The 144,179-nt window shown below is 40.3% G+C and overlaps 2 protein-coding genes across 4 annotated transcripts; both read left to right on the top strand.

Annotated features, from left to right (window-relative positions):
* The first annotated feature begins 25,461 nt into the window (after positions 1–25,461).
* On the top strand, positions 25,462–130,104 carry LRRC51 (leucine rich repeat containing 51). 3 transcript variants are annotated; one of them, XM_053708789.1, is made up of 6 exons: positions 25,462–25,572; positions 79,025–79,148; positions 111,313–111,412; positions 120,002–120,207; positions 129,599–129,747; positions 129,862–130,104. In XM_053708789.1, the coding sequence occupies exons 3-6, from the start codon at positions 111,334–111,336 to the stop codon at positions 129,986–129,988; spliced, it is 561 nt and encodes a 186-aa protein (XP_053564764.1). In that variant the 5' UTR covers positions 25,462–25,572; positions 79,025–79,148; positions 111,313–111,333; the 3' UTR covers positions 129,989–130,104. The 3 variants fall into 3 exon arrangements, with proteins under 3 accessions (XP_053564764.1, XP_053564766.1, XP_053564763.1); XM_053708791.1 differs by lacking the exons at positions 25,462–25,572; positions 79,025–79,148 and adding an exon at positions 83,511–83,548; XM_053708788.1 differs by lacking the exons at positions 25,462–25,572; positions 79,025–79,148 and adding an exon at positions 83,997–84,212.
* LOC128652704 (gap junction gamma-1 protein-like) lies at positions 57,897–65,408 on the top strand. Its single transcript, XM_053705636.1, has 2 exons — positions 57,897–58,892; positions 65,327–65,408. Exons 1-2 carry the CDS (start codon positions 57,907–57,909, stop codon positions 65,406–65,408), a joined length of 1,068 nt encoding a protein of 355 aa, XP_053561611.1. The 5' UTR covers positions 57,897–57,906.
* Positions 130,105–144,179: the final 14,075 nt, after the last annotated feature.

The raw sequence follows: 144,179 nt of genomic DNA, 5'->3' as shown, positions 1-144,179 counted from the left end.
TAATATTCTTAGTAGAATTTCGCGCGGCCATAAATCCGACCTGATCGGGATGTATAAGTTTGTCCAAACACCCTGCAAGTCTACAAGCGACGATAGAAGTTAATATTTTATAATCCGCGTTAAGGACGGAAATTGGCCTATATGAGGATGGATCTTCTGGGTTCTTCCCTTTTTTTAGAATTAATGATATATTTGCCGCTGCGAACCGACCTGAAATTGGTTTATTAGTAATATAATAACTATTAAACAATTTCTCTAAGACTGGAGTTATTTCTACCGCTAGACTTCTATAGAACTCCGCAGGAAACCCATCAGGGCCAGCGGCTTTATTCAATTTGGATGAACTAATGGCTTTTAATATTTCTTCAGGAGTGATCGGAGCGTTCAGAGATTCTAATTCTTCTTTCTGTAACTGGGGAAGAGTAACCTTATCCCAGAAGTTAGCTTGGTTAGTGGAGTTACATTCCTGTTTAGAATATAATTGCTTATAATACCTAAAAAAAACCTTTGCATATCTCTTCTGTATTTGTATATCTTGTATCTCCTTCCTTGATACTAGAGATCAAATTCTTCTTCTTCCTTACTTTAACTAGTCTAGCTAAATTTTTAGCAGAGCTACCGTGAAAACTTCTAGAATATAGGTTGATTTTGACCTCATCTTCTAAATGTTTTTGAGCTACAAATATGTCCCTCTCCTTTCTTAGAGCTATATACTTATTCCAGTTACTAATGGATCGATCTCCATGATATTTTTTGTAAGCATTTTTAACCTGATTAGTAAGTTGCAAGTCTCGGGCACGTTGTTTCTTGTTTTTAATATCTAAAAATGACATAATTTCGCCACGTAAAACCGCTTTTGAAGCCTCCCAAAAGGTTTCAATCTTATGAAAATAAGAAATATTACGTGTACTATAGTCCTTCCAAGCCTGTTTTAACCAGTGACTATATCTAGGATTATTGTAAAGATAACATGGATAAAAAAAAAGCCCTGGGCGTTTTAAATTTATTACTGTCGTGGGATTTCAATGTTAAAGATATGATTGAGTGGTCCGAGGTCATGATCTCCCCAATTCCAGCCTCCACTTTACAAATCGAAAGTGGTTCGGAAATTAAAAATAAATCTATCCTGGCGAATGTCCTGTGTGCTTTGGATTCACACGTGAAACCTAATGAATCCGGGTTAAGGCACCGCCAGATATCAGTAAGATGTAATTTACGACAAAATTTGATAAAATATTTAGAGCTTCTCCTATTCTCTGGGAGATTCTTCTGCGAGAATCTATCAATTTCTGGATACATAGCCATGTTAAAGTCTCCGCCTATTATAAGGTTCTCCTTTATATAAGGAAAAAGTTTAACTTTAACAGTCTCCCAAAAGTCACTACAGAATTTATTTGGGCCATACACATTACAGAGAACATATTTAGTTTTATTAATGATAATTTGAGTTAGAATAAACCTCGCAGTGGTATCCGTCTCCACCTGAATGATCTTATACTCCAAAGCTTTGTTGATCAAAATTGCCACTCCACATTTTCTCCTACTTGAAGAGGAGGCAATTACCTCTCCCACCCATTTTATCTTGAGCTTAGCGACTTCCTGTTCTGTGAGATGAGTCTCTTGAATAAAAGCAATATCTGTTTTTTGTTTAGCCAATAACTTGATAATCAACTTACGTTTCATAGGAGAGACAATCCCCCCTACATTCCAAGATAAAAGTTTAATATCCATTACCGACTCTTAACTGCACAAACAGATAAAGATTCCTCTTGCGGGCCCGGCGGGAGGAAAAAAAAAAAAAAAAAAAAGGAAAGCAAAAGGACACATCTAATAATAATAAAAGCAAAAATGCCTGATTCTCTTTCAAGGATATGTTCCCATAAAAGGAATGAGGGACTTTAATACCTAGTACGCTCTTCATTTGTAGACGACCAGGTAAAAACCTTAAATAGCTGGGCAGTAAGTTATTACTCATTTATAAACTTTTTAACCTCTCCCACCTCTCGAAAGATTTTTCTGGCGCCGTCCTGTTCAACAATTATACTGGCAGGATATACCATCCACACATTATAGCCTTTATTAATAAGTTGCGAGCAGAACAGTGCCATTGTCTTTCTTTTTAAAGAAGTTACTGCCGAGTAATCTTGGAATAATAGGATTCTATTATTTCCAAACATAAGTGGTTCACTTCTTTTTTTAAATAATCTCAGAAATTCAACCTTGTCTTGGTAATTCAGGATTCTAAAAATGCACATTCTATTTATGCGAGATCCCTCAAGCTGGGGATTTTTAATGCCCGTTCTGTGGGCTCTCTCTATGACAATGGGAAGCCTCTGCTGGGGAAAGCCTAAAGCCTGGGGCAATATATAAGATGTAAAATGATATAAATCCTGAAATTCCGGGGTCTCAGGGAGACCAATGATTTGAATATTATTGTGTCTGGAACGATCTTCCAGATCGTCCAGACGCTATTGTAAATTGGCGATTCTAGAGCTCTGTTTGGATATAATGTCATCTTGCACATTGGCTTGATCTTCTAGCTCAGAAACTCTGTTCTCCATTTCTAACATTCTATTGGAGAATTGTTTGACCTCCACAGAGAGGTTAGAAATTACCGATGAAATTGTGCCTAATTCGGCCTTTATTATCTCAAACTGTGGGGTAAATAAATCAGTTAAGTGGGTAATTAGCATCTGCGTGTCATTTGTATTAGGTAATGTCTCACTAGAGCTATTTAAACTAGGCTCGCTCAGCTTAGCTTTTTTGTCTTTGCCTTTAGCCGGCATTCTGGGCGAAGATGCATTGGCTTGAGTGACAAATCTTTCCATAGAAAAAAAAAAAAAAAAAGGGAAGAAGTGATAAAAAAAAAAAAAAAAATACGGTGAAGAGAGGAGAGCTAGAAGGGGATACTCAGAGTCTGCTGATTCTTGGCTACTATCTAATCTCCTACCCTCCTGGTTCTCCTGATCGTGTTTAAAAAAAAAGTGAAGAATTTAGGTGGCGTGAAAAAAAAGGAAATAACACAACTACAGAAAATGGTGTAGATGTAGAAGTGACAGTTGTCTACTTCCTATTGTGAGGAGTGAAAATACGTGAAAAAAAAACAAAACAAAAAAACTCCAATGTGCTTCTCTGCTACCTACAGAGAGTGGTGTAAAAAGTGGGAATCAACTACTTCCTTTTACTTTAGGCGGCAAAATTGGTGAACGTGTATTGGGGTAGGTGTAATATTTTTCTATAAAGGAAAATAGAAATACTTTTGTGTGTGTATTTATATGTATATATATATATATATATATATATATATATATATATATATACATATATATATATGAGTGAAAATAAGCAAGGAGCTGAACAGCTCTAATAATTAGTGTTATATAAAAAAATAAAAAAAAGAGAACTTAGTGATGTGCAGAAACTGTATTTCTAAAGAATGTGGATGTGAAGGTAGTGAAGTAAAAAAAGAAAAAAATACAAACAATATCCAAAACAGAAAATCGTCACTGATAAGAATTAGCTTATCAAAATCCTGAGTACTTGGTTTTAAGTTATCTAATATATTCTTGCAGCTAGCTATACAGCAAAGTTCATATATTAATGACCAGACAGGTATTTAGCCAAACCTTTTGACTGAATGAAGAAACAAAAAATTCACACACAACGAAAAAAACAAAAAAAACAAAAAACAAAAAAAACAACAAACAAACAAGGACTACTCTAACAATTTCTAAGAACTTCTAAGAAATTAAGTGTTAAAAGTAAGCATGTATTATTGCCCTATAGCTCATGAATAATAGACAACAAAGGGTTAATTAATTAATAGTACATTAACTTCTCTTATGTCTTGCGTCTATGCCCTAACTAGCTAACTTACATTTCCTTTGTATGCACATTCTTTATATAAAAACGTTTTAAAGCTAGTAACTTGATTTTAACAGAAGTCTTCCCTTCTCTGTTCTATTCTCTCCTGAACCCTTGGTAACTAAGTAGTAAATCTGTTATGATACAACTTAATACATTTTTATAACCAAAACGTTTGCAGAAAGAAGAAACAAAAAGGAAAAAATGTCTCTTTGAAAAACTAGATTCACAGCAAGTCCTTCTGCAATAGCGTCTTTTTAAATTTCAAAGTAGTTAGGATTGCCTTTGGTATTTTAACAAAAGACGCTATGGGACCACTAGCTTGATAGAAGGAACTTTATATGAATGCAAGAGCACTTAAGGACCAAATGGCATATCTTAACTTGGTAGATGTCCTGATAGCTTCTTGACAGCTAATATCTAGGAATATCCATATGGCCTCACTGAGAAAGAGAGTAGCAAAATTGAGGTTATAAATTTATCAGGAGATTTTATCCAGAAGGTCTTTTCCAGCAGTTTATATGGGCAGATTTTGTGAACAAGCTGACACCTTTAAACTTGAATAGAAATGCAGGGTAGTAGGGAAATAACGGTAACAGTACCTTAACTTCACCGGTGGCTTCAGGGGTGGCGGAGATAAGGAATCAGCCGAGAGGCTGGCTAGCCGGATTCCAAATCATTACAAGGTTAACATGGGAAAGACAAATCCCCTCTCTTGCCAGTAGCACTTGTAGCAAAGTTTTGGGCAGGTATAAGGACACAAGATCCTGTTTATCCGAGTATGGCAATACAGATCCTATTTCCATGCAATGACAAAACAGCCTCTCAACCACCCGGGAGTTATAGCTACACAGCAGACCACCCAACGGAATAGATGCAATAATGTTACTTACTCGCTTGCTTCTCTCTTGCCCCCTTCACTCAATTTTTTATGGGGTTATGTCGGTTGGGATCTACACACCCGCCCTCTTCCGAACACAAACAGGCTCCTGTGTTGCTCCGCGGGTCTGTGCGTGCTCCGTCCGATCTACAGTGCATAGCGTCAAAGCCTTTACACACCTCTGCTTTCTATTGGGTGGTAAAGGAGGCTCGACCTTGATGCTTTTATCGGAATGGTCAGCGTACTTCAGCTGCTGTAACCCTGGTTGTCGTATGCCGGGTGCTGTAGTGTGGTATGGCCCGGGAGAGCTCGTCTCACACGAAGTGCCCTAGGAGGTGCATCTACCTCACAGCGGGCACATTTCCTCCTTTTGGCTTCACCTTAACCCGGACCACCGATCTGCTCTTCACAAACTGTACCGCCAACACACAATTTCAGCACACTGTCAATTACCGCTACTGCCAACTGGGTCTCCACATCATGTAGGGTAGATAAGACGACCTGGTATAGGTGTTCAGTTTGTCGGGTCCTTGACAGAGTAGTGGAGTTGCGGCTCTGACCGAGAGCCAATTATATGGTCACTGAAGGGTTTCCTGCCTGGGCCGGTTTGAATCTGCCCTGCTCCCTAGGGTGTTGTCCACACCAACAGCGGGAGAGTAGCCACTGGGGAAAGATGGATAAAGCTGTCTGTACACAGTACTCAGAGCACCACGCCAAAGTCAGCGTGCTCCACTGGACAGCTCCTCCCACCGGAAATCCTCCAGGGGCTGTTTCTCATGCACGAGCCTGCAGCATTCTCTTAACCTTGATTCCACAGATGCAGTACACAAGAACCCAGTCGACCCTGTCATAGAGGAGACCGGTAGGTATGAAGTTTCCTCTGCATCAGGTAACACGACGGATTCAGGTAACACGTGGCGAAGCCCACAGATTTATGGTAATGCCAATTTTATGTGTGAAATGGTAGAAACTGCAGGGTGATATTTTGTATTAGCTGAGCTGCAAGATTCAGTCTCCAACCCTATCATGGGATTAATTGATACTGGGTCTCAGGCAACTATTTTATCCCACAGGTAGTACACACAGCTAAATGAGCTAACACCCCACAAACCTAAAATAAAAGAATTTGATGGTTCACTTATAGGTGTTGGGGTGATTCTTTAAAAGTCCACGGTACGGCATGGTTAAAAATTAAACTGGGGAACAGGGTCATAAGACACCCTGTAATTATAGTGGATCTGCCAACTGATCGTTTAATTATTGGTAGTGATCTCCTGAAGCGATTAAGCACCATTATTGATTGCATAAATAATGTAATTTGGTCACAAGTCAAAAGACCTATTAATTATGAGAAATCTGATATATCTCGCCCCCGACATAACTGTCACGTGGTGGAAGAGAAACCAGATGTTGTGGAGATTCATTTCAGGAATAACTCTGTACCTGAAATCACTATTTTACAAATAGATGATCAGACTCCTTTAATTGGCTCTGATGATAGTTTTAAAATTTCACCTGGAAAGATAGCGAATATTTCCTTAGACAGCAATGTATTAACCATATCTCTCCACAAGGGGGATCATAGAATCCCTAAGGGGGAAGGCCACGCTCAATACCTTGCAGGAATTGAGAGAGTTAAAGAGGATCTATTTATCCCTATACAAGTGCATGACCTTGGGAAAACCAAGTATGCTAAATTGAACTTAAAACAGGAAGCTAGCTATATAAGTGAAGGCTTATTAGCGCAGATAGCTGAACCTAAGGTGATTAAATATCTTTCTCCCCAAGACCACTGTGTCCACGGCCTGGATGACAGGTTTGAGAGCTATAACATCACAGCTAAGTGCTTATTATCTGTCTCTATAGGTAATAAGTCAGTGAAATACTCCCCATAATCAAATATAAGTTGGCAATGATCTCTTACATAGATATGCTATACAAATAGATTTGATTAACTCTTGCCTCTGGAGCAGGTTAAAGGGGGACCCTGAAGTATTTCAGGATGAAAATGCAGCCCTGAAATTAAACCAGCAATTGCAGTATGCTGTAAATACGCAGGTGTCTAACAATATTATAATCCCTGCTGAGGCTGATAAATTTCTTTTACCCTTACAGGTAAAAAGAGGTCAGAAATTAAAAACCTCTGAAACACTAATTTGCCTTTCCCATCGAATACAAAATCTGGGTATAACAATGGCCTATACTCCTATGGTAAATATTGGAACTATTCCAATACATATTATTGTACATAACATGACCCCACAGGATATAACCTTATCCAAGGGAACTACCATAGGATATGCACTGGAATCAAGTTATTACACTTTTGGATTCCAGAATAATATAATTGGGCTAATACCTGAAGGTTACTTAACTGAAGAACAATTAATATAACAATCCTTTGCATCTATGCCAGAGGGTCTATTTACTATTCAGTCTATTTATCCCTTCAGCTCAGAGGAAGGCATCTGTAAAATTGAAGAAGCCTCTCTAGTATTTTATCAGCCGATCAAACAGCAAGAATACCCCAATACCCAGAGTCATGGGGGCAATGTAAATTATAATCAAGGGGATCTTACCTCTAGATTGGAAGAAGCCTATGAAATAGGACAGCCTGAAATTTTTCCAGGATTTCAGCAAATAGTCGAAGAGCAAATATCCTTAGCTAATGGCTGTTCCAGCGATGATGAACGCCGACAGCTACGAGAACTCCTGATGGAGTACAAAGATATTTTTGCTAGGGATTCTTATGACTGTGGGACTACAGACTTGCACATTGCAAGAATACAAACAGATCCCAATGCACCACCTGTCTTTGTTAAACAATACAGACTTCCTTTAGCCTCATATGATTATCTTGCAGAAATCATAAGAAACTTGGAAGAAAGGGGTATTATCTGACAGGTGCACAGCTCTTATAACAATCCTATTCTAGGTGTTTTTAAGCCCAATGGACAATGACGTTTGTGTGCTGACTTAAGACAGCTAAACAAACGAGTGTACATGTCTGGCTGGCCTGTGCTATATATTGACCAGTGCCTAGCGCAGATGAAGGGATCCAGAATATTCACTGCCATTGATTGTGCACAGGGATATTGGACCATAAAGGTACATAAGGAGGACCAGTATAAGCTGGCATTCTCATTCCAAAATGTCCAGTATGCATTTCAGAGACTCCCATTTGGATACATAGATTCTGGACATGAATTTGCTGTATTCATGCATAAGGCTATGCCTGATGCACTGGAAAGGGGGACCTTATCTTATGTTGATGATGTTTTAATCAAAAGCACAGACTTTGAAAAACACATCGCAGAGCTTAAACACATCCTCAGCCAACTTAAAAGGGCAGGTGTCAAATTATCCCTACAAAAAGCTCAATGGTGCCGCAAACTTCTTGGGACATGAAGTTACTTCTGAAGGGTTAAATCCTCAGAAGAAAGAGGTGGAAGCTATAGTAAATTCTAAAAACCCAACTAACTTAAAGGAATTGAGATCATTCCTGGGTATGACAAATTATTCTTGCAAATTCATTGATAATTATGCAGAATTAGCTAAACCACTACTACTTCTTCTAAAGAAGGATGTGAAATGGCACTGGAGTGAGTCTCAAGAGACAGCCATCAAGGAGCTGAAGAGAAAACTCACTCAAGCACCTTGCTTAGCGTACCCTGAAGGTGGTAAACAGATATAAGCATGAGTGCTGTTTTATACCAAAAGCATGATGATTTAAACAAAGTCATTGCTTATGCGAGCAAAATGCTATCCCCAGTAGAAATAAAATTTAGCGATTGCAAAAAAGCCCTCTTATCAACTGTATGGGCTCTACAAAATTTCCGCAGCTACATACAGGGCGAGAAAATTATTGTAGAAACGGCCCAAAAGCCTTTGCTATACCTGCAAAGTGAGAGAATAAGAGATGGGAATTTGTCTAATAGCCGCATAACAGCTTGGACTCTTTCCTTACAAGGCTGGCCTTTAGAAATTTGCTACAAGCAGAATAAAAAGAATCCAGTTGCACAGGGGCTTGCTGAGCTCCACGACTGTACTGCTAAAGATCCTGGGGAAGAATTATCAGAAAATGATTTCCTGGAGGAACAATTGCTTTCCCCATATAAAATGTACAATGAGGACCATTGTCAAACATTACCTTGGGTATATGTTGATGGGTGTTCTTACCATGCCACTATTGATAATGAGCGCAGACTAGTCACTGGCATTGGTATAACTTGGGCAAATGGATACCCAAATATATCTATAGGTTTCAACATTGGACCAAGATACAGTCAAATTGCAGAACTCACTGCTGTTCTAAAAACCATTGAAATAGCTACTGAACAAAATATTCATGAATTTGTGATCATTACTGATTAAAATTATGTGCGTGACAGTTTCGTTGAATAACTGCCAACTTGGAAAAGAAATGGCCTGCAGAAAAGTAACAACAAACCAGTAAAGCATGGCAAGTTGTTCTGCGAAATTGATAATCTGGTGGTATCCAATGATTTAACCATACACTGGAAAAAGACCAAGGGTCATTCCAGGGTTCTAGGTCCAGATAAGGAAGGCAATGATCTTGCGGATTCATTAGCCAAACAAGGAGCCATAACTGGAGATCTCCTTAATATCGACCACTTGATGGGCGCAATTCAGGTAGAAGCCATTACCAGAAACGAGGCTAAACAACAGAGTCAACCTAACCTGGTACAATGGAGTCAGGATTCTCCTAGTGAGGACCTGATCACTAGTCAAAAAGAAGACCCCATTGTAGGCATCTTCTATAAACACGTAGAAGATCCTGAAAGCAACCCCATGTCAAAAGATGATTGTATTGGCAAAGAAGATCTTAGAATCTTAATGAAGTCCAGATCACAATTCAAATTACAGGATAGTTTGTTAATTAGAACCTCCAAAACTGGCATCCAGCAATGGGTAGTACCCATCAAGTTCAGAGGTCTAATGCTTCAACATGCCCATGATGCTCCCACATCTGGTCATCGTGGTGCCAAACTCACGTATGAAATATTGCGTGACTACGCATTTTGGCCACACATGTTGAAAGATGTTCAAACCTACTGTCAAGGTTGTCTAATCTGTCCACAAGTCCAACCCACTGCGCCAACGCATAGAGCACCATTGCAGAAAAGGGGGATGGTAATGCCATGGTCAGATATACAAATTGATTTTATTGGTCCAGTAACTAAGTCATCAAGAGGTAACAAATACATGTTAACAGTGACATGCCTATTCACTAAATGGGTAGAGTGCATCAGTGCACCTAACAATAGTGCTGAAACATGCACAGCATTGCTCATCAAGCACGTGTTTTCCAGATTTGGTTTGCCCCAAAGAATCGAATCAGATCGGGGAACCCACTTCACTAGCAAAGTGATGACCAAAATGTGGAAAATACTAGGGGTTAAAAGAAAGCTCCATATTGCTTATAGAGCTGCCTCAAGTGGTGGTGTAGAGCGTTACAACCAGTCCATTTTAAAAATCCTCAAAAAGTTTGTGAGTGAAACAGGTAAAGACTGGGATTTAAAACTACCTCTAGTCTTAATGGCATTAAGAGCAACTCCAAGTAGTGCTACCAAGATGTCACCTTTTGAACTGATGACTGGTAGAAGAATGGTTCTACCTCAGCATCTACTGTACCGTACATCAGACCAGAACTTGATAAACGCTGCCAATACACATCAATATGTGGAGAACCTAAGAAAGCACCTGCAATATGCCTTTGCATTTGCCCAAAGGAACTTGGAAAAAGCTGCAACTGCCACTAAAACCTATTATGATCTCAAAATGTCCAAAAAGGAATATGAAATAAATGATAAAGTTTATCTTTATAACTTTGGAAGAGATCAGGTTAAGGAGAAGAAATTTCTCCCATCATGGAAAGGTCCTTTTGTCATTAATGACAAAATATCTCCAGTGGCCTATAAAATAAGGATCCCAAAAGTGATAGTTTCATAGATAAATGGGTCCATATCAATCAGTTGCAAGCGTCCCATCCTAGATCCCAACTACAAGTCATAGAGGGATAATGAAGTCATATCCCCAAATGCACTAAAGACATACTGCAGTTTAAAGATGCCTAGCTGATAAGCATGAAGGTTAAAAAATGACGGACTCTCTACATAAGAGACTGTCTATGATGCATACCATCAACATCCTCACCAAATACCATTGACCTTAAGCCAATTTAAATACATGTGTCATACATCTATTTAAAATTGGAAGGGGGGTTTATGTCAAGGTATATGTGAAGATTAATATATATATTATTATATATTTGGCTATCAGCACCAAATGATTCATTCATTTATAAGACATTAAATGCTTTTACTGACCAAAATTCAATCCTCCCCCACTTCTGTGATTACTCAGGATGGGTCACAAAGTCACTTAAAAAGAAATGTTGTCAAAGTTATTTTGAGGAAGAGCAGAGTTTTATAGCTTGAGATAGGATAGGACCATTGAACCATTTCAAAGAAAAGACAGGTTGTCTCAGAAGATAATCATCTGTAGATTCTATGTATTCCACATCTGAGAACAAAAGACTGTTTCCAAAAGATGTCCCACTGAGGTGTGAATATAAAATCCCTATCAGATTGTGACTACATTTTTTTTTCTGGCCCTAAAACATTTGGCCATCAGTCAGTTCATAGAAGAAACATATGCTAACAGACACATGCTGCTGACCTTTACTGATAACTGATTGCTGGGTGTTTGAAATACAGTTATTCTAAGCAAAGCTGGCTACCTTTTCTCATTGATTGCAAAATATACTTATTTGTCTTCTGAGATGAAACAAGAAGTTTTTGGAAACTGACTTATCGATTTGGTCATTTTTGGTGATGTATGATTGTTCTAATTTTTGATATTTAAATCAAAAGTATTTGGTAAAGTATAAAAGGTTGCTAATTACAGTTAAATGTCTAAAACAAAATATATGCATATAAGGTAAGAAGATGAACAAATGGTGTCCATAAATGATACTGCTTTGTAAACTCAACCACTTCTCTGTGCAAAATAGCATAACATGGCCTAGGTAGGTGAGACTTACTTCAATACATGCATACTGCTCCCAGGTAAACCACACTGAGACCTGATCACCCTCCGTATATATCACAGACCGGGGAACTGGATTGTACTCAGCGGGTCATCCGGTATAAGCCACTTCCAGACCAACCGGGGTAAGGCCACAGTAAAAAGCACACTTCGTTAGTAACTTCACTCACCCCTAGTGCCGTTTCGCTATTTGCGCTGTTCCCAATGATCTCGTGGAGACGTGTTTATTCCAATGCCACTTTCATCCGAAAAACGCTTCCGGCAAAGTTGTGGTCACTCCAAACTCCAAGGCCCCCATGCAAACAAACAGGGACCACGTGGTACAGCTGCTCCAATTAGATTCAGTGGAAAGAGTTGTCAATCACTCGTAGGCAGAAAAAAAACAGCATTCACTTGGGCTATAGTGCAATACTATGTATACAAATAAAAAGGAGTGAAAGAATCAGGAAGCGGGTCCCTGTACCCACTACGATTATAGGCATAAAAAAAGAGGAAAAAAAAAAAATAGCTGATTCTCACACTAATATTAAATGAAATAAGCTTTAATCCATGTTGATTAAAAATAGGAGACAAAAAGCACAGGACAAACAGAACGTAGCCAAGCAGAAACGTCTGACCGGTTTCGGTCACACAGGACCGTAATCATAGACATAATTGTACACACATGTTGCTACCCTTAATAAGGGTTAAAAACACACTGATTGGTTAATAACAAATGCTGCGTAATAAACACCTACAAAACATATAGATGTAATGCTTGTGATAAGATAAGAACCTATAGACAATATATAAAGACCTGAAATTTGTCAAAAAAACAGATATTAGATAACAAAGATAACATAGAAACAGTTATATAACAGTTGGATATGTCAAAGAAAGGGAATAGACACAAAGGATTATACTCACATTGATATCATGGACACAGTCAAATAGCAGCAAAAAAAAAAAAAATGGAATAGATTCTACATTAAATAGTCAGTATATCCTAAATCAGAAACTACAAAAATAAATCATAAAGTACCTTATTCTATATTGCCTCTAACAGCAATGATGAGTAAAGTCAAAAAATGTGAATAAACTACATATGGTAATAAAAGTTACAACGTAACCTGCTATTTCTAGAGGTATATAATTAGGTCTAAAAAAACACCAATTCATGGAAAAAATTCCAAATAATACTATTATACACTGTGATATTACACTTCACACCATATAACTCATAATGCTGAAAATGGTACCAATATAAAGAACAAGTGTGTAGTCACTAACTTATCTGTGCCTACAGTACACAGTAGTGTGAATATAAAGACTATTGATAATTCAGCTTAAATCTTAAACTCAGATGGTGACTGACTTATCTGTGCCAAAAGTTTAGAATGTCATGTTCAGAATTGAAACCCACTGGCACCAAGCAATTTAACTTAAATATCCAGTAGGTTTCCTGTCTGCACAGAGATGTTAGTCTGTCACCTCCCCTAGGAGATTTAGGAATTTGCTCTATCGCTTGCCACTTGAGAGTTGTCACATCACCATGGTGCATATCCAAAAAATGCCTGGAAAGAGCCGAGCACGGCTTCTCACCAGAGATATATGATAAATGCTCCCTGATCCTAGTGCCAACATCCCTAGTGGTTCTACCTACATAGGATTTCAAACAGCATGTACACTGTATGAGATAAACTATGTAAGTACTCTTACAATTGATACATCCCTTTGTATTAAATGTCTCACCAGACTGGCTTGATACAAATGATCTGCCCACACTGATGTGATCACAGGAGGTGCAAGTGCGTCTGCCACATCTATACGTACCCTCATGCGTTAACCATGAATTGTTGACAATTGGCTCTTTGAGCAAACTTGGAGACAGTATGTTTCCCAAAGTGGCAGCTCGTCTCGCTACAAACATACAGCCATCTTCAACCTTGCCCCTCAATTTTTTGTCACCCATCAGTATCGGAAGATTTTTTGCAATAATGTTACAAACATCTCCGTACTGATTTGAAAACTGTGTGACAAATTTAGGTTTGGTATCAGTAGATAGATGCTTCCTATTTTTTGGAGGACCTCTGAGCAAAGATGCCCTGTCCATTTTGTTTACCTCGGACTGGGCTTTATACACAACCTCTCGCGGATAGCCTCTTTGTCTAAGTCTCTTGCTCAAGTCCTTACTCTCCTTCTGGAAATCACATTGCTGGGTACAATTGCGTCGCACCCTCATAAATTGGCCCTTGGCTATACCGTCAAAGACATGCTTCGGGTGACTACTTTTAGCGTGTAGCATGGTGTTACCAGCAATGGGTTTCCTATAGAGAGAAGAAACAACCTTATTCGCATCTGGAATACCCTTGAGGGTAATATCCAAAAAGCAGATATCCGTTCTATTCCACTCAAAGGTGAACTGGATACCTACTTCATTGGTATTCAAATATTCCACATATCTCATGGCAGAAACATAGTCACCCGACCAGATCAAAAGCAGGTCGTCAATATAACGTACATACTTAATAACCTGATCAGAGGGATTCATACCACTACCTCCATAGATGTGGGACCTCTCCCACCACCCCATAAAGAGGTTGGCGTAAGAGGGGGCAAATTTAGCCCCCATAGCGGTCCCACACCTCTGGAGGTAGTAACGACCCTGAAACATAAAAAAATTGTGTTCAAGCAAAAATTTGACTGACCCCACAATGAACTCCTTTGTTCTATCAGAAAGATCTGTATATAGATCTAGATAGAATTCAATTGCCTTCAAGCCATATGTATGAGGGATGGATGAGTACAGGGAAACAACGTCAATCGTCAACCAACTATATTCCTTTCTCCAGGCTACATCCTCCATCACACACATGGCCTGAGTGGTATCCCTGATATAGCTTGGCAGCCTTTTCACCATGGGTTGAAGAGAATGATCTACCCACTTAGAAAGTGGCTCAAGTAGGGAGCCAATACCGGCCACAATTGGCCTACCTTTCACATTTACTATACTCTTATGTACCTTGGGTAAGTGGTGGAAGATGGGAACAACTGGATTAATAACCATCATAGTGTCTGCAGTTGTATGATCAATAATCCCATCTTCCACCGCTTCATCCACCCAATGTCGTAGTTCATTTGAGTATTTCAAAGTTGGATTACCTGGTAATTCAAAGTATGTGTCACTGTCATTTAGCTGGCGGAGGGCCTCTGTCACATAATAATCTTTGTCCATGACAACCACATTGCCACCCTTGTCAGATTGCTTGATCACAATCTGATCATTGTTTTTTAAATCAGTTAAAGCTGATTTCTCCTTTAAGGAAAGATTGTGGGGTCCCACTGTGGCCGTCATGGACAATTTGGTGAGATCCTCCACTACTCTCTTGTGAAACACCTCAAGTGCTTTGCCCCTCACTTGCATGGGATAGAAGGTAGATGGTGACCTGAATTTGGGAACACTGGTTACAGAACCGATTGCTCCCATATCACCCTCATTGGACAAGCTTTCGAGGGACATGAGTGTACAAGTATCAATAAAGTCCAAATTACCTGTTTCTTCAGTATCTGGCAAAATAGTTCCCATGTCCAGAGCTTCAGCGTTGTGCTCTGAACCTGAAAAATATTTATGAACTGTAAGGTCCCTAATCAATTTGTTAACATCAACAATTGTTTGAAAAAGATCAAACTTCTTGGCTGGCACAAAACCAAGACCATAATTGAGAACCTTACGTTCAAAGCCAGTCAGACAGTATTTGGAGATATTTATAACAGCATCTAAACATACTTGTTTTGTTTCCTGGTTCTGGTGGTTCTCACAGGATATCTCTGTTGATCCTGATCTCGTATTTGGGGGTTTGAATTTCTCACAATTTGTTTCCCCCTTCCCCCCCCTTTCCGGTGGGTCCTGAGCCCCCTGAAAAACCTGTGGTTTAGAGAGCTGTAACTGATTAAGCCCTGATTTCGATTTTGATTTTGCTCCTTGCTGAACAGAACTCTTTAATATACCTTTTGAGGGAACATTAGTGGAAACTGAGGCACATGCTATTTCTATTTGATTTTCAATTTCAGATGTCTGATCCTCACTAGAACCCCCCTCATAGCTTGAGGCAAATCTGTCCTCTTCAGAGGTATCACCCCCTGAATCTAGAAATGACACTCTCTTAGCACCATCCTGTCTACATTTGGCGGCGACGCCAAAGAAATAGACAGTGGTCAAATGTGGGTGATCTTGATTGCACCACTGAGAATACCATCCCTTATAAGAAAAGGAATAGGAATAGGAATAAAAGAAAGGGTCAGAGGTATAATAAACAGAATAAATCAACAGAGTTGGAAAGAGGACAGGATGGTGCTAAGAGAGTGTCATTTCTAGATTCAGGGGGTGATACCTCTGAAGAGGACAGATTTGCCTCAAGCTATGAGGGGGGTTCTAGTGAGGATCAGACATCTGAAATTGAAAATCAAATAGAAATAGCATGTGCCTCAGTTTCCACTAATGTTCCCTCAAAAGGTATATTAAAGAGTTCTGTTCAGCAAGGAGCAAAATCAAAATCGAAATCAGGGCTTAATCAGTTACAGCTCTCTAAACCACAGGTTTTTCAGGGGGCTCAGGACCCACCGGAAGGGGGGGGAAGGGGGAAACAAATTGTGAGAAATTCAAACCCCCAAATACGAGATCAGGATCAACAGAGATATCCTGTGAGAACCACCAGAACCAGGAAACAAAACAAGTATGTTTAGATGCTGTTATAAATATCTCCAAATACTGTCTGACTGGCTTTGAACGTAAGGTTCTCAATTATGGTCTTGGTTTTGTGCCAGCCAAGAAGTTTGATCTTTTTCAAACAATTGTTGATGTTAACAAATTGATTAGGGACCTTACAGTTCATAAATATTTTTCAGGTTCAGAGCACAACGCTGAAGCTCTGGACATGGGAACTATTTTGCCAGATACTGAAGAAACAGGTAATTTGGACTTTATTGATACTTGTACACTCATGTCCCTCGAAAGCTTGTCCAATGAGGGTGATATGGGAGCAATCGGTTCTGTAACCAGTGTTCCCAAATTCAGGTCACCATCTACCTTCTATCCCATGCAAGTGAGGGGCAAAGCACTTGAGGTGTTTCACAAGAGAGTAGTGGAGGATCTCACCAAATTGTCCATGACGGCCACAGTGGGACCCCACAATCTTTCCTTAAAGGAGAAATCAGCTTTAACTGATTTAAAAAACAATGATCAGATTGTGATCAAGCAATCTGACAAGGGTGGCAATGTGGTTGTCATGGACAAAGATTATTATGTGACAGAGGCCCTCCGCCAGCTAAATGACAGTGACACATACTTTGAATTACCAGGTAATCCAACTTTGAAATACTCAAATGAACTACGACATTGGGTGGATGAAGCGGTGGAAGATGGGATTATTGATCATACAACTGCAGACACTATGATGGTTATTAATCCAGTTGTTCCCATCTTCCACCACTTACCCAAGGTACATAAGAGTATAGTAAATGTGAAAGGTAGGCCAATTGTGGCCGGTATTGGCTCCCTACTTGAGCCACTTTCTAAGTGGGTAGATCATTTTCTTCAACCCATGGTGAAAAGGCTGCCAAGCTATATCAGGGATACCACTCAGGCCATGTGTGTGATGGAGGATGTAGCCTGGAGAAAGGAATATAGTTGGTTGACGATTGACGTTGTTTCCCTGTACTCATCCATCCCTCATACATATGGCTTGAAGGCAATTGAATTCTATCTAGATCTATATACAGATCTTTCTGATAGAACAAAGGAGTTCATTGTGGGGTCAGTCAAATTTTTGCTTGAACACAATTTTTTTATGTTTCAGGGTCGTTACTACCTCCAGAGGTGTGGGACCGCTATGGGGGCTAAATTTGCCCCCTCTTACGCCAACCTCTTTATGGGGTGGTGGGAGAGGTCCCACATCTATGGAGGTAGTGGTATGAATCCCTCTGATCAGGTTATTAAGTATGTACGTTATATTGACGACCTGCTTTTGATCTGGTCGGGTGACTATGTTTCTGCCATGAGATATGTGGAATATTTGAATACCAATGAAGTAGGTATCCAGTTCACCTTTGAGTGGAATAGAACGGATATCTGCTTTTTGGATATTACCCTCAAGGGTATTCCAGATGCGAATAAGGTTGTTTCTTCTCTCTATAGGAAACCCATTGCTGGTAACACCATGCTACACGCTAAAAGTAGTCACCCGAAGCATGTCTTTGACGGTATAGCCAAGGGCCAATTTATGAGGGTGCGACGCAATTGTACCCAGCAATGTGATTTCCAGAAGGAGAGTAAGGACTTGAGCAAGAGACTTAGACAAAGAGGCTATCCGCGAGAGGTTGTGTATAAAGCCCAGTCCGAGGTAAACAAAATGGACAGGGCATCTTTGCTCAGAGGTCCTCCAAAAAATAGGAAGCATCTATCTACTGATACCAAACCTAAATTTGTCACACAGTTTTCAAATCAGTACGGAGATGTTTGTAACATTATTGCAAAAAATCTTCCGATACTGATGGGTGACAAAAAATTGAGGGGCAAGGTTGAAGATGGCTGTATGTTTGTAGCGAGACGAGCTGCCACTTTGGGAAACATACTGTCTCCAAGTTTGCTCAAAGAGCCAATTGTCAACAATTCATGGTTAACGCATGAGGGTACGTATAGATGTGGCAGACGCACTTGCACCTCCTGTGATCACATCAGTGTGGGCAGATCATTTGTATCAAGCCAGTCTGGTGAGACATTTAATACAAAGGGATGTATCAATTGTAAGAGTACTTACATAGTTTATCTCATACAGTGTACATGCTGTTTGAAATCCTATGTAGGTAGAACCACTAGGGATGTTGGCACTAGGATCAGGGAGCATTTATCATATATCTCTGGTGAGAAGCCGTGCTCGGCTCTTTCCAGGCATTTTTTGGATATGCACCATGGTGATGTGACAACTCTCAAGTGGCAAGCGATAGAGCAAATTCCTAAATCTCCTAGGGGAGGTGACAGACTAACATCTCTGTGCAGACAGGAAACCTACTGGATATTTAAGTTAAATTGCTTGGTGCCAGTGGGTTTCAATTCTGAACATGACATTCTAAACTTTTGGCACAGATAAGTCAGTCACCATCTGAGTTTAAGATTTAAGCTGAATTATCAATAGTCTTTATATTCACACTACTGTGTACTGTAGGCACAGATAAGTTAGTGACTACACACTTGTTCTTTATATTGGTACCATTTTCAGCATTATGAGTTATATGGTGTGAAGTGTAATATCACAGTGTATAATAGTATTATTTGGAATTTTTTCCATGAATTGGTGTTTTTTTAGACCTAATTATATACCTCTAGAAATAGCAGGTTACGTTGTAACTTTTATTACCATATGTAGTTTATTCACATTTTTTGACTTTACTCATCATTGCTGTTAGAGGCAATATAGAATAAGGTACTTTATGATTTATTTTTGTAGTTTCTGATTTAGGATATACTGACTATTTAATGTAGAATCTATTCCATTTTTTTTTTTTGCTGCTATTTGACTGTGTCCATGATATCAATGTGAGTATAATCCTTTGTGTCTATTCCCTTTCTTTGACATATCCAACTGTTATATAACTGTTTCTATGTTATCTTTGTTATCTAATATCTGTTTTTTTGACAAATTTCAGGTCTTTATATATTGTCTATAGGTTCTTATCTTATCACAAGCATTACATCTATATGTTTTGTAGGTGTTTATTACGCAGCATTTGTTATTAACCAATCAGTGTGTTTTTAACCCTTATTAAGGGTAGCAACATGTGTGTACAATTATGTCTATGATTACGGTCCTGTGTGACCGAAACCGGTCAGACGTTTCTGCTTGGCTGCGTTCTGTTTGTCCTGTGCTTTTTGTCTCCTATTTTTAATCAACATGGATTAAAGCTTATTTCATTTAATATTAGTGTGAGAATCAGCTATTTTTTTTTTTCCTCTTTTTTTATAAAAATATATGCATAGTCCCTGCAGTTAAATTACAACTGATAGACTTAAACAGCATTATTTATATTTTAGAATTACATTCATCGTCCTGAATAGTTGTAAGCTTGCCTTTTGTATGCTAAATATTTAAAACAAACATCCATTGTTGCTGTAGGTAGCAGACTTAAAGGAATAAATTGTATTTTAACCTTGTATTCATAGTCTGTGTATTTTAAAACGTATATCCTTAATGCTAAGTAGTTTATCTTTGCAAATATAGATTTATAACTCAGAATTGGTCTTAATTGTAGATAACTAAGAATTTACTTCAGCTTAGAGAAATTGGCATAGGAATTGGTTGTTTACACAAACAATATATACAACTCTCTGGTATTTCAATTAGAGTTTATATTGTCCTATTGTTTAACTAAGCACTGTTAAAATTGTACCAGTCTGAATGTTAGTGGCTTATATCTTAGTCTCATTGTGATATTTTAAATGCAACTATGATTTGGGAGGCTATTGTGAATAAGGCAACTTTTATTAACTTTGCATAGCATATTTTAATAGTTTTAAAAGTGTATAGTATTGACTCATACTCTGGTTCCTACAAATGTATTTCAATGTGTTTATAAATATTAACTAATAAAAATAATTCAGGAATTTATATTAATTTTATGGTTTTAGTATATATTATGCATATTGATTGAGGGTTTATTTTAAAGAATAATTATTAAATATATTGTACCTTAACCCGGCCATATACTGACACCATTAGCAATAGGTTGAAGAAGACCCACAGGAAGACGTCGAGGAGTCTTATTCTGTGCACAAACTGAGCAGGAGGCAACATACGCAGCAACATCAGAACGAAGACCTGGCCACCAGAATTGTCGAGTGACAGACCAAATCATTTGGTTCTTGTCTGGGTGATCTGCTGCTTTAGGATAGTGGTAAGTGTGCAAATGTTTAGTTTGAAGATTCTCAGGAACAAAACACTTTCCACTAGGTTTCTCAGGAGGTGCATTGGTTTGTGCAGCCAGGATCTCCTCCCCCAAGGGAGAAGTCAAATTAGTACGTATGGTGGCCAAAATATGGTCAGGAGTTATAACTGGAGTAGATACAGACTCCTCCTTGGACAGAGGTGAAAATTGTCGAGAGAGGGCATCAGTCCTAACATTCTTACTACCAGGCAGGTAGGAGACCACATAATTAAACCGAGACAAAAATAGCACCCATCTGGCCTGTCGGGGCGACAAACGTTTTGCTTCAGATAGATAAGTTAAATTCTTGTGATCAGTAAGAATGAGTACTTTTACGCTAGTACCCTCGAGAAGATGCCTCCATTCCTTGAGTGCCAAAATTATGGCCAGTAATTCCCTGTCGCCAATTTCATAATTGCACTCTGCTGGAGACAATTTCTTAGAGAAGAAACCGCACGGATGCAAGGAACCGTCAGGCGTAGGACATTTGAGACAAGAGGACACCTACTCCAGTCTCAGACGCATCGACCTCAAGAACAAAAGACAGGACAGGGTTAGGATGAGCCAGAACTGGAGCGGCAGCAAATCAGTCTTAAGACTATCAAAGGCCTTAATGGCAGTAGGTGACCAATAAAGTGGATTATTCTATTTACGGGTCATGTCTGTGATAGGTTTGACCAAGGAAGAAAAGTTTTTAATAAACATTCTATAGTAATTGGCGAACCCCAAAAAACATTGAATAGACCGAAGACCAACTGGGCGAGGCCACTGCAGAACTGCAGACAACTTTTCAGGATCCATGGAGAACCCTGCAACGGAGATAACCTAACCTAGGAAGGTTACTTGAGTCTGATGGAACTCACATTTCAAGAGTTTACAAAACAGGCCGCTCTCACGTAGTCTCTGAAGAACCCGTGTAATATCAAAACGATGAGCCTCAAGTGTGGGTGAGTGTATGAGGATGCTGTCTAAATACACCACAACACACTGTTGCAACATATCTCGTAGGACATCATTAATAAATTCCTGGAAAACAGCAGGAGCATTAAATAGGCCAAAGGGCATTACAAGATACTCATAATGTCCGCTCCTGGTGTTAAATTCTTTTTTCCATTCATGGCCCTCCTTGATCCTAACGAGATTGTACGCTCCTCTCAAATCAAGTTTCGAAAAAAACGTAGCTCCCTTGAGGTGGTCAAAGAGTTCCGTAATGAGCGGAATAGGGTAAGCATTCTTAATGGTAAGACAATTAAGACCCCTATAATCGATGCATGGTCTTAACTTGCCATCCGTTTTCTTCACAAAGAAGAAGCCAGCCCCTGCAGGAGAGCAGGATTTGCGGATGATCCCCACGACAGAGCATCGACAACATACTCCTCCATAGCACAATTCTCCGCAACAGACAGAGGGTAAACCCGGCCCCGAGGAGGAATGGCTCAGGGTTGCAGGTCTATGGCACAATCGTAAGACCGGTGAGGAGGCAACGTACCGGCACGCACCTTGTCAAAAATGTCTAGGAACTCTCAGTACTCCTCTGGCAATTGAGATACCAAAGAAGTGCACAAGACTTTAACTGGTTTCCGAAGACAAGTGGAAATACATTGCGGAGACCACGACAAAATTTCGGACCTGTGCCAGTCGAGACTGGGATTGTGCTTTTGGAGCCAGGGATAACCCAGAACAACTGGAAATGCTAAGAATTTATCACCTGGAACTGGAGGGTTTCAAAATTGAGAACCCCAACAGCCATGGATAACAGAGCGGTTTCATGAGTAACAAGTGCGGGCTGAAGGGGCCTGCCATCAATGGCAAGCGGAATGGACCAAGGCAAAAAAAGGAATGGAGTGCTTTGATACAAAAGCACTGTCAATGAATTAGCCCACAGCACGGAGTCAACAAGAGCCTGGGTGACTATGGAGGAGTCTACCCAGGAAAGGACAACCGTGACCAAAGGTTTCTCCTTTAGCGGTTCCGGGGGGGCAAGATAAAGAACCCAAGTTCTGCCCCCGACAGGACCTTAGATGTGAGCGTTTCCTGGCCGTGTAGGACAGGACTTCAAAAAGGTGTCCCTGTAACCCACAATAGAGGCAGAGCCCCTCCCTCCTCCTAAAGGCCCTCTCCGCCATGGAGGGATGTGTGAATCCCAACTGCATCGGCTCAGCAGTACCTGGTGACTCAGGACCAGGAGGCATGGGAGGAGAGGGAGGCATGGGTGGGAACAAACGCATAGGAGACAACGGAACAGGAGGCTTCCGCAAGCGCTCCTTGAAAGAGGGCTTCTCTCTGAGTCTGATGTTAATTAGAATAAAAAAAGACACCAATGCCTCGAGATTCTCAGGTAAATCTCTAGCAGCAACTTTGTCTTTAATCGCATCAGAGAGCCCATGAAAGAAGGCGGAAGCAAGGGCTTCATTGTTCCAACCTACCTCTGCGGCAAGCGTACGGAACTCAATGGCATACTGAGCAACAGATCTTGTACCTTGCTGAATGGACATGAGTCATTTAGCAGCAGAGGAGGAGCGAGCCGGAACATCAAATACCCTTCGAAAGGAGGCCACAAATTCAGGGTAATTTAAAATCACAGGTTTATTAGTCTCCCACAAGGGATTAGCCCAGGCAAGAGCTGTGTCAGAGAGTAACGAGATGAGAAATCCCACCTTAGCTCTGTCAGAGGGAAACGCCTGAAGTAACATCTCAAATTAAATGCCCACCTGGTTCAAAAACCCTCTGCACTGAATAGGATCTCCTCCATAATTCTGAGGTAGGGGTGCAGAACCGGACATGCTCCTGGTAGGACTAGGTGCAGCAGCCGAAACAGGAGCAGCCATAACTTGCGGGACACTTTGGTCCAAATGTGCAGTGCGAGTCAGCAGGGTTTGCAGGGCTAGTGCAAATTGATCCAAGCGCTGATCCTGTTAATCCATCCTGGAAATGATGGTAGGTAAAGATGGATTATTAGCACCATCAGGATTCATTGCCCTTTACGTAATGTCAGGGTGCCAGGAATCAGAATGAGACGAGAAGTGCAAAAATAATCACACCTTTATTAATAACAAAAAATAATAAAAAGTCCACAAGTCAAATAACAAGCCAGGAGTCAAAACCAGAGCTAGTAGTTAGACAAGCCGAGTCAGGAGCCAAAGCGAATAGTCAGACGAGCCGAGTCAGGAGCCAAAGCAAGTAGTCAGATGAGCCCGAATCTGGAACAAGGAGAACAGCAGAGACAAGAACAAGCCAGGGATCAGGAACTAGGAGGGACATCAGACAGCCAGGTCATACACAGGAACTCTCACAAACAGGTCTGAGACAACGCAAGGGCAAAGCATACTGCACAGAGGCCCTTTAAATAATAAGTGATGACATCACAATTCTGAGACTGCCACCTGTCTCACACGGATGATGTACACCAGTCTGGCCATAAAAGGGCGTGCAGGAAATGAGCAGCATCACACACTATGCACCAGAGTCAGCAAGAGAGGTGAGTAAAATGGCTGCCAGCAGCACATGGCAAACAAAGCAGGGAAAAAACCCTTACATATTGTCTGGACGTATCAGAAGATTTTTAGATGCAGTGGCTGTACTACTTGTAGGAGTCTTACTCAAAGTCCCAGCTTTATTCATCCATGGAAGAATAAGAAATATTACATCAGGTACCAGGTGACATGTACCACACCATATGTGGTTTATCTGCTACACTGTCCGTGTGGCAGATTCTATGTTGGAAATACCCAGGATGACCTACATACATGGATGGCGAATCACTGGTCTGCAATTCGCAATGCCATCAAGAATGGAGAATCGGAACAACCGGTTACCAGACACTTTCTGGAAAATGCTCATGGTGTCCATGACTTGAGATACATTATCATTGACCATATCCCGGTTCCCTAAAGAGGTGGTGATAGAGTGAAGCGCCTATTACAAAAAGAAGCACAGTGGATATACAACCTGGACACAATGTATCAAAAGGGATTAAATATGTCCCTTGATTACCAAAGTTTTTTTATAAATATTATTATAGTATATGATCTGATGCTAACTTGTTTTCTTCTGTTCCCTAGGTGATCTGCTTAATAAGTGGAGGAGGCAGTTTCCCATTTAGTTAGCCATATGACAGGTTGTGCATTTTCCTGCAGTGTAGGGTATACATCTTTTGCTTTAAATGATTAGGTTAGGAGCCTTTGATTGGATAGATCTGGTATAGTCTTTAGGACATGATCGATAGTCCTTAAATACTACTATGGTTAGGTCATATCCCACAGTTTATTGCTGGTAGCTTTTGATGTGTGCTGAATATAAGCACATTTTTGGCATGGTGCTCTGTTGCAGGTACTTAGATGTTTGGCATTATATGGTGTAGTTCCGTGCTATGATGCATTATTTACTAGTGGCAAAAAGGTTATGGCTGAGTTCAGTTTATATTGCGCTGTGTAATAGTTTATGCGTGACACTGTTGTTAGTCTGTTGCTAGGAGACCTCGTACTGTCTTTAACTGATATTGGATATGCCCGCATCTTTTAAATATAGATTTAAATACAGCATATCAAGTTTGATATCAGTATAGGATACACTATGCTCTGTCTATGCATTTATTGTACGTATTATGTTGCCCATCTCCTGTTATTGCATTTTATATAACTTGCACGTAACTATGGTGAATTCTTAGGTAATTGCTTTTTTTGTGATAGATTGTGGACCTTGATGGCACTCCGTAGCATCCTAGCGCATGCGCAGTAGCGCAGGTTAGACAAGCAGAGGCACAGCTGCTTGGGATCCCACGGTGGAGGGTTCTTCTTAAATTGGTGAGTGTTTTTATTCAATCTGTTGGTCTGAGGATGGGGGAAACCCCGAAAACGTTAACTGTATAATAAATTATTCCTATCCTCTACAAATTATATATTAATCCTTGAAGTGCACCCCGGAAGTTGCCTACAAAAAGTGAGTGCTGGCTCCCTGTTTCTCTAAATTGTATATATATTGAATAACAGCAATAGAGTGACAGAGATGGAGAGAAAAGGGAAGAAAGAGAGAAATATGTCCGCTGCAGATCGATAAATGCCGACAGCGTTCTAGTGAAATGCCGACAGCGTTCTAGTGAAATGCTTGTGCAATTCCGCCCTCTGCACATTTGCGGCCAATCAGCCGCTCAGGGGGTGTCAATCAACCCGACCGCTGCTTCTTAATTCCTGACTCCGGCGAGCCTGAAGGCTCGCGCAAAATAAGCTGGTTGACAGCTTAATAAATCGGAAAATCTTTATCCACGGGGGAAGACAGCACACTCTCCAGAGTGGGGCAAGGAAAGAGACTAGCCAGGTCTCCACTGAACTGCAAACAATCACATTTTCCAGCCACCAAGTATCTTTTTTAAAAGACCTTTATTTTCTTAAGGCAGGGTTCATCAGTATAGCAAACAAACAACATTTCCAACCTGCAATAGGTTCTTAGTCATGGCATAATAAATCAGCCCCAAAGAGCGAAAAGGGAAGAGAAAGAGAAAATTGAAAAAGGGAAAGAAAAAAAATAGAGAAAGAAGAAACGGGGGGGGGGGGGGGGGATGAGAGAAAGAGGAGAAAGGAGAAAAAAGGGGAAAGGGATAGAGAGAGAAAAAGAGGGTGGACAGAGAGAAATGATCATTACATTAAAGGGACATACTAATGCAATCATCACATGATATAATTCCTTTTAGTGTGTTGTTTGTTTTTTTCATTACGGTACCTAGATCATTTTTGGGCTAGATTACAAGTGCGGCGCAACGGATTTTGCGCTAGCGCAATCGTGATTTTGTAATCCATTTTGCTCCCGCTGATATTATAAATCGGGAGAAATTGCGCTAGCGCAATTGCCTTTTCCGCTTCAATCCAGATACCACGACCTAATAACTCTGGTAAACTGTGTTCCTAAAATAAAAAGTTGCACAAAACACAACAAATAAACCTTACAAAGTACACTTTCACCCATAAACTACACTATTAACCCCTAAACTGCCATCCCCCCAAATCGCAAAGAAATAAACTATCATCTAAACCCCCTAACCTAACAACCCCTAACGTAACCCCAAATAAAATACCCATAAATTAAATTAAAACTACCCTAAATTCCTTTAAAAAATTAAAACTTACCTGTAAAATTAAATTAAAACCTAATCTTTCCCTAAAAAAAACTAACATTCTACTTAAAAAAAAAAATGACATTACAAAAAAATAAAAAACCTACATTACAAAAAAATCTCCATCTTCCAACTTCTTCCATTGGCGGTCCATTTTCTATCTTCATCCCCGTGTCGGCGGCGAGGTCATCGGCGATAGCAGCGGCGACATCTTTCCTCCTCTTCAGACCATCGAAAAAGAGATCCTCTTCATGCAGTCTCCAGCCGCACACTGAAGATTGAATGCGAGGTACCCCTTTTATATAAGGGTATCCTTGCATTCCTATTGGCTGATTTGATTCTTCCAATTCAATTCAGACAAAAGGATGAAAGCTTCTATTCATCCTATTGGCTGATTTGAATTTGAAGAATCAAATCAACCAATAGGAATGCAAGGTTACCCCTATATAAAAGGGGTACCTTGCATTCCTATTGGCTGATTTGATTTGGCGAGGTCATCGGCGATGGCAGCGGCGAAGTCGTTCCTCCTCTTCAGACTATCGACACAGAGATACTCTTCATGCGGTCTCCAGCCGCACACTGAAGATTGAATGCAAGGTACCCCTTTTATATAGGGGTACCCTTGCATTCCTATTGGCTGACTTGATTCTTCAAATTCAATACAGACAATAGGATGAAAGCTTCTATTCATCCTATTGGCTGATTTGAATTTGAAGAATCAAATCAACCAATAGGAATGCAAGGTTACTCCTATATAAAAGGGGTACCTTGCATTCAAGGTACCTTGCATTCAATCTTCAGTGTGCGGCTGTAGACCACATGAAGAGGGCCTCCGTGTCGATAGTCTGAAAATGAGGACCTTGCCACGACACCGGGATGAAGATAGAAGACGAACCGCCAATGGATGAAGATGGATGAAAATGGAGCACGGCCCATCATCATTGGTGAGTACCTATTTTGGGGTTAGAGTTAGGTTGCTTTTTTTGGGGGGGATGGTTTTTTAAGATTAGGGTTTTGTTTTTATTTTGGGCATCAAAAGAGCTGAATGCCCTTTTCAGGGCAATGGGTTGCTTAGGTTTTTTTTTATATTGGGGGGTGAGGATTGTAATGTTAGGGGGTAATTGTTTTATTTTATGCAAAAGAGCTGTTTGCTTTAGGGCAATGCCCCGCAAAAGGCCCTTTTAAAGGCTATTGGTAGTTTATTTGTTGATTAGGGTTTTTTTTTATTTTGGGGTGTTTATTTTTTTATTTTTGGGGTATTAGAATAGGAATATTTTTTTTATTTTTGGTAAGGGTATTGTTAAATTTTGTAATGGTAGGGTTTTTTATTTTTTGTAATGTAATTTTTAATTTTTTAAGAAATGTTAGTTGTTATTTTAGGGTAAGCTTAGGTTTTAATTTAATTTTACAGGTAAGTTTTTATTTTTTTAAAGGTAATTATTATAGTTTTAATATAATTTATGGGTATTTTAATTGGGGTTACGTTAGGGGGTGTTGTTGTGGGGGTGGCAGTTTAGGGGTTAATAGTTTATTTAAATACTTTGCTTGTGGGGGGATGGCGGTTTAGGGGTTAATAGTTTAGATACTTTGCGTTGTGGAGTGATGGCAGTTTAGGGGTTAATAGTTTATTTAGATACTATGCGTTGTGGGGGTAGTGATGTCGTGAACCTAAAAATTGTTCGCGAACGGCGGACTCGAACTTCCGCAACTGTTCGCGAACCGGCGAACCGCCATTGACTTCAATAGGCAGGCAAACTTTAAAACCAACAGGGACTCTTTCTGGCCACAATAGTGATGGAAAAGTTGTTTCAAGGGGACTAACACCTGGACTGTGGCATGCCGGAGGGGGATCCATGGCAAAACTCCCATGGAAAATGACATAGTTGATGCAGAGTCTGGTTTTAAGCCATAAAGGGCATAAATCACCTAACATTCCTAAATTGTTTGGAATAACGTGCTTGAAAACATCAGGTATGATGTTGTATCGATCAGGTAGTGTAAGGGTTACGCCCGCTTCACAGTGACAGACCAAACTCCACGTGTAACGCACCGCAAACAACCACAAACAGTCCATTTTCACAACCACGAGATAGATATATTTGATAGATAGATACATAGATTACATAGATCAATAGATGCAATATACATTTGATAGATACGATTGATAGTTAGATAGATTTGATAGATAAATAGATAGATTTGATATATATCTAATTTCCCAGACAGAGAATTACAAGAAGTGCGGTCTGGGACCCATGGTAAGGATCCCAGAGGCAGTTGCGGCGCCAGGGGACGTGTATATGGCAGGGATTTTAGGAACCGGGAGATGGAAAAAAATGCTTGGTCGGTCCTCCTACTTCAAATTTGGGGCACTGCGCATGCAATCTACTGTGGCACCAGATATGAATGGTGTATTAAGTAGTACTATTCTGATCAGTTTAATACCTGTTACTCCCCCTATCGGGTGAGGTGTATATGGCATGGATTTTAGGAACCGGGAGATGGAAAAAGATGCTTGGTCGGTCCTCCTACTTCAAATTTGGGGCAGTGCGCGTGCAATCTACTGTGGCACCAGATATGAGTGGTGTGTTAAATAGTACTATTCTGATCAGTTTAATACCTGTTACTCCCCCTATCGGGGAGGTGTATATGGCATGGATTTTAGGAACCGGGAGATGGAAAAAGATGCTTGGTCGGTCCTCCTACTTCAAATTTGGCCGAAACACAAGTGGCTGTCACAAAACAGTTCGGCCACGAGATAGATAGATTTGATAGATAGATACATAGATTACATAGATCAATAGATGCAATATACATTTGATAGATACAAATTACATAGATCAATAGATGCAATATACATTTGATAGATACGAATTACATAGATCAATAGATGCAATATACATTTGATAGATACGAATTACATAGATCAATAGATGCAATATACATTTGATAGATACGATTGATAGTTAGATAGATTTGATAGATAAATAGATAGATTTGATAGATATATAATTTCCCATACAGAGAATTACAAGACGTGTGGTCTGGGACCCATGGTAAGGTTCCCAGAGGCAGTTGCGGCGCCAGGGGACGTGTATATGGCATGGATTTTAGAAATCGGGAGATGGAAAAAGATGCTTGGTCGGTCCTCCTACTTTAAATTTGGGGCAGTGCGCGTGCAATCTACTGTGGCACCAGATATGAGTGGTGTGTTAAGTAGTACTATTCTGATCAGTTTAATACCTGTTACTCCCCATATCGGGGGAAGTGTATATGGCATGGATTTTAGGAACCGGGAGATGGAAAAAGATGCTTGGTCGGTCCTCCTACTTCAAATTTGGCCGAAACACAAGTGGCTGTCACAAAACAGTCCGGCCACGAGATAGATAGATTTGATAGATAGATACATAGATTACAAAGATCAATAGATGCAATATACATTTGATAGATACGAATTGCATAGATCAATAGATGCAATATACATTTGATAGATACGAATTACATAGATCAATAGATACAATAAACATTTGATAGAAACGATTGATAGTTAGATAGATTTGATAGATAAATAGATAGATTTGATAGATATATAATTTCCCAGACAGAGAATTACAAGAAGTGCTGTCTGAGACCCATGGTAAGGTTCCCAGAGGCAGTTGCAGCGCCAGGGGACGTGTATATGGCATGGATTTTAGGAACCGGGAGATGGAAAAAGATGCTTGGTCGGTCCTCCTGCTTCAAATTTGGGGCACTGCGCGTGCAATCTATTGTGCCACCAGATATGAGTGGTGTGTTAAGTAGTACTATTCTGATCAGTTTAATACCTGTTACTCCCCCTATCGGGGGAAGTGTATATGGCATGGATTTTAGGAACCGGGAGATGGAAAAAGATGCTTGGTCGGTCCTCCTACTTCAAATTTGGCCGAAACACAAGTGGCTGTCACAAAACAGTCCGGCCATGAGATAGATAGATTTGATAGATAGATACATAGATTACATAGATCAATAGATGCAATATACATTTGATAGATACGAATTACATAGATCAATAGATGCAATATACATTTGATAGATACGAATTACATAGATCAATAGATGCAATATACATTTGATAGATACGATTGATAGTTAGATAGATTTGATAGATAAATAGATAGATTTGATAGATATATAATTTCCCAGACAGAGAATTACAAGACGTGCGGACTGGGACCCATGGTAAGGTTCCCAGAGGCAGTTGCGGCGCCAGGGGACATGTATATGGCATGGATTTTAGGAACCGGGAGATGGAAAAAGATGCTTGGTTGGTCCTCCTGCTTCAAATTTGGGGCACTGTGAGTGCAATCTATTGTGGCACCAGATATGAGTGGTGTGTTAAGTAGTACTATTCTGATCAGTTTAATACCTGTTACTCCCCCTATCGGGGGAGGTGTATATGGCATGGATTTTAGGAACCGGGAGATGGAAAAAGATGCTTGGTCGGTCCTCCTACTTCAAATTTGGGGCACTGCGCGTGCAATCGTGGCCGGACTTTTAGCCGACGGACATTTGACCGAAACACAAGTGGCTGTCACAAAACCGTCCGGCCACAAGATAGATAGATTTGATAGATAGATACATAGATTACATAGATCAATAGATGCAATATACATTTGATAGATACGATAGATGGTTAGATAGATTTGATAGATAAATAGATAGATATATAATTTCCCAGACAGAGAATTACAAGACGTGCGGTCTGCGACCCATGGGTAAGGTTCCCAGAGGCAGTTTTTGATAGATAAATAGATAGATTTGATAGATATATAATTTCACAGACAGAGAATTACAAGACGTGCGGTCTGCGACCCATGGTAAGGTTACTTCCTTTTGCACAATCGAGTACAGGTTGGGGATTGCCTTTAGTGCAAAGAAATTTTGGCCGGGTACCTTCCACTGTGGAGTCCCCTATCTGGGGATGTGTATATGGCATGGATTTTAGGAACCGGGAGATGGAAAAAGATGCTTGGTCGGTCCTCCGACTTCAAATATGGGGCACTGCGCGTGCAATTGTGGCCGGACTTTTAGCCGACGGCCATTTGGCCGATGGACATTTGTCCGACGGGCATTTGGCCGAAACACAAGTGGCTGTCACAAAACAGTCCGGCCATGAGATAGATAGATTTGATAGATAAATACATAGATTACATAGATCAATAGATGCAATATACATTTGATAGATACGATTGATAGTTAGATAGATTTGATAGATAAATAGATAGATATATAATTTCCCAGACAGAGAATTACAAGACGTGCGGTCTGCGACCCATGGGTAAGGTTCCCAGAGGCAGTTGCGGCGCCAGGGGACGTGTATATGGCATGGATTTTCGGAACCGGGAGATGGAAAAAGATGCTTGGTCGGTCCTCCTACTTCAAATTTGGGGCACTGCGCGTGCAATCGTGGCCGGACTTTTAGCTGATGGCCATTTGTCCAATGGATATTTGGCCGAAACACCAGGTGCTTTCACAAAACAGTCCGGCCATGAGATAGATAGATTTGATAGATAGATACATAGATTACATAGATCAATAGATGCAATATACATTTGATAGATACGATTGATAGTTAGATAGATTTGATAGATAAATAGATAGATTTGATAGATATATAATTTCACAGACAGAGAATTACAAGACGTGCAGTCTGGGACCCATGGTAAGGTTCCCAGAGGCAGTTGCTGCTCCAGGGGACGTGTATATGGCATGGATTTTAGGAACCGGGAGATGGAAAAAGATGCTTGGTCGGTCCTCCTACTTCAAATTTGGGGCACTGCGCGTGCAATCTACTGTGGCACCAGATATGAGTGGTGTGTTAAGTAGTACTATTCTGATCAGTTTAATACCTGTTACTCCCCCTATCGGGGGAGGTGTATATGGCATGGATTTTAGGAACCGGGAGATGGAAAAAGATGCTTGGTCGGTCCTCCTACTTCAAATTTGGGGCACTGCGTGTGCAATCTACTGTGGCACCAGATATGAGTGGTGTGTTAAGTAGTACTATTCTGATCAGTTTAATACCTGTTACTCCCCCTATCGGGGGAGGTGTATATGGCATGGATTTTAGGAACCGGGACATGGAAAAAGATGCTTGGTCGGTCCTCCTACTTGAAATTTGGGGCATTGCGCGTGCAATCATGACCGGACTTTTAGCCGACGGCCATTTGGCCGAAACACCAGTGGCTGTCACAAAACAGTCCGGCCACGAGATAGATAGATTTGATAGATAGATACATAGATTACATAGATCAATAGATGCAATATACATTTGATAGATACGATTGATAGTTAGATAGATTTGATAGATAAATAGATAGATTTGATAGATATATAATTTACAAGACAGAGATTTACAAGACGTGCGTTCTGGGACCCATGGTAAGGTTACTTCCTTTTGCACAATCAGGTTGGGGATTGCCTTTTGTGCAAAGAAATTGTGGCCGGGTACCTTCCACGGCGGTGTCCCCTATCAGGGGACGTGTATATGGCATGGATTTTAGGAACCGGGAGATGGAAAAAGATGCTTGGACACCCAGTACAGGTCGTTCTCCTTCAGCCTTTTTATACGAGGGTCCCCGACCCTCAACAGGCAAGACAGCATGAAAGACCCCATATGCCATGACTTCCTTTTGCACAATCGAGTACAGGTATGGCATCGATTTTAGGAACCCGGAGATAATTTTTAGGAACCGGGAGATGGAAAAAGATGCTTGGACACCCAGTACAGGTCGTTCTCCTTCAGCCTTTTTATACGAGGGTCCCCGACCCTCAACAGGCACGACAGCATGAAAGACCCCATATGCCATGACTTCCTTTTGCACAATCGAGTACAGGAATGGCATCGATTTTAGGAACCCGGAGATGATTTTAGGAACCGGGAGATGGAAAAAGATGCTTGGTCGGTCCGGTCACGAGATAGATAGATAGATAGATAGATACATAGATTAGATAGATAGATAGATCAATAGATGTAATCGATAAATTTGATGATAGATACTATAGATAGATAGATAGATTTGATAGATAAATAGATAGATTTGATAGATAGATAATTTCCCAGACAGAGAATTACAACAAGACGTGCGGTCTGGGACCCATGGTAAGGTTACTTCCTTTTGCACAATCGAGTACAGGTTGGGGATTGCCTTTTGTGCAAAGAAATTTCGGCCATGTAGCTTCCACTGCGGTGTCCCCTATCAGGGGACGTGTATATGTCATGGATTTTAGGAACCGGGAGATGGAAAAAGATGTTTGGTCGGTCCTCCTACTTCAAATTTGGGGCACTGCGCATGCAATCTACTGTGCCACCAGATATGAGTGGTGTGTTAAGTAGTACTATTCTTGGCAGTTTAATCCCTGTTATGTGCCTTTTTTTTGGTTTGGGTTTTGTAGCCACAGTGCAGCACCAGAGGCCAGAAAAATTAGGCATGTACACATGCCTGAAAAATTAGGTATTGTTGCAGCCGCTGGCCTAAAACATTGTGGCTTGAACCCTAGTTGTTGGCGGATAAATCATGCAAGTCATCCGGCATTCGAAGATAAAATACAGCAGCGTGTGGACCATTTTTAGCCCAAGGCAGCTCATCTCATCAGGCCTTTTTTACTCAAATGTATCGCCCAATGTCAGTCCCTTCGGGATCCATCCCTCATTCATTTTAATAAAGGTGAGGTAATCAAGACTTTTTTGACCTAGGCGACTTCTCTTCTCAGTGACAATACCTCCTGCTGCACTGAAGGTCCTTTCTGACAGGACACTTGAAGCGGGGCAGGCCAGAAGTTCGATTGGGATAGCTCAGGCCACAGGTCAAGCCTGCACACCCAGTAGTCAAGGGGTTCATCACTCCTCAGAGTGTCGAGATCTACAGTTAAGGCGAGGTAGTCTGTTACCAGTCGGTTGAGTCGTTCTCTGAGGCTGGATCCCGAAGGGCTGTGGCGATGCATAGGAGTTAAAAAGGTCTGCATGTCCTCCATCAACAACACGTCTGTAAAGCGTCCTGTCCTTGCCGGCGTGGTCATGGGAGGAGGAGTATTACTTTCACCTCTTCCCCTGTTAGATTCCCGTTGTGCTGTGACATCACCCTTATACGCTGTGTAAAGCATACTTTTTAATTTATTTTTGAACTGCTCTATCCTTTCCGACTTGCGGGAATTCGGTAACATTTCAGTCACTTTATGCTTATACTGGGGGTCTAGTAGCGTGGACACCCAGTACAGTTCGTTCTCCTTCAGCTTTTTTATACGAGTGTCCCTCAACAGGCACGACAGCATGAAAGACCCCATTTGCACAAGGTTGGATGCCGAGCTACTCATGTCCCGTTCCTCGTCCTCACTGATCTCACTGAAGGTATCTTCTTCCCCCCAGCCACGTACAACACCACGGGTACCAGATAGGTGACAACGAGCACCCTGGGGTGCCTGTTGTGCTTGGTCTTCCTCCTCCTCCTCAAAGCCACATTCCTCCTCTGACTCCTCTTCCTCACAATCCTCTTCCTGCGTTGCCGCTGGTCCAGCAAGCGATGCTGATAAGGCTGTTTCTTGTGGTGATGGTGACCACAACTCTTCCTCTTCACGCTCATCTACGGCCTGATCCAGCACTCTTCGCAGGGCACGCTCCAGGAAGAAAACAAATGGTATGATGTCGCTGATGGTGCCTTCAGTGCGACTGACTAGGTTTGTCACCTCCTCAAAAGGACGCATGAGCCTACAGGCATTGCGCATGAGCGTCCAGTAACGTGGCAAAAAAATTCCCACCTCCCCAGAGGCTGTCCTAGCACCCCGGTCATACAAATACTCGTTAACGACCTTTTGTTGTTGGAGCAGGCGGTTGAACATTAGGGGGCCTAGTTATCAAGCAGTCAACCTCAAATACGCTGGAATTCCGCAGCGTATTTGTGGCGAGGCTGATACGCCTTAGTTATCAAAGGCTCGAGACAGGCAAAAGTAGAATTTTGTGACGTAAACTTTGATCCGCCGGACTCCGTCTGACACAGATCGATTCTTACATCACTACAGATGTTCCGCACACAAGTGCGGCACATTCTCACTACTTTTGCTAGTTATCAAAAAACTAGCAGGTACGCTCAGCACTTTTACGGCCCAGCGTACCTGGTTTTCAATCCGCCACCCCTGGTTGAAATCAGATTCAAGTTCAATCCGATTGGCTGATCCAATCAGCCAATCAGATTGAGCTCGCATTCTATTGGCTGTTCCGATCAGCCAATAGAATGCGAGCTCAATCTGATTGGCTGATTCCATCAGCCAATCAGATTTTTCCTACCTTAATTCCGATTGGCTGATAGAATCCTATCAGCCAATCGGAATTGAGGGGACGCCATCTTGGATGACGTCCCTTAAAGGAGCCTTCATTCGTCGTAGTCCGTCGGTGAAGAAGGAGGTTCCGCGTCGGCGGAAGGACGATTCAAGACCCGGCTTGGAAGATGACATCGCCCGGATAGAAGACCTCTTCAGCGCCTCTTTGAAGATGACATCGGCCGGATCGAAGACTTTTCTTCAGCGCCGCCTGGATGATGACTTCATCGGATGGAAGATTTCTTCAGCGCCGCTTGGAGGATTAACTTCTTCCGCTCCGGATGTCCACTTCGGTTCCATCGGTGGCTCGGCTGAGTGAAGACGACTAAAGGTAGGATGATCTTCAGGGGATTAGTGTTAGGTTTTTGTAAGGGGGGTTTGGGTTAGATTAGGGGTATGTGGGTGGTGGGTTTTAATGTTGGGGGGGGTTGTATTTTTCTTTTACAGGCAAAAGAGCTGTTTTCTTTGGGGCATGCCCCCACAAATGGCCCTTTTAAGGGCTGGTAAGGTAAAAGAGCTTTGAACTTTATTTAATTTAGAATAGGGTAGGGCATTTTTTTATTTTGGGGGGGTTTGTTATTTTATTAGGGGGCTTAGATTAGGTGTAAGTAGCTTAAAATTGTTGTCATATTTTTAACATGTTTGTAACTTATTTTTTTATTTTTTGTAACTTAGCTTTTTTTATTTTTTGTACTTTAGTTAGTTTATGTAATTGTATTTAATTTTAGTTATTTGTAGGTAGTTTATTTAATTAATTTAATGATAGTGTAGTATTAGGTTTAATTGTAACTTAAGTTAGGATTTATTTTACAGGTAATTTTGTATTTCTTTTAGCTAGGTAGTTATTAAATAGTTAATAACTATTTAATAACTCTTCTAACTAGCTAAAATAAATACAAAGTTACCTGTAAAATAAATATAAATCCTAAGATAGCTATAATATAATTATTAATTATATTGTAGCTATCTTAGGGTTTATTTTACAGGTAAGTATTTATTTTTAAATAGGAATAATTTATTAAAGTATAGTGTAGTGTTAGGTGTAATTGTAACTTAGGTTAGGATTTATTTTACAGGTACATTTCTCTTTATTTTAGCTAGGTAAGCTATTAAATAGTTAATAACTATTTAATAGCTATTGTACCTGGTTAAAATAAATTGAAAGGTACCTGTAAAATAAAAATAAATCCTAAGATAGCTAGAATATAATTATTATTTATATTGTAGCTATATTAGGGTTTATTTTAAAGGTAAGTATTTAGTTTTAAATAGGATTCATTTAGTTAATAAGAGTTAATTTATTTAGATTTAGTTAATTCATATTTAAGTTAGGGGGGCGTTAGGGTTAGACTTAGGTTTAGGGGTTAATAATTTTATTACAGTGGCGGCGGTGTAGTGGGGGGCAGATTAGGGGTTAATAAATTTATTATAGGTGGCGACGGTGTAGGGGGGGCAGATTAGGGGTTATTAAATTTATTATAGGTGGCGACGTGTAGGGGGGGCAGGATAGGGGTTACTAGGTATACTGTAGGTGGCAGCGGTGTCCGGGAGCAGCGGTTTAGGGGTTAATACATTTATAAGAGTTGCGGCAGGGTATAGGAGCGGCGGTTTAGGGGTTAATACATTTATAAGAGTTGCGGCAGGGTCTAGGAGCGGCGGTTTAGGGGTTAGTAACTGTATTGAGTTGCGGGAGGCTCCGGGGGCGCCGGTACAGGGGGTAGAACAGTGTAGTTTAGTGTGAGTGCTTAGTGACAGGCTAGCAATAAAGCTGGGAAAAAGCCGAAGGGCAGCGAGATCGGATGAGTGATAACTGTCACAGTCCGCTGCCGTCGCCCCGCGGCTTTTTGACAGCTTTATTTGATAACTTAGGCGTATTTTTTCAGGTCCGCGGCAGCGATGTGAGGCGAGCTTAGGCAGGCGTATTGGGCCGGCGAAGGCAGGAAAGTTGACACGATGATAACTACCCCCCTAGGAGTGTTGAATTCTAACGCGCCTCACTGGCAGGTTGTTTTGCCGCTGGATATCTGACAAGTGCGCCATGGCCGTGTAGGAACGCCCGAAATGGCCACACACCTTCCTGGCCTGCTTCAGGACGTCCTGTAAGCCTGGGTACTTATGCACAAAGTGTTGTACAATCAGATTACACACATGTGCCATGCACGGCACATGTGTCAACTTGCCCAATTTCAATGCCACCACCAAATTACTTCCGTTGTCAGAAACCACTTTGCCGATCTCCAGTTGGTGCGGAGTCAGCCACTGATCCACCTGTGCGTTCAGGGCGGACAGGAGTGCTGCTGCGGTGTGACTCTCTGCTTTCAGGCAAGTCAACCCCAAGACGGCGTGACACTGCCGTATCCGGGATGTGGAATAGTACCGGGGGAGCTGGGGGGGTGCTGTTGATGTGGAGCAAGACGCAGCAGCAGAAGAGGACTCAGCCGAGGAGGTTATGGAAGAGGATGGAGTAGGAGGAGTAGAGGAGGTGGCAGCAGGCCTGCCTGCAAGTCGTGGCGGTGTCACCAACTCCTCTGCAGAGCCAGGCATTCCATGCTTGGCAGCCGTCAGCAGGTTTACCCAATGCGCAGTGTAGGTGATATACCTGCCCTGACCATGCTTTGCAGACCAGCTATCAGTGGTCAGATGGACCCTTGCCTCAACACTGTGTGCCAGACATGCCATTATTTCCTTTCGCACAATCGAGTACAGGTTGGGGATTGCCTTTTGTGCAAAGAAATTTCGGCCGGGTACCTTCCACTGCGGTGTCCCAATAGCTACAAATTTTTGGAACGCCTCAGACTCCACCAGCTTGTATGGTAAAAGCGGGCGGGCTAAGAGTTCAGACAAGCCAGCTGTCAGACGCAGGGCAAGGGGGTGACTTGGTGACATTGGCTTCTTACGCTCAAACATGTTCTTGACAGACACCTGACTGTGGGCAGATGAGCAGGAACTGCTCCGGAAGAGAGACGGATTGGCGGATGGTTGAGAGGGGGCAAGGAGCACAGCAGTGGTTGACGTGGCTGAAGATGCTGGACTAGGAGGAGGATGGCGGCTTTGAGTTTGTGTGCTGCTTGTCCTCATGTGTTCATCCCATAGGCGTTTGTGATGTGAGATCATGTGCCTTCGCAAAGAAGTTGTACCTAGGTGGGTGTTGGACTTCCCACGACTCAGTTTCTTTTGGCACAGGTTGCAAATGGCATTGCTGTTGTCAGAGGAACACACATAAAAAAAATGCCACACTGCTGAGCTCTGCGATGACGGCATTCTGGTGGTAGCAACAGCATGCGTTGATTGGCGTGCTGTCTGGCTGACCCCGGGTGCCGATGCATGCTGTCTGACTGTGCCACTAGCTCCTTGCGATGACCTCCCCCTGCTTCCAACTCGTCTCCTCCTCCTGCTCCTCTCTGTCTCCCCATCTGAACTTTCCCCCTGTTCTTCTTCTCTTCTACCGGGCGCCCACATAACATCCACGGACGCATCGTCATCATCAACCCCTTCACTTGTATCTGACAACTCAACAACGGAAGCAACGGCGGGTATAACATCATCATCATCATCACACCGTGCGTCGTCCATGTCTGTAATGCTGCCTGACTGAGACATATCACAGTTATCTACATCCTCTGTCAATGATGGTTGCGCATCACTCATTTCTTCACACTGAGGTGTACATAACTCCTCTGACAGATCAAGTGAGGCGGCTGTGGTGCTAGTGTCGGTGGTGGCGGCAGGCGGGCGAGTGGTAAGTTGAGAGGTGCCCGAAGCTAAGCTAGAGGAGGAGGATGGTGCATCAAGGTTACGAGCGGAAGCTGTAGAAGATTGGTTGTCCTGTGTTATAAAGTCAACTATTTTATCAGAACTTTTTGTTTTCATGGTACGTGGCCTAACACTGGGCATTATTCTATGGCCAAAGGGAATCACAGCACCACGACCACGATGGCCCCTGCGGGTTGGCCTGCCTCTGCCTGTCATTTTTTTTCCAATTAGTGCTACTATGTGTGCAAGCTACTGTGAGTAGGCACAGTATACGCTGTAAGCCTGACACAAAAAACCAGACTGATGTTTCACAGTCAAATTTTTTTTATTTTTTTTTAAATGTACACTGACAGTGCACTACTATTAAACAAGATAATATGAGTGGTGTCACTGGGCAAGTGGGCACAGTATACGCTGTGAGCCTGACACAAAAAAGGAGACGGATGTTTCAAAGTCAAAATAGTTTTTTATTTTTAAAATGTACACTTACACTACTATTAAACAAGATAATATGAGTGGTGGCACTGGACAAGTGGGCACAGTATACGCTGTGAGCCTGACACAAAAAAGCAGACTGATGTTTCACAGTCAAAATATTTTTTTGATTTTTAAATGTACACTTACACTACTATTAAACAAGATATGAGTGGTGGCACTGGGCAAGTGGGCACAGTATACGCTGTGAGCCAGACACAAAAAAGCAGACTGATGTTTCAAAGTCAAAATAGTTTTTTTTATTTTTAAAATGTACACTTACACTACTATTAAACAAGATTATATGAGTGGTGGCACTGGACAAGTGGGCACAGTATATGCTGTGAGTCTGACACAAAAAAGCAGACTGATGTTTCACAGTCAAAATAGTTTTTTTATTTTTAAATGTACACTTACACTACTATTAAACAAGATATGAGTGGTGGCACTGGGCAAGTGGGCACAGTATACGCTGTGAGCCTGACACACACGCTGGCAGTGGCAGGCTGGCCTGGCAACTGCAATTAGATTACACTAGCAGACTGATGTAAAAGTTTTTTTAAAAAAAATTTACACTACTGTTACACCAGATATGACTGGTGGTGGCACTGAGAAAGAAGGCACAGTATATGCTGTGAGCCTGACACACAGGCTGGCAGTGGCAGGCTGGCCTGGAAACTGAAATTAGATTACACTAGCAGACTGATGTAAAAAATGTTTTTTTTTTAAATTTACACTAATGTTACACCAGATATGAGTGGTGGCACTGAGCAAGTAGGCACAGTATATGCTGTGAGCCTGACACACAGGCTGGCAGTGGCAGGCAGGCAACTGCTATTAGATTACACTAGCAGACTGATGTAAAAGTTTATTTAAAAAAAATTTACACTACTGTTACAGCAGATATGACTGGTGGTGGCACTGAGCAAGTAGGCACAGTATATGCTGTGAGACTGACACACAGGCTGGCAGTGGCAGGCTGGCCTGGCAACTGAAATTAGATTACACTAGCAGACTGATGTAAAAGTTTTTTTTTTTTAATTTACACTAATGTTACACCAGATATGAGTGGTGGCACTGAGCAAGTAGGCACAGTATATGCTGTGAGCCTGACACACAGGCTGGCAGTGGCAGGCAGGCAACTGCTATTAGATTACACTAGCAGACTGATGTAAAAGTTTTTTTTAAAAAAAAATTTTACACTACTGTTACACCAGATACGACTGGTGGTGGCACTGAGCAAGTAGGCACAGTATATGCTGTGAGACTGACACACAGGCTGGCAGTGGCAGGCTGGCCTGGCAACTGAAATTAGATTACACTAGCAGACTGATGTAAAAGTTTTTTTTTGTAATTTACACTAATGTTACACCAGATATGAGTGGTGGCACTGAGCAAGTAGGCACAGTATATGCTGTGAGCCTGACACACAGGCTGGCAGTGGCAGGCAGTCAACTGCTATTAGATTACACTAGCAGACTGATGTAAAAGTTTTTTTTTAAAACATTTACACTACTGTTACACCAGATATGACTGGTGATGGCACTGAGCAAGTAGGCACAGTATATGCTGTGAGACTGACACACAGGCTGGCAGTGGCAGGCTGGCCTGGCAACTGAAATTAGATTACACTAGCAGACTGATGTAAAAGTTTTTTTTTTTTTTAATTTACACTAATGTTACACCAGATATGAGTGGTGGCACTGAGCAAGTAGGCACAGTATATGCAGTGAGCCTGACACACAGGCTGGCAGTGGCAGACAGGCAACTGCTATTAGATTACACTAGCAGACTGATGTAAAAGTTTTTTCTTAAAATTTACACTACTGTTACACCAGATATGACTGGTGGTGGCACTGAGCAAGTAGGCACAGTATATGCTGTGAGACTGACACACAGGCTGGCAGTGGCAGGCTGGCCTGGCAACTGAAATTAGATTACACTAGCAGACTGATGTAAAAGTTTTTTTTTTTTATGGGGGGGCGGAGCCTATAGCTGTTAGGTAGGATGTGTGTATGAGGAGCTCCTGATTCTAATTTACTATTTTGGAGTTATTTCCTAACTCTCACTTTATCTTTCACTCTGAAAACATAAGCTACTTCATCCTGAGTTGTTCTAGAGGAGTCTGGAGATTTCTGAGACAGAACAGACCTACCTATGTTCCTCAGCTGACTGCACTACGACTGGCCACAAGGTTGTGAGGCCTTCTTATCTAGCTGCTGGTGTAGTTAAAGCTTCCGCATCTATACCCCCCCAGGTCCCTGGGTCATCAAACCAGTTCAATTGCAACTGGACAGCTTACAAATGGAGTCACAGATTCTAGAAGAAACCCTGCTACGTATGTTAGATAAACATTTTCAAAGCCTACATAGGTTATTCGATAAGTGTTTTAGTGGTGTCATGGGCCCACCCAGCCAGGAACATGCAGGTTCACTTATTCCCCAGCTGCCATCTCATTACACTACCCAGAAAGAACCCCCCTGTGTAACACGTCCAGCATATACTAATAGAGGAGGTGAGGAGATGGGGTCTGGTGCTGGCCTGTCGGTCAACCAGAGCGCTAGCTCTAAGGGCCACATCACAGCAGTTAATGCCGAAACTGCCTCCCCCTGTGCTGCGCAACAGGCAAGTAGCGGTACCCTGGTGGAGCGAAGAGAGACTTTTTCTGTTATTGCGGGCCCAGTTTCAGCTCTACAGCAGATAGCGATCGATACTGGCTGCCCTTCCTTTTCTATACCTGGATTTGGACCCGTTATGGAAGCTTTAGAACCCACCCCTACACGCACACAGATGGGGTATTTGGGCCAGCCGATGGAACATTATTGGCAGCGCCGCCTTCCTTACTTGGGGCCTCATACCTTAGAGAAAGCTCTGCTGGGTGTGGGACATGGCACCGCGATTCCATCTCTAATCCGGATGCAATGCGCCATGCTCTCTGGCCTGTCCACGCTGACTGGACCTTCTTCCCAGCGCCCTGGGGATCTGGGGATGCAGATCATGCCTATATGGAGTCCTGAATTAATGCTGATTCCACCACTGATCTGCTGGGATCCCGGACTGCCAGCAAACTTTATCTATTCTCAGCCCTGGCTACGCAGCAAAGCCGACACCTGGAGCCATACCACAAACGGCTCCCATACATACAGAAAAGGAGTTGGCTAAATTACAAGCTACCGATGTCTAGAAACTGCATGTGCCCTTAAGAACTACATGGAACATTATGTTGGTATTGTATTTGCTATGCACGGACAAGATGTTTGGTTATATTACGCCAAGGGACGATGTTTGGTTAATATGCTCTCAATACCGAGTTACAATTGAGTGTTTCTTATCCTGTGTAGTTATCATTGGGGACCTGCTCCAATTTCTCTTATGAGCTGAAAAGTTGTTGGTGCTACTCTGATCAGGAATGGAATAGTAGTTTATTAATATCATTATTCTGCCGATATAGCACCTTATGCCTGTTGAGACATTAAGCTTAACTTTAACCCGCCCCATATCTTAGTCTGGCTTGCGATCCCTCACTTTACAATATACTTCTACTTTCTACACTCAGGTGTATGCACAGTGTTCATCATCTCAGAGGAGTGCTATCGTTGAGGCTAAACTGCACCACTACCTTTTCTTAGATTGCCTTGCCTGCATGTTTATTTAGCCCAGCAGACTCAGTTGTCATATCACCCTATAAAGTATTAGGCACTTCCCCAGGGGTCATCGCCCAGGCGCCTTCATTTAGAGTATTAGCCCCTATTGTGGCTGCCTTCTATTAAGTAGTCAGGTGCTGACATATATATTGTTTCCCCTTTAGTTTCTGTTGCACAACCTTAGTTCTGTGAAAATTTATTAGTGCCCACGTAGTACTGATCTGTTTATTAATTTTCAATTCCTATATATATTTTTAGCAAGTCTCACGACTCATAAACTTAGCTTGCTGGAGTTCACCACTTCTCAAGGGGATTAGTAATAAACCAGAACTTTGCCAAAATGTCATGGTGGCTGCAAGTTGAATGCTGTGTTATTGATATGTTGAGATATTTCTATTAACCCAGCAATATTCTGTGTTTTAGATGTTACAGCTGTTATCTACTATACTTTTATGTTTATGCATAGACATAGTGTTCATTACCTCACCAAGCCCAAAAGTGACAATAGAATTAATTAACTAACCTCCATTGATCACTGCTGTTTTACAAGGGTCCAAGAGCGACCTATTAGTACTTGAGGAGGTGTTTATATTCACAAAACAAAAAAAAGAGGTTTTAGTCATCGTTGCCTGATTAATTTTGAATCTGTATGTATTTAAGAATGCTTGCCATTTTACTAATGTACAGTTTGTTACAACGTCTATTTCTTATGACAAGGTAATTTTACTTGTATTTGTAAATGCTTCCATGAACCTCAATAAAAATATTTACATTAAAAAAAAAAAAAAAGTTTTTTTTATATAATTTACACTAATGTTACACCAGATATGAGTGGTGGCACTGAGCAAGTAGGCACAGTATATGCTGTGAGCCTGACACACAGGCTGGCAGTGGCAGGCAGGCAACTGCTATTAGATTACACTAGCAGACTGATGTAAAAGTTTTTTTAAAACAATTTACACTACTGTTACACCAGATATGACTGGTGGTGGCACTGAGCAAGTAGGCACAGTATATGCTGTGAGACTGACACACAGGCTGGCAGTGGCAGGCTGGCCTGGCAACTGAAATTAGATTACACTAGCAGACTGATGTAAAAGTTTTTTTTTTTAATTTACACTAATGTTACACCAGATATGAGTGGTGGCACTGAGCAAGTAGGCACAGTATATGCTGTGAGCCAGGCACACAGGCTGGCAGTGGCAGGCAGGCAACTGCTATTAGATTACACTAGCAGACTGATGTAAAAGTTTTTTTTTTAATTTACACTACTGTTACACCAGATATGACTGGTGGTGGCACTGAGCAAGTAGGCACAGTATATGCTGTAAGCCTGACACACAGGCTGGCAGTGGCAGGCTGGCCTGGCAACTGAAATTAGATTACACTTGCAGACTGATGTAAAATTTTTTTTTTTTTAAATTTACACTAATGTTACACCAAATATGAGTGGTGGCACTGAGCAAGTAGACACAGTATATGCTGTGAGCCTGACACACAGGCTGGCAGTGGCAGGCAGGCAACTGCTATTAGATTACACTAGCAGACTGATGTAAAAGTTTTTTTTTTTAATTTACACTACTGTTACACCAGATATGACTGGTGGTGGCACTGAGCAAGTAGGAACAGTATATGCTGTGAGACTGACACACAGGCTGGCAGTGGCAGGCTGGCCTGGCAACTGAAATTAGATTACACTAGCAGACTGATGTAAAAGTTTTTTTTTTTTAAATTTACACTAATGTTACACCAGATATGAGTGGTGGCACTGAGCAAGTAGGCATAGTATATGCTGGGAGCCTGACACACAGGCTGGCAGTGGCAGGCAGGTAACTTCTATTAGATTACACTAGCAGACTGATGTAAAAGTTTTTTTAAAAAAATTTACACTACTGTTACACCAGATATGACTGGTGGTGGCACTGAGCAAGTAGGCACAGTATATGCTGTGAGGCTGACACACAGGCTGGCAGTGGCAGGCAGGCAACTGCTATTAGATTACACTAGCAGACTGATGTAAAAGTTTTTTTTTTTTTTTAAATTTACACTACTGTTACACCAGATATGACTGGTGGTGGCACTGAGCAAGTAGGCACAGTATATGCTGTGAGACTGACACACAGGCTAGCAGTGGCAGGCTGGCCTGGCAACTGAAATTAGATTACACTAGCAGACTGATGTAAAAGTTTTTTTTTTAAATTTACACTAATGTTACACCAGATATGAGTGGTGGCACTGAGCAAGTAGGCACAGTATATGCTGTGAACCTGACACACAGGCTGGCAGTGGCAAGCAGGCAACTGCTATTAGATTACACTAGCAGACTGATGTAAAAGTTTTTTTTTAAAAAATGTACACTACTGTTACACCAGATATGACTGGTGGTGGCACTGAGCAAGTAGGCACAGTATATGCTGTGAGCCTGACACACAGGCTGGCAGTGGCAGGCTGGCCTGGCAACTGAAATTAGATTACACTAGCAGACTGATGTAAAAGTTTTTTTTTTTACAATTTACACTAATGTTACACCAGATATGAGTGGTGGCACTGAGCAAGTAGGCACAGTATATGCTGTGAGCCTGACACACAGGCTGGCAGTGGCAGGCAGGCAACTGCTATTAGATTACACTAGCAGACTGATGTAAAAAAAAATGTAAAAAAAATTTACACTACCGTTACACCAGATATGACTGGTGGTGGCACTGAGCAAGTAGGCACAATATATGCTGTCGAGCCTGACACACAGGCTGGCAGTGGCAGGCTGGCCTGGCAACTGAAATAAGATTACACTAGCAGACTGATGTAAAAGTTTTTTTTTTGTAATTTACACTAATGTTACACCAGATTAGAGTGGTGGCACTGAGCAAGTAGGCACAGTATATGCTGTGAACCTGACACACCGGGTGGCAGTGGCAAGCAGGCAACTGCTATTAGATTACACTAGCAGACTGATGTAAAAGGTTTTTTTTTTTTAATTTTACACTACTGTTACACCAGATATGACTGGTGGTGGCACTGAGTAAGTAGGCACAGTATATGCTGTGAGCCTGACACACAGGCTGGCAGTGGCAGGCTGGCCTGGCAACTGAAATTAGATTACACTAGCAGACTGATGTAAACATTTTTTTTTTTTAAATTTACACTAATGTTACACCAGATATGAGTGGTGGCACTGAGCAAGTAGGCACAGTATATGCTGGGAGCCTGACACACAGGCTGGCAGTGGTAGGCAGGCAACTGCTATTAGATTACACTAGCAGACTGATGTAAAAAATTTATTTTTTTTGTAATTTACACTAATGTTACACCAGATTTTAGTGGTGGCACTGAGTAAGTAGGCACAGTATATGCTGTGAGCCTGACACACACTGACAGGCAGGCAAATGCAATTAGATTACAAAGAAAAAAAAACCCTGATGTTCTAGCCCTAAAAAGGGCTTTTTGGGCTGCTGTCCTTACAGCAGAGATCAGATGAGTCCTTCAGGACTGTAGTGGACACTGAATACACTAGCCTAGCTATCAATTTCCCTATAAAATCAGCAGCAGCTACACTATCCCTCCTCTCACTAAGAATGCGGGATCAGAATGAATCTAAAATGGCTGCTGCCCAGGAGCTGGGAGGGTCTGGGAGGGAGTGTCTGCTGCTGATTGGCTGAAATGTGTCTGCAGACTGTGAGATACAGGGTCAAAGTTTACTCAATGATGACGAATAGGGGGCGGATCGAACATGGCATATGTTCGCCCGCCGCGGCGAACGCGAACAAGCTATGTTCGCAGGGAACTGTTCTCCGGCGAACTGTTCGCGACATCACTAGTGGGGGGTAGCGGTTTAGGTGTCAATAATTTTATTTAGTGTTTGCGATGTGGTGGGATGGCGGATTAGGGTTTATTAGGCTAGGGGCTTATGGCTTTTCACGAGTAGGGTGTTTTTTTCCACTTTTTTTCTACATTGATTTGTATGGGAAAACATATGCACGCGCAAAAACTCCACTAGCGATGTTTGCGCTTCTCAGGCTAACGCTAACGAAAAGTCTTATTTTTTTCAACTTGTAATATGAGCGGATCCCGAGAAGCGCAAAAACCATTTTGAAAAATTTAAATTTACTGCACAACTTGTAATTTAGCCCTATGTGTTTAACCCCTTCACCCAAATAGACGTATATATGTATACGTCTTGAACTTTGCCTATCATAACGCAAGACGTATATATACAGTATGTCTGAGCTTCAGGAAGCTCCAGCAGTCTCAGCTGTTAAATTACAGCCAATAGCTGGAGTTCCTGAAGCTCCAGGCATCTGCCGCATATGGAACCGGAGCGCGATCAGTGCTTCGGTTCCATATGAGGGCAGATGCCTGATAGTTACATATGGTGACATTGTGTTTGTCACGTCTGTAACAATAATTTGCTGGTGCCGGCGGGAGGCAGGTGGGCAGCTCAGCAGCGGAGGGGGTAGGGAGTGGGAGGGCCCTAAACTACTGAAAAAAAAATAAAGGAACAGGGAGGGATGGGGCAGCTTTACTACAGAATAGGAGTTTGTGGGGTGTGGGGGTCAATAAATGGTGATCGCGGGAGTGGGGAGATGGTGGGACCACTACACTACAGAAAAATGTAAAATAAAGAATGAAAACGAAAATAAAGGGGTTTCTAGGTACTGGCAGAAAGCTACCAGTACCTAAGATGGCGGCAATAGTTAGAGGGGGAAGGGTTAGAGAGCTGTTTGGGGGGGGATCAGGGAGGTTGGAAGGTTAGGGGGGATCCTACACAAGTTCACAAGTTCAAGCCTGCAATCTCCCAACTTTGCTCCCAGCCACCCCCTCTGCCACTCTTTGCACCCTCCTCCCAACCACTGAGAGGGAAGTGGCTTCCCAATTGTCTTCCTCACACCTCACTACCTGCCCACTTGACCCTATTCCTTCACATCAAATACCTTCTCTGTCTTCCACCCTTACTCCAGCTCTTACTCACATATTCAACATCTTCCTTTCTACCGGCTCATTCCCTGCTTTCTTCAAACATGTAAAGGTCACTCCCATCCTCAAAAAACCCTCTCTTGACCCTAATTGTCCTGCAAACTACTGCCCCATATCACTTCTCCCGCTAGCTTAAAAATCCTTTAAAAACTAGTTTTCGATCGCCTAACCCACTTCCTGTCCTCCAACTCATTGCTCGACCCCCTGCAATCTGGCTTCCGTCCCCAACACTCAACTGAGACTGCCCTCACTAAGGTTACTAACGATCTCCTTTCTGCTAAAAACAAAGGCTACTACTCTATACTCATCTTACTTGACCTCTCTGATGCCTTTGACACTGTTGACCATCCCCTTCTCCTACGGACTCTCAGCTCTCTTGGACTCTGTGACACTGCCCTCGCCTGGATTCACTCTTATCTCTCTAACAGATCCTTCTCCGTCTCTTTTGCTGGTGACTCCTCCTCTCTATTGCTTCTGTCTGTTGGAGTACCTCAAGGCTCTGTCCTGGGTCCTCTACTCTTCTCTATTTACACTTCTTCACTGGGTAAACTCATCAACAGCTATAGCTTCAACTATCACCTCTATGCTGATGATACCCAGATCTACCTATCCACCCCTGCACTCTCTCCTTCTGTCAATTCTCTTATCAGAGACTGCTTATCTGGCATTTCCTCCTGGATGGCTTCTCACCACCTAAAAATAAACATGTCCAAGACCAAACTACTTCTAATCCCCCCTCTAACTTTAGTCTAGTTGTTAATTTTTCTATCACTGTTGGCGGCACCACTTTCTCCCCATCACCCCAAGTCCGCTGCCTTGGACTCACACTTAACTCAAATCTGTCCTTCATTCCCCACATCCAATTGCTCTCTTCGTCCTGTCGTAACCACCTACGCAATATCTCGAAAATTCGCCCATTTCTGAGTGCTGAAACTACTAAACAGCTAATTTTCCGAGTTCACTACTGTAATAACCTACTAACTGGCCTCCCTCTCTCCCACCTCTCTCCCCTTCAATCCATCCTAAATGCATCTGCCAGGCTAATCCACCTCTCTCGACGCTCTGTTTCTGCTGCACCTCCCTATGAGTCCCTTCACTGGCTCCCCATTCACAGCAGAGTTAAATTCAAAATTCTCACCCTGACCTACAAAGCCCTCACCAATGCTGCCCCACCCTACCTGTCCTCACTCATCAACAAATATACTCCAGCCCGCTCCCTAAGATCCAACAATGACCTGCTCCTTGCGTCCTCTACCATCACCTCCTCTCATGCTAGACTACAGGACTTCTCTCGTGCGGCACCAACCCTCTGGAACGCACTTCCTCGAGCTGTCAGACTTTCCCCTAGCCTCTCCTCCTTTAAACGTTCCCTAAAGACCTTTTTGTTCAGGGAAGCTTATCACCCGACTCATTAACAAATGAACTTCACTTACCTAACAGTTGCCCTCATCTATCTCCTCACTAATATCATTCTCACCTTTGCAGCCCCCACCTCCGGTTTCCCATCCTCCTACCCATCTAGATTGTAAGTTCCCACAGGAATAGGGCCCTCAATTCCCCCTGTATTTGTCTGTAAAATGTTGTCTTTTATTGTATAGTTTCTCCGCAATTTGTCTCTGAACAAGAGAAGCAATAACCCCAGACGATCATTTCGGCCTTCTGTGGGCCTCGTCAGTGAGGTGCAGTCGCATCTCTCTAAGGGCTGAAACGATCGTCTGGGGTTGTTGTTTCTCTTGTTCAGAGAAGAATTGCCTGGTATTTCGGTGCTGGACTGTCATTGGGCAGGGTCAGACTGATATGCTACAGGATATTTTTTCTCTGTGAAGGGGCATAGTGTGCTAAAAGAGTATGCACCCTGAGTGGCACCCTAAAATGAACAGGCACGGAAGTTTTTCTAGCTTTTGTTCTGTCTCAGCTGAGTGCATCTCTCTCTCTTTTTATATTTATGCAAATTACTCTTGGGTCTCCCTAAGAGTTAAAGGGGAAACCAGACGTGGACTCCTTGCAAACATGCCTTTAGAGAGATGCGACTGCACCTCACTGACGAGGCCCACAGAAGGCCGAAACGATTGTCTGGGGTTGTTGTTTCTCTTGTTCAGAGAAGAATTGCCTGGTATTTCGGTGCTGGACTGTCATTGGGCAGGGTCAGACTGATATGCTACAGGATATTTTTTCTCTGTGAAGGGGCATAGTGTGCTAAAAGAGTATGCACCCTGAGTGGCACCCTAAAATGAACAGGCACAGAAGTTTTTGTAGCTTTTGTTCTGTCTCAGCTGAGTGCATCTCTCTCTCTTTTTATATTTAACCCCAAGTATTGATCTAGGCCCATCTTGGTATATTTCGTTCCACCATTTCACCTGCAAATGCGATCAAATTTAAAAATACTTAAAAATTTTCACAATTTTAGGTTTCTCACTGAAATTATTTACAAATAGCTTGTGCAATTATGGCACAAATGGTTGTAAATGCTTCTCTGGGATCCTTTGTTCAGAAATAACAGACATATATGGCTTTGGCGTTGCTTTTTGGTAATTAGAAGGCTGCTAAATGCCGCTGTGCATCACACGTGTATTATGCCCAGCAGTGAAGGGGTTAATTAGGGAGCTTGTAGGGTTAATTTTAGCTTTAGTGTAGTGTAGTAGACAAACCAAAGTATTGATCTAGGCCCATTTTGGTATATTTCATGCCACCATTTCATTGCCAAATGCGATCAAATAAAAAAAATCGTTCACTTTTTCACAAACTTTTTCACAAACTTTAGGTTTCTCACTGAAATTATTTACAAACAGCTTGTGCAATTATGGCACAAATAGTTGTAAATGCTTCTCTGGGATCCCCTTTGTTCAGAAATAGCAGACATATATGGCTTTGGCGTTGCTTTTTGGTAATTAGAAGGCCGCTAAATGCTGCTGCGCATCACACGTGTATTATGGCTAGCAGTGAAGGGGTTAATTAGGTAGCTTGTAGGGAGCTTGCAGGGTTAATTTTAGCTTTAGTGTAGAGATCAGCCTCCCACCTGACACATCACACCCCCTTATCCCTCCCAAACTGCTCTGTTCCCTCCCCCACCCCACAATTGTCCCCGCTATCTTAAGTACTGGCAGAAAGTCTGCCAGTACTAAAATAAAAGGTATCTTATTTTTTTTTTTTTTTTTTTGTTGGTACATATTTACATATGCTGCTGTGTAGGATCCCCCCTTAGCCCCCAACCTCCCTGATCCCTGCCAAAAACAGCTCTCTAACCCTCCCCCTCTACCTTATTGGGAGCCATCTTGGGTACTGGCAGCTGTCTGCCAGTACCCAGTTTACAATAAAATTGTGATTTTTATTTTTTTTTTAACTTTTTTCTGTAGTGTAGCTTCCCCCCACCAAAGACCAACCCCCCCCCCACACCTTCCCAGATCCCTTAGATTAATTTAAATTCCCAATTCCCACCCCTCTTTCTCCCACTTAATATATAAAAAATTTCTATAGTGTAGTGGTTCCCTCCCGCTCCCGCCCCGTGCACGCGCCCGCCGCCCCCCATGCACATGCACGCATCCATGTGCGCCCCCGGGGACACCGCCCACGATCCCGCCCCCTCTAGCATCATGCACGGCAACGATGGACACCCACCCGCCTCCCACATCGGCTCCCACCCACCAACGATTGTGGCCATCGATGTCCGATGCAGAGAGGGCCACGGAGTGGCTCTTTCTGCATCGGATGGGTAAGAAAGGTTATTGAAGGATGCCTCGATATCGAGGCATCTCTGCAATAACCGGGAAGCAGCTGGAAGCGATCAGGATCACTTCCACCGCTTTCCAAGACCGACGGGGTACGTCCTCGGTCATTAAGTGTATTTTTTTAGAGGACTGTCAGGGTGCCAGGAATCAGACTGAGACGAGAAGTACAAAAATAATCACACCTTTATTAATAGCAAAAAATAATAAAAAGTCCACTAGTCAAATAACAAGCCAGGAATCAAAACCAGAGCTGGTAGTCAGACGAGCCGAGTCAGGAGCCAAAGCGAGTAGTCAGACGAGCCGGAATCACGAACAAGGAGAACAGCAGAGTTAGGAACAAGCCAAGGATCAGGAACCAGGAGGGACGTCAGACAGCCAGGTAATACACAGGCGCTCTCACAAACAGGTCTGAGACAATGCAAGGGCAAAGCATACTGAACAGAGGCCCTTTAAATAGTAAGTGATGACATCACAATTCTGAGACTGCATCCTGTCTCACACTTATGATGTACACCAGTTTGTCCATAAAAGAAAGTGCAGGAATTGAGCAGCGTCACACAGTATGCACCAGAGTCAGCAAGAGAGGTGAGTAAAATGGCTGCCAGCAGCACATGGCAAACAAAACAGGAAAAAACCCTGACAGTACCCTCCCCTCAACGACCCCTCCCCCGTGGGAGGTCAAAAGGCTTATTGGGGAAACGGGCATGGAAGGCACGGAGGAGGGCGGGAGCATGAACATCAGAGGAGGGAACCCATGAACGCTCCTCCGGACCGTAGCCCCTCCAGTGAACCAAATACTGTACGCGACCCCTGGACATATGAGAGTCAATAATGCTGCTGACCTCATACTCCTCATGGTTGTCAACAAAAATAGGACGGGGACGAGGCAACACAGTGGAAAACCGATTACAAACCAATGGTTTCAAGAAGGAGACATGAAAAACATTTGAGATGCGCATTGCAGGAGGAAGGTCAAGAGTGAAGGCCACAGGATTGACCCGTCGGAGTATTCGAAAAGGACCAACATAACGGGAAGCCAGTTTATTGGAAGGCACATGAAGATTCAAGTTGTGGGAGGACAGCCAAACTCTCTCACCAACCTGGTAGGAAGGCGCGGGCAGACGCCTACGATCAGACTGGAACTTTTGGCGAACGATGACGATTTTAGAACGATGAAGGCAATCCTGAATCTGCACCCACGTGGAACGAAGTTGCCGGAGATGCTCCTCCAAAGCTGGAATACCCTGAGACATGAATGAATCGGGCAACAAGGATGGTTGAAACCCATAATTCGCCATGAACGGGGATAACTTGGAGGAAGCATTAATAGCACTATTATGAGCAAACTCTGCCCAAGGTAACAGTTCAGACCAATTATTGTGGTGATCTGAGACATAGCACAGCTTGATTAGACCGTTCCGCAGCCCCATTGGATTGAGGGTGATATGCCGAGGAGAAGGAAAGCTGGATCCCCATTTGAGCACAAAAGGAACGCCAAAATCTGGAGACAAACTGACTACCCCGGTCCGACACTATCTCCTTGGGTAACCCATGTAAACGGAAGACCTCCCGGGCAAAAATTGAAGCAAGCTCCTGAGCGGAAGGCAACTTGTGACGCATTGGCTGTATCAACAGAAGGGTTCAATTGAAAAGCCAGGTCAAGGTGCTCCTGGGCCATCTTTAGATGTTGTCGCAGGCGGTCCTGAGTCCAATAGCATTGCTGCAGAACAGAACCGACTAAACCTTGCTCAGGAGAAGGGAGGAGGTGGTTTTAAGAAAGCTGGCTTGTGATCTTCAGAGAACAGGGGTGGGTGGGTGGGGGAGGAAGGAAGGGGTAGTTCTGGGATTGGAAAATCCTGCATCTCAACTGGAATCAAGTTACCAGGAGTCCTGACCTCTCCGTGCAGGGAAGCAGCAGCCTGTAAAGTGAAGGGAAGTTAAGAAAAGGGAACTTTATTTGGGGAGGGTGAAGGGGTGAGGTTTATCAATGCCCCTCTGTTTGGTGGACAGATCACTAAAGCTGCATTTCATCTTGGAAACGGTTTATAAACATGCTCTTTATCTAGTTCCGTGCTGCCAGCTGGGTTAATAGCACTGCTTTACACAGGCTGGTGATGTTCCCATACCTCTGATTATAAGCTGAAGATTAGGTCCAGCCTTGAATTCTACTTATCAGTTTTTGGCCCCAGATGCTGCTGTAAACATTAATCACTTGTTGCAGACTGTGGATGATTGGCGCATAATCTAGCAAACGGTACAGTGTCCATTTAACCCTTTGACTCACAAAATGGGTTGTGATGCTTTTCAATTCTTGCAGGCAGCGGAAGGCTGTTAAGTAATAAAGCACCATTTTTGGAAGTAGACCTATTTTAAAAGTAATGAGCTATAGGGATAACTGGAAAACATGTATATATGAAATAATGGTACTCTTTAAGCAAGGATACGGTACTCTGGACACTAGTACAAGCTCTCTTCAACCACTGTTTGCAACGCCCATAAGCTGTTATAGGGTAAAAAGGGAATTGTTACTTGTTTTTATGTTCTAGGTTGGGATTGGTTAAAGTAGGAGAGGAGCTTTTTATTCTAAACTTGCTATGTCTGCTATCATTTGTTATATAAGAAAACAGATCTGAGCCAACTCCTCACTTTGCAGGGAACGGGGACAACAAATTTTCCATTTTCTTTAAGGTTTTAAACATTCCGTTGTTGCCCCTTTTTCCACCTCTGAGGATATAGCCATTCAAGGCCTGAATTAAACCATTCCAATTGGCACAGAGAGGCTTCTAAACTACGCATTCCGTAAATCTTCCACCCACTCTAATGCTAAAACTCACATTTATGGCTGGAGTGTTTTCTTGTAAATGCAAATATGATGAGCAGTAAATTAAAATTCTCATTTCCCTTTTCCTGTTTGGAAAGATTAGGGATCATTAGATGGATTTTCAGAATCTGTCCCTTCCAGTGCCTTTTTAACTTATAGTAGTCTTAATATTTGTACTGCACAGTGAAGATGACACAAGGGGATGTATTTCTATCCTATTGCTGGACACGCTTGAAATTTTTACAGTTCATCTCAAGGCCTCATCTGTTTTAATTATGGGGTGTTTGTGTTAAATGTTGGGGGTTGTATGTGTTTTTTTACTGTTTTTATGTTTCCTTTGTACTGTAACATTGGTGGCAAGCGACGGGAGAATCCTTATCGCCCAAAGGAGCAACTACGGATCCAGACCGAATGGGAACACCGTATGAAAGGCTAAAAAGAGCTACCCTTAAAGACCTGCTAGAGCAACGGGGCCAACAAACCAGTAACCTCAGGAAGAGGGAGATTATTGCAAGACTGACCGAGATGGACGGAGTATCAGGGCACGAAGGAACCAATGAGCCCAGCATGTCAGACAGAACCCCCGAAGAAGCAAGCTTTGACCGGGCGGTCAAAATAAGACTGGCACACTATGGCCCCAACCCATCTGCGGAAATTATCGACCGGGTCATAGCAGCTGTGGAGGCCAACCTACTTCGCCAAAGCGGCGCTGCAGCAGTCCAAGTCACCGCAACCCCAGTGGAAAAGAGAAAAGTGCATTTTACCGCTTTTAAAAACTTTCTGGAAACAGAAGGAGAGATTGATGGGTACCTTGCGGATTTTGAGAGACAATGTGCACTACACCAGGTACCCGCAGAGGACTGGGTCACGATATTATCCAGAAAATTATCCGGCCGGGCCAGTGAGGCTTTTCGGGCCATTCCAGATGAGGAAGTTGGGGATTATAATACTGTGAAAGAGGCTCTGCTCTCCAGGTATGCGGTTACACCGGAGGCATACCGGAGGCGGTTCAGAGACACTGTTAAATTGGCTGGCGATTCCTACGTTGAGTGGGCATGTAAGGTGCACCGCACAGCATCGCACTGGATGGCGGGGTGCCAAGCCGTGTCTGGGGAAGAGGTGCTGCAGCTATTCCTGTTGGAACATTGCTTTGACAAGTTATCAGCAGGAGTTAGGGAGTGGGTTCGGGACCGTAAACCCTCCACCTTGCATGAAGCTGCTCGCTTGGCAGATGAGTATACGGATGCCCGCAAACTGGACACTGCTACCACTAAGCCCCCTGCTAAAGTGGAGTACAGACCCCCGGCCACCCCAGCAGCTGCCATTTACCAACCCCCGGCGCACCGCTATGCCACACAGCCTCCAGTCACGAACTACCCTCAGACAGCCCGGTTCACCTCACGGGATTACTCCCAGCCTATCCGGTGCTTTGGATGTAAGCAAATCGGACACAAAAGGTCGGAGTGTCCCCTCAACACGGCCAACCAAGCACAGTCCTGGAGGAGACCCGCCGGCAGAATCCCACGTAACCCTCAGCCCGCTGCCCACTGCGTAGAGGATCAAGAGTGTTGGGGCATCCTACATGAAGCAGACCCCGTACAAGCTGTCCATCGGGATAACCGGCAACAGCACCGGCAACTGGTTAAAGTAAATGGGAAGGAGGTCAGTGGCCTACGGGATACTGGTGCTACCATGACCTTGCTCCAAAAGAACTTGGTGTCCGAGAACCAGCACACTGGAGACACTGTGGCTGTGAGGGTGGCAGGGGGCACTGTGTTCCGCCTACCTGTTGCCCGGGTACATTTGGATTGGGGAGTGGGCGCTAGACATGTGAATGTGGGGGTCATGAGGGATTTACCAGCTGATGTTCTCCTTGGAAATGACTTGGCCCCCCTTGTTTCGGCCTACGCTCCCATGGGTCCCGTTGATGTTAACCCGGTGACTACCCGTGCCCAGGCCCGTGCCACCGAGACCGACCCACCTGCTGCTGAGACCCAGGTAAGACTCTCTTCCCCGACTTATACCCTAGACCAGACCCCCTTGAGTTGGGATACCCCAGCGACGTACGGGAGGGAAACCCGGGAGGATCCGACCCTTCAGAAGTACAGGGCTAGGGCAGACACTGGAGAAGAGGGAGTAGATGGGGAACGTTATGAGTGGGTGGGGGATAGGCTATATAGAATCCCCAAACCTGCCCAGAAAAGTACTGCCCTTCCGCAAAATCGGCAGCTGGTAGTGCCTGCGAAATACCGGCGAGGAGGAGAACTACAGAGAACTGATATTGGATCAGAATGAGCTGGAGTTTTTTAACCCGTCTCCTTGAGGAGATCAACAACCACTCCACGTTTGTGGGAAAAGTATGGCTGACTGTTCTCATCATATTTCGAATTGTGTTGACTGCAGTCGGTGGCGAGTCTATATACTATGATGAACAGAGCAAGTTTGTATGTAACACGCATCAGCCTGGGTGTGAAAATGTTTGTTACGATGCTTTTGCACCTCTATCTCATGTCCGATTCTGGGTTTTCCAAATTATTCTTATTACCACTCCTTCCATCATGTACTTGGGTTTTGCAATGCATCGGATTGCACGACAGCCTGAAGAGATTCGTCGTAACCAAGAAAGCGGCAATAGCAGCCGCAAGAAACGAGCTCCAGTGGTGCACCGTGGTGCTATGAGAGATTATGAGGAGAAAGAAGATAACAATGAAGAAGATCCTATGATCTGTGAGGAGGTGGAACCTGAGAAGGATGTTGAGGCAGCCAAGAAGAAGGTGCAGCATGATGGCCGGAAGCGCATCAAACAAGATGGTCTGATGAGATGCTATGTATTGCAGCTGATTGTGCGTTCTGCTCTGGAAGTAGGCTTTCTTATGGGCCAGTATGTTCTGTATGGGTTTGAGGTGATCCCATTCTATGTGTGTACTCGCAAGCCCTGCCCCCACACTGTAGACTGCTTTGTGTCTCGTCCCACTGAGAAAACCATTTTCCTACTAATTATGTATGCAGTCAGTGCCCTCTGTTTGTTGCTGAACCTGTGTGAACTTTTCCACCTTGGGATTGGTGGCATTAGAGATTCTTGGCGGAAACGTTCCTTGTCTGCTAAGAGTCCACAATATTCTAAGAAAACACCCAGTGCGCCTCCAAATTATCACTCTGTACTGAAGAAAAGCAAAGTGCCCAATGGCAAGCTAGTATTCCCAGACAATGGAAGATCGGAGGCTTTTGAATTGTCCGTACCACATCGTGCAGAAAATGTAGCTGGAGCCAGCCACTTGTGGTTAGAAAATAAAGTTAACACTTTCAGTCCTGACCGAAGGGTCTGTCACATATATGTGACAGACCCTTCGGTCAGGACTGAAAGTGTTAACTTTATTTTCTAACCACAAGTGGCTGGCTCCAGCTACAATCTAATTAATGCTTAGCATTCTATTGTTTGATCACCTCCAGAGAGAAACGCCTAAGTGATAAGGAGAGTCAAGAGTGTCCTGTGGTTGAAGTGTTTAAGTAATATAATCCTATTGTATCATGTCAAGGGCGCTTCTCCCTTTTATCTAATGTACAACATTCTTTCAACCCCCATCTGTGGGGGGGTCAAAAACCTGTATAAATCTGTGTGCTGCCTTCAAATAAAGTTGTTATCCTGTTTTAAACCTGAAATGTGTTTAAGTAATCTAATCCTATTGTATCATGTCAAGGGCGCTTCTCCCTTTTATCTAATGTACAACATTCTTTCAACCCCCATCTGTGGGGGGGTCAAAAACCTGTATAAATCTGTATGCTGCCTTCAAATAAAATTATTATCCTGTTTTAAACCTGAAATGTGGAGCTTGGTCTCATGTTTGCAGGGAAACTGATCAAGGTTGTGAAGTGCTGATTCTGTATGCAGGACATTGTTCATCTGGTATTAACCCTTGGTACACAGTTGGTACTGTAACAGTGACATTTTAGAAAAACGGTCAACCACCATAAGGATAACAGGATTGCCATTGAAAACAGGGAGCTCGACAATGAAGTCCATGGAAAGATGTGTCCAAGGATGCTCACCATTAGCAATAGGTTGAAGATGACCCACAGTAAGACATCAAGGAGTCTTATTCTGTGCACAAACTGAGCAGGAGGCAACATACTCCTCCATTGCACAATTCTCTGCAACAGACAGAGGGTAAACCCGGCCCCGAGGAGGAATGGCTCCGGGTTGCAGGTCTATGGCACAATTGTAAGACCAGTGAGGAGGCAACGTACTGGCACGCACCTTGTCAAAAACGTCCAGGAACTTTCGGTACTCCTCTGGCAATTGAGATACCCAAGAAGTGCACAAGACTTTAACTGGTTTCCGAAGACAAGTGGAAATACATTGCAGAGACCACGACAAAATTTCGGACCTGTGCCAGTCGAGACTGGGATTGTGCTTTTGGAGCCAGGGATAACCCAGAACAACCGGAAAATGCAGAGAGTTTATCACCTGGAACTGGAGGGTTTCAAAATGGAGAACCCCAACAGCCATGGATAACGGAGCAGTTTCGTGAGTAATGAGTGCGGGCTGAAGGGGCCTGCCATCAATGGCCTCCATAGCTGTCAGGTTAGGAAATGTCCAGAAGAAGACCCAAATGCTAGGGTGAACTTAAACAACACCCTTGCACTCTGAGTTTAATCCAGGACGTGACCCCACAACAACTTCTATAAAACAAGGTACTCACGATATGGAGCAGTGTTGGTCTGAGTCCACAGGAAGAGAAAATATATCAGCCGGATAGACTTCTGTATAAGGAGCTGTATTCAGGTAATTCAGGAATAGTCCTCCACAGATCCAGGAATGCCGGGGTTGAGAACTTATACTCAGACAGAAGAAGGGTTAAACACAGCGTAGACAATACTTGCAGAATTTGGCAACAGGTAATCAGGCAGTTTGAGGGTTAACACAGAGTAGTCAGTACTTGCAGAGTTTGGCAACAGGTAATCAGGCAGTTTGAGGGTTAACACAGAGTAATCAGTACTTGCAGAGTTTGGCAACAGGTAATCAGGCAGTTTGAGGGTTAACACAGAGTAGTCAGTACTTGCAGAGTTTGGCAACAGGTAATCAGGCAGTTTGAGGGTTAACACAGAGTAGTCAGTACTTGCAGAGTTTGGCAACAGGTAATCAGGCAGTTTGAGGGTTAACACAGAGTAGTCAGTACTTGCAGAATTTGGCAACAGGTAATCAGGCAGTTTGAGGGTTAACACAGAGTAGTCAGTACTTGCAGAGTTTGGCAACAGGTAATCAGGCAGTTTGAGGGTTAACACAGAGTAATCAGTACTTGCAGAGTTTGGCAACAGGTAATCAGGCAGTTTGAGGGTTAACACAGAGTAATCAGTACTTGCAGAGTTTGGCAACAGGTAATCAGGCAGTTTGAGGGTTAACACAGAGTTGTCAGTACTTGCAGAGTTTGGCAACAGGTAATCAGGCAGTTTGAGGGTTAACACAGAGTAGTCAGTACTTGCAGAGTTTGGCAACAGGTAACCAGGCAGTTTGAAGGTTAACACAGAGTAGTCAGTACTTGCAGAGTTTGGCAACAAGTAATCAGGCAGTTTGAGGGATAACACAGAGTAGTCAGTACTTGCAGAGTTTGGCAACAGGTAATCTGGCAGCTTGAGGATCAATACAGAACACTTCACACAGGAGCCCGGAGGAAACAAACAAACGGGCACCGCAGAAACCGGAAACCCGGGCTATGAAGCCTAATTGTGACGTCAGCTGAAGGAACGGTTAGACGTCGCCATGGAGACCATAGCACACAAGGAGGACCGCCGGAGCTCCCCGGCGGTCGAGTGTGACAGTGCCCCCTCCTCAAGGACCCCTCCGGGGGACCCGACCAGGCCTGGCAGGGTGTTTCATGTGAAAAAACATGACAAGAGCAGGAGCATGAACATGAGAGGCTGATTCCCAAGATCGTTCAGTGATAGGGTAACCCTTCCAATGGACCAGGTAGTACAACCGATTGCCCCCTAGCTTGGAATCCAGAATCTGACTGACCTCGAACTCTGAAGTACCCTCTACGGAAAGTGGAGGAGGTGGCTTACTATTGATGGAGTATCGGTTGTAGATGACAGGCTTGAGTAGGGATACATGAAATACAGGATGGATCTTGAGGGTCTTGGGTAAGGCCAGGCGGTATGCTGAAGAACAGACTTTGGAAACAATTTGAAAAGGTCCTATGTACTTAGGACCCAACTTTGTACAAGGTTGTTTCAGACATATGAATCTAGTGGATAAAAATACCCTGTCTCCAGTACGAAGTAAAGGAGCCTTACACCTTCTGCGATCAGCAAAGCTCTTGTGTTTTAAGGAAGAAGAGAGTAGATTTCAAAGAATAAGTTGTCAATGGTTACTGAGATCTTTCACAATGCGATCTGCTCCAGGTACATCAGTAGCACTGGTAATCATAGGAAAGGTTCTAGGTTCAAAACCATAAGCCGCCTTGAAGGGTGAGGTCTGTAAAGAGGAATTGTAGCGTGAGTTGTGAGCCAATTCCGCTAAAGGTAATAACTGAGACCAGATGGAGTGATGATAGTTTACATAATGTCTAAGAAAAGATTCCAAGGATTGATTTACTCTCTCAGTCTGTCCATTGGACTGAGGAGGATGAGCAGTAGAAAGGGATATGTTAATTCCGAAGTGCTTACAAAAAGACCTCCAAAATTTGGAGACAAATTGAACTCCACGATCAGAGACTATGTCAGAGGGAAATCCATGTAAACGAGAGATATGTAGAACAAAGAGTTCAGAAAGTCTTTGAGCCGAAGGCAAACCAGGAAGAGGTATGAAGTGAGCAGCCTTGGAGAACCGATCCACCACTACCCAAATGGTCGTATTTCAAGCTGAAACAGGAAGATCCGTAACAAAGTCCATGGATAAGTGGGACCAAGAGTAATGAGGAATAGGAAGAGGGTGCAACAAACCAAACGGTGGATGAGAAGATTGTTTATTCAAAGTGCAAGAACTACAAGCAGCTACGTAATCCTTAACATCCCTCCTCATGGTGGACCACCAAACATGCTGCTTCAGTCTCCACAATGTATTGGTTACTCCAGGATGGCCTGCTGAAATGTTGTCGTGAGCCCAGCGTAAAAGTTTAAGACGTAAACCTCTGGGTACATACAGGATTCCAGAAGGAAGTTTGTAAGAAGATGGTACCCGGTCTTGAGCAAAACGTAAAGCCTGTACTGGAAAAGAGGACACTTGAGCCAAAACTCTGACTAGCCATAGAATTGGTTCAGAATCCAATGGAGAAGACTCAGAAGATAGAAACTGCCTGGATAAAGCATCTGCCTTGGAATTTTCGGAACCCGGAACATAGGAAAGTACGAAATGAAACCTGGAGAAGAACAAGGCCCACCTAGCCTGACGAGGATTGAGGCGTTTAGCTGTATGGAGGTATAGAAGATTCTTGTGGTCTGTCAGAATGAAAATAGGTTGACTGGTACCCTCCAACCAATGCCTCCACTCATCCAAGGCTAATTTTATAGCCAAAAGTTCCTTATTGCCCACATCATAGTTTAACTCGGCAGGATTGAACTTTTTCAAAAAGAACGCTACCGGATGTATCCTGCTGGTAGACGGATCTCGTTGGGAGAGAACAGCTCCAGCAGCAATTGAGGAAGCATCTACCTCCAAAATAAACTAGAGATCAGGAATTGGATGACTGAGGAGAGGTGCAGAAGAAAATGCTGATGTTAGCGTTTCAAAAGCCTGTACTGCCGAAGTAGACCAGTTCTTACAATCTTGCCCTTTCTTAGTAAGAGAGGTGAGAGGAGACGTGATGTCAGCAAAGTTTTTAATAAACTTTCTATAATAGTTGGCAAAGCCAAGAAACCTTTGCAGAGATTTGAGAGTAGGTCTGGGCCAGTCCTTGATAGCAGACAGTTTAGCAGGATCCATCTCAAAGCCAGATTCTGTGATAATATAACCCAAAAAGGGAATGGAACTTTGATGGAAAGAGCATTTCTCTAATTTAGCGAATAGGGAATTGTCCCGTAATCTTTGAAGCACAAGTTTTACATGGTGTACGTTTTCCTGTAAGGTTCTGGAATAGATCAGAATGTCATCGAGATAAATGATAACAAATTGATTTAGGTAATCTCTGAAGATTTCGTTAACAAAGTGCTGGAATACTGCTGGTGCATTGCACAATCCAAAAGGCATTACAAGATACTCGTAGTGACCAAATCTAGTGTTAAATGCCGTCTTCCATTCGTCACCTTTATGAATTATGACCAAATTGTAGACCCCACGGTGATCCAACTTGGAGAAGATAGAAGCACCTTGAAGTCGATCAAATAGCTCAGGGATGAGCGGCAGAGGATAACTGTTTTTTACAGTAATCTGATTCAGAACCTGATAATCAATGCAGGGACAAAGACCTCCATCTTTTTTCCCAATGAAGAAAAATCCCCACCCACAGGTGAAGAGGAAGGACGAATAAAACCTCTGGCCAAATTGTCCTTTATGTATTCTTCAAGAGAGACATTTTCTTGACGAGAGAGAGGATAGGTCCTTCCCTTAGGAAGAGGAGCCCCTGAATACAATTCGATAGGACAGTCAAATATCCGGTCTGGAGGTAACGTCTCGGCCTCCTTTTTGGAAAACACATCAGTATAGGCATAATAGCTTTCAGGCAATGAATCAGGAACTTCCACTGTAGCTACAACAGGACAGAATGGTTTAGAGGGACTTTGCAGGCAATGCTTGAAACAGGTAGTTCCCCAGGAAATAAGTTCTCCTTTTGACCATGAGAATACTGGATCATGAAGCTGCAACCAAGGTAACCCCAAAATCAACGGTATGTGGGGTGAAGAGATGACATCAAAACAAATTATTTCAGAGTGAAGTATGCCCACAGATAAAAGAAGAGGAACAGTAGAATGTTGAACGATTCCTGAACCCAGAGGCTGTCCACTGACTGTAGTTACCTTGGTTAACTGTTTCTTGGCTTGAAGAGGAATTTTAAGAGAGTCAACAAAACTTGAATCAATGAAAACTCCCGCAGCTCCAGAATCTATGAGAGCTTGAGCTTGGAACTTGGTGTTTCCAAAAGTAATGGTTACAGGAACAAAGAGTTTAGGGTTGAGGGATGACATGGGATTCTGGCTTAACTCTGTCCCTCTATCAGTAGTTAAGCCTTGGCTTTTACTGGCCGGATTGGACACTCCTTCAGTAAATGTCCTTTGGTACCGCAATACAGATATAACCCAAGAGTACGCCTTCTATGGCTTAATAGCTCCTACTTCCATGGGTTCTACAGACTCCGGAGAATGAGAGTTATTACTGGAAAGACTTGAGGTTCGAATAGGAGGACAATAAGTAGATCTAAACAAGGATCTCCGATTCCTATCTCTCTCCTGAAGACGTTCAGAATGCCGGGCATCAAGATTAATGCACAAATTGATAAGACCCTCCAATGAGTTGGGAAGTTCCCGAAATACCATCTCATCCTTAAGACGTTTGCAAAGTCCCTTGCGAAAGGCTGCCCGTAAAGCTCCAAGGTTCCAATCAGTTTCTGCGGCTAAAGTACTGAATTCAATAGCATATTGAGCTACAGAAAGGTATCCCTGTCTCAAATCCAACAATCCCGCCTCAGCTGCTGCAGACCTCCCAGGCTTGTCAAAAACAGAAGAAAAAATAGACACAAATAATTCCACATCCTGAAGTAACTGATCATTCTTCTCCAAAAGAGGAGATACCCAGGCTAGAGCCTTACCCTTCATGAGAGATATAATAAAGGTTATCTTGGAAGAAGAATTGACAAAAACTTGAGGATTGTTTCTGAAATGTAAACGACACTGGTTTAGGAATCCAAGGCATTCTTCTGGGTTACCATCATATTTATCTGGAAGTGGGATTCTTGGTATATACTGTCCAACTGGCTGAGGCGGGTTAAAAACGGCATTTGAACTGGCAGCTGCTGCAGCAGGAGTCGCCGTAGCTTGAGAAGGAGCGGAGAGATTATGTAGCAGAGCAGTAATCTGGCCAAGCTTGGAATCCAAAGATTGCAAATGAGCGGAATGGTTTCCTAGTAGTTGCCCTTGTAGAGCCACAGCCCTGGATAACTCATCGGGGTCCATAATATGGCCCGTTTGTAATGTCAGGTTAGGAAATGTCCAGAAGAAGACCCAAATGCTAGGGCGAACTTAAACAACACCCTTGCACTTTGAGTTTAATCCAGGACGTGACCCCACGACAACTTCTATAAAACAAGGTACTCACGATATGGAGCAGTGTTGGTCTGAGTCCACAGGAAGAGAAAAGATATCAGCCGGATAGACTTCTGTATAAGGAGCTGTATTCAGGTAATTCAGGAATAGTCCTCCACAGATCCAGGAATGCCGGGGTAGAGAACTTATACTCAGACAGAACAAGGGTTAAACACAGCGTAGACAGTACTTGCAGAATTTGGCAACAAGTTATCAAGCAGTTTGAGGGTTAACACAGAGTAGTCAGTAGTTGCAGAGTTTGGCAACAGGTAATCAGGCAGTTTGAGGGTTAACACAGAGTTGTCAGTACTTGCAGAGTTTGGCAACAGCTAATCAGGCAGTTTGAAGGTTAACACAGAGTAGTCAGTACTTGCAGAGTTTGGCAACAGGTAATCAGGCAGTTTGAGGGTTAACACAGAGTAGTCAGTACTTGCAGAGTTTGGCAACAGGTAATCAGGCAGTTTGAGGGTTAACACAGAGTAGTCAGTACTTGCAGAGTTTGGCAACAGGCAATCCGGCAGCTTGAGGATCAATACAGAACACTTCACACAGGAGCCATGGAGGAAACAAACAAACGGGCACCGCAGAAACCGGAAGCCCGGGCTATGAAGCCTAATTGTGACGTCAGCTGAAGGAACAGCTACACGTCACCATGGAGACCAAAGCAGGCAAGGAGGACCGCCGGAGCTCCCCGACGGTCGAGCGTGACAATAGCAAGCGGAACGGACCAATGCAAAACAGGAATGGAGTGCTTTGATACAAAAGCACTGTCAATGAAATAGCCCGCAGCACCGGAGTCAACAAGAGCCTGGGTGACTATGGAGGAGTCCACCCAGGAAAGGACAACCGTAACCAAAGGTTTCTCCTTTACCGGTTCCAGGGACGAGGATAAACCACCCAAGGTCTGCCCCCGACAGGACCTTAGGTGTGAGTGTTTCCCGGCCGTGTAGGACAAGACTTCAAAAGGTGGCCCTGTAACCAACAATAGAGGCAGAGCCCCTCCCTCCTCCTAAAGGCCTTCTCCGCCGCAGAGAGGCGCGTGAATCCCAACTGCATCGGCTCAGCAGTACCTGGTGACTCGGGACCAGTAGGCATGGGAGGAGAGGGAGGCATGGGTGGGAACGAACATGTAGGAGACAACGGAACAGGAGGCTTCTGCAAGCGCTCCTTGAAAGAGGGCCTCTCACTTAGTCTGATGTCAATTAGGATCAAAAAAGACACCAATGCCTCGAGATCTTTTAGTAAATCTCTGGCAGCAACTTCGTCTTTAATCGCATCAGAGAGCCCATGAAAGAAGAAGGCAACAAGGGCTTCATTGTTACAACCTACCTCTGCGGCAAGCGTACTCAATGGCATACTGAGCAACAGATCTTGTACCTTGCTGAATGGACATGAGTCGTTTAGCAGCAGAGGAAGAGCGAGCCGGAACATCAAATACCCTTTGAAAGGAGGCCACAAATTCGGGGTAATTTGAAATCACAGGTTTATTAGTCTTCCACAAGGGATTAGCCCAGGCAAGAGCTGTGTCAGAGAGTAACGAGATGAGAAATCCACCCTTAGCTCTGTCAGAGGGAAAGGCCTGAGGTAACATCTCAAAGTAAATACCCACCTGGTTCAAAAACCCTCTGCACTGATTAGGATCGCCTCCATAATGCTGAGGACACCGGACATGCTCCTGGTAGGACTAGGTGCAGCAGCGGAAACAGGAGCAGCCATAACTTGCGGGACACTTTGGTCCAAATGTGCAGTGCGAGTCAGCAGGGTTTGCAGGGCTAGTGCAAATTGATCCAAGCGGTGATCCTGTTCATCAATCCTGGAAATTATGGCAGGAAAAGGTGGATTATTTGCACCATCAGGATTCATGGCCTTTGCGTAATGTCAGGGTGCCAGGAATCAGACTGAGACGAGAAGTGCAAAAATAATCACACCTTTATTAATAGCAAAAAATAATAAAAAGTCCACTAGTCAAATAACAAGCCAGGAATCAAATCCAGAGCTGGTAGTCAGACGAGCCGAGTCAGGAGCCAAAATGAGTAGTCAGATGAGCTGGAATCAGGAACAAGGAGAACAGCAGAGTCAGGAACAAGCCAAGGATCAGGAACCAGGAGGGACGTCAGACAGCCAGGTAATACACAGGCGCTCTCACAAACAGGTCTGAGACAATGCAAGGGCAAAGCATACTGAACAGAGGCCCTTTAAATAGTAAGTGATGACATCACAATTCTGAGACTGCATCCTGTCTCACACTGATGATGTACACCAGTCTGGCCATAAAAGGAAGTGCAGGAATTGAGCAGCATCACACAGTATGCACCAGAGTCACCAAGATAGGTGAGTAAAATGGCTGCAAGCAGCACATGGAGAACAAAACAGGAAAAAACCCTGACAAGGACGTACCCCATACGTTGTCGGTCGTTAAGGGGTTAAAGGGACACTAAACTCAAATTGTTTTCTCTCATGATTCAGAAAGAGCATGACATTTTAAGCAACTTTCTATTTTACTCCTATTGTCATTTTTTCTTCATTCTCTTAATATCTTTATTTGAAAAGCAAGAATGTAAGTCTAGAATCCGACCCATTTTTGGTTCACAACCTGGGTTATGCTTGCTGATTGGTGGCTAAATGCACCCACCAATAAACAAGTGCTGTCCAATGTACTGAACCAAAAATTGGCTGGCTCCTTAGCTTAGATGCCTTCTTTTTCAAATAAAGATAGCAAGAGAACGAACAAAAAAATTATAATATTAGTAAATTAGAAAGTTGCTTAAAATTGCTTCTTTTCTGAATCACGAAAGAAAAAAATTGGGTTTAGTATCCCTTTAAGTAGTCTTTAGTGCTTCAAAATATGTGGGTGTGTTTTTTTAATGGGGTATTATCGGTATAATAGGCACGCCACATGTATTTGTTAGGTTATTAATTTGGCTAATTTTGTATTAGTGCAAAGTCAAATGCTGATTATTATTAGCATTATTAATATTTTTTAACTTTATTTAATAGAATAGGCCATGTTTGTACCTGTTTTGGTGACATTGCTTTTTAATGTCATTCAATATGGCGGTAGGTAATGTTAGTGTGTTTTGCCCATGCAAAATATTAATCTTATATTCAAAACCTTTTTTGGGTCTAAAGGGTAATCACCAATCAGCAAGCGCTACCCAGGTGCCGAACCAAAAATGGGCTGGCTCCTAAGCTTACATTCTTAGTTTTTTAAATAAGGATACCAAAAGAATGAAGAAAATTTGATAATAAAAGTAAATTAAAAGTTGCTTAAATTTGCATGCTCTATCTGAATCATGAAAGTTTAATTTGGCTAGACTATTCCTTTAGATAAAATATTTTTTATTAAACCACAAACCTCCTCATTACACTTCAGATACATTACATGTAGGATACATTAGGCAAGCACAAAGAAAAGCACAAAACAAAAAAAAAACAGAGAAAAACATTCGGCTGCATGATAAAGAATACCTTACTCATACTTATATAATAAGGTACGAATGGTTCTCAGCTGAAGACAGTTCCTTGAGCAGAGTTTCCAATGAAACCCTCTGTATTTATCTTTATCCTCATGTCCATAAGATATCTCCAATTAAATTATGCTGCTACCTATGCTGTAATCTGTTTCAGTGTATATGGAGGTTTCTCCCCTTTTCATATTTTTCCTTCCATTACTTCTTTTATACATCCTTGGATATATGACTCTTTGTTAGAAGTAACTAATCATGGGGGGTCAGATTCACATAACTTTAGCTTTATCGTTAATCTAATTAGAACAGATAAACAAAACTCAACATTTCTCATAACATAACAAATTAAACTAATGGAGTCACGGGTACCTCACGCCTTTTATCTCACTTATATTGCTATTAGTAGCTTCCTCATCAATTTTCCTTATATTAAATAATCTCTCGTGTCAGATAAGCGACTATCTTCCTCTAAAGGAATCCCTGTCTTTCTTCCTACCTCATTTCTGCACCCTCTTTAGTTATCCAGTAAAACCAGATCTTCTGGAACGTAGGCCCTGTGTCCTGTATATAAGCTGCTGTCTCGTACATTGAATAAACCATCTGTATTCTATTAAGGACCTCTGTCCACGTTGGTGTCTCGCTTTTCCAATATTTAGCTATAGCTATTCTTGTAGTGGTACATAAAATTTGAATAAAAGTGTTTATGTGTGGGTTTAGTCTTGGGACCGTCTCATGCAACAATGCCTGGGCTGGTGTGAGCGAGATCTGTTCGGTTAGCAGGGTGCTCAGCAATAGAGACAACTCTCGCCAAATGGTTTGGACTCTAGGGCATTCCCACCACATATGAAGATATGTTCCTCTGACCCCACACCCTCTATAGCAAAGTCTAGAGTTTCCCGGTGTCATATGAGATGTTTTCATGGGTGTTAAGTACCATCTAAAGGTTGTTTTCAGTACATTCTCTCTAAGGTCTGCGCTCATAAGGCCTTTACTAGCGTAATAGAATATATCATTCCATTTGTCAATCGCATACTCTCCAGCAATATCCTCCTCCCAATTTAGCAGCAGTGTAGATTTAGTTACATTGTTATTTTCTTGTAGCGATATGTATAACCTAGAAATTGCTTTCTTGGGTCTAATGGCTGCTGAGCATAGGTTTTCGAGAGTCGTCCTTTGATTATGTGTCTGGGCCCTGTTGATATATGGTTGTATAGCTGAAATGACCTGTAGGTAGAGGAACCATTGTATCTGTATAGGCTCTAACTTCTGTCTGAGTTGTGTAAAGGTCAATAATTTACCTTGTGACTGCATATCTGCCACCCTGTATAGGCCTTTGTTTTCCCATTTCTTTATATGGTATATAAATTCCTTATTTATCAAATGTTTTAATGGTATCAGTAGGGATTGTTTAGGCATCAGCTTCCCTATCCTTTGTATCTTAGTCCATTGTTGCTTGGTCATTTGTGTAGTTTTGTTTTGATAAACCCTTGTGTCTTTATTCTTTGGAATACCCCAGAGAATATCATCGGGTTCCTCCATCCCCCCCATAGCTGCCTCTAAAGCAGGCCAGAGAACATCTTTCTGTCTTCTCGCAAGTATTGAGTCCTGCGCCAGTCTAGCTGCTTTATAATAATCATGGCCCCCACTCCCCCCAATTGTCTGTGTCTCGTCAGAATTTGATGTGGAATCCTCGGGTGTTTGTTGTCCCTTAAGAATCTATGTATGTCTCGTTGAAGATTATCTAAATCTAAGTTATTGACCTTAATTGGGAGGACCCTAAATAGGTAGAGGATTCTGGGCAGAATCGTCATTTTGATGGCAGATAGTCTCCCATACCAAGAAAAACCCATCTTCCTCCATTTTCCTAAGTCTGATCTAATTGCCTTGTATATGGGAAGGTAATTTGCGGCGTATAACTTTGAGGAGTGAGTGGTCAATTTTATCCCCAGGTATTTTAGCCCCTCTGAAACCCACTTAAAGTCGAAGTTTGTCTCAATCGTCTTAATGGTATGTTTAGGTATCGACAGGGGAAGTGCTTCACATTTGTCCACATTAATTTTATAACCCGATATCTGAGAAAATAATTGTATGGCTTGATATACATGTGGCAATGAGATCAGTGGTTTCGAGATGGTTAGTAGCACATCATCTGCGAACAAAGTAATCTTATGATGTATCGTCCCTACCTCTAGTCCCCAGATATCCGGGCAGTTACGTATATATGCAGCAAAGGGTTCTATGCAAAGAGCAAAAATCAAGGGCGACAGCGGGCATCCCTGCCGTGTGCCATTGAGTATATGTATGGTTTTTGACTGATGTCCAATTGCTCTGACCTGGGCTGTAGGTGTCGAATATAGTCCCTCAATAGCATTAATAAACCGTCCCTTAAATCCCATTAATGTCAGCAATCGCAGCATGTATTTCCAATCAACCCAGTGGAATGCCTTCTCCGCATCCAAAGATAGGATCAGAGAAGGCATCCCCCTTTCCCGAAGAAAGTCAATGACCGATACCATCCTTCGAATATTATCAGGTAATTTTAGCATTAAGGGTCTCTCTATCTGCCTCAGTAATTGGTTTCAGGTTTGCTTTGTGTAGGAAAGAGTCAAATAGTTTGTCCGTCAGGGGGGAATGTTGCACTTTATTCCCATCGTACAGTTCACTATAAAATTGTGCAAATGTGTCTACAATTTCCTGTGGGTGGGATGTCATATGGCCGTTTGAATTCTGTATGTTTGGTATTGATAATGCCTGATAATTGTCTCTAATTTTTTTCGCTAGGTATTTATCAGGCTTGTTGGAGAAAATAAAGTAGTTTGTTTTCAATCTGTGTGCTGCCTTTACGGATTGTTTGTTCAATATGGCTTGTAGCTTATTTTTAGTGGTTATCAGTTGTGTCAATATATCTTGGGATTTAGTTATTCTGTGTGTCTTTTCTAATGAAGTAATCTCCGAGTATAGCTGCTTTAATAGAAGGGTATATTGTTTCCTAGCTGTTGTCTTTTCTTTAATCAGTACACCCCTAATCACTGCCTTATGTGCCGCCCATGGTATGATAGGATTGTTTGTGGTATCTAGATTAATCCGCCAATATTCTTCTAGATCTTTAAGGATTTTATCCTTGATGATCGGGTTTTTGATACAAGATGGGTCATATGTCCAAGATTTCGTTCTCTTTGGGTCTAACAGGTCACCTAAATTGAGTTTAGTGATTGAATGGTCTGACCATACACAAGGAAGAATATCTATATGTTGTAATATTGGTTGGAGTATCTGACTCATATATATATAGTCTATCTTCGTGTAGCTATTGTGTGCTGATGAATAGAATGTAGTGTCTCTGGCATCCCCATGGAGTATCTGCCAAGTGTCCTGCAGTGTGTGCTGCTCAAGCATCCCCCCTATGTTTTTAGCTACCCCTCTCTGTCTTTGTTTCTTTTTAGATTGCAAGTTGGCAGTGTCTTTTGTTAATGCTTGTATGTCTATGTTAAAGTCTCCTGCCAGAACTATACGCAGCCTAGACCAATCAGTCAGCAGGTGAGATATGTTTTGGAAGAATTTATCTTGTTGCTCATTTGGAGCGTACACATTACAGAAGAGTATATCTATTCCTCCTATTTGGCCAGACACCAGGAGGTACCTGCCCTCCTTATCTGCTATTGTTTCTTTGTGTGTGAAGGGAATGGAAGAATGAATTAGAATAGAAACTCCTCTTTTTTTGGAGTCTATCGTGGAGTGGAATTGCTGTGGGAAATCGTTTGCCCAGTATTTTGGTATGGTGGAGTGTAGGAAATGTGTTTCCTGAAGGAAAATGACATTAGCCCTCAGTCGCCTATAGTTAGTCATTGCAGTCCTTCGTTTTATGTCAGTGTTAAGGCCTCTCGCGTTGTGTGAGAGTAATGTAATTCTAGGTAATGACATTCTTAAAGGTATGGTTGTGCTCTACTCTTTTCTTACAGATATTTAAAAAATTTTTAAAGGGTACCTTAATCACCATCTGATGAGACCTCTCCCAGAATCTCGCCAATCTACTCATAATTGATGAGCTCTGTGTGCGTGTAAGGCATCCCGTGACTCCAAACAACAAAGAAAATATAAACATTAATATAACTAATAACTTAACATTGTAAAATAATGTACTACACAACATGTGTCAATACCACCACGGTGTGTGTTCCGTACGTGGTCACAACAAAAACCACAATAGTAAATATCATATAAGTATTAATGAACATACAGTCGTTCTTTAGACCTAGTGCCTCCTCAACCCCTCTCTCTGTCTTGAGGTTAAGCATCTTCCTCTATAGCTCATGTTCCTATATCAGGAAAATAAAAAATTTTCCCCAAGTGGGTTACTGTTCTGTTTATATCTGAGTCTCAGGTTTTAGCTTTCTTTTTAGTAACTTTTTTCCATCTTGGCCTCTGAGGTTTTGCTTGAGAGTGAGAGGATTCCGAAGAGCCTGTTGTTGTTTCCCCCTCTACAATTTCTGGCGGGTCCAGCTCCAGGAATTTGCAAATATCAGGTATTTCTGCTGCGGATTTGATCGTGGCTGTTCTGCCGTTCTTCATAACATGCAGGGCAAAGGGGAAACCCCATCTGTATGGAATGTGGTGCTTTCTGAGGAGGAGGGTGAGCGGTCGAAGGGTAAATCTTCTTTGCAGGGTTTTGATGCAGAGATCCTGGAAAAACTGGATAACATTACCCTGGAATTTAAACGTGGGATTATGTCTGGCAGCTGTTAATATCTTTTCTCTGTCAGGAAATCTCAGAAGCTTAAGTATCACATCTCTCGGGGGTTGCTCTGGTTTAGGCTTTGCTCTGAGGGCCCTATGGGCTCTTTCTATTTGGATTTCAGAGTCGGCTGGTGCTCCCAATATTGCCCTGAATAGCTGTTGGAGGTATTCATATAGGTCTTCGGCTCCGATTGTCTCGGGAACCCCTTTAAGTCGAATATTGGATCTTCTGCTCCTATTTTCGATGTCCTCAATTTTCTCTTCCAGTTCTGTTATTGTTTGTTGTTGGGTTGTCAGTGTTTGGGATACTTCAGTCATTTCTTCGCTCATTTCATCAGTTGCGGTTTCTAAGGAATCCACCCGAGTCCCTAGTTCTGAGATCTCAGTTTTGATATCAGTGAGACTGTTAGTAATTGTTTCTTGGAAGCTATCCATCTTTTCCCAGAGTTTATCGAAGTTGGCCGCAATATCCTGCTTGGATACCAAGGCATGGAGGTCCGCCTTAGTCACAGGGGTCATGTCCTCAAGATCTCCCTCATTTTCAGATTCAGGATCTTCCTCAGCTTCATTTGAGAGAAGCTCTTTATTTTTATGGATTCTGGGTGTTCTAAAGAATGCCTCCATAGATGCGGATTTCAACACTTTATCCGCTTTGTTCCCTTTCCTAGTCGACATTCTGAATATCTCTTCAGACCTCCCCCTTCCGTGGGTCAATTAGGTAGTTTAGGGAATCTTGCAGGAGATAATAAAAACCAGGATCTCTTGACGTTCTTTGACGTATTGAAGGTTATATTACTGATTTCACTTTTCAGAACCCTCCTCCTCTATATGGTTAGGGGCGTGATTCTATATATTTATCTTACATCCCCTTCTTCTTAGCGTGCTTTAAATGGTATATATATATATGTGATATCATGAGGGACGAATAGTGTGAGGTGGAAAAGGCACTATTCCGTTTACATCTGTACTAGTTTGTCTTAGTCTATGCGGTATTGTTGGACCATTCTAACACACAGCTTTACATCTTCAATTTCTTTAACATCTCAGTGGCTTTGTTTTGTGCAAATGGGTCTCCATGCGTTCATCTATCTTGTTGCTTGAGGTCTGGACAGCCCCACTGGTCTCTATACCCCAGGGCAGTTGTCCCCACTGGACAGAGACGGGCAAGGATATTAGGGTATGACCCACTGACACTGCGTTCAGCGGGAAAGGAAGGGGATAAAGACCAGTCTGGCAATGAGTTTTTGCATTCAATAATGTTTAGTGTCTCTGTGAGCAAACTCTGTAGTTATGCAGTGAGAGTTATGTGAAGCTATTCAGTTGCTCTGGGAGCTGCAGGCTGTGTGCACAATTCAGCTTATTAAATCTTCTGTCAGGTAGCGTAGTCTAGCTGTTCACTAGATGAAGTATTGCCCACAGAAATATTTATTGCAGTTTGTTAGAGCTGTTAAAGCTAAGACATCTATTTGAGTATTGCAGGGTCCCCAATAAAGACAATACTTCCAGCAGACCACAATATTAAATTATGTGCTTTTAAATCATAAATGGGATGTAACCACGTGGTGTGCAATTTAGATTCTCAGGACACTATCCTCTGAAAAATTTGTTGTAATGATCAGTAGCTGCACACTTGTTAGTAGTGCTAAATATGTGCAGTGAAGAGCTTGTATTAGTCCTGGCACCCTCAATAAAATTGGTTGCTTTAATACTATGTATATGTGACAGACCAGAATAGAAGTCTCCCTCCTGAGCTGGGGAAGAAGGGGAACACTTGCAGAAAAACTTTATTTTGAGGCGTTTTTAACGCTGCCTTCATACAGTCATAACTATCAATTAGGTATGCAGCTCTATACAGGGCAAAGTAAAAGAAAAGATCAATAACGTTTCTCCTCTGGATGTAGCCAGCTGAATATTAAAGCAAGAATGTATGTGTGGCTGTTGCTGCAGCTGGGTCTGTCTGGGCTCTAAATAACAGCGGGTCTTCACTTTGTATGTCCAATTAGGGCTCTAAGTAAGGAGACTTAGGTCAGAGGTGTGGGGTTATGCACAATATGTGGCTCAGGTCAAGTACAGCAATCAGGCTGAATCTCTATGCAAACAGTACAGTGACACTCTCCTATAAGTGTGCGTCCGCTAGGATAATCTTTGTGGTGTTTAAAGGCAATTTGCTCCAAAAATGTCTCTTAATGAAAATGTATAACCGACGTGGGATGAGAGCTGTGAGCTGTAATGGACAGCGGAACAAAGTATGAGGAGGTAGCTGAGTGGAATTTTATGAGTCACTAATCTGTGTTGGAAACAAGGTGTCAGCCCTGAAAGGCTACTTCAGACTCCAACACTGAAGATGATATAGGGGTTTTGCAGCAGGTAGTTGTATACGTTATGCACAGCAGCGTGTGTACTTGAGTAGGAAAAGAAAATGGCGTTTTCGCGCCACAGTTCAGGGAGCAGCTATCAGTGGCATGTATTAGACAATTGACACTGTTGTCCAAGGTGTAACCCCCTATTTTATGTGTAGGTATGTGGCTTAGGGTTATATAAAGCCTGACCGGTGTCCACCCAGCTGGTACTCACTGTCTCCACTGCAATCGTTGGTGAGGGAAGAGTCTTGCTGCAACGCTCCAGGAGCAGTTCCCTTCCCTGGTGTTATGTGCCCAGCTGGGCTCCGGAGCGGATCCCCGACACTCCGGAGCTAGATGTGGTATGAAGCAGTAGCCGGCGGGAGACTAGGGAGTCAGAGCGCAAGGTGTAAAAGGTTTCAGAGGTCTGGTGCGTTAGCAGCTCCCAGGTCCCACAAGTCCGGTGCAGCGTATACCAGAGCCGCTATCTAGACTATTCCTTTAAAGGGGCATTAAACACTTTGAGATGGTAATATAAAATGATAAATTGCATATAGAATAAAAACTCTGCAATATACTTTCATTATTTATTTTGTCACCTTTTCCTGTAATTCCATTCTGAAATTGTGAGCTTTTCAGTTCCTGTAAGAAGTGGAAGTGCAGAACACTGTTATATCCCACACAGACATTGGCTGCACACTCTAGTGACCTATTTATGCCTATCCCTAATTGGCCACAGCAGAAAAGGTAACCTAAGTTACAACATGGCAGCTCCCATTGTTTTATAGACACTAAAACTTTACACTTATTTTGTCAATATTTAAACAGCTAATGAAACTTTTAAAAATACATCTACATGTTATTCTCAGACTAATCTTTTTTTTTTAATGCATCATTCTATTTAGCATTTGTTTAGTGTTTAATGTCCCTTTAAGTAACATTTATATATAATAGAAAATGTTATGTTATAAGTATCACACACAGCTACTTCATAATGCCACCTAGCTGACAATATTTGCTGTTTTTGACAATACTGCTATAGCAATAATCACTGGTATCTATATGGTCCTTTGAAGAAGCAACATTAAAGGGACACTGTACCCAAAAATTTTCTTTCGTGATTCAGATTGAGCATGAAATTTTAAGCAACTTTCTAATTTACTCCTATTATCAAATTTTCTTTATTCTCTTGGTATCTTTATTTGAAATGCAAGAATGTAAGTTTAGATGCCGGCCCATTTTTGGTGAACAACCTGGGTTGTCCTTGCTGATTGGTGGATAAATTCATCCACCAATAAAAAAGTGCTTTCCAGAGTACTGAAACCAAAAAAAAGCTTAATTTGGGTACAGTGTCCCTTTAAGGTTTATATGAGTCATGATAGTAGTAGAACTTATCTATGTGAAAAAAAAGGAAAAAAGAGTAACCTTTTCTCTGATAGGATGACATAGTCCTCATATGAGGGACTGGTGACCTCCAAAATAGGGACCTACTGATAATTTCAGTAACACTTATAATAGTGTAAAAGGTTATGTTATCTTTGACATCTCATTTACAACATAATAAGTCAAATATTTGGTAAATAGAATCTGGAACATACATTTCAATAATAAAAAAAAGATGAGAATTGTATAGAATCATTAATTCACCAAGTATAAAAAGTATAAGGATTTTTTTTGTGCAAAAATTGTAAAAAGGTGTCAATACCAGTGTAATAAGAAAACAATTAAATACAAAGTACATAATCAAATATTTGTGAAATCAATCATTGTACGTATGTGCAGTAATGCAAACTGTTGTAATAAATGCAATAAAGTGCAGATGATGAAGGGGGGGGCATGTTTAACTAAAGCAAGCTTAATGCAATAATAATAATAAAGTGAAAAAAATATAGATCAAAAATTGAAATAAGAGTTTGCAACATTAAAGGGACAGGAAACCCCACAATTTTCTTTCATATTTCGGATAGAACATACAATTTTAAACAACTTTCCAATTTACGTCCAAATTTGCTTCATTCTCTTGTTATTCTTTTGTCAGGGTATCTGTGAGTAACATTAAATAAACTACAGATGTATCATAGAATCTAATATTTCATTTTGTAGCTAAAAATCCAATGTGATATGAGATGGTCTTGGCTGGGTGAAACAACCCCCCTTCTTCTTGCTCTGAAACATTTGATCATTAGTTCAGGCAATTTATTTTAAAGAGATGGTCATCTATATGGCTGTGTATTGCAAATCTTAGATCAGACATAAGATACCTTTCTCCTGATTAACATAGCATCTGACAACAAAAGGTTTAGCTCTGAAGCTCACAGCCCCATAGGGGGTGGCAAACAGAAATTCTGAGAATATAGTAATTAGCACAGACCTGTTAATTGCCCCTGAGCCTCAGAAAAACAAATACTGAACCAAACAGAAACACATTTGTACTGTAGCTTTAAAATTCATTTGTAAAGTACAACTAGTATAATTAATTCTCAGACTGTATAAATATATATATACATATATATATCCTGAGAAGAAATGCCTAACAGTAACAAATTAGATAAGTGTATACTGAAACTTAATAAATAGCTGTATGGTAGATGTATAAAGGTTTGTTTCAAAATGGTAACATTTGTTTCTTTATTTTACAGACAGCAAGATGTCCTATGAATATTAGCCATAAACATAGATCTGTGTACTCAAAAATTATTGGGAATGTGAAATAGGCTGTGTTTGTATGAATATAATGCCAGGATGTTAAATACTATGATTCTGGTGAGAGCAAATAATTGGCAGTGCAATTGCTTATTAATATGATTTTTAAACGCATTTTTAATATATCATAAGTGGAATATTTTCATGTTCAGTCTTAAAATGATCAGAAAAAATGGTACTGTGTGATCCATGTATATTTGAACATGTAACTTGTTAATACTAGGAATTATAGTATGTTGAATATAAACAATATAAGGAGATATTTGGAATGTAGCAAAAATGGATGATAACTGCATTTGCGGTTGTCTGCTGTCCCCTAGGGGATTAAAACTAGTATGACAGCCAAATAAATTAACTATTGGAACACATGCAGAGCCAGATGAGCCAATCAAGGAGGCATCTCCCAAATAACCAATCAATGTTATGCATCTGAAGGGCCAATCCAAAACACAAGCCCTGTGGGGCATTTCCAAATAATCACCAATGATTAGCATAAGAATAAAAAGGGTGTGGTATATCACATGATATAACCTCGTGCAAAATGAGATAGAAGGGTAGTCTTTTGTCTGCAGAAACTTGTGATTGAATAACTAGCTGCCATATTTGGGACACAATCACTTTAAGCGAAATCTGGGACTCCCTTCTTGATCTATGCAATAACCTTTCTTCATATAAGGTGATCTGAATCTATTTGGAAAAGACTGGAATACTAAATTGATTCATGTGGTAATGTATGACTGTTCTATATTTTAATATTTTAAAGCAAATACATTAATTGTTGCTACAGTCTAATTGCAATTAGTAAATTTAAAAGGGCACTTTGTATTTTAAACTCATATTCACAGTCCTGTGTAGTTTTAAGCTTGTCTTTTGTATGCTAAGTAATTAATTGTTTGCTAGGTAAAGGCCCTTTGTGTTGCATATTTCTAAGGCAGGCTTATTATTAGTATTAATAGTAAATCCCCCTGGTGTGTATTAAGTTATTTGCTATATATATATATATATATATATATATATATATATATATATATATATATATATATATATATATATATATTTGCCTTATTGCTGCTAAGTAATTTATTTCAACTCAGATAAATTGGCATATAATTTGGTTGTTTGCATTAATAATATATATAATTTCTGATGTATATAATTGGAGTTATATAGAATCAATTATGGCTAAGTAGCTTAATTGTACTGGTCTGAAAGTTAGTGGCCCATACTTTGGTATTTCATTGTGGTGATGTAATGCAATCCAATTGTGAATAAGGTTAATTATAAAGGTACATTTGGTTTGCTTTGTAAAGAATATTGTAACAACATAAGTGTGTATCATTTGATTCATAATCTGATTTATATAAATATAATTCAATGTGTCTACAACTTTAACTTATTGTAAGGAATTTAGGAATAAATATTGTTTTAATTGTTTCGTTTATGCATTTTAATTGGGGGTTATTTTAAAGAATAATTATTAAATATATTGCATTATAACCTGGCCATATACTGACACTTTGCATTGCACTACTGGCAGCTAGCTGAACACATCTAGTTAGCCAATCACAAGAGACAAATGTGTGCAGGCAACAATCAGCAGCTAAGTCCCACTAGTGAAGGATATGTGTGTATCCTTTTTTTAACAAGGGATACAAAGAGAACGAAGAACATTTGAAAATAGAAGTTGATTTGAAGGTGTCTTAAACTAACATGCTCTATTTGAATCATGCAAGTTCAATTTTAAATTCCCCTATCCCTTTAATAGCCTGAAAAAAAGATGTTTAAATGATGAATTGTTAAAGTTTTGAAAACTCTCAGTCTTGGTCTGTGATGAAGGATAAATAATTAAAAGGAAATGATCAGGACGTGAAGGGTCTCTTAGGATCAGGAGAGGGGTACAGAGACTGAGAGTCTTATCAGCTCCATACCCTGAAGGATAGGGTGGAATATTAGATAGTGATTTATTTATTACATTCTGTGCTGATGACAGAAGAATATAAAGTCATAAGTTATTATTTGGAGTTTGTACCCAATAATAATTTAAATATTTTCTTGACAAATTGCATGATGTTAAAGGGACATAATACCCATATGTTAAATCACCAGATATTTGGGTGCTCCACTTTCTAAACAAATATATCAAGTGCCAAATGCTGCAGACCACGGCAAATGCAAGTCTACCATCTAGATTCCTGTAGTTCATTGCTCCCCTTGAGCCTACATAGGTATGTTTTTCATCAAAGGGTACTAAAAGAACAAAGCAAGTTTGTTAAATTGGAAAGTTGTTTAAAATTGTATGTTCTTTCTGAATCATGGAAGTTTAACTTTGACTTTTAATGTCTATTTAATAGATTATCAAAGGGACACTGAACCCATATTTTTTTCTTTCATGATTCAGAAAGAGCATGACATTTTAAGCAACTTTCTAATTTACTCCTATTATCAATTTTTTCTTCGTTCTCTTGCTATCTTTATTTTAAAAGCGGGAATGTAAATCTTAGCAGCCAGTCTATTTTTGGTTCAGCAACATGGATAGCGCTTGCTTATTGGAGGCTTACATCTACCCACCAATAAGCAAGCATAACCCAGGTTCTCAACCAAAAATGGGCCGGCTCCTATGCATCATATTCCTGCTTTTTAAATAAAGATAAAAAGAGAACGATGAAAAATTGATAATATGAGTAAATGAGAAAGTAGCTTAAAATGGCTGCTCTATCTGAATCAGTAAAGAAAACATTTGGGTTCAGTGTCCTTTTAAGAAAGATAATTTCCAAAAACATTTGTTTAACAACCCACCAGGTCCTCCTCAAAAATACAACTTACAATTGGTTATTTTCATGACCATTGTTGTAGGGGGCTTTGGTAGATCTTTATTATTATGATTAATTACAAAAAGACATTGAACATAAATTGGAGAGTATAAAAAGTCACAATATGACAAGTCCAAATGTAGTCAACAAAAGGGGGCAAACAGATGCGCTCAGGCTGTGCCACTTCCAGTCGTTAGGGTAACAAACAATTTTACAATGAGGTAGCAACTCACAATTTGAGATGGCACCAAGGATAGGAATTATCATGAAACCCATATTTTTTCTTTCATGATTTAAAAAGAGCATGCCATTTTAAACAACGTTCTAATTTACTTCTATTAGCTAATTTGCTTTATTCTCTTGATATACATTGCTGAAAAGCATATCTAGATAGGCTCAGTAGCCGCTGATTGGTTGCTGCACATAAATGCCTTGTGTGATTGGGTTTAGTGTCCCTTTAAATACGGCATTGATTTCCAACAATGTGTTTAAAATGTTATACATTGTGCAAACACTGCTGCCATCTATTGCTCTAAAGTGTATAACATTAAAAGCATTGTTGCAAAACTACTGCCATATAGTGCGCCACCCATGTGTACATTATTGAGCCTACCTAAGTATGCTCAACATAGGATACCAAGAGAATGAATTAACATGATAATGGAAGCAATGTTTTATAAATTCTATACACTATATTAATAGGCTTACCAGAAGTCCCACTTTTACTGGGATTGTCCCGGTTTGGAGGCGCTGTCCCAGTGTCCCACCCAGTTGTTCATTCTGTCCCAGTAGGGATGCCACCTCCAGGTTTCAAATCATGTGTCCGGCTTTCAGACCGCCTGAAACCCAGACACATTATTCAAAATTACTGGACTGTGGCTCTCCAGCATAGTTGGATGCTGGTACTTTGTTACATACAGCCCTGCTTAGCTTAACGTTCGTGTCCTTCAAAGTTTACATTTAGTAATACAGGCTGAGCAGCATAGGGTTTTTTTTTAATTTTGTAGTACTACTTGGTTTATTTTTCTAAGAATTTAACACCCCCTGACCCCTGGTGACATTGCCGGTAATACACGTTTAGGGGAATCATATGGGTATGATTAGGAAGTACAGACAGGAAGGATTTTTGGTGTGGATCTTGCTTTACTTTATGCAGGATAACATTTTGGCTATAATCTTCCTGCATTATGGTATAGAGTAGCCTCTTAAACAGCTTTAGCAGGTATGTGTTTCTTTTTTACTTTCATTCAATGTTGTATTTATGCCTTATCAGTATTTGGCTCTGTTCCTTAATTAGACACATAAAACACATATTACACTGCAGATATTAAATTGTGAAATTGATAATTATGAAAGTGATAATTATGCTTGATGTTTGGCATTATTTAGAATCTGAGATTTAGATTAATGATTTATTTGCCATGACAACGTAATGGTGCCTTTTTCACTAGGGGGTAGTGTTATGGTCTATTTAAACTGTGTGATTCACTTGTTTGACTGAGGAAGGGTAGAGTATCCACGAAACATTACACACATAAAAGCTACTACTTTAAAAGGACTGGTAATTGCCACGCCCCCTTGACCACGCTCCTGATCACACCCCCACTGGCACCGCGCCAGGTGGTCCCAGTTTCACCTCTAAAAATTATGGTAAGCCTATATATTAATGTTGAAAGCCACATTTTTAGTTCCATGATTCCGGTTAAATGGACAGACAGCAATCAGCCATGAGGACATTTGCTGTTCTGTACATTTCATTGACTTCAGCTGTAGATAGAGCTGCAGGTAATTATGTAGTAAAATAACATTACACTGTTCATTTAGTGTTGAAGGTGATGCTGGAAACAAGCAAATACATAAAAAACAACAACCTGTAATGCATTTTTATTTTACAAGCAACAAAGAAAAACATTTAATATTTTATTTAGCAAAATGTAAAGACTTTCATTTGTTTCAATACTGTATATTTTGAATAACTTTATTAATAACTAACAATAGCAAGTTGTGCTGGGACATTAGTGGAAGACGCCTCGGTAAGAGTCGCAGTCTGACACTGTAATAACGTGAAGCTCAGCACAATAGAAGGTAGCAAGTTTATTGTTAATCTCCATCTCTCCCTGGAGTTACCTTCTGTCCTTGACAAATTACTTGCCAGGCCCCAAAGGAAGTCTATTCTCCCTGGACTACATTTCCCACCGCGCCCTTCGCCCTGTGAATCCACATCGATTCTGCGCGTGACCCGTTGTCATGGTGACTAAATGCTGTTGTGTGCTGTGGTCGTGCACGCGCTTTGGATCTGACCGTTCACAGTGAGGTAAGGAGTAGGACAGTTGTATACCATGTAATAATATTTATATTACGTGCACGGTGTGCTCTGTATACTGTATGTAACGATATAGGGAAATATATATGTGCACTATGTTTATATGTTATATAGGATGTGCGCTGAAATGTATAACTTTATATGTTGTTATACAGAGAGCATTATATGTGCGGGCTGACCTCTTTATAGTACATACATAACTTTATATTGTGATATAGAGAATCTTATATATGTGCAGTGTACTCTGTATACTCATTTCAACTTCATAATGTAATGCTGGGGGATGAATGATATATATATATATATATATATATATATATATATATATATATATTCACATACTAAGCTTTATATACTATATATACTGTATATAGCTTTATAAAGTAATGCTGGGGATGTATAAATACACACTAAGCTGTATATACTATATATACTGTATATAACTGTATGCTGTAAAGCTGGGGATGTATAAATACACACTAAGCTGTATATACTATATATATTGTATATAACTGTATGCTGTAATGCTGGGGATGTATAAATACACACTAAGCTGTATATACTTACTATATATATTGTATATAACTGTATGCTGTAATGCTGGGGATGTATAAATACACACTAAGCTGTATATACTATATATACTGTATATAACTGTATGATGTAATGCTGGGGATGTATAAATACACACTAAGCTGTATATACTATATATATTGTATATAACTGTATGCTGTAATGCTGGGGATGTATAAATACACACTAAGCTGTATATACTATATATACTGTATATAACGTTATTATGTAATGCTGGGGATGTATAAATACACACTAAGCTGTATATACTATATATACTGTATATAACTGTATGATGTAATGCTGGGGATGTATAAATACACACTAAGCTGTATAAACTATATATACTGTATATAACTGTATGATGTAATGCTGGGGATGTATAAATACACACTAAGCTGTATATACTATATATACTGTATATAACTGTATGCTGTAATGCTGGGGATGTATAAATACATACTAAGCTGTATATACTTACTATATATATTGTATATAACTGTATGATGTAATGCTGGGGATGTATAAATAAACACTAAACTGTATATACTTACTATATATATTGTATATAACTGTATGATGTAATGCTGGGGATGTATAAATACACACTAAACTGTATATACTTACTATATATATATTGTATATAACTGTATGCTGTAATGCTGGGGATGTATAAATACACACTAAGCTGTATATACTATATATACTGTATATAACTGTATGATGTAATGCTGGGGATGTATAAATACACACTAAGCTGTATATACTATATATACTGTATGCTGTAATGCTGGGGATGTATAAATACACACTAAGCTGTATATACTATATATACTGTATATAACTGTATGCTGTAATGCTGGGGATGTATAAATACACACTAAGCTGTATATACTATATATACTGTATATAACCTTATGATATAATGCTGGGGGTGTATAAATACACACTAAGCTGTATATACTATATATACTGTGTATAACTGTATGCTGTAATGCTGGGGATGTATAAATACACACTAAGCTGTATATACTATATATACTGTATATAACTGTATGATGTAATGCTGGGGATGTATAAATACACACTAAACTGTATATACTTACTATATATATTGTATATAACTGTATGCTGTAATGCTGGGGATGTAAAAATACACACTAAGCTGTATATACTATATATACTGTATATAACTGTATGATGTAATGCTGGGGATGTATAAATACACACTAAGCTGTATATACTATATATACTGTATATAACTGTATCATGTAATGCTGGGGATGTATAAATACACACTAAGCTGTATATACTATATATATTGTATATAACTGTATGATGTAATGCTGGGGATGTATAAATACACACTAAGCTGTATATACTATATATACTGTATATAACTGTATGCTGTAATGCTGGGGATGTATAAATACACACTAAGCTGTATATACTATATATACTGTATATAACTGTATGATGTAATGCTGGGGATGTATAAATACACACTAAGCTGTATATACTATATATATTGTATATAACTGTATGCTGTAATGCTGGGGATGTATAAATACACACTAAGATGTATATACTTACTATATATACTGTATATAACTGTATGATGTAATGCTGGGGATGTATAAATACACACTAAGCTGTATATACTATTTATACTGTATATAACTGTATGATGTAATGCAGGGGATGTATAAATACACACTAAGCTGTATATACTATATATACTGTATATAACTGTATGATGTAATGCTGGGGATGTATAAATACACACTAAGCTGTATATACTATATATACTGTATATAACTGTATGCTGTAATGCTGGGGATGTATAAATACACACTAAGCTGTATATACTATATATACTGTATATAACTGTATGCTGTAATGCTGGGGATGTATAAATACACACTAAGCTGTATATACTATATATACTGTATATAACTGTATGATGTAATGCTGGGGATGTATAAATATACACTAAGCTGTTTATACTATATATACTGTATATAACTGTATGATGTAATGCTGGGGATGTATAAATACACACTAAGCTATATATACTGTATATAACGTTATGATGTAATGCTGGAGATGTATAAATACACACTAAGCTGTATATACTATATATACTGTATATAACTGTATGATGTAATGCTGGGGACGTATAAATACACACTAAGCTGTATATACTATATATACTGTATATAACTGTATGATGTAATGCTGGGGATGTATAAATACACACTAAGCTGTATAAAATATATATACTGTATATAACTTTATACTGTAATGCTGGGGACGTATAAATACACACTAAGATGTATATACTATATATACTGTATATAACTGTATGATGTAATGCTGGGGATATATAAATACACACTAAGCTGTATATACTATATATACTGTATATAACGTTATGATGTAATAGTGGGGATGTTGTGTATATATAAACACTAAGCTGTATATACTATATATACTGTATATAACTGTATGCTGTAATGCTGGGGATGTATAAATACACACTAAGCTGTATATACTATATATACTGTATATAAGTGTATGCTGTAATGCTGGGGATGTATAAATACACACTAAGCTGTATATACTATATATACTGTATATAACTGTATGATGTAATGCTGGGGATGTATAAATACACACTAAGCTGTATATACTATATATACTGTATATAACTGTATGATGTAATGCTGGGGATGTATAAATACACACTAAGCTGTATATACTATATATACTGTATATAACTATGATGTAATGCTGGGGATTTTTAAATACACACTAAGCTGTATATACTATATATACTGTATATAACTGTATGATGTAATGCTGGGGATGTATAAATACACACTAAGCTGTATAAACTATATATACTGTATATAACTGTATGATGTAATGCTGGGGATGTATAAATACACACTAAGCTGTATATACTATATATACTGTATATAACTGTATGCTGTAATGCTGGGGATGTATAAATACACACTAAGCTGTATATACTATATATACTGTATATAATATATATACTGTATATAGCTTTAATGCTGGGGACGTATAAATACACACTAAGATGTATATACTATATATACTGTATATAACTGTATGATGTAATGCTGGGGATGTATAAATACACACTAAGCTGCATATACTATATATACTGTATATAACGTTATGATGTAATAGTGGGGATGTTGTGTATATATAAACACTAAGCTGTATATACTATATATACTGTATATAACTGTATGATGTAATGCTGGGGATGTATAAATACACACTAAGCTGTATATACTATATATACTGTATATAACTGTATGCTGTAATGCTGGGGATGTATAAATACACACTAAGCTGTATATACTATATATACTGTATATAACTGTATGATGTAATGCTGGGGATATATAAATACACACTAAGCTGTATATACTATATATACTGTATATAACGTTATGATGTAATGCTGGGGATGTATAAATACACACTAAGCTGTATATACTATATATACTGTATATAACTGTATGATGTAATGCTGGGGATGTATAAATACACACTAAGCTGTATATACTATATATACTGTATATAACTGTATGATGTAATGCTGGGGATGTATAAATACACACTAAGCTGTACATACTATATATACTGTATATAGCTGTATGCTGTAATGCTGGGGATGTATAAATACACACTAAGCTGTATATACTATATATACTGTATATAACTGTATGATGTAATGCTGGGGATGTATAAATACACACTAAGCTATATATACTGTATACAACGTTATGATGTAATGCTGGGGATGTATAAATACACACTAAGCTGTATATACTATATATACTGTATATAACTGTATGATGTAATGCTGGGGACGTATAAATACACACTAAGCTGTATATACTATATATACTGTATATAACTGTATGATGTAATGCTGGGGACGTATAAATACACACTAAGCTGTATAAAATATATATACTGTATATAACTTTATGCTGTAATGCTGGGGACGTATAAATACACACTAAGATGTATATACTATATATACTGTATATAACTGTATGATTTAATGCTGGGGATGTATAAATACACACTAAGCTGTATATACTATATATACTGTATATAACGTTATGATGTAATGCTGGGGATGTATAAATACACACTAAGCTGTATATACTATATATACTGTATATAACTGTATGATGTAATGCTGGGGATGTATAAATACACACTAAGATGTATATACTATATATACTGTATATAACTGTATGATGTAATGCTGGGGATGTATAAATACACACTAAGCTGTATATACTATATATACTGTATATAACGTTATTATGTAATGCTGGGGATGTATAAATACACACTAAGCTGTATATACTATATATACTCTATATAACTGTATGATGTAATGCTGGGGATGTATAAATACACACTAAGCTGTATATACTAAATATATTGTATATAACTGTATGATGTAATGCTGGGGATGTATAAATACACACTAAGCTGTATATACTATATATACTGTATATAACTGTATGATGTAATGCCGGGGACATATAAATACACACTAAGATGTATATACTATATATACTGTATATAACTGTATGATGTAATGCTGGTGATGTATAAATACACACTAAGCTGTATATACTATATATACTGTATATAACTGTATGCTGTAATGCTGGGGATGTATAAATGCACACTAAGCTGTATATACTATATAAACTGTATATAACTGTATGATGTAATGCTGGTGATGTATAAATACACACTAAGCTGTATATACTATATATACTGTATATAACTGTATGCTGTAATGCTGGGGATGTATAAATACACACTAAGCTGTATATACTATATAACTGTATATAACTGTATCATGTAATGCTGGGGACGTATAAATACACACTAAGCTGTATATACTATATATACTGTATGCTGTAATGCTGGGGATGTATAAATACACACTAAGCTGTATATACTATATATATTGTATATAACTGTATGATGTAATGCTGGGGATGTATAAAAACACACTAAGCTGTATATACTATATATACTGTATATAACTGTATGATGTAATGCTGGGGACGTATAAATACACACTAAGCTGTATATACTATATATACTGTATATAACTGTATGATGTAATGCTGGGGATGTATAAATACACACTAAGCTGTATATACTATATATATTGTATATAACTGTATGATGTAATGCTGGGGATGTATAAATACACATTAAGCTGTACATACTATTTATACTGTATATAACTGTATGCTGTAATGCAGGGGATGTATAAATACACACAAAGCTGTATATACTATATATACTGTATATAACTGTATGATGTAATGCTGGGGATGTATAAATACACACTAAGCTATATATACTGTATATAACGTTATGATGTAATGCTGGGGATGTATAAATACACACTAAGCTGTATATACTATATATACTGTATATAACTGTATGATGTAATGCTGGGGACGTATAAATACGCACTAAGCTGTATATACTATATATACTGTATATAAGTGTATGCTGTAATGCTGGGGATGTATAAATACACACTAAGCTGTATATACTATATATACTGTATATAACTGTATGATGTAATGCTGGGGATGTATAAATACACACTAAGCTGTATATACTATATATACTGTATATAACTGTATGATGTAATGCTGGGGATGTATAAATACACACTAAGCTGTATAAACTATATATACTGTATATAACTGTATGATGTAATGCTGGGGATGTATAAATACACACTAAGCTGTATATACTATATATACTGTATATAACTGTATGCTGTAATGCTGGGGATGTATAAATACACACTAAGCTGTATATACTATATATACTGTATATAATATATATACTGTATATAACTTTATGCTTTAATGCTGGGGACGTATAAATACACACTAAGATGTATATACTGTATATAACTGTATGATGTAATGCTGGGGATGTATAAATACACACTAAGCTGCATATACTATATATACTGTATATAATGTTATGATGTAATAGTGGGGATGTTGTGTATATATAAACACTAAGCTGTATATACTATATATACTGTATATAACTGTATGCTGTAATGCTGGGGATGTATAAATACACACTAAGCTGTATATACTATATATACTGTATATAACTGTATGCTGTAATGCTGGGGATGTATAAATACACACTAAGCTGTATATACTATATATACTGTATATAACTGTATGATGTAATGCTGGGGATATATAAATACACACTAAGCTGTATATACTATATATACTGTATATAACGTTATGATGTAATGCTGGGGATGTATAAATACACACTAAGCTGTATATACTATATATACTGTATATAACTGTATGATGTAATGCTGGGGATGTATAAATACACACTAAGCTGTATATACTATATATACTGTATATAACTGTATGATGTAATGCTGGGGATGTATAAATACACACTAAGCTGTACATACTATATATACTGTATATAACTGTATGCTGTAATGCTGGGGATGTATAAATACACACTAAGCTGTATATACTATATATACTGTATATAACTGTATGATGTAATGCTGGGGATGTATAAATACACACTAAGCTATATATACTGTATATAACGTTATGATGTAATGCTGGGGATGTATAAATACACACTAAGCTGTATATACTATATATACTGTATATAACTGTATGATGTAATGCTGGGGACGTATAAATCCACACTAAGCTGTATATACTATATATACTGTATATAACTGTATGATGTAATGCTGGGGACGTATAAATACACACTAAGCTGTATAAAATATATATACTGTATATAACTTTATGCTGTAATGCTGGGGACGTATAAATACACACTAAGATGTATATACTATATATACTGTATATAACTGTATGATTTAATGCTGGGGATGTATAAATACACACTAAGCTGTATATACTATATATACTGTATATAACGTTATGATGTAATGCTGGGGATGTATAAATACACACTAAGCTGTATATACTATATATACTGTATATAACTGTATGATGTAATGCTGGGGATGTATAAATACACACTAAGATGTATATACTATATATACTGTATATAACTGTATGATGTAATGCTGGGGATGTATAAATACACACTAAGCTGTATATACTATATATACTGTATATAACGTTATTATGTAATGCTGGGGATGTATAAATACACACTAAGCTGTATATACTATATATACTCTATATAACTGTATGATGTAATGCTGGGTATGTATAAATACACACTAAGCTGTATATACTATATATATTGTATATAACTGTATGATGTAATGCTGGGGATGTATAAATACACACTAAGCTGTATATACTATATATACTGTATATAACTGTATGATGTAATGCCGGGGACATATAAATACACACTAATATGTATATACTATATATACTGTATATAACTGTATGATGTAATGCTGGTGATGTATAAATACACACTAAGCTGTATATACTATATATACTGTATATAACTGTATGCTGTAATGCTGGGGATGTATAAATGCACACTAAGCTGTATATACTATATAAACTGTATATAACTGTATGATGTAATGCTGGTGATGTATAAATACACACTAAGCTGTATATACTATATATACTGTATATAACTGTATGCTGTAATGCTGGGGATGTATAAATACACACTAAGCTGTATATACTATATAACTGTATATAACTGTATCATGTAATGCTGGGGACGTATAAATACACACTAAGCTGTATATACTATATATACTGTATGCTGTAATGCTGGGGATGTATAAATACACACTAAGCTGTATATACTATATATATTGTATATAACTGTATGATGTAATGCTGGGGATGTATAAAAACACACTAAGCTGTATATACTATATATACTGTATATAACTGTATGATGTAATGCTGGGGACGTATAAATACACACTAAGCTGTATATACTATATATACTGTATATAACTGTATGATGTAATGCTGGGGATGTATAAATACACACTAAGCTGTATATACTATATATATTGTATATAACTGTATGATGTAATGCTGGGGATGTATAAATACACACTAAGCTGTACATACTATTTATACTGTATATAACTGTATGCTGTAATGCAGGGGATGTATAAATACACACAAAGCTGTATATACTATATATACTGTATATAACTGTATGATGTAATGCTGGGGATGTATAAATACACACTAAGCTATATATACTGTATATAACGTTATGATGTAATGCTGGGGATGTATAAATACACACTAAGCTGTATATACTATATATACTGTATATAACTGTATGATGTAATGCTGGGGACGTATAAATACACACTAAGCTGTATATACTATATATACTGTATATAACTGTATGATGTAATGCTGGGGGCGTATAAATACACACTAAGCTGTATAAAATATATATACTGTATATAACTTTATGCTGTAATGCTGGGGACGTATAAATACACACTAAGATGTATTTACTATATATACTGTATATAACTGTATGATGTAATGCTGGGGATGTATAAATACACTCTAAGCTGTATATACTATATATACTGTATATAACGTTATGATGTAATAGTGGGGATGTTGTGTATATATAAACACTAAGCTGTATTTACTATATATACTGTATATAACTGTATGATGTAATGCTGGGGATGTATAAATACACACTAAGCTGTATATACTATATATACTGTATATAACTGTATGCTGTAATGCTGGGGATGTATAAATACACACTAAGCTGTATATACTATATATACTGTATATAACTGTATGATGTAATGCTGGGGATATATAAATACACACTAAGCTGTATATACTATATATACTGTATATAACTGTATGATGTAATGCTGGGGATGTATAAATACACACTAAGCTGTATATACTATTTATACTGTATATAACTGTATGATGTAATGCAGGGGATGTATAAATACACACTAAGCTGTATATACTATATATACTGTATATAACTGTATGATGTAATGCTGGGGATGTATAAATACACACTAAGCTGTATATACTATATATACTGTATATAACTGTATGCTGTAATGCTGGGGATGTATAAATACACACTAAGCTGTATATACTATATATATACTGTATATAACTGTATGATGTAATGCTGGGGATGTATAAATACACACTAAGCTGTATATACTATATATACTGTATATAACTGTATGATGTAATGCTGGGGATGTATAAATACACACTAAGCTGTATATACTATTTATACTGTATATAACGTTATGATGTAATGCTGGGGATGTATAAATACACACTAAGCTGTATATACTATATATACTGTATATAACTGTATGATGTAATGCTGGGGATGTATAAATACACACTAAGCTGTATATACTATATATACTGTATATAACTGTATGATGTAATGCTGGGGATGTATAAATACACACTAAGCTGTATATACTATATATACTGTATATAACGTTATTATGTAATGCTGGGGATGTATAAATACACACTAAGCTGTATATACTATATATACTGTATATAACTGTATGATGTAATGCTGGGGATCTATAAATACACCCTAAGCTGTATATACTATATATACTGTATATAACTGTATGCTGTAATGCTGGGGATGTATAAATACACACTAAGCTGTATATACTATATATACTGTATATAACTGTATGATGTAATGCCGGGGACGTATAAATACACACTAAGATGTATATACTATATATACTGTATATAACTGTATGATGTAATGCTGGTGATGTATAAATACACACTAAGCTGTATATACTATATATACTGTATATAACTGTATGCTGTAATGCTGGGGATGTATAGATACACACTAAGCTGTATATACTATATAAACTGTATATAACTGTATGATGTAATGCTGGTGATGTATAAATACACACTAAGCTGTATATACTATATATACTGTATATAACTGTATGCTGTAATGCTGGGGATGTATAAATACACACTTAGCTGTATATACTATATAAACTGTATATAACTGTATGATGTAATGCTGGTGATGTATAAATACACACTAAGCTGTATATACTATATATACTGTATATAACTGTATGCTGTAATGCTGGGGATGTATAAATGCACACTAAGCTGTATATACTATATAAACTGTATATAACTGTATGATGTAATGCTGGTGATGTATAAATACACACTAAGCTGTATATACTATATATACTGTATATAACTGTATGCTGTAATGCTGGGGATGTATAAATACACACTAAGCTGTATATACTATATAACTGTATATAACTGTATCATGTAATGCTGGGGACGTATAAATACACACTAAGCTGTATATACTATATATACTGTATGCTGTAATGCTGGGGATGTATAAATACACACTAAGCTGTATATACTATATATATTGTATATAACTGTATGATGTAATGCTGGGGATGTATAAAAACACACTAAGCTGTATATACTATATATACTGTATATAACTGTATGATGTAATGCTGGGGACGTATAAATACACACTAAGCTGTATATACTATATATACTGTATATAACTGTATGATGTAATGCTGGGGATGTATAAATACACACTAAGCTGTATATACTATATATATTGTATATAACTGTATGATGTAATGCTGGGGATGTATAAATACACATTAAGCTGTATATACTATATATACTGTATATAACTGTATGATGTAATGCTGGGGATGTATAAATACACACTAAGCTGTATATACTATATATACTGTATATAACTGTATGATGTACTGCTGGGGATGTATAAATACACACTAAGCTGTACATACTATTTATACTGTATATAACTGTATGCTGTAATGCAGGGGATGTATAAATACACACAAAGCTGTATATACTATATATACTGTATATAACTGTATGATGTAATGCTGGGGATGTATAAATACACACTAAGCTATATATACTGTATATAACGTTATGATGTAATGCTGGGGATGTATAAATACACACTAAGCTGTATATACTATATATACTGTATATAACTGTATGATGTAATGCTGGGGACGTATAAATACACACTAAGCTGTATATACTATATATACTGTATATAACTGTATGATGTAATGCTGGGGGCGTATAAATACACACTAAGCTGTATAAAATATATATACTGTATATAACTTTATGCTGTAATGCTGGGGACGTATAAATACACACTAAGATGTATTTACTATATATACTGTATATAACTGTATGATGTAATGCTGGGGATGTATAAATACACTCTAAGCTGTATATACTATATATACTGTATATAACGTTATGATGTAATAGTGGGGATGTTGTGTATATATAAACACTAAGCTGTATTTACTATATATACTGTATATAACTGTATGATGTAATGCTGGGGATGTATAAATACACACTAAGCTGTATATACTATATATACTGTATATAACTGTATGCTGTAATGCTGGGGATGTATAAATACACACTAAGCTGTATATACTATATATACTGTATATAACTGTATGATGTAATGCTGGGGATATATAAATACACACTAAGCTGTATATACTATATATACTGTATATAACTGTATGATGTAATGCTGGGGATGTATAAATACACACTAAGCTGTATATACTATTTATACTGTATATAACTGTATGATGTAATGCAGGGGATGTATAAATACACACTAAGCTGTATATACTATATATACTGTATATAACTGTATGATGTAATGCTGGGGATGTATAAATACACACTAAGCTGTATATACTATATATACTGTATATAACTGTATGCTGTAATGCTGGGGATGTATAAATACACACTAAGCTGTATATACTATATATACTGTATATAACTGTATGATGTAATGCTGGGGATGTATAAATACACACTAAGCTGTATATACTATATATACTGTATATAACTGTATGATGTAATGCTGGGGATGTATAAATACACACTAAGCTGTATATACTATTTATACTGTATATAACGTTATGATGTAATGCTGGGGATGTATAAATACACACTAAGCTGTATATACTATATATACTGTATATAACTGTATGATGTAATGCTGGGGATGTATAAATACACACTAAGCTGTATATACTATATATACTGTATATAACTGTATGATGTAATGCTGGGGATGTATAAATACACACTAAGCTGTATATACTATATATACTGTATATAACGTTATTATGTAATGCTGGGGATGTATAAATACACACTAAGCTGTATATACTATATATACTGTATATAACTGTATGATGTAATGCTGGGGATCTATAAATACACCCTAAGCTGTATATACTATATATACTGTATATAACTGTATGCTGTAATGCTGGGGATGTATAAATACACACTAAGCTGTATATACTATATATACTGTATATAACTGTATGATGTAATGCCGGGGACGTATAAATACACACTAAGATGTATATACTATATATACTGTATATAACTGTATGATGTAATGCTGGTGATGTATAAATACACACTAAGCTGTATATACTATATATACTGTATATAACTGTATGCTGTAATGCTGGGTATGTATAGATACACACTAAGCTGTATATACTATATAAACTGTATATAACTGTATGATGTAATGCTGGTGATGTATAAATACACACTAAGCTGTATATACTATATATACTGTATATAACTGTATGCTGTAATGCTGGGGATGTATAAATACACACTTAGCTGTATATACTATATAAACTGTATATAACTGTATGATGTAATGCTGGTGATGTATAAATACACACTAAGCTGTATATACTATATATACTGTATATAACTGTATGCTGTAATGCTGGGGATGTATAAATACACACTAAGCTGTATATACTATATATACTGTATATAACGTTATTATGTAATGCTGGGGATGTATAAATACACACTAAGCTGTATATACTATATAACTGTATATAACTGTATCATGTAATGCTGGGGACGTATAAATACACACTAAGCTGTATATACTATATATACTGTATATAACTGTATGCTGTAATGCTGGGGATGTATAAATACACACTAAGCTGTATATACTATATATATTGTATATAACTGTATGATGTAATGCTGGGGATGTATAAATACACACTAAGCTGTATATACTATATATACTGTATATAACTGTATGATGTAATGCTGGGGATGTATAAATACACACTAAGCTGTATATACTATATATACTGTATATAACTGTATGATGTAATGCTGGGGATGTATAAATACACACTAAGCTGTATATACTGTATATAACTGTATGATGTAATGCTGGGGACGCATAAATACATACTAAGCTGTATATACTATATATACTGTATATAACTGTATGCTGTAATGCTGGGAATGTATAAATACACACTAAGCTGTATATACTATATATACTGTATATAACTGTATGATGTAATGCTGGGGATGTATAAATACACACTAAGCTGTATATACTATATATACTCTATATAACTGTATGATATAATGCTTGGGATGTATAAATACACACTAAGCTGTATATATATACCGTATATAACGTTATGATGTAATGCTGGGGATGTATAAATACACACTAAGATGTATATACTATATATACTGTATATAACTGTATTCTGTAATGCTGGGGATGTATAAATACACACTAAGATGTATATACTATATATACTGTATATAACTCTATGCTGTAATGCTGGGGATGTATAAATACATACTAAGCTGTATGTACTATATATACTGTATATAACTGTATGCTGTAATGCTGGGGATGTATAAATACACACTAAGCTGTATATACTATATATACCGTATATAACGTTATGATGTAATGCTGGGGATGTTGTATATATAAACACTAAGCTGTATATACAGTGTGTACTGCATATAACTTTAGGATGCCGAAATTATAATCCATGTGACCCCAAACCTTCCACCTGTGCATTGTAAGTGGTTTGTAGCAGGACCCTCCACCTCTTGTAATTGGTTTAGTCTGACTTCTGTATTGAAATATTTTTTTATTTTATTTTTTACTACAGGGACAAATCCCTACTATCTTTTTTTTCTTTTTTACTACAGGGACAAAATTCCTTTAAATCCAAATTATTATTTTTTTACTACAGGGACAAATCCCCAAATCAAAACTATATATTTTTTTATTATTATTATTTTCTTCTGTTATGTGTGATCAGTCCACGGGTCATCATTACTTCTGGGATATAACTCCTCCCCAACAGGAAATGCAAGAGGATTCACCCAGCAGAGCTGCATATAGCTCCTCCCCTCTACGTCACTCCCAGTCATTCTCTTGCACCCAACGACTAGATAGGATGTGTGAGAGGACTATGGTGATTATACTTAGTTTTTATAACTTCAATCAAAAGTTTGTTATTTTACAATAGCACCGGAGCGTGTTATTGCCTCTCTGGCAGAGTTTGAAGAAGAATCTACCAGAGTTTTTACTATGATTTTAACCGGAGTAGTTAAGATCATATTGCTGTTTCTCGGCCATCTGAGGGAGGTAAAAGCTTCAGATCAGGGGACAGCGGGCAGATGAATCTGCATTGAGGTATGTAGCAGTTTTTATTTTCTGAATGGAATTGATGAGAAAATCCTGCCTTACCGTTATAATGACATGTATGTATACTCTACACTTCAGTATTCTGGGGATGGTATTTCACTGGAATTACTCTGTTAAAAGTACATTAAACCTTTTTAATAGGTATTTATTATGTTAAACGTTTTTCCTGGAAGTAGAATCGTTTGCATTTTCTGAGGTACTGAGTGAATAAATGTTTGGGCATTATTTTTCCACTTGGCAGTTGCTTGTTTTAATTGTGACAGTTTCGTTTCTCTCTCACTGCTGTGTGTGAGGGGGAGGGGCCGTTTTTGGCGCTCTTTGCTACGCATCAAAAATTTCCAGTCAGTTACTCTTGTATTTCCTGCATGATCCGGTTCATCTCTAACAGAACTCAGGGGTCTTCAAACTTCTTTGGAGGGAGGTAGATTCTCTCAGCAGAGCTGTGAGACTTATATATTGACTGTGATTAAAAAACGTTGCTCTGTAATTTTTATGCTTCAAATTTAATTATTGTTACTTTACTAATGGGAACAAACCTTTGCTAAAAGTTGTGTTGTTTTTAAGGATTGATGCTATAACTGTTTTTTTCAGTTCATTATTTCAACTGTCATTTAATCGTTTAGTGCTTCTTTGAGGCACAGTACGTTTTTGTTAAATAAGATTGTAACCAAGTTGCAAGTTTATTGCTAGTGTGTTAAACATGTCTGATTCAGAGGAAGATACCTGTGTCATTTGTTCCAATGCCAAGGTGGAGCCCAATAGAAATGTATGTACTAACTGTATTGATGCTACTTTAAATAAAAGCCAATCTGTACAAATTGAACAAATTTCACCAAACAGCGAGGGGAGAGTTATGCCGACTAACTCGCCTCACGTGTCAGTACCTGCATCTCCCGCCCGGGAGGTGCGTGATATTGTGGCGCCTAGTACATCTGGGCGGCCATTACAGATAACATTACAAGATATGGCTACTGTTATGACCGAAGTTTTGGCTAAATTACCAGAACTAAGAGGCAAGCGTGATCACTCTGGGGTGAGAACAGAGTGCGCTGATAATACTAGGGCCATGTCTGATACTGCGTCACAGCTTGCAGAGCATGAGGACGGAGAGCTTCATTCTGTGGGTGACGGTTCTGATCCAAACAGATTGGATTCAGATATTTCAAATTTTAAATTTAAATTGGAGAACCTCCGTGTATTACTAGGGGAGGTTTTAGCGGCTCTTAATGATTGTAACACTGTTGCAATACCAGAGAAATTGTGTAGGTTGGATAAATACTTTGCGGTACCGGCGAGTACTGACGTTTTTCCTATACCTAAGAGACTAACTGAAATTGTTACTAAGGAGTGGGATAGACCCGGTGTGCCGTTCTCACCCCCTCCAATATTTAGAAAGATGTTTCCAATAGACGCCACCACACGGGACTTATGGCAAACGGTCCCTAAGGTGGAGGGAGCAGTTTCTACTTTAGCTAAGCGTACCACTATCCCGGTGGAGGATAGCTGTGCTTTTTCAGATCCAATGGATAAAAAATTAGAGGGTTACCTTAAGAAAATGTTTGTTCAACAAGGTTTTATATTGCAACCCCTTGCATGCATCGCGCCGATTACGGCTGCGGCAGCATTTTGGATTGAGTCTCTGGAAGAGAACCTTAGTTCAGCTACGCTGGACGACATTACGGACAGGCTTAGAGTCCTTAAACTAGCTAATTCATTCATTTCGGAGGCCGTAGTACATTTAACCAAACTTACGGCTAAGAACTCAGGATTCGCCATTCAGGCACGTAGGGCGCTGTGGCTAAAATCCTGGTCAGCTGATGTAACTTCTAAGTCCAAATTACTTAATATACCTTTCAAGGGGCAAACTTTATTTGGGCCCGGTTTGAAAGAAATTATCGCTGACATTACAGGAGGTAAGGGCCACGCCCTGCCTCAAGACAAAGCCAAAGCTAAGGCTAGACAGTCTAATTTTCATCCCTTTCGGAATTTCAAAGCTGGAGCAGCACCAACTTCCACTGCACCAAAACAGGAAGGAGCTGTTGCTCGTTACAGACAAGGCTGGAAACCTAACCAGTCCTGGAACAAGGGCAAGCAGGCCAGGAAACCTGCTGCTGCCCCAAAGACAGCATGAACCGAGGGCCCCCGATCCGGGACCGGATCTAGTGGGGGGCAGACTCTCTCTCTTCGCCCAGGCTTGGGCAAGAGATGTTCAGGATCCCTGGGCGCTAGAGATCATATCTCAGGGATACCTTCTAGACTTCAAATTCTCTCCCCCAAGAGGGAGATTTCATCTGTCAAGGTTGTCAACAAACCAGATAAAGAAAGAAGCGTTTCTACGCTGTGTACAAGATCTGTTATTAATGGGAGTGATCCATCCGGTTCCGCGGTCGGAACAAGGACAAGGGTTTTACTCAAACCTGTTTGTGGTTCCCAAAAAAGAGGGAACTTTCAGGCCAATCTTGGATTTAAAGATCCTAAACAAATTCCTAAGAGTTCCATCGTTCAAAATGGAAACTATTCGGACAATCTTACCCATGATCCAAAAGGGTCAGTACATGACCACAGTGGATTTAAAGGATGCTTACCTTCACATACCGATTCACAAAGATCATTACCGGTATCTAAGGTTTGCCTTCTTAGACAGGCATTACCAGTTTGTAGCTCTTCCATTCGGATTGGCTACGGCTCCAAGAATCTTCACAAAGGTTCTGGGTGCCCTTCTGGCGGTACTAAGACCGCGAGGAATTTCGGTAGCTCCGTACCTAGACGACATTCTGATACAAGCTTCAAGCTTTCAAACTGCCAAGTCTCATACAGAGTTAGTTCTGGCATTTCTAAGGTCGCATGGATGGAAAGTGAACGAAAAGAAGAGTTCTCTCTTTCCTCTCACAAGAGTTCCATTCTTGGGGACTCTTATAGATTCTGTAGAAATGAAGATTTATCTGACAGAAGACAGATTAACAAAGCTTCTAAATGCATGCCGTGTCCTTCATTCCATTCAACTCCCGTCAGTAGCTCAATGCATGGAGGTGATCGGCTTAATGGTAGCAGCAATGGACATAGTACCCTTTGCACGTCTACATCTCAGACTGCTGCAATTGTGCATGCTGAGTCAGTGGAATGGGGATTACTCAGACTTGTCCCCTACTCTGAATCTGGATCAAGAGACCAGAAACTCTCTTCTATGGTGGCTTTCTCGGCCACATCTGTCCAGGGGGATGCCATTCAGCAGGCCGGACTGGACAATTGTAACAACAGACGCCAGCCTACTAGGTTGGGGCGCTGTCTGGAATTCTCTGAAGGCTCAGGGACAATGGAGTCAGGAGGAAAGTCTCCTGCCAATAAACATTCTGGAATTGAGAGCAGTTCTCAATGCCCTTCTGGCTTGGCCCCAGTTAAAAACTCGGGGGTTCATCAGGTTTCAGTCGGACAACATCACGACTGTAGCTTACATCAACCATCAGGGAGGGACAAGAAGCTGCCTAGCAATGATGGAAGTATCAAAGATAATTCGCTGGGCAGAGTCTCACTCTTGCCACCTGTCAGCAATCCACATCCCGGGAGTGGAGAACTGGGAGGCGGATTTCTTGAGTCGCCAGACTTTTCATCCGGGGGAGTGGGAACTTCATCCGGAGGTCTTTGCCCAAATACTTCGACGTTGGGGCAAACCAGAGATAGATCTCATGGCGTCTCGCCAGAACGCCAAACTTCCTCGCTACGGGTCCAGATCCAGGGATCCGGGAGCGGTTCTGATAGATGCTTTGACAGCACCTTGGAACTTCGGGATGGCTTATGTGTTTCCACCCTTCCCGCTGCTTCCTCGATTGATTGCCAAAATCAAACAGGAGAGAGCATCAGTGATTCTAATAGCTCCTGCATGGCCACGCAGGACTTGGTATGCAGATCTAGTGGACATGTCATCCTGTCCGCCTTGGTCTCTACCTCTAAGACAGGACCTTCTGATACAGGGTCCATTCAAACATCAAAATCTAACTTCTCTGAAGCTGACTGCTTGGAAATTGAACGCTTGATTTTATCAAAACGTGGGTTTTCTGAGTCGGTTATTGATACCCTGATACAGGCTAGGAAGCCTGTTACCAGAAGGATTTACCATAAGATATGGCGTAAATACCTATACTGGTGCGAATCCAAAGGTTACTCCTGGAGTAAGGTTAGGATTCCTAGGATATTGTCCTTTCTACAAGAAGGTTTAGAAAAGGGTTTATCGGCTAGCTCATTAAAGGGACAGATCTCAGCTCTGTCCATCTTGTTACACAGGCGTCTGTCAGAAAATCCAGACGTCCAGGCCTTTTGTCAGGCTTTAGCTAGGATCAAGCCTGTGTTTAAAACTGTTGCTCCGCCATGGAGTTTAAACCTTGTTCTTAACGTTCTACAAGGAGTTCCGTTTGAACCCCTTCATTCCATTGATATAAAGTTGTTATCTTGGAAAGTGTTATTTTTAATGGCTATTTCTTCGGCTCGGAGAGTCTCTGAGTTATCAGCTTTACATTGTGATTCTCCTTATTTGATTTTTCATTCAGATAAGGTAGTTCTGCGTACAAAACCTGGGTTCTTACCTAAGGTAGTCACTAACAGGAACATCAATCAAGAGATCGTGGTGCCTTCCCTGTGCCCGAATCCTTCTTCAAAGAAGGAACGTCTTCTACACAATCTGGATGTAGTTCGTGCCCTCAAGTTCTACTTGCAGGCAACTAAGGATTTTCGACAAACGTCTTCCCTGTTTGTCGTGTACTCTGGTCAGAGGAGAGGTCATAAGGCTTCGGCTACCTCTCTCTCCTTCTGGCTTCGTAGCATAATTCGTTTAGCCTATGAGACTGCTGGACAGCAGCCTCCTGAAAGAATTACAGCTCATTCTACTAGAGCTGTGGCTTCCACGTGGGCCTTTAAGAATGAGGCCTCTGTTGAACAGATTTGCAAGGCTGCAACTTGGTCTTCGCTTCATACTTTTTCCAAATTTTACAAATTTGACACTTTTGCTTCTTCGGAGGCTATTTTTGGGAGAAAGGTTCTTCAGGCAGTGGTTCCTTCTGTATAATGAGCCTGCCTATCCCTCCCGTCATCCGTGTACTTTTGCTTTGGTATTGGTATCCCAGAAGTAATGATGACCCGTGGACTGATCACACATAACAGAAGAAAACATAATTTATGCTTACCTGATAAATTCCTTTCTTCTGTTGTGTGATCAGTCCACGGCCCGCCCTGTTTTTTTAAGGCAGGTAAATATCTTTTAAATTATACTCCAGTCACCACTTCACCCTTGGTTTCTCCTTTCTCGTTGATTCTTGGTCGAATGACTGGGAGTGACGTAGAGGGGAGGAGCTATATGCAGCTCTGCTGGGTGAATCCTCTTGCATTTCCTGTTGGGGAGGAGTTATATCCCAGAAGTAATGATGACCCGTGGACTGATCACACAACAGAAGAAAGGAATTTATCAGGTAAGCATAAATTATGTTTTACTACAGGGACAAATCCCCAAATCAAAACTATATATTTTTTTATTATTATTTTTTTTACTACAGAGACAAATCCCCAAATCAAAACTATATATTTTTTTTATTATTATTATTTTTACTACGGAAACAAATCCCCAAATCAAAACTATATATTTTTTTCATTATTATTATTTTTACTACAGAGACAAATCCCCAAATCAAAACTATATATTTTTTTTATTATTATTATTTTTACTACAGGTACAAATTCCAAAATCCAAAATTATTTAGAAATCAAGTCTTTTTTATTTCTATTTTAAAACCCCTTCGCCTAGATTTACAGTTTTGCGGCTAAAGAGATGCGTTAGCTACGCGTGTTTTTTTCTCTTTTTTATTTCTATTTTAAAACCCCTTTGCCTAGATTTACAGTTTTGCGGCTAAAGAGACCCGTTAGCTACGCGTGTTTTTTTCTCTGAAGGGCTGCGTTAGGCTCCAAAAAGGGAGCGTACAGGCATATTTACCGCCACTTCAACTCTCAATACCAGCGTTGCTTACGGTAGCGGCTAGCTTGAAAAACGTGCTTGTGCACGATTCCCCCATAGGAAACAATGGGGCAGTTTGGGCTGAAAAAAAACCTAACACCTGCAAAAAAGCAGCGTTCAGCTCCTAACGCAGCCCCATTGTTTCCTATGGGGAAACACATTCTAAGTCTGCACCTAACACTCTAACATGTACCCCGAGTCTAAACACCCCTAATCTTACACTTATTAACCCCTAATCTTCCGCTCCCGCTATCGCTGTCCCCTGCATATTATTATTAACCCCTAATCTGCCGCTCCGGACACCGCCGCAACCTACATTATCCCTATGTACCCCTAATCTGCTGCCCACAACATCGCCGACACCTATATTATATTTATTAACCCTTAATCTGCCCCTCCCAACGTCGCCGCTACCTTACCTACACTTATTAACCCCTAATCTGCCGACCGGACCTCGCCGCTACTCTAATAAATGTATTAACCCCTAAAGCTAACCCTAACACCCCCCTAAGTTAAATATAATTTTATTCTAACAAAATAAATTATTTCTTATTAAAAATATAAATAATAATTACATTGTTGCTATTTTAGGATTTATATTTATTTTACAGGCAACTTTGTATTTATTTTAACCAGGTACAATAGCTATTAAATAGTTAATAACTATTTAATAGCTACCTAGTTAAAATAATTACAAAATTACCTGTAAAATAAATCCTAACCTAAGTTACAATTAAACCTAACACTACACTATCAATAAATTAATTAACTAAAGTACCTACAATTACCTACAATTAAATCAACTAAACTAAATTACAAAACAAACAAACACTAAATTACAAAAAATAAAAAAAGATTACAAGAATTTTAAACTAATTACACCTACTCTAAGCCCCCTAAAAAAATAACAAAGCCCCCCAAAATAAAAAAATGCCCTACCCTATTCTAAAATAAAAAGTTAACAGCTCTATTACCTTACCAGCCCTTAAAAGGGCTTTTTGCGGGGCATGCCCCAAAGAAATCAGCTCTTTTGCCTTTAAAAAAACCATACAATACCCCCCCCCAACATTACAACCCACCACCCACATACCCCTAATCTAACCCACCAAAACCCCCCTTGTCTTCACCCAGCTGGGTACCATCCGATCCGTCCAGAAGAGGGTCCGAAGTCTTCATCCTATCCGGCCAGAAGAGATCCTCCAGAGGGTCCGAAGTCTTCATCCTATCCGGCCGGAAGAGGTCCTCCAGAGGGTCGAAAGTCTTCATCCAGACAGCATCTTCTATCTTCTTCCATCCGAAGCGGAGCGGGTCCATCTTGAAGCAGCCGGCACATATCCATCCTCTTCTAACGACGTCCTAACAGCGAATGAAGGTTCCTTTAAATGACGTCATCCAAGATGGCGTCCCTCGAATTCCGATTGGCTGATAGGATTCTATCAGCCATATCGGAATTAAGGTAGGAAAAATCTGATTGGCTGATTGAATCAGCCAATCAGATTCAAATTCAATCCGATTGGCTGATCCAATCAGCCAATCAGATTGAGCTTGCATTCTATTGGCTGATAGGATTCTATCAGCCAATCGGAATTCGAGGAATGCCATCTTGGATGACGTCATTTAAAGGAACCTTCATTGGCTGTTAGGACGTCGTTAGAAGAGGATGGATCCGCGCTGGCTGCTTCAAGATGGACCCGCTCCGCTCCGGATGGAAGAAGATAGAAGATGCCGTCTGGATGAAGACTTCCGACCCTCTGGAGGACCTCTTCCGGCCGGATAGGATGAAGACTTCGGACCCTCTGGAGGACCTCTTCTGGCCAGAGAGGATGAAGACTTCGGACCCTCTTCTGGACGGATCGGATGGTACCCGGCTGGGTGAAGACAAGGTAGGAAGATCTTCAGGGGCTTAGTGTTAGGTTTTTTAAGCGGGGTTTGGGTGGGTTAGATTAAGGGTATGTGGGTGGTGGGTTGTTATGTTGGGGGGTATTGTATGTTTTTTTTAAAGGCAAAAGAGCTGATTTCTTTGGGCATGCCCCTCAAAAAAGCCCTTTTAAGGGTGGTAAGGTAATAGAGCTGTTATCTTTTTATTTTAGAATAGGGTAGGGCATTTTTTGTTATTTTGGGGGGCTTTGTTATTTTTTTTAGGGGGTAGGCGTAATTAGTTTAAAATTCTTGTAATTTTTTTTATTTTTTGTAATTTAGTGGGGTTTTTTTGTAATTTAGTTTAGTTGATTTAATTGTAGGTAATTGTAGGTAGTTTAGTTAATTAATTTATTGATAGTGTAGTGTTAGGTTTAAATGTAACTTAGGTTAGGATTTATTTTACAGGTAATTTTGTAATTATTTTAACTAGGTAGCTATTAAATAGTTAATAACTATTTAATAGCTATTGTACCTGGTTAAAATAAATACAAAGTTACATGTAAAATAAATATAAACCCTAAAATAGCTACAATGTAATTATTATTTATATTGTAGCTATATTAGGGTTTATTTTACAGGTAAGTATTTAGCTTTAAATAGGATTAATTTTTTTAATAAGAAATAATTTATTTAGTTAGAATAAAATTATATTTAACTTAGGGGGGTGTTAGTGTTAGGGTTAGACTTAGCTTTAGGGGTTAATACATTTATCAGAGTAGCGGCGAGGTCCGGTCGGCAGATTAGGGGTTAATACTTTAAGTTAGGTGTCGCAGATTAGGGGTTAATAAAATTTATTATAGGGTTTGCGAGGGTGAGTGAGGCGGTTTAGGGGTTAATACATTTATTAGAGTAGCGGCGAGGTCCAGTCGGCAGATTAGGGGTTAATAAGTATAGGTAAGGTAGCGGCGATGTTGGGGGGCCAGATTAGGGGTTAATAAATATTATGTAGGTGTCGGCGGTGTTAGGGGCAGCAGATTAGGGGTTTATAGGGATAATGTAGGTGGCAGCGGTGTCCGGTCGGCAGATTAGGGGTTAAAATTTTTTATTAGAGTGGCGGCGATGTGGGGGGACCTCGGTTTAGGGGTACATAGGTAGTTTATGGGTGTTAGTGTAGTTTAGAGCACAGTAGTTAAGAGCTTTATAAACCGGCGTTAGCCCATAAAGCTCTTAACTCCTGACTTTTTTCTGCGGCTGGAGTCTTGTCGGTAGAGGGTCTACCGCTCACTTCAGCCAAGACTCTAAATACCAGCTTTAGGAAGATCCCATTGAAAAGATAGGATACGCAATTGGCTTAAGGGGATCTGCGGTATGGAAAAGTCGCGGCTGGAAAGTGAGCGTTAAACCCTTTCCTGCCTGACTCTAAATACCAGCGGGCGGTAAAAAGCAGCGTTAGGACTCCTTAACGCTGGTTTTGACGGCTAACGCAGAACTCTAAATCTAGGTGCTTGAGTGCTAACAACAGCTCTGATCCCACTCTGGTGCTAACGGCAGCTCAGAGCTGTCACTAGCACTCTCCCACCTTGAGGGAGATCTGGGGTCTCCCTTCTGCTCCTACCCCCGCGATCGGGCCCGCATAGTGACAGGCATCGCCTGGGCTTCACGGTTTGCGCAGTGACGTAATGACAATGATGTGATGACGTCACCGCTCAACTTTATTAAAAATGTACAATACAAAGTATAGGGAAAGGGGGCATGCTGCCTAGATGCCTGTATCTCAGGCATCTAAGCAGCTACAGACCCCCAAGCCCCACCGTTGGAAAGGTAATTGCCTAACCTTTCCAACGGTGTAAGTATTGGGGATCGGGGAAATACAAAAGTAAAAAAAAATTTTTTTATTTTTTTTTAAATTAAATCACCATAGCACCCAGGTATGTAGGGTTAAAAAATAAATAAAATGATTAAAACTTAGTACTTTCCCCTCACCAGTAAGTCACAATCTTCTCTAATATTATTATTATTATCAGGTATTTGTAGAGCACCAACAGATTATGCAGCGCTAACTCTGCCTGCATCTTCGGATTGTTTTTTGTGGTCTACATTGCAAACGCTAATCTATATTTATTAACAACTATTACCTTTCTGATAACAGTACTGTACTATCTGTCTGATGGCACTGTGTATACAAAAGTAACAAAATGATATACATCCACCTTCAGGTTGCATGAATAAGATGAATTATGATGTGAATTTTGCCTACGTCACATGTTGTTTACACTTGATCCAATCCCCTCTCCAACATGCACCATTTTGCAGATGCAAATATTCAAATATTCAGAAATCCAAACTATTCTGAAATCCAAACCTTTTTCGGTCCCACGCAGTTTGGATAAAGAGTTTTGTACCACAATAGCACTAATATTTTTGTGCTCCACTTGTAATCTAGCCCATAATGTGACTATATACAGGATGTTATATGTGTGTACAGAAATATAGTATATAACAATAATATAAAGTTCCTCCTTTTGAGTGTGGAGTTAAAATACCATTAAATATTACAGAATTGCATAATCAACAGATGCATATTAAAAAGACAATGCAATAACATTTACTCTGAATTTTAAATGAGTAGATTTAGAATAAAAATACAATTTTTTCCATTTCCCTGCTCCCTATATCATGTGACAGCCATCTGTAGTAGCTGGTGCCTCATAAAGTGTACATATAAAAAGTTTGATAATGGAGGTAAATTGGATTTTCTCAATTTAAAAGGACTCTAAACAATTTGAGAATGTAATAACATTTAAAAAGGCTTAAAGGGATAGGACAGTCAAAATTAAACCTGCATGATTCAGATAAAGCATTTCATTTTAAGACTTTTAAATGCACTTCTATTTTCAAATGTGCTTTGTTCTCTTGGTATCCCTCGTTGATAAAGAATACGCACATATCCTACACTAGTGGGATCTAGCTGCTGATTGGTGCCTGAACACATTTGTCTCTTGTGATTGGCTGACTAAATGTGTTCAGCTAGCTGCCAGTAGTGCAATGCTGTCCCTTCAGTAAAGGATAACAAGAGAAGGAAGCAAATGGGATAATAAGAGTAAATTGGAAAGTTGTTTGAAATGGTATGTTCTATCCAAATCCAAATGTGGGGGTTTCCTGCCCCTTTTAAAGAGACAAAAAGTCAAAATGAAACTTTTATGATTGAGATAGAGCATAAAGTTTTAAACAACTATTATTTAATTTGCCTCGTTCTCTTGGAATACTTTTAAAAGCATATCTAGGCAGGTTCAGTAGCCGCAATGCTCTTCTGGGAGCTAGTTGCTGATTGGTGGCTGCACATATATGTCTTTTGTCATTGGCTCACCTGATGTGTTCAGCTAGCTCCCAGCAGTGCATTGCTGCTTCTTAAACAAAGGATAACAAGAGAATGAAGCACATTTGATAATAGAAGTAAATTGGAAAGTTGTTTATTTATAAAATGATATGCTTTATCTGAAATAATTGTGAGTTTCATGCCCCTTTTATGTATAGTACAATAACGGCAGTATACATGATTTATTTTCCCTTGCTTCATATCGGTCCCTAATTTGCCGTTTATTATCTTATTGTTTCTGCTGAAGCCAAACAATGGCGATTTTATTAAAACGATGACAGTGACAAGTCTTCTCCAGTCCAGATTCCAAATAAGGGAAGTGATTGGGGGAGTTTTACCATGGAAAAACAACTGCAGTAAACAAGGTGTTAATCAGTTCTAAAAATATTCAGACTATGCTGGTTTGTTAGTCTATTGAAAGGTTGCAGTAAATTGTTGTAATTGCAAGGCGTTTAGTTTATTTAAGAAACTAAAGTGTTTTTTTTAACAATACATAGAAAAGCATTATCAGTAAAGGATCTTGTGAAAACAAGATTTTTTTTCTTCTTTAGGTTTTGCAGTAAACATCTATAATGAGCAAGAAAATTGACAATGATTTGTCTATTGGGCCCCCTGTTGATTTATCTTTTAAATGTATCAACTCCATGGAAGGTGAGTTAAAATCTGACATTCGTCTTTATTGGGGAAAGAGACATTCGTCTTTATTGGGGAAAGAGACATTCGTCTTTATTGGGGAAAGAGACATTCGTCTTTATTGGGGAAATAGACATTTGTCTTTATTGGGGAAATAGACATTTGTCTTTATTGGGGAAATAGACATTTGTCTTTATTGGGGAAATAGACATTTGTCTTTATTGGGGAAAGAGACATTCGTCTTTATTGGGGAAAGGGACATTCGTCAAACAGATCAAAGATAAGGAAGTCTTTGTGTTTACAGAGTGATACAATACTGAGGTCTGCTCTCTCTGCAAGATGAGCACATTGTAATAGGTTTTGGTTTCAAATAGCAAAAACAGCTAATTCAAATACAAAAATAAACCTAAAGGAGCTATTTCCTGTGGATTACATTCTTCACAACTGATATAAAATGTTCTTGAGAACACATTAAAGGGACAGTTAAGTCAAAATTAGACTTTCATGATCCAGATAGGGCAAGTAATTTTAAACAACTTTCCAATTTACTTTTATCATCAAATTTGCTTTGTTCTCTTGGTATTCTTTGTTGAAAGCTAAACCTAGGTAGCTGCAAACTGATTTTTAAACCGTTATAGGCCACCTCTTACCTCAGTACATTTTGACAGTTTTTCACAGCTAGACAATGCTAGTTCATGTGTGCTATATAGATAACATTGTGCTCATGCCCGTGGAGTTATTTATGAGTCAGCACTGATTGGCTAAAATGCAAGTCTGTAAAAAGCACTGAAATAAAGGGGCTGTCAGAAAAGGCTTAGATATAAGGTAATCACAGAGGTAAAAAGTATATTAATATGACCGTGTTGGTTATGCAAAACTGGGGAATGGGTAATAAAGGGATTACCTCTCTTTGTAAACAATAAAAAATTAGACTGTCCCTTTAAGGGAAAACCTATTTTCTCTTGTTAGGTGTATCCAGTCCACGGATCATCCATTACTTGTGGGATATTCTCCTTGCCAACAGGAAGTTGCAAGAGGATCACCCACAGCCGAGCTGCTATATAGCTCCTCCCCTAACTGCCATATCCAGTCATTCTCTTGCAAGCTCTCAACATAGCTGGAGGTAGTTAGAGGAAAGTGGTAAAATATAGTTAGTTTTTTCTTCAAACAAAAGTTTATTGTTTTTAAATGGTACCGGAGTGTACTATTTTATCACAGGCAGCATTTAGAAGAAGAATCTGCCTGCGTTTTTCTATGATCTTAGCAGAAGTAACTAAGATCCACTGCTATTCTCACATATGTCTGAGGAGTGAGGTAACTTCAGAGGGAGAATGGCGTGCAGGGTATCCTGCAATAAGGTATGTGCAGTTAAGTTTTTCTAGGGATGGAATTTGCTAGAAAATGCTGCTGATACCGGATTAATGTAAGTTAAAGCCTAAATACAGTGATTTAATAGCGACTAGTATCAGGCTTGCTATCAGAGGTATATACTCTGATTAATGTGCAATATAAAACGTTTGCTGGCATGTTTAATCGTTTTTATATATGCTTTGGTGATAAAACTTATTGGGGCCTAGTTTTTTCCACATGGCTGGCTTTATTTTTGCCTAGAAACAGTTTCCTGAGGCTTTCCACTGTTATAGTATAAAAGTTACAGTTGGTGCAGTTAAAATTACAAACTGTGACATTCAGCTTCCCTCAGCAGTCCCCTGCATGCTGTAGGACATCTCTGAAGGGATCAAAAGGCTTCAAAAGTAGGAGCTGTGGCAGTTGTTATGACTGTTTAAAAAACATATTTTTCATTTTGTTAATCTGTTTTTTGTATTAAGGGGTTAATCATCCATTTGCAAGTGGGTGCAATGCTCTGCTAACTTGTTACATACACTGTAAAAATTTCGTTAGTTTAACTGCCTTTTTTCACTGTTATTTCAAATTTTGGCAAAATTTGTTTCTCTTAAAGGCACAGTAACGTTTTTTTATATTGCTTGTTAACTTGATTTAAAGTGTTTTCCAAGCTTGCTAGTCTCATTGCTAGTCTGTATAAACATGTCTGACATAGAGGAAACTCCTTGTTCATTATGTTTAAAAGCCATGGTGGAACCCATAGGAAGTACTAAATGTATTGATTTCACTTTAAACAATAAAGATCAGCTGTTATCTTTAAAAGAATTATCACCAGAGGATTCTGACGAGGGGGAAGTTATGCCGACTAACTCTCCCCACGTGTCGGACCCTTTGACTCCCGCTCAAGGGACTCACGCTAAAATGGCGCCAAGTACATCAAAGACGCCCATAGCGATTACTTTGCAGGACATGGCGGCAATCATGGATAATATCCTGTCAGCGGTATTAGCCAGACTGCCTGAATTCAGAGGAAAGCGCGATAGCTCTGGGGTTAGACGTAATACAGAGCGCGCAGATGTTTTAAGGCCCATGTCTGATACTGCGTCACAATATGCAGAAGCTGAGGAAGAGCTTCAGTCTGTGGGTGACGTCTCTGACTCGGGGAAACCTGATTCAGATATGTCTACTTTTAAATTTAAGCTTGAGAACCTCCAGGTGTTGCTTGGAGAGGTTTTAGCTGCTCTGAATGACTGTGACACAATTGCAGTGCCAGAGAAATTGTGTAGACTGGATAAATACTATGCGGTGCCGGTGTGTACTGACGTTTTTCCAATACCTAAAAGGTTTACAGAAATTATTACTAAGGAGTTGGACAGACCCGGTGTGCCGTTTTCCCCCCCTCCTATTTTTAGAAAAATGTTTCCAATAGACGCCACCACACGGGACTTATGGCAGACGGTCCCTAAGGTGGAGGGAGCAGTTTCTACTTTAGCAAAGCGTACCACTATCCCTGTCGAGGACAGTTGTGCTTTTTCAGATCCAATGGATAAAAAATTAGAAGGTTACCTTAAGAAAATGTTTATTCAACAAGGTTTTATCCTGCAGCCCCTTGCATGCATTGCTCCTGTCACTGCTGCTGCGGCGTTCTGGTTTGAGTCTCTGGAAGAGGCCTTTCAGACAGCTACTCCATTGACTGAAATACTTGACAAGCTTAGAACACTTAAGCTAGCTAATTCTTTTGTTTCTGATGCCATTGTTCATTTGACTAAACTAACGGCTAAGAATTCTGGATTCGCCATCCAGGCTCGTAGGGCGCTATGGCTTAAATTTTGGTCAGCTGACGTGACTTCAAAGTCTAAATTACTTAACATTCCCTTCAAGGGGCAGACCCTATTCCGGCCTGGTTTGAAGGAAATTATTGCTGACATTACTGGAGGTAAGGGTCATACCCTTCCTCAGGACAGGGCCAAATCAAGGGCCAAACAGTCTAATTTTCGTGCCTTTCGAAACTTCAAGGCAGGTGCAGCATCAACTTCCTCTGCTACAAAACAAGAGGGAACTTTTGTGCAATCCAAGCCGGCCTGGAAATCTAACCAGGCCTGGAGCAAAAGCAAGCAGGCCAGAAAGCCTGCTGCTGCCTCTAAGACAGCATGAAGGAACGGCCCCCTATCCGGCAACGGATCTAGTAGGGGGCAGACTTTCTCTCTTCGCCCAGGCGTGGGCAAGAGATGTTCAGGATCCCTGTGCGTTGGAGATCATATCTCAGGGATATCTTCTGGACTTCAAAGCTCCCCCCCCACAAGGGAGATTTCACCTTTCGAGATTATCTGTAAACCAGATAAAGAAAGAGGCATTCTTACGCTGTGTGCAAGACCTCCTAATAATGGGAGTGATCCATCCAGTTCCACAGATGGAACAAGGACAGGAATTTTATTCAAATCTGTTTGTGGTTCCCAAAAAAGAGGGAACCTTCAGACCAATTTTGGATCTAAAGATCTTAAACAAATTCCTCAGAGTTCCATCGTTCAAAATGGAAACTATTCGGACAATCCTACCTATGATCCAGGAGGGTCAGTACATGACCACAGTGGATTTGAAGGATGCTTACCTTCACATACCGATTCACAAAGATCATCATCGGTTCCTAAGGTTTGCCTTTCTAGACAGGCATTACCAGTTTGTGGCTCTTCCCTTCGGGTTAGCTACAGCCCCAAGAATTTTTACAAAGGTTCTGGGGTCTCTTCTGGCGGTCCTAAGACCACGGGGCATAGCAGTGGCCCCTTATCTAGACGACATCCTGATACAGGCGTCAAACTTCCAAATTGCCAAATCTCATACGGACATAGTGTTGGCATTTCTGAGGTCGCATGGGTGGAAAGTGAACGAGGGAAAGAGTTCTCTATCACCCCTCACAAGGGTTTCCTTTTAGGAACTCTGATAGATTCTGTAGAAATGAAAATTTACCTGACGGAGTCCAGGTTATCAAAGCTTCTAAATTCCTGCCGTGTTCTTCACTACATTCCGCGCCCTTCTGTGGCTCAGTGCATGGAAGTGATCGGCTTAATGGTAGCGGCGATGGACATAGTGCCATTTACGCGCCTACATCTCAGACCGCTGCAATTATGCATGCTCAGTCAGTGGAATGGGGATTACACAGATTTGTCCCCTCTGCTAAATCTGGATCAAGAGACCAGAGATTCTCTTCTCTGGTGGCTATCTCGGGTCCATCTGTCCAAAAGTATGACCTTTCGCAGGCCAGATTGGACAATTGTAACAACAGATGCCAGCCTTCTAGGTTGGGGTGCAGTCTGGAATTCCCTGAAGGCTCAGGGATCGTGGACTCAGGAGGAGAAACTCCTCCCAATAAATATTCTGGAGTTAAGAGTAATATTCAATGTTCTTCTAGCTTGGCCTCAGTTAGCAACCCTGAGGTTCATCAGATTTCAGTCGGACAACATCACGACTGTGGCTTACATCAACCATCAAGGGGGGACCAGGAGCTCCCTAGCGATGTTAGAAGTCTCCAAGATAATTCGCTGGGCAGAGACTCACTCTTGCCATCTATCAACGATCCATATCCCAGGTGTAGAGAACTGGGAGGCGGATTTTCTAAGTCGTCAGACATTTCATCCGGGGGAGTGGGAACTCCATCCGGAGGTGTTTGTTCAATTGGTTCATCGTTGGGGCACACCAGAATTGGATCTCATGGCGTCTCGCCAGAACGCCAAGCTTCCTTGTTACGGATCCAGGTCCAGGGACCCAGAAGCGAAGCTGATAGATGCTCTAGCAGCACCGTGGTTCTTCAACCTGGCTTATGTGTTTCCACCGTTTCCACTGCTCCCTCGACTGATTGCCGAAATCAAACAGGAGAGAGCATCGGTGATCTTGATCGCGCCTGCGTGGCCACGCAGGACCTGGTATGCAGACCTGATGGACATGTCATCCTTTCCACCTTGGCCTCTGCCTCTGAGACAAGATCTTCTACTACAAGGTCCTTTCAATTATCCAAATCTAATTTCTCTGAGACTGACTGCCTGGAGATTGAACGCTTGATTTTATCAAGGCGTGGCTTCTCCGAGTCAGTCATTGATACCTTAATACAGGCACGAAAGCCTGTAACCAGGAAAATCTACCATAAGATATGGCGCAAATATCTTCATTAATGTGTATCCAAGAATTACTCATGGAGTAAGGTTAGGATTCCTAGGATATTGTCCTTTCTCCAAGAGGGTTTGGATAAAGGATTATCAGCTAGTTCTTTAAAGGGACAGATTTCTGCTCTGTCTATCCTTTTGTACAAGTGTCTGGCAGAGGTTCCAGACGTCCAGGCATTTTGTCAGGCTTTGGTTAGAATTAAGCCTGTGTTTAAACCTGTTGCTCCTCCATGGAGCTTAAACTTGGTTCTTAAGGTTCTTCAAGGAGTTCCGTTTGAACCCCTTCATTCCATTGATATCAAACTTTTATCTTGGAAAGTTCTGTTTTTGATGGCTATTTCCTCGGCTCGTAGAGTCTCTGAGTTATCAGCTTTACAATGTGATTCTCCTTATCTGATTTTCTATACAGATAAAGTAGTTCTGCATACAAAACCTGGGTTTCCAACAAGAATATCAATCAAGAGATTGTTGTTCCATCATTGTGTCCTAATCCTTCTTCAAAGAAGGAACGTCTTTTACATAATTTGGACGTAGTCCGTGCTTTAAAGTTTTACTTACAAGCGACTAAAGATTTTCGTCAAACATCTTCCCTGTTTGTTGTTTTTCTCTGGACAGAGGAGAGGTCAAAAGGCTTCGGCAACCTCTCTTTCTTTTTGGCTTCGGAGCGTAATACGCTTAGCCTATGAGACTGCTGGACAGCAGCCCCTTGAAAGGATTACAGCTCAATCTACTAGAGCTGTGGCTTCCACCTGGGCCTTTAAAAATGAGGCTTCTGTTGAACAGATTTGCAAAGCGGCGACTTGGTCTTCGCTTCATACCTTTTCAAAATTTTACAAATTTGATACTTTTGCTTCTTCGGAGGCTATTTTTGGGAGAAAGGTTCTACAGGCAGTGGTCCCTTCCGTTTAAGTACCTGCCTTGTCCCTCCCTTCATCCGTGTACTTTAGCTTTGGTATTGGTATCCCACAAGTAATGGATGATCCGTGGACTGGATACAGCTAACAAGAGAAAACATAATTTATGCTTACCTGATAAATGTATTTCTCTTGTGGTGTATCCAGTCCACGGCCCGCCCTGTCCTTTTAAGGCAGGTCTATATTTTAAACTACAGTCACCACTGCACCCTATGGTTTCTCCTTTCTCGGCTAGTTTCGGTCGAATGACTGGATATGGCAGTTAGGGGAGGAGCTATATAGCAGCTCTGCTGTGGGTGATCCTCTTGCAACTTCCTGTTGGGAAGGAGAATATCCCACAAGTAATGGATGATCCGTGGACTGGATACACCACAAGAGAAATAAATTTATCAGGTAAGCATAAATTATGTTTTTACAGTGCACTGTCCCTTTAAAGAGATATAAAAGATAATTTTACTATAACACAATTGCTTGCGTTTACTGTAACTGATCAATCTGCAATGAAGTAAAAGACATAAAGTGTTTTAAAGTCTGATAAAGTCAGCTCCAGAGTAGCAACGCACTACTGGGAGCTAGCTAAACAGATTTGGGGAGCCATTGACAAGAGACATATGTGTAGCCACCAATCACCAGCTAGCTCCCAGTAGTGCATTGATGCTCCTGAGCCTATCTTGGTTTGCTTTTCAACAAATGATAGCAACAGAACAAAGTACATTTAATAATAGAAGTCAATTGAAAAGTACCTTAATATCCTATGCTTTGTTTGAACCATAAAAGTTTAATTTTGACTTTTATGCAAAACAATGATGTCATTTAATCAGTTACTGGTCGGTTTACAGTTCTGTGGGAATTTGATGATGCTGTTTCATAAGCAAAATACCCCACAAGGTGGAAAGTGATGTACGGATCCAGAAGGCAGTGTAGGGTTACAGTGTTAGGGTGCTGGAAGGGATTAGCGCTTCTACAGGAGAATTTTACATTCTTTTATGGCTAAAAAGGGTACTTCACAGTCCTACTGAAAGGGACACTGAACCCAAATGTTTTCTTTTGTGATTCAGATAGAGCAATTTTAATTAACTTTCTAATTTACTCCTATGATCAAATTTTCTTCATTCTCTTGGTATCTTTATTTGAAAAGCAATAATGTAAGTTTAGATGCCGGCCCATTTTTGGTGAACAACCTGGGTTGTTCTTGCTAATTGGTGGATAAATTTACCCAGCAATAAACAGGGTCTGAACCAAACATTGGCTGGCTCCTTAGCTTAGATGCCTTCTTTTTCAAATAAAGATAGCAAGAGAACGAAGAAACATTGATAATAGGAGTAAATTAGAAAGTTGCTTTAAATAGCATGCTCTATCTGAATCACGAAATAAAAAAATTGGGTTCAGTGTCCCTTGAAGGGTTATTGTTCCATTGGAAATTTTTTTGTGTTCTACAATTCCTGTAATAGACGTGAGGCTCGTTGCTAAAGCCGTTTGGGAAATATTATTATGATTTCTTTGTATAGCACTGAAATCTCTTATCATTTGGTAATCTCCCCTCACTAACTCAATAAACACATTAAATGACTCTATTCCGCTATCATTAGAGCTATGCAGGCCCATTTATCAAAGGTCTTGCGGACCTGATCCGACACTGCGGATCAGGTCCGCAAGACCTCGCTAAATGCGGAGAGCAATACGCTCTCCGCATTTAACATTGCACCAGCAGCTCACAAGAGCTGCTGGTGCAACGCCGCCCCCTGCTGACTCGCGGCCAATCGGCCGCCAGCAGGGAGCTGTCAATCAACCCGATCGTATTCGATCGGGTTGATGTCTGGCGATTCCTGTCCGCCTGTTCAGAGCAGGCGGACAGGGTTATGGAGCAGCGGTCTTTTGACCGCTGCTTCAGACTCGCCAGAAACACAACTTATGAAGACTCGCCAGAAACACGGCCCTTCAAGCTCCATACGGAGCTTGATAAATGGGCCTGATGGTCTCTAATAACGGCAGGTCCGGTTACTGAGCAATCTCCAAAAACTGAAACAGCAGCTCTATGAGGATTGTAGGTGTCGGTGAAGCTGTAGGGCTCCTTAAGAAGATTGCTTTTAGACACTGGTGCAAGGGACTTTGTTGCTTTATTTGGTGATGATCAGTGAGTAATTAATGACTTCTGGTGTTCGCTGAGTGCGTTTGTCATGCTGTTTCCCTGACAGACGCTCTACTAGAAGAACCTCGTGAGGGATTAAAACCCATGAAGCGAAGCCTGAACGGAAGGCTACTGAGCAAGGCTGTGCGTCTCAATAACAACACCTTGACCGATCTCAGAGGCTTTAGAGAAGTGATTGACCAGCTGCTGAACGATTCTAATCAGCTCAGTTGGATAGATCTTTCCTTCAATGACCTGCCGACCATTGACCCAGTAAGTCTAAGAATAACGTGTTCTGCTTGGAAATGTAATGGATTTCATTACTTGTGTACTAGGCCGTACATTTAGTGCATGTTCCGTTTTAATATATTGACACTTCATGTAGAATAGTAATTCTGTAGAAACAAAGAATGGTTTTCGTACCCAAATAAAACAAAACCTAAGCTCCTACAAAACAGTGTTTTTGTGTTCTGTATCAGTAACTTATTGTGGGCTAGATTACAGGTTGAGCGCTAAATTAACCAGCCATTGCAAGTGGTTGGTTATTGCTACCATGAGCTCGTGGTAGCAATGAACCCTCCGAAAATTAACCAGGAATCAGAACTCTGGTTCATTTTCTAAAAGTGCCCCAAATGCCCTCAAAATAAAGGGCATTATAGTTTTTTTAATTAAAAAAGGTACATAAAATACACAGAATAACTGCAGTAGGCAGTTTTGGGGCTTTACGGTTGGTGGGAATGGGGTGTTATACAAAATATGTATATATTCATATACGTATATATTTAAAAGACCAGTGAATACTATATATTTGCATAAACTACAAATGCAGGATAACAACACAATACAATAGCACTTAGGGGCTGATTTACTATGCCCTGAATGGGGCCAACTCGCCCTGTTTCCTGCACGAGCCTTTAGGCTCGCTAGAAACAGGAGTTAAGAAGCAGCGGTCTTAAGACTGCTGCTCCTTAATTGGATCCGCCATCTCTGAATGAATCAAATACAATCGGGTTAATTGACACCCCCTGCTAGCGGCCGATTGACCGCAAATCTGCAGGGGGCGGCATTGGACAAGCAGTTCACTAGAACTGCTTGTGCAATGCTTAATGCCGACAGCGTATGCTGTCCGCATTCAGAGATGTCTGGCCATGTCCGCCAGACATTAATAAATCAGCCCCTTAGTCTGAACTTCAGATGAGCAGTAGATTTTTATCTGACAATTTTAAAAGTTATTTCCATGACAGCCATCAGCCAATCACAAATGCATATGCGTATAGTCAGTGAATTCTTGCACATGCTCAGTAGGAGCTGGTGACTGGAACATTTTGTTAACGGAAGTAAATTAGAAAGTTGTTTAAAATTGCTTCTGATTCATGAAATTCATTTAATTTTGACTGGCGTGTCCCTTTAACAGTACTGCCCATCGCTGCGCTACTTACTCCTTTCTCTGACGACATCAGAACGAGGCTCCCATAGGAACCTATGGAAGTGCTGCTTCCTAGCAAGCGAACACAAGCTCACATTCACATTGCGATTTACATTATCGTGTTCTAGTATTACAAAGTGGAGCACTAATATCACTTGCACGCAATCGATATTTATCGCTCCACTTGTAATCTAGTCCTGTGTGTTTTGTGTGTTTGTAATGGTGTATTATTGCACTACCATGTAAGCCTATGGGATATGTAGCTGCTCTATAAATATGACAAATATCTGTTTACCCCTCCCCAGCCAGGTGAAAAGCAAAAAGGGACCCCAAAATAAGGGTGTAGACTCTGTGTTAGTCTTTCCTACCCCATAGTTTTTGTTTGTAGGTCAGTGGTACTGGCCGTTATTGACCACTGACAATACTTCCTGTGCAATGTGTCATCATTTCCACTCCTGCTCTCTATCTCATATGTAACACTTGTCCATGTGACTCTCAGTTCATTGTGAGCTGTTCTTGTTCCCTCAGTTAGGTTATAAAACAGATTTGGTGACATAGCAGTAAGTAAATACAGGCCCATTGCGCTGTGGTTAGGGCTACAGCATGACAAGAAAAACTGGGTGTTACTGTAATCAAATGCAGGACCAGAGGACGGTGGCTTATGGGTTCATTTTTATTTTCAATTCTGTTTGTTGCTGACTTATTTGTTTTTTGATAATCAGGGAGGGAAAGGGGATTTATTTAGTTTATTTCAAATAATTGTGCAAGTAGGAAGGCAGAAGAGGAAGCGAAAGGCGGATAGGGAGCAAATAAAAGTTCTTGTAATGTAACTATTTATGTTTAATGATCAGTGTTTACATTTATATCTTAAAGGGACATTAAACACTAAATCAATGCTAGATAGAATGATGCATTCAAAGAAAAGATTAGTCTGAGAATAACACGTAGATGTATTTGTTTAAATAGTTACAAAATAAGGGTACATTTTTAGTGTCTATAAAACAATGGGAGCTGCCATGTTGTAACTTAGGTTATCTTCTCTGCTGTGGCCAATTAAGGACAGTTATAAATAGGTCACTAGAGTGTGAGGAATATAACAGTGTTCTGCACTTCCACTTCTTACAGGAACTGAAAAGCTCACAATTTCAGAATGGAATTACAGGAAAAGGGGACAAAATAAATAATGAAAGTATATTGCAGAGTTTTTTTATAGATATGATTTATCATTTTATATTACCATCTCAAAGTGTTTAATGTCTCTGTAAATCTAATCTAATCTGATTAGATAACTGGACTTGATGCTTTAATTTCTTTCCTTAGCCACAAACTGACCAGAATTTATTCCCGCCACTGTGTATATATATATATAATATCTCTCCAGACCTAAACCCTATTGAGCATCTGTGGGGGAGCGCAAGTTCTCTAACATCCACCAGCTCTGTGATGTCATCATGGAGGAGTGGAAGAGGACTCCAGTGGCAACTTGTTAAGCTCTGGTGAACTCCATGCCCAAGAGGGTTAAGGCAGTGCTGGAAAATAATGGTGGCCACACAAAATATTGAGACTTTGGGCCCAATTTGGACATTTCCACTTAGGGGTGTACTCACTTTTGTTGCCAATGGTTTAGATATTAAAGGCTGCGTGTTGAGTTTTTTTGAGGGGACAGCAAATTTACACTGTTATACAGGCTGTACACTGACTACTTTACATTGTAGTGTCATTTCTTCAGTGTTGTCACATGAAAAGATGTAATAAAATATTTACAAAAATGTGAGGGGTGTACTCGCTTTTGTGAAAAACTGTGTGTGTGTATATATATATATATATATATATATATATATATATATAATCCTTTTAAGATATGCACTCCTAATCCATTAGTAATTGCCACGATGCTAACAAGCTTAGATCCAATATTCATATAAAGAAAGTGCTCAACGGACTTATAAATGTATAATCCATAATATTTATTCCAAAGTTGTCATAACGTTTCGGGTGCCGGACCATGCATTTTTTCTTGTATCACATTTGACAAAGGGTCCGGTCCGGCACCCGAAACTTCATGAAAACTTTGGAATAAATATTATGGATTATACATTTATAAGTCCGTTGAGTGCTTTCTTTATATGAATATTATATATATATATATATATATATATATATATATATATATATATACAGTCATGGCCAAAAATATTGGCACCCCTGCATTTCTGTCAGATAATAGACCACTTCGCCCAGAAAACTGTTGCATTACAAATGTTTAGGCATTCTCATGTTTATTTCTTTTGTTTGTATTGGAATAACACAAAAAAGTGGAGAGAAAAAAGCCAAATCTGACACATTCCACGCAAAACTACAAAAATGCACTGGACAAGATTATTGGCATCTTCTGGACTCATTGCATTTTCTGTTTGGTTGCAAAATATTAAATAGGTAAAATGCTTATGAGCGCATTAATCTTGATGCAGCATTAAGGGTCATAGTTCTTTATTTATTGACTGCTACTTATTGGGAAGCCTAAATTCATTACAGAACGTCCCGGGACCCAAAAGAAGGGGTCTACTACAGCTGAGCGGATAACCTTTAAAGGGACAGTCAAGTCAAAATTAAACTTTTATGATTCAGATAGAGCACACAATTTAAAACAACTTCCTAATTCACTTGCATTATCTAAATGTGCACACTTGTTTTATATGCACACTTTCTGTGGCACCAGCACCTACTGAGCATGTGCAAGATTGACAGATTTACTTATATGCATTTTGTGATTGGCTGATGGATGTCACATGATGCATCAGGAAAGAAAATGTGACTAACTGAAATTTGTCAGAAAAAAATCTACTCATTTGAAATTCAAACAAAGTGCTTTTGCATTGTCATTTTTATTATGTATTTATTGATTATGGAATTCTACTGTTTAGTGGTCCTTAATCCTATATTATAAAAGGCCAAGTGTGTTTGTCCGAAGCTGTCATGCGCAGTAGAGACTGCGCGCAAGGACAAACACACCTGGCCTTCCAACTGATCTGGTGTCGTGTGGTGGAGTGGGCGTGGCCGGTCGGGTGCGCTGAATCAATTCCATGTCTATTGTAAACTCCGTTAATTGACTGATATTGGGAGGGAGCAGGTTTGTTGACCTGCGGTCCCATCCAGTCTAGTCCAGTCCAGTCAACTTTAGCCCTCCTGCAACTGGTACTGCCAGACTGTAGCAAGGGGGAGGGACTGGTTATATACCAGGGTCCTCTGCCGGTGATTTAATTCAACTATGATTCTGATGATATAGTTTATTTTAACGTTCGAGTTCCCTTTATGTTTGATTATGTTATATATTATCTATTAATGGTTACATAAGCTATAAAGGGGGGTTATTATGCAGCCATTGGACTTTAAGATATTTCTATTGTGTTGCTATAGATCAGGGGTGTCCAACCCGCGGCACAGGATGGCTTTGAATGCGGCCCAACACAAATTCGTAAACTTTCTTAAAAGTACGCATGCGTGGCTTCAGTTTTACAGCGGTGTGCGGCTTCCAGTATGTTATCTTCCAAGCACAGACATTTGAATTGACACCATTAGACATTACGTGTGCTTATGACGACTTGGCAAAAAAAGGCAGGATTTCGATATTTCAATCTACTTTTGTAAACCCTTACTTCCATTGAACCAGATATTGATGCATTAGTTTCTCAAAATCAGTGTCAAATATCCCACCAGTTTTATGTTGCCCTCTTTTCTTTTATAATAAAACATCTTAAAGAAAAAAATGAGTAAAGTTTTATTACTTAGATATGTACATTTTCTATCAGAGGCGTAACTAGAAACCACAGGGCCCAGGTGCAAGAGTCTAAGAAGGGGCCCCCCACCCCCCAAAAAAAGTGAATTTAATACATATCCTTTTTTTTTTTTAACATTTAACACAGAAATAAATGTTAATCAGATTACGTCTGCAAAAGGAGGTACCCTGTGCCCACAGTCTGTGAGATGGTCTGACCCCCATTACTGTATATAGTGACACTGTTTAACCCCCCAGTACTGTATATAGTTAGTTAGGTTAGTGACACAGTCTGTAATCTGCCGGTGAGATGGCTGGCCTGACCCTACCCACCCCAGTACTTTATAAAGTGACCACAGTAATCTGTGACATGGTCCAGCCCCCCCGTACTGTATATAGTGGTACTGTATAGTGATACTGTTTACCCCCTCCCCCCATGCTGTAGTAACAAGGTCTGTAATTTGCTCGTTCCACAAACATATACACACACACATACATGCATAAATACACACACAGTCACATACACACCAATGGGTAAAACAGAAACACTAATCCCTGTAGTCAGAGACTTTAGTGAAGCATCATGTCACACTCACATGATATCAGTGCAGGCAGTGGCAGGTCAACGGTTTTTATTTTTTTGAAGCTGGGCCCCCACTCTTGGGGGCCCAGTCGCAATTGCGACCTCTGCACCCCCTGTAGTTTCGACCCTGTTTTCTATGTCAGTGATTGCAAACTTAGGACCTGCTCAACGATTTTAAAAGACCCTGCGGGGGTAATTAGGATTATTATGCAATTACTTTTTTGCTTATCTATGATGGTGGATATCAAGAAAATGTATGCACAGAATGTGTATTTGATGTGTGGCCCAGGACAATTCTTCTTCTTCCAATGTGGCCCAGGGAAGCCAAAAGATTGGACACCCCTGCTACAGATTAACATATCACCAAACTCTAAACATGTTAAAACAAAATAACATCTTGTTTGCTGCAATTCTTTTTCAATATCTAAACCCCATCCACCACTTGCCGTATTTGGAGCCAATCTGGAATTAAATCTGCAGACAGTAACATACATCTGTTAAAGAGATATAAAACAATCTGTTTCATTGTTGTAATAAAAAGCACTAAGAGAATACAATTTTAAACAACTTTACATTTTACTTCTTTTATCTAATTTGCTTCATTCTTTAGATATCCCTTGTTAAAGAAATAGCAATGCAGATGGGTGAGCTAATCACACAAGGCATCTATGTGAAGTCACCAATCAGCAGCTACTGAGCCTATCTAGAAATGCTTTTCAACAGAGGATATCAAGAGAATGAAGGAATGAGATAATTAAATTGGAAAGTTGTTTAAAATTGCGTGCTCTTTCTAAATCCTGAAAATTGTGTTTCATGTCTCTTCAATTGAAATATTCATCATTTTAAAATAATTATTGTAACTTAATTTGTGCAGGGTCCATTACTTCCTGTCACAGCACCACAAGGGAGCTCAGTTCTCTAAGGAAGGCAAAGGAGCATCTTCCCCTCTGAAGTGGCTGCTAGGAGACACGTGCACTAGCTATAGTCAGTTTCTTGCCCATGCAAGTAGAAGACTTTTACAGCAAAAAATATGTGACTATAGAACTTAAGTTTTATAATAGTAATCCCCTTAGCTCACTAAAGGTAGTGGCTACGCTGAGAATTTTTTTAGTTTTTAACACAATTTGTTTCTTTTTATGCTTACTTTGATTTAACTTCTTTTTTTACCTAAAGGAGCACTGTTTCCTATCCCTTTAAAGCCAGTAAAGGAAAGATGTGTAGAGGGTGAGCTCATTTACCCTTTTTGTAATTGAAATAGCTGTTTGTGCCTGTTTATCTCAACATATACTGAAGATTTCAATACTTAAGTACTTATTATAGAAAATCTGTATGGACAAGAAGGTTTAGGAAAACAGCACAATCCCAGTGGGAGTGGGACAGTGAGGTACTTAAATATTAATATACAATTGCTATTTCTAAACATTGTGTTCTCACTGTGTATAGAGAGATAGGATAAGGAGGATTGTGTGTAAATGTAGAGAGATAAGCTAATACAGTCTTCACTCCCTGCAAGCTCATTGAGTTGTGCCTCAGAATTTTAACAATGTAGGGTACTCTTTTTGTAGAGACAGTTTACTATAAAAAGACAAGTCCTAAACATTAGGAAGCTTACTTCCTCCATAGGGGAAGCTGAAAACTCATTACCAACTTTTCAGCATCAAAAAAGTCTTAGGGCTAGATTTATTAAGCCCATACAAGTTCTCTCAAGAACTTGCTCGCCGTCATTTACCTGAGCCTCTTCGCCACCTCTAATCTGGCGAAATTCAATCTCCTCGGTCTAGTCAGACCAAGGAGATTGACAGCTCTTGCCGCTCGTGATTGACTGTGCGCGGGCAGGGGGCGGGATTGCACGCGAGCGCAAAATTGCGCTCGTGTGCAATGCTGAATACCTGCGGGTATTTTCGCCCCGCCACAGGCGAGCTGAGGCGTACAGGGGCGCGTATACGCGCCCCTGTACGCCTCAGCTTTAATAAATCTAGCCCTTAATCTCCTGAAATAAAGGTCTGAAAAAATCTTAGATGCACTTATTTGTATTGTCAGGAGGATCAAAATATTAGCAAGTGCACTATAGGTATACGTCCTAGACCCGGATAAACCCACACTGACAGAAGGATCAGTCCCCAAACCCTGCACTATAGGTATACGTCCTAGACCCGGATAAACCCACACTGACAGAAGGATTAGTCCCCAAACCCTGCACTATAGGTATACGTCCTAGACCCGGATAAACCCACACTGACAGAAGGATCAGTCCCCAAACCCTGCACTATAGGTATACGTCCTAGACCCGGATAAACCCACACTGACAGAAGGATCAGTCCCCAAACCCTGCACTATAGGTATACGTCCTAGACCCGGATAAACCCACACTGACAGAAGGATCGGTCCCCACACCCTGCACTATAGGTATACGTCCTAGACCCGGATAAACCCACACTGACAGAAGGATCGGTCCCCAAACCCTGCATTATAGGTATACGTCCTAGACCCGGATAAACCCACACTGACAGAAGGATCGGTCCCCACACCCTGCACTATAGGTATACGTCCTAGACCCGGATAAACCTACACTGACAGAAGGATCCGTCCCCAAACCCTGCATTATAGGTATACGTCCTAGACTCGGATAAACCCACACTGAAAAAGGGATCGGTCCCCACACCCTGCATTATAGGTATACATCCTAGACCCCGATAAACCCACACTGACAGGATTGGTCCCCACAACCTGCACTATAGGTATATGTCCTAGACCAGAGTAAACCCACACTGACAGAAGGATTGGTCCCCACACCCTGCACTATAGGTATACGTCCTAGACTCGGATAAACCCACACTGACAGAAGGATTGGTCCCCACACCCTGCACTATAGGTATACGTCCTAGACTCGGATAAACCCACACTGACAGAAGGATTGGTCCCCTCACCCCTGCACTATAGATATACGTCCTAGACATGGATATACCCACACTGACAGAAGGATTGGTCACCTCACCCCTGCACTATAGGTATACGTCCTAGACCCGGATAAACCCACACTGACAGAAGGATTGGTCCCCTCACCCTGCACTATAGATCTACGTCCTAGACATGGATATACCCACACTGATAGAAGGATTGGTCCCCTCACCCCTGCACTATAGGTATACGTCCTAGTGACCCAGATATACCTACACTGACAGAAGGGTTGGTCCCCTCACCCCTGCACTATAGATATACGTCCCAGACCCAGATAAACCCACACTAACAGAAGGATTGGTCCCCTCACCCCTGCACCATAGGTATACGTCCTAGACCTGGATAAACCTACACTGACAGAAGGATCGGTCCCCTCACCCCTGCACCATAGGTATACGTCCTAGACCCAGATAAACCCACACTAACAGAAGGATTGGTTCCCTTAACCCTTGCACTATAGGTATACGTCCTAGACCTGGATAAACCCACGCTGACAGAAGGATTAGTTCCCTCATTCCTGCACTATAGGTATACAGCCAAGACCTGGATAAACCCACACTGACAGAAGATTGGTCCCCGCACTTTAGTTATACATATAGTTATAGGTTAAAGTGATGGAGGTCCAATATGTAAGCTAGCAACTATTGTCTCATTTATCTATTATAGTTCACTAATTCTATGTTTTCCTCTACTCTACTGGATAACACGGTGCTACATATTAAACAGCAGTCAATATATTTCTTTATGATTTTGTCTTCTAGAGTTTGAGCACAGTAATCTTTGTAGTAAAACCTAGATTTGGGGACTGATAGTTTATATTTAGAATTCAGAAGGAAGATAACCCCATTCCTTTCAATTTAATATTCACTATGAAAATTTTATTAAGATCTCTAAAAACTACAATAACTTTATTCTCCTGCAGGTGCTGACAACCTACCACCAGTTGACCACCCTCAACCTTCATGGGAACAGTATTAGCCAGCTGTCGGAGGTGGATAAGTTTGCAGCTTTGCCCAACCTAAAGAGTCTGTCTCTGCATGGCAACCCTATTGAGTCAGAGAGGGGATACAGGTAAGCAACTTTACCCACATGTCATGGAGACCAGAGGACTCCTCAGCACTGCCTACAAATTTGATGCTAAATCTTTGTTGAGCGGTTCTGTAATGTTATTCTGTCTCTTCTTAGGTACTATATCATCTCATTGCTGCCCCAGTTAAAAGCCCTGGATTTCTGTGCAGTCACCAAACAAGATCGAACTGTTGCAGATTCATGGCGACGCATGAACATAAAACCTAAACGTGGGAACAAATAACAATGAATATCCTCTGGCCACTCTTTAGACAGAGGAAACGGAATTTATCCTAACAGAATACCTGTGTTTCATAACAATATGTAATGAATCAAGATTAAACACGTATCAGGAGGAAAGACTAGGTGGTAGACTATATTAATTGTTCAGTCCAAGTCTTTCAGAAAAACATTTGAGTTTAAAATATTACAAAAACAAAATGTGACTGTAGGTTCTGTTTGGGATAATCTTTTACATTTTCTGAAATCTGTGTTATAAGGGGCAAAAGGTTTACCAGTTAAGTAAATATCTTGGTTTACCCTAGCAGCACTCACTAATGTTTCCCATTAAGGGGGATGGACATAAAAACCAAAGCCTCACCTTTTTCAGGTAGCACAAGATCTATCCCTTTTTTCTGATTGGTTTTATTCTTCTTTGTTCTGCCCTTCAGGCAGGCTGGACAGTTACCCAGTGCTGTTTAGGCTACACAATGTAACCTGGTTTCTTCATTCAGAAGCATTTTATATTTTGTTCTTTGGGTCTGACAAATTATATGTTTATTATTTTTTACACTGTGTGAAGGTGATGTATTTTCATAGCATATCAGGGTATTCTCTTTGGTAGGCTAAATATGTGTGATGAGTGATAAAGCCCAGCAGTCATACACATCAGCGCCTGGGTAACTAGACAATATTTGCTCTGTATTTTCTCTTTGTTCCGCATGTTTATATGTTTGTTGGGAAAATGTACTTATAGCCTTTATCATGTCTTTACTGCAAGATACAAGGTGCCTAGAACAAGATGCTGCTATTGTATTTTTAAAATGTACTAAAGAAACTTGAGATGAAAAAAAAGAAAAGAAAATCTATCGCCTAGATTTAGAGTTCTGCGTAAGGGGGAACTACCGCTGCTTTTTACCGCCCGCTGGTATTTAGAGTCAGGCAGGAAAGGGTCTAGCGCTCACTTCCAAGCCGCGACTTTTCCATACAGCAGATCTCCTTACGCCAATTGCGTATCCTATCTTTTCAATGGGATCTGCCTAACGCCGGTATTTAGAGTCTTGGCTGAAGTGAGCAGTAGACCCTCTACCGACAAGACTCCAGCCGCAGAAAAAAGTCAGTAGTTAAGAGCTTTCTGGGCTAACGCCGGTTTATAAAGCTCTTAAAGGGACATAATACTCATATGCTAAATCACTTGAAACTGATGCAGTATAACTTTAAAAAGCTGACAGGAAAATATCACCTGAGCATCTCTATGTAAAAAAGGAAGATATTTTACCTCACAATCTCCTCAGCTCAGCAGAGTAAGTTCTGGGTAAAAAGTTATACTTCACCTGCTCCCAGCTGCAGGTAAAAATAAAAAAATGAAGAAATGAACAGCAGCCAATCAGCATCAGCAGTGCTGAGGTCATGAACTCTTACTGTGATCTCATGAGATTTGACTTAACTCTCATGAGATTTCATAGTAAGCTTCCTTTACCTGATTGGTGAAATAATATGAGAGTTCACGAGGCTCATCCTTTCAGATGTCCTAGAACAGACACACTAAAATGCTGCTTAGAAATCCTTTACAATGGGAGGTGGCTACTGAGGAACTTTTGAGGTAAAATATCTTTCAAGTGTTTAAACATTTGGGTATTATGGCCCTTTAACTACTGTGCTCTAAAGTACACTAACACCCATAAACTACCTATGTACCCCTAAACCGAGGCCCCCCCAAATCGCCGCCACTATAATAAAAATTTTTAACCCCTAATCTGCCGAACGCCAACCGCCGCCACCTACATTATCCCTATGTACCCCTAATCTGCTGCCCCTAACATCGCCGACACCTACATAATATTTATTAACCCCTAATCTGCCCCCCCCAACGTCGCCGCCACCTACCTAGACTTATTAACCCCTAATCTGCCGACCGGACCTCGCTGGTACTCTAATAAATCTATTAACCCCTAAACCGCCTCACTCCCGCATCAAAAACCCTATAATAAATAGTATTAACCCCTAATCTGCCCTCCCTAACATCGCCGACACCTAACTTCAAGTATTAACCCCTAATCTGCCGACCGGACCTTGCCGCTACTATAATAAATGTATTAACCCCTAAAGCTAAGTCTAACCCTAACACCCCCTAAATTAAATATAATTTTAATCTAACGAAATAAATTAAATATTATTAACTAAAGTCTTCCTATTTAAAGCTAAATACTTACCTGTAAAATAAACCCTAATATAGCTACAATAGAACGAATAATTATATTGTAGCTATTTTAGGATTTATATTTATTTTACAGGCAACTTTGTATTTATTTTAACTAGGTACAATAGCTATTAAATAGTTATTTACTATTTAATAGCTACCTAGTTAAAATAATTTCAAAATTACCTGTAAAATAAATCCTAACCTAAGTTACAATTAAACCTAACACTTGACTATCAATAAATAAATTAAATCAATTAACTACAATTACATACAATTACCTACAATTAAATAAACTAAACTAAATTACAAAAACCCCCCACTAAATTACAAAAAATAAAAAAAGATTACAATAATTTTAAGCTAATTACACCTACTATAAAACTAATAAAATAACAAAGCCCCCCAAAATAAAAAAATTCCCTACCCTATTCTAAATGAAAATAGTTAACAGCTCTATTACCTTACCAGCCCTTAAAAGGGCTTTTTGCGGGGCATGCCCCAAAGAAATCAGCTCTTTTGCCTGTAAAAAAAAACACAATACCACCCCCCAACATTACAACCCACCACCCACATACCCCTACTCTAACCCAAACCCCCCTTAAATAAACCTAACACTACCCCCCTGAAGATCTCCCTACCTTGAGTCGTCTTCACTCAGCCGAGCACCGATCGACCAAAAGAAGACATCCGGACCGGCAGACATCTTCATCCAAGCGGCATCTTCTATCTTCATCCATCCGACGAGGAGCGGCTCCATCTTCAAGACCTCCGGCGCGGAACATCCTCTTCCTACCGACAACTACCGACGAATGAAGGTTCCTTTAAGTGACGTCATCCAAGATGGCGTCCCTCGAATTCCGATTGGCTGATTGGATTCTATCAGCCAATCGGAATTAAGGTAGGAAAAATCTGATTGGCTGATTGAATCAGCCAATCAGATTCAAGTTCAATCCGATTGGCTGATCCAATCAGCCAATCAGATTGAGCTCGCATTCTATTGGCTGTTCCGATCAGCCAATATTCGTCGGTAGTCGTCGGTAGGAAGAGGATGTTCCGCGCTGGAGGTCTTGAAGATGGAGCCGCTCCTCATTGGATGGATGAAGATAGAAGATGCCGCTTGGATGAAGATGTCTGCCGGTCCGGAAGTCCTCTTCTGCCCGGATAGGATGAAGACTTCTGCCGCTCCGGATGTCTTCTTTTGGTCCATCGGTGCTCGGCTGAGTGAAGACGACTCAAGGTAGGGAGCTCTTCAGGGGGTAGTGTTAGGCTTATTTAAGGGGGGTTTGGGTTAGAGTAGGGGTATGTGGGTGGTGGGTTGTAATGTGGGGGGGGGGTATTGTGTTTTTTTTACAGGCAAAAGAGCTGATTTCTTTGGGGCATGCCCCGCAAAAAGCCCTTTTAAGGGCTGGTAAGGTAATAGAGCTGTTAACTATTTTAATTTAGAATAGGGTAGGGATTTTTTTTATTTTGGGAGGCTTTGTTATTTTATTAGGGGGCTTAGAGTAGGTGTAATTAGCTTAAAATTATTGTAATCTTTTTTTATTTTTTGTAATTTAGTGTTTTTTTTTTTTGTAATTTAGTTTATTATAGTTGCGGTAAGGTCCGGTCGGCAGATTAGGGGTTAATACTTGAAGTTAGGTGTCGGTGATGTTAGGGAGGGCAGATTAGGGGTTAATACTATTTATTATAGGGTTTTTGATGCGGGAGTGAGGCGGTTTAGGGGTTAATACATTTATTAGAGTAGCGGCGAGGTCCGGTCGGCACATTAGGGGTTAATAAGTGTAGGTAAGGTAGCGGCGACGTTGGGGGGGGCAGATTAGGGGTTAATAAATATAATATAGGGGTCGGCGATGTTAGGGGCAGCAGATTAGGGGTACATAGGTATAATGTAGGTTGCGGCGGTGTACGGAGAGGCAGATTAGGGGTTAATAATATAATGCAGGGGTCAGCGATAGTGGGGTCGGCAGATTAGGGGTTAATAAGTGTAAGGTTAGGGGTGTTTAGACTCGGGGTACATGTTAGGGTGTTAGGTGCAGACTTAGAAAGTGTTTCCCCATAGGAAACAATGGGGCTGCGTTAGGAGCTTAACACTGCTTTTTTGCAGGTGTTAGGTTTCTTTTAAGCCCAAACTGCCCCATTGTTTCCTATGGGGGAATCGTGCACGAGCACGTTTTTCCAGCTAGCCGCTACAGTAAGCAACGCTGGTATTGAGAGTTGAAGTGGCGGTAAATATGCCTGTACGCTCTCTTTTTGGAGCCTAACGCAGCCCTTCAGAGAACTCTCAATACCAGCGTTGTTTAAAAGGTGCGGGGGGGAAAAAAACACACGTAGCTAACGCACCCCTTTGGCCGCAAAACTCTATATCTAGGCGTATGTCTCTGTAGTTCGTTTCTCTTGGGTAGTTATGTGCTCCTGTATCCAGTCTTCTACTGATGATATGTGTTTGCAGCATGATGCAGTTTCTAAATGCAAGAAACACAATATATGAGCATTTATAAAAAGCCTTTTCAGTTTCACTTGCATGTGCTTTACCTTTTGTTTAAATGCTTTTTGATGTCCTTCATATTCACAAGCCGGCACTTTTTACATCATATGTTACTGATTGAAATGCATTTGCATCTGAGAAAGTCCTGAGATCCCTGTTTTCTCTACCTTACTACAGATATTATCTATACTGAATGGAGGGAGTCAGGAAGCTTTTACTATACACTTTTTATCCAATTGCACAGTAAGTTGCAGATTATGTGGCTCATCTACCAAAAGCTGATACTGTCATTATATAATGTGGAAAGAAATGGTCTTCGCTATGAATGATCATGGTGCACTTTGTGATCGTAAGACTAGCAGAATATAGAACAATATTAAAGGGACAGTAAAGTAAAAAAAAAAAAACTTTCATGATATAAATAGGGCATGTAATTTTAAACAACTTTCCAATTTACTTTTATTTCCAATTTTGCTTTGTTCTCTTGAAAAGCTAAATCTAGGAAGTTCATATGCTAATTTCTTAGGCCTTGAAGACTGCATCTAATCTGAAAGCATAAGATATGCCCTGGACCCTCCATTAACTTCTCCAAGACCTGGTCTTTCACCTGAATCTGCAGGTCTGACAATTGATGACTTGGCAGCTGAGTGGTGCCATTTTTAACAACTTTCTGATTAAGAGATACATACTGTTTTGGAGTATCTACAGCCTATTATCATTAATGAGATATCTTCTTTGGATCATTGCAGTTCAATTGTGATTTTTTTTTAGCTTCTGTTGCTGTACATCTTGTCCTCAAATTTCTTACATGATGGATTCCTGGGGGGCCTCAGTTGCTTTGAAGCCACAAATCTCAGCTTCTGTAACTATTATAGGTTATCCCGATTGTCACAGTGGGATATAGCTTTTATTCTTGAAGTCTCAGCTTCTGTAACTATTATAGGTTATCCCGATTGTCACCGTGGGATATACCTTTTATTCTTGAAGTCTCAGCTTCTGTAACTATTATAGGTTATCCCGATTGTCACCGTGGGATATAGCTTTTATTCTTGAAGTCTTGGCTTCTGTATCTATTATAGGTTATCCCGATTGTCACCGTGGGATATAGCTTTTATTCTTGAAGTCTCAGCTTCTGTAACTATTATAGGTTATCCCGATTGTCAACATGGGATATACCTTTTATTATTGAAGCTTTGACGGTCTTTCACTTTAAATAGAAACAGCTCTCTTGAATCTCTTTGGCTACTATCTCAGCTAATGAAACCAAAACAAAACCGCAAGTGGCAAAAAAACTTGTAGTATCTTTATTCTTCAACTTTAAAACTTGGCAATAAGCTTAAAAACATGGCACAGACAAAAAAGACTCGTCTAACATGTTTCGGCCTTGACTGGCCTTAATCATAGACTCTACTTGTCAGCATCAGCTGTGTGGCTTTTATTCCACTCCCTCTTACTTGATTGGTTGTCTGTGCTGTGATATTATAATTACTCCTACCCTAGTTGTCAGATATAGCAGTATCTACTCATATGTTGCTTAAAATTCAAATGTGCTCATTTGACTCTACTTTTTTGGGACCTTATCTTACCTACTCTAAATCTAACAAACTATACACCTATTGCTATGAATTAATTGGATTTAAGGGTATATGTATTGCCAATGTTATTATAACACTGAGTGTCCAGTTAACAACTGTCCTAAAACTCCAGTACTAATAACTTGTATAGAAATTTACCTTATTTCCTTCATACAAAGTTTCACTTTGTCTACACTACATCAATATCAGCTTAGGTGATTAGTAATAAATCCCATATTGATGAGACTTGTTAAATAGAATAGGGGGTTCTATACAGGGAGTGCAGAATTATTAGGCAAGTTGTATTTTTGAGGATTAATTTTATTATTGAACAACAACCATGTTCTCAATGAACCCAAAAAACTCATTAATATCAAAGCTGAATAGTTTTGGAAGTAGTTTTTAGTTTGTTTTTAGTTATAGATACCGTATTTTAGGGGGATATCTGTGTGTGCAGGTGACTATTACTGTGCATAATTATTAGGCAACTTAACAAAAAACAAATATATACCCATTTCAATTATTTATTTTTACCAGTGAAACCAATATAACATCTCAACATTCACAAATATACATTTCTGACATTCAAAAACAAAACAAAAACAAATCAGTGACCAATATAGCCACCTTTCTTTGCAAGGACACTCAAAAGCCGGCCATCCATGGATTCTGTCAGTGTTTTGATCTGTTCACCATCAACATTGCGTGCAGCAGCAACCACAGCCTCCCAGACACTGTTCAGAGAGGTGTACTGTTTTCCCTCCTTGTAAATCTCACATTGGATGATGGACCACATGTTCTCAATGGGGTTCAGATCAGGTGAACAAGGAGGCCATGTCATTAGATTTTCTTCTTTTATACCCTTTCTTGCCAGCCACGCTGTGGAGTACTTGGACGCGTGTGATGGAGCATTGTCCTGCATGAAAATCATGTTTTTCTTGAAGGATGCAGACTTCTTCCTGTACCACTGCTTGAAGAAGGTGTCTTCCAGAAACTGGCAGTAGGACTGGGAGTTGAGCTTGACTCCATCCTCAACCCGAAAAGGCCCCACAAGCTCATCTTTGATGATACCAGCCCAAACTAGTACTCCACCTCCACCTTGCTGGCGTCTGAGTCAGACTGGAGCTCTCTGCCCTTTACCAATCCAGCCACGGGCCCATCCATCTGGCCCATCAAGACTCACTCTCATTTCATCAGTCCATAAAACCTTAGAAAAATCAGTCTTGAGATATTTCTTGGCCCAGTCTTGACGTTTCAGCTTGTGTGTCTTGTCCAGTGGTGGTCGTCTTTCAGCCTTTCTTACCTTGGCCATGTCTCTGAGTATTGCACACCTTGTGCTTTTGGGCACTCCAGTGATGTTGCAGCTCTGAAATATGGCCAAACTGGTGGCAAGTGGCATCTTGGCAGCTGCACGCTTGACTTTTCTCAGTTCATGGGCAGTTATTTTGCGCCTTGGTTTTTCCCCACGCTTCTTGCGACCCTGTTGACTATTTTGAATGAAACGCTTGATTGTTTGATGATCACGCTTCAGAAGCTTTGCAATTTTAAGAGTGCTGCATCCCTCTGCAAGATATCTCACTATTTTTGACTTTTCTGAGCCTGTCAAGTCCTTCTTTTGACCCATTGTGCCAAAGGAAAGGAAGTTGCCTAATAATTATGCACACCTGATATAGGGTGTTGATGTCATTAGACCACACCCCTTCTCATTACAGAGATGCACATCACCTAATATGCTTAATTGGTAGTAGGCTTTCGAGCCTATACAGCTTGGAGTAAGACAACATGCATAAAGAGGATGATGTGGTCAAAATACTCATTTGCCTAATAATTCTGCACTCCCTGTAATGCTAATGAACCCTATGACAAATTAATTGATAGCCTTATAAAACACTCTTTTTGTATATATAAAGACATACTTATGATCACTTTCATTGTTTTATATAGATATTAATGTAGCAATTGATTTTTATATATAATAATCCTATCTTATTTAAATATTGCCTGAAATTCATAGTGATAATCCTACACTGGGCATGTACAGATTAGGTACATATAATATCTATATATTATCAAAAACATTGATCTAAACATTGGTATGGTAGTTTAGATACAAGTGAAGTTAAGTTTAGTGTTAGCCTATTATTAATTATTGGCAATTTATTGCCAGTGATTGATTAAATCAGTCTCTATATTCATACCATTAGGCCTGCGTGTGTGTAGTTTGAAAATCCAAAATGCCTCTTTCTTATATAACTCCATGACTCTACTACCTCCTCTTGGTTTGTTTTTAATCAAATCTATGATCATCCAAGTGAATGTCTTTGCATTACCATCATGTTCATAGATAAAATGTTTTGACGCTCCTGTTGCTGTCCTCCCTCTCTCAATATCATTAAGATGTTCATGTATCCGTTCCCGTGTTTCACGTGTCGTACACCCTACATACTGCTTTTCGCAAGAAGTGCAGGTTATGACATAAATTGCAAATTCGGAACGGCAATTAGTACAGAAATTGCAATCAAAGACCCGTTGTGTGTGATTTGACTGGAATACCTTAATACTTATAGTGTAGCTGCATGCTGTACAGCTATGCAGTCCACACCTATAATGGCCCTTGCAGCTCAACCAGCTGCTCTTTTTCTGCGGTTTTCTTAGAGCACTGGGTGATACAATATTGCCAATAGTAACATTTCTTTTAGAAACAAAATGGCAGCCTTTATCAATCACATTTTTGAGTGCTTCATCTGCCTTCAAAATAGGCAAGTTCCTCCTAATGATTTCACAGACTTCTCTGTACTGATTAGAATAATTAGTCACAAAGGAGATCTCACTATTCCCTCTAGTAGTACCTTGTGTCCTAGGTTTTAGCAGATCTGCTCTTGGGATATTCTGTACCTCAAAGAAAGCTCTGCGTATCGGCCCATCTGGATAGCCCCTTGCTTTAAGCTTTCCGCTTGATAGTCTGCTTCCCTAGAGCAGTTACGCTTTATTCTTATAAACTGGCCCTTTGCCACACCATAATTCATGTGGCGTGGGTGACAGCTTTTTGCGTGGAGCAGGGCATTCGCGGAGATAGGCTTAACATATAGGGTCGAGATCACTGCTTGGTCATCTATATTCCCCTCCAATTCAACATCCAAATAGGACACTTTGCTGCTGTTATAAACATAAGTGAACTGTAAACCTGCCCTGTTATAGTTGAGATATTCAACAAAGGATAAACTCTCTTCCTCTGTACCTGACCAGACCAATAGCAGGTCATTGATGTAGCGTTTGTATGCTACAATTGAGTCTCTATATATGGATTATCATCTGCATAGACGTGGGACAGCTAGCCTACACAGGTAGCCTTCTCTTTGTAAATTTTCCTCAGGAGAGTATAGTTGTTCGATTAGTGCCTGAATTGTTTCAGAACATAGTATCTATAATTTCTCTTCCCTTGTTTTGTCCTTTTAAGAATCTGGTGAATAGGAAGCAATTTTCCTTGATAGGTGCTGTTTTTTTTGTGTTCATATTTGTCTCAAAAGTACAAAAGAGTGAAGCAGACTATACAGACTCCTTATCATGTCATGGATATTTTAAGGAAGTGTGCTACTAATTTTACAATTGATTATTCATCAAATGATGTGTGTTTTCTGCAAGGACTTACAGACAGAACATTTTTCAAGGGCCTCTCGCTGTTCATATCTGTGTCTCTTCCTAAATGCTGTATTTGAGCACAGTTTTGGATTGCAAATAAAGTCTAGTTTTCTGCATGATGTGGTTAGTGTGTTTCATGTCCTACCCTCCCTTGTTTTGGGAGATTTGAGGTAGCAAATGTCTTACAAAAGGATATCGTCATGCAGGAAAAGGAGTACTCTTATTTCACCTGAAAACGCTGGGCCTCTGGGTTTTATGAGTACCTATACAATGGCCCATATTTATCAAGGTCTGTCGGACCTGATCCAACAGTGCGGATCAGGTCCGACAGACCTCGCTGAATACGGCGAGCAATACGCTCGCCGTATTCAGCATTGCACCAGCAGCTCACAAGAGCTGCTGGTGCAACGCCGCCCCCTGCAGACTCGCATCCAATAGGCTGCCAGCAGGGGGGTGTCAATCAACCCGATCATTGAGAGAACTTTAAGTTATAGAGATAAAATATTTGACCATGAGCCCCCATTATCCCAGGCAAATGCTGTTCAGGTGTCTCCTGTAGCAGATATGCTGCAGCTTTCTCCTCAAGCTTCTCATCTTTTTCATTCTCCACTTACTATGCCCTGTGTTTCCTCTGGCAATCCGGTAGGATTTTCTCTCCAAGACATTGCTTCCCAGGTATCCCTTACAGTATCTGAAGCCTTGTCAGCTTTTCCCATGTTACAGGTAAAACGTTAAAGGAAATTTAAAGAAACAGTTACTAAGGTTTCTGATCAAGTTCTGGCTATCCAGACTGTCTTTTCTTATAAGCCTGAGGAAGAAGACATGTCGGTAGCATCTGAGGGGGAAATCTCCAACTCAGACAGTGTAATTCCTTCTTCTGATTCTGAAGTTGTATCCTTCAGATTTTGTCATATCAGAGTTTGTTAGCAGTTGTTGTTAGAGTGGAATCATTGACAAGAGACCACACTATAGGAAACTGCAAATTGATTTAACTATCAGTAGCAGTCTGAGTCTGAGAGAACAGGCAAGACTGCTAGCAATAGCTGGTTAATTAAGGGTTAGCTGGCTAGCAGCTGATACTAATGTTGTGGGTAGATGTGAAATATTATCTGAACACAGGGGCTGCCTTGAGATTAATGGAAAAATAAACAAACAATCTCTGTTTTAGATTAGTAGTTCATCAATAACAGTTAGAGACAAAGTTTGTTAATTGCAGTCCATTTAAGCAACAGGTTATAACAAGTTGATGATTAGTGTGTGTGCTGTTAGCAAAAAGAACTAGTAAGATTTGTTGTATTACATATTATAGCAAGCACAGACTTTGTGAGAGTAAATGAGCAGCACACATAAGCATAGATTGTAAGGGAAACAACTTATCTTATGGAAGGAATGCAGTCCTGTATAGGAGACCATTAGAGCAGTGATTGCCAGCAGTAATTCAGTAGTTAAGGTTAAAGGCTTTTCCAGACAGCAGGAGAGGAACAATGCAGCTACAGTGTGGAGTGTCCTGCTGTTATAGAGAAACTGAAAGTGAATCCAGAAGCAGTGAAAAAGGCTGCAGCTCCTGTAGGTTAGCAGCTGATACAGACTGAGAAGCAACAGCAGTCTGTAGTTGATTGGCTTCAGTATGTTGCACAGGAAGGAAACTCTCTGCAATTGAAGATACCTAAGCAGAGTGTTAGAGGAAGTGCTGGCTTAAATAGGCTGAAGGAGGAAGGCCATACTTAAAGGGGCAGTAAGTTAGAGCATTACAGGACCCCCCGAGTAAGGCAGACCTCAGGGCTGCGAGGGCTTGAGAGGGTAACGTTTGTGGAAGTCAGAACGAAGACGAGGTGCTCTCAGGTCAGAGACGGGAATCCAAGAATCTTCAGACGAGTCATAACCCTTCCATCTGACTAAGTATTGGAGTCTCCCTCTACACAATCTAGAGTCCAATATTTGATCAACCTCATATTCCAAATCGCCATCTATCACAACTGGAGCAGGAGGAGGAAGAGATCTCCCAGGAAACTTGTTCTCTAGGTATGGTTTAAGGAGAGAAACGTGGAAGGTTGGATGAATATGGAGATGTGCTGGGAGTGTCAAGCGTACAGTATTTTGGTTTATCACCTTAGCGATGGAGTAAGGACCAATGAATAAGGCGCTGAGTTTCTTTGAAGGAGTTCCAAGTTTTAAGTTCTTGGTTGATAACCAAACCCTGTCACCAACCTTAAAAGTTGGCGGATGGCGTCGATGTAGGTCAAAGTATCGTTTTTGTCTTAACTGTGCTATTTTAATATTGGAGCGTATAACTTCGAATCCGGATTTGATGGTATTTAGGGTTTCTGTGACAGTCGGATTATAGCTGGAGTCAGGTTTTAAGAAATGAAAAGTTGGATGATAGCCATAGTTGGCATAGAAAGGCGTAAGTTTAGTAGTGGAACTGAGAGTGTTATTGAAGGAGAACTCCGCCAAAGGCAAGAATGTAGACCAGTCATCTTGTAAATGAGAACAGTAACAACGCAAGAACTGCTCCAACCACTGATTAGTCCTTTCTGAAAGTCCATTTGATTGGGGATGGTAAGCACTAGTGAAGTTGTTCTGGATGGAGAGGAGTCTACATAGCTCTCTCCAAAATTTGGAGGTTAATTGTACGCCCCTGTCAGAAGTGATGGTGCTAGGTAAACCGTGCAGACGTACAATATTTTCAATGAAAATGTGTGCAGTTTTTAGAGCAGTTGGAAGTTCGGTTAAAGGAACAAAGTGTACCATCTTAGTGAATTGATCAATAACCACCAGGATGGTGGTGTAATCTGTAGAAGGGGGTAAGTCAACCACAAAATCCATTGAAATGGAGCTCCAAGGTTTCTCTGGAATAGGTAAAGACATAAGAAGTCCATATGGAGGAACTCTCTGTCGTTTAGAGGTTGTACAGACTGTACATGTATTGATATAGTCATAAACTGTTTTGTACATATTTGGCCACCAGAAGTTCCTTTTTAGGAGTTCTAGGGTTTTGTAATGTCCAGGGTGTCCAGACAATGGGTTGTCATGTATTGTTTGGAGAATTTCAAGTCGTAGCTCAGTTGGGATATATAATTTATCTTCCTTATAGAGTAACTGATCAGATCCTTTTGTAAGAGTATGTGAAGACGGAAGGGAGTGGTCATTGAGCAAAGCTTGTTTTATCCTTGAGGGAAAATCAGCTATGAGAGCTATAATCCGTTCTGTGGGTATTATAGTAGTTGTGGTGGCACAATGAGGCCTGGGAAACATCCTGGAGAGCGAGTCAGCCTTACCATTGGCACTACCTGGACGGTAGGTAATTAGATAGTTAAACCTATCAAAAAAAAGACTCCACCTAACTTGTCTAGATGACAAAGTCTTGGTGGTTTTGAGGTATTCTAGGTTACGATGGTCATTGTAAATTAAAATGGGCAAGTCAGTGCCTTCCAATAGGTGTCTCCAGTTCTCAAGAGCGACCTTAATAGCCAGCAACTCCTTTTCAGCGATAGGGTAGTTCATTTCGGCTGATGTGAGAGTTCTAGAGTGATAGGCAACGGGGTGCACTGGAGTACTGATGGAAGTCCTTTGGGAAAGTATAGCACCAATTGCGTAATCAGAGGCATCTACCTCTAATATGTACTGTAGAGTAGGGTCAGGTAATTTAAGTATAGGCTCAGAGGTGAAGGCATTTTTAAGTTTGTCAAAGGCATGTTGGGCTTCAGAGTCCCATGTGAATCCTGTAGTGGTACCAGTGAGTCTGAGAGACACAGGAGTAGATTTCTTAACAGAAGGAATTTCATTAACTTGTAACACAGATGAATCTATGAAGTTAGCAGAGGCTCCAGAGTCAATAATTGCTTCTAGATGTAGCAGCTTTTTGTCCCACTGTACAGACACGGGAAGTGTACAATAAGCAGAATGTGGGGAGTGTGTAGAGAAACAAGATACTGAATGGAGGCAGGTACCAATAGTTTTTTTATTTAGGACTGGGCATGAGCGGACTTCATGGTCACTTGCAGCACAGTATAGGCATAGGTTTTGGAGCTTTCTCCTACTTCTTTCTTCAGATGTGAGAGGACCACGGATAACACTTTTTTCCATAGGTACAGGCGGATTGGCTTGAGGGGTTGAATCCTGGTGTGGTCTTCTCTTTCTCTTATAGGACTGTTCCAAATGGGAATGTTCTGCTCTTCTTTCCCTGAGTCTTCTATCGATGATGGTAGCTGTTTTAATAAGTTCTTCAAGAGTGGGGGGTAGCTCTGTCCTTGAGAGTTCATCCTTGAGGTTCTCAGAGAGGTTAAGTCTAAACTGATTTCTCAGACTAATGTCA

The sequence above is a fragment of the Bombina bombina genome, chromosome 3 (genome assembly GCF_027579735.1).
Source record: "Bombina bombina isolate aBomBom1 chromosome 3, aBomBom1.pri, whole genome shotgun sequence".
NCBI classification, from domain to species: Eukaryota; Metazoa; Chordata; class Amphibia; order Anura; family Bombinatoridae; genus Bombina; species Bombina bombina.
This window is presented reverse-complemented; position numbering and strand designations above follow the sequence as displayed.

Coding starts and splice junctions, on each gene's coding strand:
- LRRC51 (XM_053708789.1), top strand. CDS start 111,334: ATGAGCAAGAAAATTGACAATGATTTGTCTATTGGGCCCCCTGTTGAT. Junction 111,413..120,001: donor ATGTATCAACTCCATGGAAG/GTGAGTTAAAAT, acceptor TTTCCCTGACAG/ACGCTCTACTAGAAGAACCT. Junction 120,208..129,598: donor ACCTGCCGACCATTGACCCA/GTAAGTCTAAGA, acceptor ATTCTCCTGCAG/GTGCTGACAACCTACCACCA.
- LOC128652704 (XM_053705636.1), top strand. CDS start 57,907: ATGAGCTGGAGTTTTTTAACCCGTCTCCTTGAGGAGATCAACAACCAC. Junction 58,893..65,326: donor GTAGCTGGAGCCAGCCACTT/GTGGTTAGAAAA, acceptor CTTCTCCAAAAG/AGGAGATACCCAGGCTAGAG.